Source organism: Myotis nattereri (assembly GCF_964212035.1).
Source record: "Myotis nattereri genome assembly, chromosome: 2".
In the NCBI taxonomy this organism is placed as follows: domain Eukaryota; kingdom Metazoa; phylum Chordata; class Mammalia; order Chiroptera; family Vespertilionidae; genus Myotis; species Myotis nattereri.
The window spans coordinates 193,815,145-193,959,323 of NC_138076.1; the positions used below are offsets into that span (position 1 = coordinate 193,815,145).

Sequence of the window (144,179 nt, forward strand, 5' to 3'; positions counted from 1 at the left end):
CTCATGCTCTCCTCCCCTCCACCGAGTGTCTGTCCATTGGTTATGCTTATATGCCTGCATATAAGTCCTTTGGTTGATCTCTTACCTGCCTTCCCACCCTCCCCTGCCTTCCCTCTGAGGTTTGATGGTCTGTTCAATGCTTCTCTATCAATGCTTCTCTATCTCTGGATATATTTTTGTATATTAGTTTATGTTGTTCATTATATTCCACAAATGAGTGAGATCATGTGATATTTAACTTTCTCCAATTGGCTTATTTCACTTAGCATAATGCTTTCCATGTCCAGCCATGCTGTTGTGAATAGTAAGAGTTCTTTCTTTTCTTTTCCTTTTTTAAAAATATATTTTATTGATTTTTTACAGAGAGGAAGGGAGAGAGATAGTTAGAAACATCAATGAGAGAGAAACATCGATCAGCTGCCTCCTGCACATCTCCCACTGGGGATGTGCCCACAACCCAGGAACATGCCCTTGACCGGGATCGAACCTGGGACCTTTCAGTCCGCAAGCCGACGCTCTATCCACTGAGCCAAACCGGTTTTGGTGAGTTCTTTTTTACAGCAGCTTAGTATTCCATTGTGTAGATGTACCACTGTTTTTTAATCCACTCATCTGCTGATGGGCACTTAGGCTGTTTCCAAATCTTATTGTAAATTGTGCTGCTATGAATATAGGGGTGCATATGTCCTTTCTGATTGGTGTTTCTGAGTCCTTGGGATATATTCCTAAAAGTGGGATTACTGGGTCAAATGGGAGTTCCATTTTTAATTTTTTGAGGCAACTCCATACTGTTTTCCACAGTGGCTGCACCAGTCTGCATTCCCACCAGCAGTGCACGAGGGTTCCTTTTTCGCCACATCCTTGCCAGCACTTGTTGTTTGTTGATTTGTTGATGATAGCCATTCTGATAGGTGTGAGATGGTATCTTATTGTCATTTTGACTTTCATCTCTGAGATGATTATCTATGTCTTCTTGAAGTATTTTAGGTAAATTGTGTACATCAATGATCATTTAAGTTACTGATTAGTTGGCATTAAGTTACTAATAATATAGAGACATGGACTTTCAGTTTTCATTTGATACCCTTCTGTACTCTTTTTTGTAAAGTGTATATGGGATCCTGAAATTGGGGAATTCAGGAAAATTCCCAATATGCCATTAACCATGTGGAAACATGTATGACTTAGGGCCAAATTAATGTTAAATGATTAGATTTAAATTAACATTTTGTATGATTCAACAATTATTGCCTACTATGTGAAGGCCATTGTGCTGGGTGCTGCAAAAGCAAAGTTCTTGCTCTTATGCAGCAGGAGATATTTGAGGTATGAGGTACAACAAAAAGGTATAACAGAAGCAAGTGGAAGCATTAGAGAAAATTCATCTAAAAGTCCCAATAAAGTCATAGAAGAGTTACTATTTGAGATGATATGTGAACGTACCAGTTTGCCAAATTGACAGGCTAGGGTAGAGTGTTTAAGGTAGAAGCCTTAATGCATGGAAAGGTATGAAGAACATGGATGACTTAGGGACCAGAAGTAGTTGAGGATTACTGAAACTTTAAGTAAAATTTTGCTGAGTTTTGTTTGTTTTGTTTTAAATCTTGGATTTCTTCCTATGGCTTTAATATTGAGGTTTTATATATATGTATATTTAGTGCAAAGCAATACAATGGTAATGGATATACCATTAACCATGTCCAATCGATAGACATTCATTTTGTTTCTATTTTTTCACTATTCCAATGTTGTAATAAATACTGTATATACATTTTTGTGCACATAAGAATTTCTCTAAAATACCTCTTAGTGGATTTGCTAAATTCAAGGTTACATGCAATATTTTGATCAATTCTGCTAAATTTTTCCTAAAAAATGTTGTACTAATTAATATTCCTGACAACAGTATCTTGAGAGTAGCCAATTCTCCACAGCCTTGCTTGGGATATATAATTCTTTTTTAATTTTAAGATATCACTTGTCTACCTAGTTGAATGAAAAGGGGCTACATGCTAACCTGACTAACTCAGGGAAGGCCTGCATGGCAGCCTTGTAAACTCAAGATACTTAAAGTTAACCAAGGAAGGGGGGGGGGAGGGGAGGGGGGAGTCAATAGGGGAGAAAGGAGACATATGTAAAACTTTAGACAATAAAAAAATAAAGTTAACCACAAAGAATGGTCTGAAATTAAAACTTTTTATTTTTTTAAAATATCTTTATTGATTTTAGAGAGGAAGGGAGAGGGAAAGAGAGAAACATCAATGATGAGAGAATCATTGACTGGCTGCCTCCTGCATGCTCCCCCACTTGGGATCAAGCCCGCAACCCAGGCATGTGCCCTTGACTGGAATGGAACCTGGGACCCTTCAGTCCGAAGGCTGATGCTCTATCCACTGAGCCAAACCAGGTAGGGCTGAAATTAAAACTTTTTAAACTAAAAATCAGTTTATGGTGGGTAGTCATGTCCTAGGCCAGTAACTTCCCTGATAAAGGTCAATCTTTACCTTCACTGAGCCTATTATCTTGTGTCTACAATAACATATCACTGGAATATCAAAGTAATTTTCCTTTTTCCGGACCCCCTCAAAGCACAGGCACTGCTCTGGGGAGACCACACATCCCTTCATTGTTATTAATTGTTGAGTGTTAATTATCCTGCACCCATCTAAATAGAAGAAGTATATGTTTATCATTTTACTCTTTATCCACTCCCAGAGGTCCCCCCCCCCTTGTTCTCCTGCCTCCCTAATTTATCACCAATCGATTTTTCATAACTCACATCTCCTCTTTTGATTATAATGTATAAAACAAGGTGCAAAACTGCCATTCACTGAGATCCTGCTCCATGGCATTGTGGACAGTTTGGCTCAAATAAACTCACAAAAACTCTTCATAGGTTTGAATGTTCCTTACGTTGACACTAGATAAGTTAGAGACAGATTAAGTGGTGAAGTTCACTGCTTTTATGGTCAGACGGACTTGACTTCTATCTTGGTTTCGCCATTTGCTGTGTGCTAATTCAATCACTTTAAGTGATACTGTTGTGGCAAGTTTTCACTTGGAGTCTATAGGAACATATTCACAGAGAGCTTCAGTAGGCTTTTTATCATTATAAGAGAACTGGGGACCAATAGCAGCCACTAAATAGTTCATTATGCTTCCTGAATGTGTCAGGGGTTGGGTTGATCCCACGTTAAAAGTTTAACAGGGTCATTTCCCAAGAAGATAACGAGAACACACAGCTGAAAGTATGGCATCCTATTTCAACAGATTCTGTTGTGGAGAATAAGACAGGAAAAAAAAGGCGGGGGGTGCTATTTGTACTTAATCAGGCTGGGCATTTTTAACGTTTAGATTCCGACGGGTTAAAATTCACCACGTCCAGGCCTGGATCATGCAATATTCTGTCGGTTGGGGATTATCGACGGGCGGATTTCTGCCAGGAAACTACGGTCAAGAAGTGACTCTTGGAAGAAAAACACAAGCCGGTTCCTTGTCCTTCCCAAGCATCGCGGGTACCGGCCGGAAGCAAGATGGCGCCTTCCCTCACCGACTGAGCCCCTAAACGTGAGTCACGCACGTAGGGGAGGCAGCAGGAGGGCATCTTTGCTGTTACCTAAGACGGTGAGCCGCGCAGCTTCACCGTTTCCAAGTCTCCATAGGGCCTCCCAACCCGCGCCACCAGAGGTTAACCTCCGGAAGCAAGGTACACTGGACGGAAGTGGCGTAAGCGGAAGTGGTCGCGTAGCGCCAGTCCCCGCCCCCACCCCGCCCCCGTCTCTACGCCCCGCCCCCAGCGGCGGCGGAGAGCAGAGCCAAGATGGCGGCGGAGGTGGAGTACGAGTCCGTGCTGTGTGTGAAGCCCGACGTCAGCGTCTACCGGATTCCGCCGCGGGCCTCCAATCGCGGTTACAGGTAGGAATGCGGGCACGACGGCCCGCGCGCACCCGGTCGGGAGCCACAGCGTCCTCCTCCGGGAGCTCGCCGCTCGCCAAGGCCACTGCCCACCTCTGGGCTGTCTGTCACCTTGCTCGCCCCCGCATCGGGGCCGTTATCAGCCTGTGCTCCCTCCCTCCCCCCGCTCTAGACCGCCATCGTCTTTGTTTACGCCGCTTAGAAACGTCTTCCCATCCCGCACGCGCCCATCCCTCCTCCCCCGGGCCCGTCAGGGTTCCCCGTCTGCTCCCCATCATCCCCCCCCAGTGCCGCCTGCTCCTTCGCCAGCCACCCTCCGTTCGCTCTTCCCTGCGCCCTTCAGTTTGTCCCCCTCCGCCCCCCCGCCCCCCTGTTTGCAGTACCCCGTGCACACGTGTGGATAACCATTGCGTTCTTGATCACTCCCTGTAAGATCCAGTTCATCTTTTGGGCAGTTGTCCCTCTTGCCACCAAATATCATCATCCACCGATCGGTTTTCCTTCCAGATCTCTTGCCGGTGGGCACAGGTGATGACATAGGTTTTCCAGCGGTTGTCCATGTTGTTGCTTCTCAGTATCTTCTGTTGATGTGTATACAGTATTTTCTGTCATCATCCCCTCTCTTCCCCCCCCTTTTCCACTTAACCTCCCCTCCGGCTTTTCCCTTCAGGGTTAACGCAGCCTTTTCTCCGCAGGGCTCACCAGCTGCCTTGCTATTGCGTGACCGTGGGTCTCAGGAAGCTGTGGGAAGTTAGGAAGTCGGCGGTGGAAAGAGGAAGGTGTAACTCCATGGGCTACGCGAGCCCTGGCTCTTTAACAGCTGTATCATTTCTGGACCCAGCGCTTAACCTCTCCAAGCCTCAATTTTCTCATCTGTAAAATAGAAAGGAAAAAAAGTTAGTGATGATAAAACCTGCTGTGGTTCTGTACCCCACAGAAGCTTTTGGAGGGTTGCCTGAAATTGTATAATGTGAAAGAATTTAGGCAACAGTAAAGCAGTATATAAATATGCGACACTGTTTTTGTTCCTCCCTCTGTCATCATCATGGTTTTCCTTTTGGCATTGATAGTTATCTTGGCTGAAAAGCTCTCTCTCCCTGTGCCCGTTATTTTGCCTTTGCAGCAGAGGTTCATTCCTCTTGAATCAATATCTGAGCTTGCTGACCTGTGCACTAAATAAACACGGAGAGTTGTGCCCTTTTGGCAAAGAGACAGTGGTAATTTCAGGCTCTCTATCAGACCCCAACTGAGCATGACTGGCAGCCTGCACACTGTATGTGCCACTCGCCTGAGACGCCGCCCTCCTTGGGAAGCCCTCCTGGACCCTTCCATCCTGGCTCAGGCTGTGTCAGCGCCTCCATGGCACCTGTGCGTGTCTCTGCCGCCGCGCTCCCGCTCCTGTATTGTAATGGCTGGCTTGGCCTCCTGTATCTCCAGACTAGACGATGAGCACTTGGCCTTTTTTCACTTTACATTCCCAGGGCCTAGCACAGTGTTTGGCACATAGTGGGAGCTCTGTAAATGTCGACTGTAAGAAGAGAGTAGTAGATTACACTGAATCACACACATTAGCATTGATTTTAAGGGTTAAATAAGGAAAATAGCTTAAGCCTTCCAACTTTAGGTGTTACGATTTCCTAAAGGACGCGCTACACGTTGAAGTGGGGTTCCATTCCTTTTCTTCAAGCCTTTTAAAAGACCTACCTTCTCTCACTCCTCTGCATTCTCTGTCTTCATTTCCTAGTTTATCCACAGCCTTTATCCTTATGTCAGTTAACTGCACTGAGCCATCAAAGCAAATTTTTTTTAAAGCAATTTCTTAATTTTCCTCTGTTAGTATAGTGAGTGAGTGGAGCAGAACTAAGTTTGAATTGTGATTCTTATTTACTTGCTGGGTTACCTTTGGCAAGTCACTTAACTCTTTTGAGCTTTAGTTTCCATCTCAATAAAAAAAAATGTAATAAGAATGACCCTGCGAGATCTTCTCACTTAATTTTCACAAGAGTGGGCATATGACTGACACATAATAAATGCTTGATAAGTATTATTTTTCTGTCTTGTTGCATAATCTTTTTCAGTTGTGTACCAGAATCCACTTTACACAATGACCATGATTTATTTGCTAGGCTACCATTAAAGGAAAAACTGTTTTTGTTTGTTTGTTTGTTTCATTTTTAGGAAGCAGGAGAAATCCTTTCTTTTAGTGATTAATAATATCAGAGGGAAGAAATGACTTTGATTTACCTAGTGTAAGCTGTTTCTTTCCTCACTCTCACTGACCAGACTAATGGAAGGAAAATTTAGGTTGATGAGAAACTTTATAAATAATTAGAAAATGGTTTCTCAAGCTATATAAATTCATTACTACCCTTCTCCCCAGCTAAATTAATATTAAATACTATAGTCTGTTTTAGTGTAATGGAAAGAATGCTGGACTTTGAACTTAGACATTATTAGTTACTGCGTTATTGTCCTTCCCTTCACTTAGGGAGCAAGAGACACACAGAGAGAGAGATGGTAAGGTTTTCATGCCTATTTCATATGACTACTGTAAGGATTTATTAAAAGTTAAATGAAAATTTGTGAGGTCAGTTTAAAATATTGTCAGAAAACCAGCAAAACCAAGAACTCTTCAGGCTAGGTCTTGGAAGTGGGAGAGGAACTAAGGCAGAAGGCTGAAGGCTGAGGGAAACTGCTGCCATGAATATCCATTCACTTATTCAGAATTTGTTACGTGTTGCTCACTAGACAGACACGATAAATAAGACAAGGAAACTGTCCAAAGAAACACATCTAATAGGCTGGTTCCTAATATTTTCAATAGTCATTTCACTATATCTAGCTCTTTGTAGCCTGGTAGGGTAAGTAACAACTAAATTAAAAGTTAATAGCTGGGGCTGCTTTAATCTGGATCAGATTCAGGTACTGAGGGTCTTTGAGAGCAGGGCAGCAAGAGAGAAGAGTATGATAAGGATTTATCTTAAAAATTCTGTAAAATCTGCAAATTTTAATTTTCACATTCCTCCTTTCCACCTTTTGCTTATTCTATTGTTAAACTCATTCTTGTTCAGATATACCCTTTTGTTACCTTTCTAACCTGGAAGTGTTAGTCCTGAGGTCCCAAAGGGAGGAGTTATTAATAACTTTTGCTTTGCCCTCCCTTTTCCACACTCCTGGCAAAACAGAATCACAAATGCAGTGTTTTTCAAAATTGGTCATGTTTAAATGTCTTAGATTGCATTCAAATTCATTTATAATACAGATGATAAATATTCAGTGTTTTCTATTGTTTCATGAACATTTGTAATTCTAGCCCCCATGTCTTTTCTGAACTCTAGACTCATATATTCAGCTTTCTACTCTATATTGTCTCTTGAAAATCTAGACATCTCCAATTCAGCATATCCAAAACTCCTGACCATCTTCCCAGACATGCTCTACCTATATATAGTCTTCCTTGTCTCAGTTTTTTGGCAACTTCTTTGCTAAGGCTAAAAGCCTTGGAGTCATCCTTAACTTCTCTCTTTCTCTTCAATCTGTTTGAAAATCATGCTGCCATGATTTAAATACTAGTATATCCAGAATCTAGCTACTTCTGCTACTATTTCTTTTTGGTCATCATGACTGTTCTAGATTGCTACAATAGTCTGCTAACTGATTCCTCCTGCTTCAGCACTCATAGCCTTACACCCTTTCTACACCCAGCAGAAAAGGAATTCTTTTAAAATAAAAGGGAGATCATGTCAGACCTCTGCTTAAAACCTGTAAAGGCTCCTCTTTCACTCAGAGTAAAAGCTAAAGTTCTACAATGGCCTATAAGGCCCTGCATGACTAAGCCTTCCCTTAGCTCGCCTACCTCTCTCTTACTTTATTCTCACTACAGTGGCTGCCTTGGTTGAGGGCAAACATTCCAGTCAGGCTCCTACCTTAGCATCTTTGCTTTAACTGTTCCCTGTGCCTAGAATGCTTTGCCACCAGTTACCTGCATGGGTAGTTCTCATTTCCTTCACATTTTTGCTCACATTACCCTTTGTTAATAAGGCCTACTCTGGCCTTAGCTGGTTTGGCTTAGTGGATAGAGCGTCAGCCTTCGGACTGAAGGGTCCCGGGTTTGATTCTGGTCAGAGTACATGTCTGGGTTGTGGGCCCTATCCCCAGTGGGGAGTGTGTAGGAGGCCTCTGATCAGTGATTCTCTCTCATCATTGATGTTTCTCTCCCTCCCTCCCTCTCTCTCTCTCTCTCTCCTTCTCTCTTCCTCTCTGAAATAATAAAAATATATTTTTTAAAAAAGGCCTACTCTGACCACCCCCTTGATTGTTGCAGCCTGTTTACTCTCCCACTACCCTCCCAATCCCCCTTTTCTTTCCTCTGTATTTTCTTTTTACCTTTGTACTTATCTGAGATACTAGTTATTTTACTTATTATGTTAACTTTTTATTGTCTACTAGAGGCCCGATGCATGAAATTCGTGCTAGAGTAGAGCTTCGCAGCCCCGGCTGCCTCGTGGCCTTGCGGCCCTGCCTCCCACCCATTGGTTCCGGAAGGTCATTTTGCCCTCTGGTCTAATTAACATATTAGCTCTTTATTACATAGGATTTTCTATTAGAATGTAAGCTTCACAAGGGCAGGAGTCTGTTTGCTGTAGTGTCTCAAACACCTCGAATAGTGCCTGTAAATATTGGTTGGATTCAATGAAAGGTAATATTATTGGACTCCAGAGTCCTCTAATAGTCACATTGTCTCCTGTTTGTTTTGGACTGTGTGCAACAGGAGACACCTTATAGAGGGGATCATGAGCTATTGTTGATTATTTAATAAGTAGAATAAATAATCCAGGATAGGAAAATAGAAACATGGCAAATGATTCTGTGTAGGTTGTTACTATATTAAAAACATGGACCTGAGGCCTGAGGCTTCCCACTTTCCTATCATAGGGCATCTGACTGGAAATTAGACCAGCCTGATTGGACTGGTCGCCTCCGAATCACTTCAAAAGGGAAGATTGCTTATATCAAACTCGAGGACAAAGTTTCAGGTAATCTATGCTGGTAACCCTCTAACACTGGTTCTCAACCTTCCTAATGCCGCGGCCCTTAAATACAGTTCCTCATGTTTGTGGTGACCCCCAACCATAAAATTATTTTCGTTGCTACTTCATAACTGTAATTTTGCTACTGTTATGAATTGTAATGTAAATATCTGATATGCAGGATGTATTTTCATTGTTACAAATTGAACATAATTAAAGCATAGTGATTAATCACAAAAACAATATGTAATTATATATGTGTTTTCCGATGGTCTTAGGCAACCCCTGTGAAAGGGTCATTCGACCCCCAAAGGGGTCGCGACCCACAGGTTGAGAACTGCTGCTCTAACATATTAAGGCTATTGCTTTGATGTGCTTTTGTAAGTACCTTCAAGTTGGGGACTGAAATGGAAATACTTGTTAAATGGAGTTTTAGGTTTTTGCTTCTTTTGCTCAAAGAAGTCTTTTCTTACCCGCCAGGGGAACTTTTTGCTCAGGCACCAATAGAACAGCATCCTGGTATTGCTGTGGAGACAGTGACAGATTCCAGCCGCTACTTTGTAATCCGGATCCAGGATGGTACTGGTAAGGGATCTGAGATTTGGAATGGGATGATTAGGAAAATAGTTCATGCACTTCAGTGAAAATGTTTCCTGATTGCATTTATCTCACTTCAGTGTACTAATTTTTTCTCTCCCTTTTCTCTAAAGTTAACTATAATTGCTAAAGGAGAAGGATTTACATATATTTGTAACAGATATGAACACAAGTTCAAGATGTGGTAATTAATAGGTAGATGTAAATAAAGTGTATATCTAACAAAAGAATTTACACATATTGCCCATTTGTTCTTTGTGATGGGTTTTGGTGGTACTATCTTAAATCACTTATATCTGGGGCAACCATTACCTTTTCTCCATAGTCAATATCAGAGGTTGGCAAACTTTTTCTGTAAAGAGACAGATAGTAAATATTTTAGGTTTTGTGGCCCAGCTAGTCACCATTGCAGCTACTCAATTCTACTGTTATAGTGTAAAAGCAGCCATAGATTTTATGTAAACAAATTGGTGTAGCTGTGTTCCATTAAAAATTTATTTACAAAAACAAGCTATTGCAGTGTTTGGGCTAGGCGCAGTGGTTCTCAATCTTCCTAATGCCACGACCCTTTAATACAGTTCCTCATGTTGTGGTGACCCCCAACCATAAAATTATTTTCGTTGCTACTTCATAACTGTAATTTTGCTACTGTTATGAATCATAATGTAAATATCTGATATGTGGGATGTATTTTCAGGGGTCGTGACCCACAGGTTGAGAACGGCTGGTAGGGCCTTTATGTAGTTTATAGACAATGGTCAGGGAAAATGATTCATATTCCCAGACTTCAGGTAGGGTAACTGTTACATTTTCTTTGGGTAGAATTTGCCATAGGGACACTCCTATTCTGAGTATTCCTATCTTTTTCCCAGGACGTAGTGCTTTCATTGGCATTGGCTTCACAGATCGGGGTGATGCCTTCGACTTTAATGTCTCTTTGCAAGATCACTTCAAGTGAGTGAAGCTCGTCCTTACTTACCAGGTTAAATGGTTTGGGGAAAGCTGCTTTTCAGTTGAATGGGTACTATCTCCTTTACCTCCTGGTTTCTTTATTTGGTAAACTAGTTTATTGTGAATAGAAATTTTCTCATTCACTCTGTTTCTTTACATTATCTTCGTATCTGTTGTATCCTTTCCTTATAGCCAGGAATGTGTTTTTGATTCCTTGTACAATGGTTTGAGATGATGCTTTTGTTTATGCCTCTGGGGAATTAGCCGTTATTTTTGGTGACTGAGAGAGGCATGCAGTGACAACAGGGCTGCATGAAAGATAGGTGGAGAGTTAAGTGCCAATTTTGCTGCTTCATGTAACTGACTTGATTTGTGCTTATTGCGCCCTTCTTCGGCTCACCTGACTTTGGCGTAGCTGTAGTAGAGAGCACCGTGCACACTGCCAGCTTTCCTGCTTCAAGGGCTGGCATTCCTCTGCTTTTCTGCCTCCGGGCTCTGACATTGTGGAAGGTCACTCAGTTAACAGGGGTGCAGCCTGGCAGACCTGAAGAGTTAACACCCACTCAGGGGCAGCTCTCAAGCATGGGGCATGGGAATTGGTGGCCAACTGCTCTCCTTTGGAGGGACAAGTTTAATACATATTCTGTTTGGTTCCTCAGTGGTTTTGAGCCCCAGTTATTCTCTTTCTTCACTTTTCTTCTTTTTTTCTTTTTCAACTCTTCATGTTCCTCCCTTTGCTTTCTGGAATCCTGTTTTACATAAATTAGCTTCACTCATATCTGTGTGTCAAACTCTGCTGTCAGGGAATCCAAATTAAGATGACTTACTCTTTTGCTGAAGGTGGGTAAAGCAGGAATCTGAGATTTCCAAAGAATCTCAGGAAATGGACACACGCCCCAAGCTGGATCTGGGCTTCAAGGAAGGACAGACCATCAAGTTGAGTATTGGGGTGAGTATGGCTTTTTTCTTTCCTTTCTGTATTTTCGTAAGCCTATGACTTCTCCTTTTTTCTCTCGCTTTCCCTCTTTTTTCTTTCATAGAATATTACAACCAAGAAAGGAGCCACTTCTAAGCCCAAGACTGCAGGCACTGGAGGCCTAAGCTTACTCCCACCCCCACCTGGAGGCAAAGTCACTATTCCCCCACCATCCTCCTCAGTTGCCATCAGCAATCATGTCACTCCACCACCCATTCCAAAATCTAACCATGGAGGTAGTGATGCAGGTAAATCTCTCTAATACTTTAAACACACACACGCACACACACACACACACATTTATATATATATTTTATTGATTTTAGAGAGGGAGAGAGAGATAGAAACATCAATGATGAGAGAGAATCATTGATCGGCTGCCTCCTGCACTTCCTTTATTGGGGATCCAACCCATAACCCATGTGTGTGCCCTGACCGGGAATTGAACCGTAACCTCCTGGTTCATAGGTCAAGGCTCAACTGCTGAGCCACACTGGCTGCGCTCTCTAATACCTTTCACTTTCAGAAATCATACATTAGGTTGTAACTGGATAACACCTGTTTGCCAAGGAGAGTGCTGATGTTTTTTCTATTAAATGGCACTTGGTACAGAAAAGGTAATTCAGGCAGCCTTTAGCAAGGTATCAAAGCTTTTCCAGTGAACTGAGATAATGGTATCTGGTTGGTTCTTTACAGAAAATGGGTGTATAGCCCAGCTGGTGTGGCTCAGTGGTTGAGCAGATCAATGAACCAGGAGGTCATGGTTCGATTCCAGGTCAGGTCACATGTCCGGGTTGTCGTCTCGAACCCCAGTAGCCGGGAGTGCAGGAGGCAGCCGATCAATGATTCTCTCTCATCATTGATGTTTCTATTTCTCCCTTCCTCTCTGAAATCAATAAAAATATATTAAAAAAGAAAAAGGGTGGGTATTAAAAAGACTATTTCCTTCATTGTGCCTCAGTTAGATGCGAGTAGGCCTGAGAGTCAGATGGACCCAGTTTTCAGTCATTGCTCTGCTACTTTATTTCTGAACGTGCTTGGCAACATTACTTAAGTTCTTTGAGTTTCAGCCTCCTTCTCTACAAAATGGAGAAGTAAACTGCCCCAGGACTGTGAACATTAAATGATGGACTGCACCTAGCACAGTATTTGGAACATAGTAGCCATTCAGTAAATGTTATTTCTTAATCCTTTCCATTTCTTCAGGAGGGCAGTTGGGAGGAGATGAGACATCTAGGTTTGTGAATGCATTTTTGTTCTTCTTTACTATCTGGTGGGAAAAAGAATAGATATAGTTATTTACTTTTGAAGAATGAGAACATTAGAGCTCAGAAAGTAATTTTCCTAAGACTAGCGAACCAGATATTACAATCTGTGAGTTACAAAAGTGTCACCAGAAGGTTAGGGATAATATCTAAGATTAAACATTTTTTTTTTTAAATATATTTTATTGATTTTTTACAGAGAGGAAGGGAGAGGGATAGAGAGTCAGAAACATCAATGAGAGAGAAACATCAATCAGGTGCCTCCTGCACGCCCCCCACTGGGGACGTGCCCGCAACCAAGGTACATGCCCTTGACTGGAATTGAACCTGGGACCCTTGAATCTGCAGGCTGACGCTCTATCCACTGAGCCAAACCAGTCCTGGCTAAACATTTTTTTTTAAGTTAATCTTAAAAATTATTTTTTCCCTTTATTGATTTTTAGAACGAGAAGAAGGGAGAGGGAGAGAGAAAGGGAGAAACATTGACGAGAGAGAGAGAGAGAGAGAGAGAGAGAGAGAGAGAGAGAGAGAGAGATATCAGTTGTCTCCTGTATGTACCCTGACCGGGAATCAAACCCATGACCTTCCTGTGTACAGGATGACACTCCAACCCACTGAACCACACCAGGGCCAGGGCTTAAATGAAACTTTATTTTGAGATTGTAGAGTCACATACAATTGTAAAAAGAATGCAAAGAAATCCCTTATACCTGTTACTCAGTTTCCTTTAATGGTAACATTTTGCAAAACTATAATATCACAACTAGGAAATTGACATTGATACCACCTACCAATCTTACTTCTGATTTCACCAGTTTTATGTGTTCTCTCTTGTGTGTATTTATTCTGTGCACTTTTATTGTGTGTAGGTTTCTGGATTCACCACCATGGTCAATTCTATCGCTCCAAGGATCCCTTGTGTCATTCTTTTATAAGCACAACTTCCTCTTAGCCTCTTCTCTCCCTCATCCTCACACTCTCCCCAGTCTCTAACCCGTGGCCATTACTAGTCTGTTCTCCATCTCTGTAATTTTGTCACTTCAGGGATGTTTTATAAATGGAATCATATATAACATTTTGGGTTGGCTTTCTTCACTCAGCATAAATTCCCTTGGGATTCATCCAAATTGTTGTGAATATCAATAGTTTCTTCCTATTTATTGCTGAGTAGTACTCCACGGTGTGGATGTACCACAGTGTGTTTAGCCATCACCCATGTAAAGAAATCTGGGTTGTTTTCAGTTTTTGGCTATTATAAAGCTGCTGTGTATAGATTGTGTGAACATACGCTTTCATTTCTAAGATTTATGTTATGTTTCTCCTTTTCTTTTTCTTTTCTTACCTTGTATTCAGATATCCTTTTAGATTTGGACTCTCCTGCTCCTGTCCCCACACCAGCACCAGCTCCAGTTTCTGCAAGCAGTGACTTGTGGGGAGACTTTAGCACTGCATCCAGGTATGAGCATAGTGAAACCAACATACTCTCAGTCAGGTATGGATGGTATGTACAGTCAGATGAAATCTTTGATCTGGGAAAATGGCATTTGTAGGTCATAGAGAGTCTTTGGCAGGAATTCTAGGAAAGGAAGTATTGGAATGCTGGAGTGGTGGAATAAAACTGTGGAATGAAGTTTGAGTGGGATATTTTAGGCCTTGGTAAGTAGGATTGCCTTGAAATATACTTTCAAAAATTCTGGGCAGCGATTTCTTTGAAACTGTTAAGTAAACAATGGAACAGCTATCCTAATATTATGCCTTTGGCTTTCTCTCTGTTTTGTCTTGCAGCTCTGTTTCAAACCAGGCACCACAGCCATCCAACTGGGTCCAGTTCTGAATAGCATTGGCAGGATATTAAGGACAGACTTGAAGAATAAAATGACCTTGAGGGCACCAATCTATGAGGGAAGTTAGGAATCTCTTCTTTCCCCAGAACCAAAATTACTGGACAATCTTTTTCATAGCTTCTCCATTGCGTTCAGGCTGGTTTATGTCACTCCCCTATGTTGTTATTTGTACAGCCAAGAAAGTATCTCTTATCTCCTCTTCACTATCAAGGCAGGGGAATAGTAGGTCTTATCATACTGTGGCTGACTATGAAGGGCTCCAAGGCCAGGGTTTCTGAGGGGGAAATGACCTTTAACGTCTGCAACATTTTTCTCCATCTTTTAAACGCTTAAACATATTTCAGAATCATCTCATGACCCTTGTGCGCCTCTTTGTGAAGCCCTATTTAGCAATTTCAGGGGAGACTTCCTTTTCCACTCATCCAAGACTCTGAAAATAGAATGTCCTCAGTGTTTACAAATACAGAATGTTGATAGAGATAGAAATGAAGAAAAACCTGTGTCCTGAGTCTCTGCTATCTATCCTCCAGGTTTATCCTATTCAGTGAACATCCAGTGCTGGATGAAGTGTCATCACCCTCTCATGTGTTTACATGTCTCTTCCTATGATAAGAGGGTTGTGTTGGTGGCATCTCCACTATTCTTTTTTAAAAAATATATATTTTATGATTTTTTTTTTCTTTAAAGAGGGAGAAGGATAGAGAAATAGAAACATTGATGGGAGAGAAACATCATTGATCGGCTGCCTTTTGTGGGCAGGGTATTGAGCTCACAATCCGGGCATGTGCCCTGACCGGGAATTGAACTGGTGGCCTCTTGGTTCCTGGCTTAATGCTCAACCGCTGAGCTGCACCATCCGGGCTCCACTGTTCTTTTGCTTGTTGAATAGCACAACATCTTTGATCAGTGGGTGTCTCTTGGATAAAAGAGGTTCATTTGTGTTCCAAGTTATATTCTAGAGAAGTGTTTACAGTAAGTTCTCGGTTAACGATGTTGATAGGTTCTGCGACTTTAAGCCAAACCACTTATAACAAAACCAGTTTGTGCATAGGCTAATTGATATAAACAAGAACTAAGTTCCTACAGCGTCTCATCAACAGCATAAAAAAAATGTTATTAAAGGACCTGCTGTACATCCTTGCAGCCCCATCTAATTGCTGCATTATGACCTAAACTTGAGGGGTTGGAGTTTTTAATCTGATTTGTAGAGCAGAGAAGTTGAAAACATAACTCTTGTTCAGTACCCACATTGCCTTGCTGCCTGGGTATCTGGCCTGTTTCCATAAACTTTGTTTCAACCCATCTAGCTCTTCAATAGAAGAGCAGCTATTACATGTATCACTACTTAAGAAGGAAGCTGGAGAGTCACCACTTAAGTTATGATAGGTTTTGCCCAAATGATGGCTGTGATGCCCATTACTCTGGGTATCTCAAAGGCAAGTTGCTCTCTCACCACTTTCCTTTCCCTCAGCCCCACAGTTCCTTTTACAATGCTGTGAAAAGCGTTCCCTTTCCTAGATGATTGGGCGCTGTCTATTTTGTTTGTTCATAGACAGTTTTGAGGATGAAATGAAAAGATATTTCTTCCCTTAGTCCCTATTTGGATGTGTATACTCTGACTGAAGGGAGGGAGTCCTTATGTTTATTTTCAAAATACATTTTCTCTCTTGGATTTCCTTCTTGACTCCTTTTAACTTTGGGTCCATTTCTTTTCATTGCCTCCCCTTCCAGGTAGCTCTATTCTTACAGAGCTGTGGCAGGGCATTTTTTAAATTCCATAGAAAACACTAAAAGGAAAGTCTATAGAATCACTAGTGATTATTGGGAACCTATTTTCTCAATCTTCCTCCATGTTGTGTTCTTTGTATTCTTAAGATGATAATATATTATGTATTTGAATTGCTGAAAAGTTGATAATGAAGTTTTAAGATATATGTATATAAAGCATATGCTGTATTGGTGCAATAATGGTAATTAAAAATATGGAAAAAGGTGGTGTCTCTTTTATCTTTTAACTAGTGGCCTGGTGCACGAAATTTGTGCACATTAAAAGGGATTAATTAAAGGAAATATTTTAATATTGCTGTTTACCCTTTCTCTATAATAGAAGTGTCAGAGATGAAAGAAAATTAGTAAAATGTATATGAAAATCTTCCTCCTGTCAGAGTCTGGGGCACACCATGGGACCCAGAGTCAAGTCCCCGCCCACTCACGTGTGCCTCAAAATCACGCGAGACCCAGACCTGGCCGTTCCCACCCTTGTCAAGCCCCCTGGGTAGGGGGTGCAGCCTCAGGTCCCCTGGCCTGGCGCCAGGGTGGAGGGCATGGCCTCTCCCCCCACCCAGGCCGGGGCAGGGGGTGTGCCTTAAGGTCCTGCGTCAAGCCCTGCCAGGCAGGGGGCAAAGCCTCAGGTCCCCTGGCCTGGCGCTGAGAGGGGGGTAGCCTCAGGTCCCCCGTCAAGCTCCACCAGGAGGGGGGCGCAGCCTCAGGTGCCCTGTCAAGCCCCGCCAGGTGGGGGGTGTGGCCTGAGGTCCCCCAGCCTGGCACCAGGGCAGGAGGTGCAGCCTGAGGCCCCCCATCAAGCACTGCCGGGCGGGGGACATGGCCTCAGGTCCCCTAGCCTGGTGCCAGGGACGGGGGCACGGCCTGAGGTCCTCCGTCAAGCCCCATGGGGGTGGGAGGGGGCGTAGTTTCAGATCCCTGCTGATTGCTCATTAAGGCTCGTTACAGGAATTTGGCCTTCGCTGTGGGCGCCGCCATCTTGTGTTACAGAACCCCACCTCTGCTGTGGGCACCACCATCTTTGTGGTGAAGTGATGGTCAGTTTGCATATTCCTTCTTTATTATATAGGATTTGCCTATTTCATTGCCCTTTTTGTTTAATGCAATATGAATGGGGTAGTAGGTAATAAAAGGACATTTTATAGCTATTATTCTTTTTTAAGAAATAGGGACTCTTAAGGAATTGAGGCTATACCTCTGCTCATGGTTCTAAACCAGCCGTGGGCAAACTACGGCCCGCAGGCCGGATCCGGCCCGTTTGAAATGAATAAAACTAAAAAAAAAAAAGACCGTACCCTTTTATGTAATGATGTTTACTTTGAATTTATGTTAGTTCACACAAACACTCCATCCATGCTTTTGTTCTGGCCCTCCGGTCCAGTTTAAGAACCCATTGTGGCCCTCGAGTCAGAAAGTTTGCCCACCCCTGTTCTAAACCCACAGAACACTCCTGATAGAGATTCATTATTTGCTAGTACTGTTCACGTCATTTGCTTCTAGGCCACCTCAGAACTATAATCAACACAAATGAAAGGAATCAGTGTAAAAGATAGAACTAAAGTGAGTCATAGACTTTGGCAGCTAGAGAATCTTGAAGTTCTCATTCAGTGATTATTACAAGAGATGAATCACAATGATTTGGGTGCTTGCCTCTTTTTTTTTTTTTTTTTCTAAAGTAACAGAGATTCTGTAAAGACTTGATCTCTAAGGGGTAGGGGTTTGATGGCTTCCCTACCATGGCCTTTCTTACTGAGGTTGTGAGGCCATTGATAGAACTGTATCCTAATCTTCAGATTCTGTTTGGGAAAAAATGTAGACAGTTTTTTAGCCCCACCCCCTCAGTTACATATTGACATCTGCCTTCAGGGTTGAAATGTGAACCTTGATTGCTCCTCACTTCCTCCATCCTGATAACCTTCTAGGTAGTCACTTGCCTGTAGCTTTCTTAGCTCCGGTTCAGTATACATATTGTCACCAGAATAATCTTCCTAAAACCAAGCCCTGCTCATGTCCTTTCCTCCAGGCTCATTGCCTTTAATGATTTTCCTTTGCTCACAGAATAAAGTTCAAATACCATTTCATCCTCCACTCTCAGTTTTCCCTTTCACGCACAATACACTCCAATGAACCAGGGTACTAGTCATTCTTCAAATGCCATCAGCATCGTGAGCTTGCTAAACATTCCCTCTGCCTAAAATACCTTTCCCTCTGCACCTGCCTGTTGAAATACTTCCTATCCTCCCGCTCTGAAAGATGATCTCCCTTTTCTTTGAGTTGCTGTTGAAGTTCATTTCCTTATTAGTTTGTAAGGTCTGTGAGTATAAGGACTATGTATTCACTTTTACTGTACTTCCCATAGGCCTTTCTAGATAGTAACTGCTCATTAACTACTTATTGGATTAACAGTGATTTCAGTGAAGAGGGACTAGAAATCAGTAAGTTGGGTATTTTCCTTTTGCTCATTCTCATGTGGGTTGTTCCTAGCTACATGACAAGCATTCCTCATATGCTTTGTCAAAAGTTGCAGAAAATCTCATTTATTTGCCCCACAGTCCATTAATATTTGAGATCAAGGAAGCCGTGGAGAAGACAGATTTTACTTTGGCGCATAGACCCTATGGCCTGGGAAAAGGAAAATTGGATACCATGTAGCATGGCTGCTGCTAAATTTGGTAGCTTACTGTCTCCTTTTAATGATCACAACTGGCTAAAGATTGCATTGCACTTTATGTTCTGGTTATTTTCTAATTTCTAAAAAAGTAATTTTTGTCATTGCCTCTTAAGTGTACTGGTACATGAAAATAACATGGCTTGTGACTATAGAACTCAAACTCAAGTATTCTCCATCAATCACATATTTTGTAATGAGAAAGAAAGGAAAAAGGGTTACCTTTATTTGCACAGGGTTACCTTAACCCTGGGGGATGTATGGCTTGTTATGATTTTCACAGACATTTTTAAAATGAATTTAGCCTTAAATAGTAGGAAGTGTTTTTTACCAAATGTTTTTTTTCTTTTCTTTTCTTCCTTCCTTCCTTCCTTCCTTCCTTCCTTCCTTCCTTCCTTCCTTCCTTCCTTCCTTCCTTCCTTTCCTTCCTTCCTTCCTTCCTTCCTTCCTTCCTTCCTTCCTTCCTTCCTTCCTTCCTTCCTTCCTCCCTTCTCTCTCTCTCTCTTTCTCTCTCTCTCTCTCTCTCTCTCTCTCTCTCTCTCTCTCTCTCTCTCCCTCCCTCCCTCCCTCCCTCCCTCCCTCCCTCCCTCCCTCCCTCCCTTCCTTCCTTCCTTCCTTCCTTCCTTCCTTCCTTCCTTCATGGAAGGGAAAGAAATAGAAAGATAAAAACATGAATGAGAGATGCCCTTGCCAAGTTGGCTCAGTGGATAGAGTGTTGGTCTGCGGACTCAAGGGTCCCAGGTTCAATTCCAGTCAATGACACATGCCCAGGTTGTGGGTTCAATCCCCAGTAGGGGGTATGCAGGAGACAACTGATCAATTATTCTCTCTCATCGTTGATGTAGTTTTATCTCTCCCTCTCCTTTCATCTCTGAAATAAATTAAAAAATAAATAAGACTGCTTAAAAAACAAAACATCGATGAGAGGGGAACATCAAGCCCACAACCCGGGTATGTGACCTGACTGGGAATTGAACCAGTGACCTCTTGGTTCCTGGGTAAGCGTTCAACCGCTGAGCCACACTAGCTGGGCAGGAAGTGGTTTTTAAAAATATACATATTTTTATTGATTTCAGAGAGGAAGCGAGAGGGAGAGAGAGATAGAAACATCAATGAGGAGAGAGAATCATTGAATGGCTGCCTCTTGCATGCCCCACACTGCGGATTGAGCCCGCAACCCAGGCATGTGCCCTGACTGGGAATCGAACAATGATCTCCTGGTTCATAGGTTGTTATTCAACCCCTGAGCCATGCCAGCTGGGCAGGAAGTGTTGTTTTTATTAAATTTTAAATTGCAGTTGACATACAATATTACTTTCAGGTGTACAACACTGTGATTAGTCATTTATGTAACTTACAGAGATTACCCTGATAAATCTTGCACCCATCTGACACCATATGTAGTTATTACAACATTATTGAATATATTCCCTATGCTGTACTTCACATTCCCATGACTATTCTGTAACTACCAATTTGTACTTAATCCCTTCACCGTTTTCACCCATTTCCCCAACCTGCTGAACCCCCCGTATAACAATTGTCAAAATGTTCTCTGTATCTATGATCTGTTTTGCTTGTCTGTTTATTTTGTTTTTTAGATTCCATATATAAGGTTTTCAATGGTCTGGAATTATTTAAAAAGTTTGCAAGAATTGCTATTTTAAGCCCTTTTGAGAGCTATCAAGATATAGGGATGGTATCTTTTTAAAAAAGCTTTGGCATACTTGAATTGCCTACATCTGAATCAGGAGTAAAATAATTGTCCGTGTGACCTCGTGTTTTGTTCTGTCAATCTAAGGATAGTGTTACCCCCTAAATTAAACACCATAATGCATTAAGATCTATTATAGATTTTTAAAAACTTGCTTTTTAATATGATGGGTGCTCTGCCCCTAAACCTATAATAGAAATGTCATTGAAGCTCTTTCTGTGAATGTTTTATCTGACTGCATGTCACCAGGAGGCCACTAGAGGGCGTGCTCCTTGTAGCAACTAGCACAACTAGAAGCTACTGCTCATTCTTCCTGCAGACGGGAAGCATTTAAAAAAAAGACATAAAGGAAGACTGCCAAGGAACGTTTTGTCTATGGAATCTAAATATGCATCTGAGCCAAAGGTTGTTGGGAATGTGAAAAAAGTTGTTTGGGTGGGTAGAAAATAAAGCACAGAATACTTTCTTTAGATTTAATACTTTCTTTAGATTTAATATTTAATACAAATAAATACTTGGGGATTATACTTATTAATGACCACCAAGCCCCACCAAACTAGATGATAAATGGTCTGTAAAGAATAATGGTTATGAGCATGGATTTTGGAGGAGGCAGATTGCCTTGGTACAAAATTTTGCTCTGCTACTTATTGTCTTTTTAAAAAAATTGATTTTAGAGGAAGAGAGAGAGAGAAACAGCAATTGGTTGCCTCCCTGATTGCCTCCTTCGGGAACTGAACTGCAACCTGGGTATGTGCCCTGACTAGGAATAGAACCTGTGACCCTTCATTGCACATGACAACACTCCAACCAATTAAGCCACACCAGCCAGGGCACTTATTGTCTTTTTTGACCTTGGATACGTTATTTAAAAGTTGTTTGCCTCAGTTTCCTCACATGCAAAATGAGGATAATAGTTTCTACTTTAAAAGGTTATTGTGACAAATAAGTTAAAATTTTAAAGTGCATAGACCAGGATTTAACATATGGTAACCTCTATGTCAGTGCTATCACTACTGCTACTTGGCTCAGTATCCTAATTCTGGCCATCAGGATATGTAATAAGATGGCAAATATAAGGGCAAAATGATGAGAGTTTCATTTCCTTTTAAAAAAATATTTAATTTTTACTGAGATATACCTGACATATAACAATATATACATTTTGGTGTACAACATGCTGATTTGATACAGTTATATATTGCAATCATTACCACCATATTGTTAGCTAATATGGCATCACATAATTCTTTCTTTTCTGTGGTGGGAACAGCTAATAAAGATCTAGTCTGTTAACAACTTTGAAGTTTATAATACAGTATTGTTGTCTATAAAGTCTATGGTGTTCATTCATCAGATCTCCAAGACTTATGTATCTACTGGTTACAGTTCACATCTCCCAAATTCTGTCACTGTTCCTATGAATTTGGCTTTTTTAGATTTCACATATAAGTGAGATTATATAGTATTTGTCTTTCTTATCTCGACATAATCCCAAGAAGTCCATCCATATTGCAAATGGCAGTATTTCCATTTTTCTCATGGCTGAATGATACTCTTGTATACATATTCCATATCTTTCTTCATTCATTGTACAGGGACACTGGTTGTTTCCCTATCTTGACTACTGTGAATAATACTGAAGTAAACAAGGGAGTGCACATACCTCTTTCATATCCTGTTTTCATTTCCTTTGGATATATATCCAGAAGTGGAATTTCAGATTATGTTATAGTTTTATTTTTAAATTTTTGAGAAACCTCTATATTGTTTTTCATAGTTGCTGTACCAGCCTGTATTCTCACCAACAGTGCACAAGTGTTTCCTTTTTCCACATCCTTGCCAACACTTATTATCTCTTGTCTTCTTCATGATAGCCATTCTAACAGGTGTGAGGTGATGTCTTGTGGCTTTGATTTGAATTTTTGACTACTGATTTTGATCATCTTTTCATGTGGATGGGCCGGAAACACCACTCCTTCCTGCCATTTTGTGCCCCAACTCAGTTCTCAGAATGGAGTTCCTTTCTTCCTCTCTTCTTCTGGGACTCTAATGATGTGTAGATGATTTATTTTAGTGGTTTTCCATAAATCCTGTAGACTTTCCCCCTCTCTTTTCATTCTTTTTTCTTTTTGCTCCCCTGATTGGATAATCTCAATTGATCTGTATTATAGATCATTGATTCTGTTTTCTGCTTGGCTAAATCTGTTATTGAAGCTCTCTACTGAATTATTCAGTCATTGTATTATTCAGCTCCGAAATTTCTGTATGGTTCTCTTTTTATGTTCTATCTTTTTGTTGAACTTAATTTTTTTTTCTTGTATTGTTTTTCTGATATCATTAAATTGTTTACCTGTGTTTTCTTGTATATCTCTGAGCATATTTAGAACAATTATTTTGAAGTCTTTGTCAGGTAATTCCTGGTCTCCATTTCTTTGGGGCCAGTTATTGGAGGTGTGCTGCATTCCTTTATTACATTATTTATTTTTGTTAGAACAACTCAACAAAATAAAATTTTCATTTATTGTTGGGCAACATTATTTCACACATACATCAAACAGGCCCAAAGTGAACAGCAACTTCATAAACAAAAAAAAAAAAGGGAAAAAAAGAAACCTTTTTCTCTTTGGCCTTTTTAACCATTTCATACAAACCAACTACTTATAGTACAGCTAAGTACATACACAAAAAGTTACTGGAATGCTCGGAATGACATTGTTTGTTGTTGTTTTGCTTTATTTACAAGGTTTTTTTCTCCTTTGAGATTATTATGAACATAGGCACACCACAAGTAATGTCAGAAGTAGGACAGAGAACACTCCAAAGGCTGGTTTGGTCATCCTAAGATCATAGAAAATGGCTGACCCCATTTTTTATATGTACAAAAATATAAAATGTAAATAAAAAATACAAACAAATTTTCCTTTTAAAAATACTTTTAAGAAAAAGAGCAGAGCCCAGCTGGTGTGGCTCAGTGGTTGAGTGTAGACCTATGAACCTAAAGGTCACGGTTCAATTGCCGGTGAGGGCACATGCCTGGGTTGCAGGCTCAATCCCCAGTGTGGGGCATGTAGGAGGCAGCCGATCAATAATTCTCTCTCATCATTTATGTTTCTATCTCTCTATCCCTCTCCCATCCTCTCTGAAATCAATTAAAAAGTGTATTGCCAGCACCAGTTTGGCTCAGTGGATAGAGCGTCGGCCTGCGGACTGAGGTCCCAGGTTCGATTCCGGTCAAGGGCATGTACCTTGGTTGCGGGCACATCCCCAGTAGGACATGTGCAGGAGGCAGCTGATCGATGTTTCTCTCTCATCGATGTTTCTAGCTCTCTATCCCTCTCCCTTCCTCACTTTAAAAAATCAATAAAATGTATTTTTTTAAAAAAAGATTGTTAAAAAAATGCATTAGAGAAAAGGAAAGGAAAGAAAAGAGAAGGAAAGGAAAGGAAAGGAAAGGAAAGGAAAGAAGAAAAGAAAAAAGAAAAGAAAAGAAAAGAAAAGAAAAGAAAAGAAAAGAAAAGAAAAGAAAAAAGAAAAGGGAAGAAAAGAAAAAAGAAAAGACAAGAAAAAAGAAGAGAAAAGAAAAAAGGAAAGAAAAAGAGCAGGGCCTTGGAAGTTTTGGTTCTTTTTTCCTCCCTGCTGCAAATTCACGTGGTTTTGGTTGGGTGCTGGAGAGTAGGTGTCATCTGCGAGTGGTGTTGCCCAAGGTGGGTGGGCAGGCACGTGCAAGTCTCTACTCGAAGGTGACCACATTTACATTCTGAAATGGAAAGTGGAAGGTGAGTAGGTCATGGAGACCTTTTATTTAAAAAAAAGAAAGTTTAACTTTTCCTTTTTTGCTGTCTGGTCATCCTCTTTGGTCTTCTGCTTCTTGGTGTTAACATCCTCCTTTTCCTCATCTTCAGCTGCCTCAGCCTCCTCATCTTCAGCTCCATCCTCTTCCTCACCATCACCTTCCTTCTCCACCTCCTCCTCCCCTCCTTCTTCCTCCTCTTCATCTACCTTATTGTCAGTCTCCTGCTCCCCATTTTCCTCATTAGCATTCCCATTCGCAGGTGTATCTTCCATTTTCAGCCTCCTCCAACTTCCTTCTTCTTTAAGACCTTGGGGTGACCTCGGAGCTGGTGTCCTCAGCCATGTCTGACATGTGGGGCACATCAGTGATTGATGCAGCAGATTTTCTTTAAAAAAGCGAGAGTTGGAGGACTCTGGTGAAGAAGCTCCCGGAGTGGCTACAGCGAGCAGAGAGGCAGCCACAGGAACAATGCAAAGATGGCTTTTCTGAGCAGCCAGTGGTGTATTCTTTTAAATGTTCCCCTGGTTCTGTACTATTCCTGTAGTTAGAGCATAGCTGTCTGAGTATTTGAGGAAGCAGTCACCTCTTTCAGATTGATGACTGCCTGACAAAGGAACCCTTTCTAGCTGGATAGTTCCCTCTTGGTGCTGAGCAATGCTGGCTTGGGGGTGGCATGATGCGGGCTAATGAAGCTGTCTTCCTTCTTTTCTTGTATGGTTGTTCTTGGCGTTTTGTTTTATTGTGTTGCTGTAGTTTTTTAAATGGGCCCCAGAGCTGTTCTAGAGCTGTTTTTTATTCATGGATAGCTGTCTAATTGTTGATCTTTCTGTGGGGACAGAGACCGAGGTCTCCTAGGTCACTATTTTGGTGACACTGAGAGATAATTTATTCAATTCTGTTATATTTGATGGAACATATATCCCTTGTACTTTCCTACTGGCTTTTCTTTTCTAATCTCAAACCCAGGGAGAGGTAATATGGATGGGTGGTCTCTTTCTAGTTTCACTCTCACTTAATTTACAGTTTTACAAGAATTCTGAATTAGGCAGAGGTCTGTTTCAACTCCTTGCTTAGTGCTTGTCCGAGGCCTTGTTTTATCCCCCTTATGTGCATTTGAATCCAATTCGTTAGCCATGATTGAATCTCCCACTCAGATGAGATGACTCAGTTCATGATTGCTAACTCAGGTTGCATTTTCACCTCTTGTCCCATGTTCATGTTTTCTGAATCTGTGAGGATCCAATAGCAAGCTAAGAGCATTTCTCAAGAACAGAATGGTTACTTGCTGAAAGGGCATGGCTTGCTCTGAAAAACTGTGGAGGCCTCCTTTAGATTGTACTACGAGGCTTTGCCTTTGACTCCAAGCAGCATAGACTTGCCAAAGAGGGTTCAAGCTCCGCAGGTTTATTCAGGATCACCTGGGCAGCCCTTTCTTTATGTCACTAAGTCCTGCAATGTTTTCAGTTTTCCAGTAACTAATGTGTTTGAACACCCAAATGTGTAGGTTGCCTTTAAAACCCAAAGAGACATATGATAACTTGCTATTTTGGAGGGGATATTTTTTTATTATTAAAAAAACAACAACACTTCTCTAAAGGTGTGAACAAACACTCCACTCAATGTATCCTGCAAGTATCACTTTTATGGACATAACATAACACTGCTCTAAGTGTAGTAGTACAGAGGAGCCTATCCATCAACTCCCAGAAAGAACCCTCTTTTCAAGGTATCTTGAAAGTATGTATCACTTTAATAAACATCTTTAGTTTTTGTTCAGGCAAAAACTTAGAAAAGCGCTTTAAGGCAATTTTCTAAATGTGTTGCACAAGTACTATCACTTTCCTTCTGGAGGGGATATTTAAATGCCCTAGCTATCCATCAGAATCACCTGGAGGGCTTGTTGAAGCACAGATTTCTGAGCTCCCCCCTCCCCCCAATTTCTGATTCTGTTGGTCTAGGGTGGGGCCAAGAATTTGCATTTCTAACAACTTCCCAGGTGATGCTCATGCTGCTAGTTTGGGGACCACTTAAAGAACCAGCACCTTGACCACTCTTAGTAAAGCATCTCAGGAACCAGATTGTCCTGCTCTCCTCATGGTGTCTGTATGACATCATCTATGGGAAGAACCAGCATGATATCCTGTGAAATGGTGAGGTGTTTCAGTTCTCTGGAGCACAAATGGTAGAGTTATGTAGGTCTAAAACAAAATGGTAAAGGTATGCTATTTTCTGATAGGAGAAAAAGCAAATTGATTCTGGTTTTTCTTGATTATTTGTGAAATGGAAGAAAAGATATCCACCATGTTAATACTATATACTAAGGATCAAGGATTACTTTCATTTGCTCTAGACCTCACATTTGGAATATCAGCTAAAATTGGAGTCACCACCTGACTAAATTAATGATAATTTCCTGCCATTCTTTTTTTTAAATTGTTTTATTGCTTAAAGTATTACAAAGAGTATTATATATGTCTCCTTTTGTTTTTTCCCCTTGAACCTTCCCTGGCCTCCCCTACCCCCCAGTGTCTTGTGTCCATTGGTTATGCTCGTATGCATGCATACAAGTCCTTTGGTTGATCTCTTGCCCCCCTGCCTCCAACCCTCCCAGCCTTCCCGCTCCGCTGTAGTTTGTCAGTCTGTTCGGTGTTGCTCTGCCTCTGTATCTATTTTTGCTTATCAGTTTATAATGGTCTTAATTATCCATAAATGAGTGAGATCATGTGGTATTTTTCTTTCATTGACTGGCTTATTTCACTTAGCATAATGCTCTCCAGTTCCATCCATGCTGTTGCAAATGGTAAGAGTTCCTTCTTTTTTACAGCAGCATAGTATTCCATCGTGTAGATGTACCACAGTTTTCTAATCCACTCATCTGCTGATGGGCACTTAGGCTGTTTCCAGATCTTAGCTATGGTGAATTGTGCTGCTATGAACATAGGGGTGCATATATCCTTTCTGATTGGTGTTTCTGATTTCTTGGGATATATTCCTAGAAGTGGGATCACTGGGTCAAATGGGAGTTCCATTTTTAAATTTTTGAGGAAACTCCATACTGTCTTCCATAGTGGCTGCACCAGTCTGCATTCCCACCAGCAGTGCATGAGTGTTCCTTTTTCTTCACATACTCTCCAGCACTTGTCATTTGTTGATTTGTTGATGGTAGCCATTCTGACAGGTGTGAGATGGTACCTCATTGTTGTTTTGATTTGCATTTCTCAGATGATTAGTGACTTTGAGCATGTTTTCACACGTCTCTTGGCTTTCTGAATGTCCTCTTTTGAAAAGTGACTATTTAGGTCCTTTGCCCATTTTTTGATTGGATTGTTTATCTTCCTTTTGTTAAGTTGTATGAGTTCCCTATAAATGTTGGAGATTAAACCCTTATCGGTGATAACATTGGCAAATATGTTCTCCCATGCAGTGGGCTTTCTTGTTGTTTTGTTGATGGTTTCTTTTGCTGTTCAGAAGCTTTTTATTTTGATGTAGTCCCATTTGTTTAGTTTCTCTTTAGTTTCCAATGCCCTAGGAGCTGTATCAGTGAAGAAATTGCTTTGGCATATGTCTAAGATTTTGTTGCCTTTGGATTCCTCTAGTATTTTTATGGTTTCCTGTCTTACATTTAAGTCCTTTATCCATTTTGAGTTTATTTTTGTGTATGGTGTAAGTGGGTGGTCTAGTTTCAGTTTCATTTTTTTTTGCATGTATCTGTTCCTGCCATTCTTTATGATCCATCTACATTGGCAAGATGGGTGAGTTAAATTAAGAATATAATAGGAATGAGTTGGAGGATGGGTGAAAAAGGTGAAAGGATGTTGAGCATCTTTTCATGTGTTTGTTGACCATCTGTATATACCCCTTGGGGTCATGTCCTCTGCCCATTTTAAAATCAGATTGTTGTTGTTGTTTTTAATGTTGAGCTGCATGTGTTCTTTATATATTTCTGATAGTAACCCCCTGTCATATATAACATTTGCAAATATTTTCTCCCATTCAGTTGTATGTCCATTCAGTATATTGCCTTTTTGTTTTGTTAATGCTTTCCTTTGTTGTACAAAAGCTTTTTAGTTTGCTATAGGCTTACTCACTTATTTTTGTTTTAGTTGTCTTTATCCCAGGAGATATATCTGAAAGAATATTGCTAAGACCAATGTCAAAGAGTTTATTGCATATATTTCTTCTAGGAGTTTTATTGTTTCAAGTCTTACATTTAAGTCTTTAACCCATTTTGAATTTATTTTTGTTTATATTGCAAGAAAGTGGTCTAGTATCATTTTTTTTTTATGTGTCTAGTTTTCCCAATACCATTTATTGAAGAGACTTTACCCCATTGTATATTCTTGCCTCCTTTGTCATAGATTCATTGACCACATAGGCATGGGTTTATTTCTACCCTGACTTTTTGTTGTTGTTGTTGTTAATGCTCATCTGAGGATATTTTCCCGTTGATTGTTAGAGAAAGTGGAAGGCCAAGGGAGAGACAGAGAGAAACATCAATGTGAGAGAGACACATTGATTGTTTGCCTCCTGCATGCACCCAGGCCATGGCTGGGGAACCTGAAATCAAGGTACTTGTCCTTGACTGGAATCAAACCCGGGACCTTTCAGTCTGCAGGCCAGTGATCTACCAACTGAGCAAAACTGGCTAGGGCTATGCTGCCCATTTTTAAATTGGATTTTTTTCCCTGTCAAGTTGTATGAGTTCTGTATATATTTTTATTCTAATCCCTTATCAGATCTATGCTTTGCAGATGTTTTCTCCCAATCTGTATGTTGCCTTTTCACATTGTTGATGATTTCCTTATAGAAGCTTTTTAGTTTGATGTAGTCCTATTCATTTATTTTTGCTTTTGTTGCCTTTGCTTTTGGTGACAAACAACAACACTGTATTATATACTTGAAACTTATTAAAAGAGTAGATTTTAAATCTTATACAATGATTATGTGAGGGCTTGTATTAACCCTATTGTAGTAATCATTTTGCAATATATATATGTATATCAAATCATCATTATGTACACATTCAACTTACATGCTATATGTCAGTAATATCTCAGCAAAGCTGGAAAAAATGACAAATATTGTATAATCTCACTTATATGTGAAGTCCAAAGAAGCAGAACTCATAGAAACAAAGTAGAATGGTGATTGCCAAGGACCTGATGGTTGGGGAAACAGAAAGATGTTGGTTCAGCTCTCAGATGAATAAGTTCTGGGAATCTCATGTACAGCATGGTGACTATAGTTAACAATACTGTATAATAAAATTGAAATTTGCTAAGAAAAAAGGTTATAAATGTTCTCACCACAAAAATGGCAATTATATGAAGTCATGGAGGTGTTTACTACACATATTCTAATAATTTCACAATATATATATATGTATCAAATCATCTCCTTCTATACCCTTAACTTACACAATGTTTTATGCTAATTTTGTCTCAAAAAAGCTGGAAAAGTAGAATATAAATAAAGGGTGACTAATTTTATGCTAATTTATACTCAAGAGCTTAGGCAAATTTTTTTAATATGATTTTCCCCCAGTTTTATTGAGAAATAATTAACATACATTACTTCATAAATTTAAGGGATACAGCATGATGGTTTGATTTACATATATTGTGAAACGATTACCACAATAGGTTCAGCTAACATGCATCTTCTCACACAGATACAATAAAAATAAAAGAAAGAATAAAATAAAAAAGGAAAAAATTCTCCTGTGATGGGAACTCTTAGGATTTACTCACTTACCAACTTTTTTACATATCATACAAGAGGTCCACTGATGCTATTACTGATTTAATTTATTTTTTTAAAGGATTTATTTCATACTTGGTGGTTGAAAGTCAGTCTGAAATTATTCAGTAGGGGAAACTCTAAGGGACTGCTTCTTGGCAGTAGGAGTGTCTTTCAACCATTGGCACGTTGCCACAACATATGTAAGTGCATGGGATTTGTGTACAAATAATATTCAGTAGTAGGGGGACTAGAGATCCACATCTCTTTCCATTTCTCACCAGCAACTCTATAAACTCTAATTTAAAAAAATAAAGATTCATAATAGATTTCTTGAATTCTTCTAGATTTCAAGGAATAATGAAATCTTTGAAAGAAATTTAGTGACAATTTTGCAGAAAACATCCTTTTCTGTAATATCTTTGAAAGACTATTTCCCAATATCTGATTGGATGGCTCACTCTTTAAAAGTTAATCTTTTGGGAATACAAACAAATTTGGGTTTTGGAATTAGGCAAGCCTGGGTTAAAATTAAAAGTCTATTTTTATTAGAAACTAGAGGCCCGATGCATGAAATTCGTGCAAGGGGCTTGGCCCTCGCAGCCCCAGCTTCATCTGGAAGGTCATCCAGAAGGATGTCAGGAAGGTCGTTTGGCTGTCCGGTCTAATTAGCATATTACACTTTTATTATTATAGCTGTGTGGGACATTGGCCAATTAGTTAATTTCTCAGACTGAATTTTCTCATTGGTCAAATGGGGAATAACAATGCATATTTTTAAGGATTATTTTGAATATTAAGTATGATAATGAAAGCAATATGTTTTTCACAGTGTAAAGAACATAGTAAGTTCAAATGTGGTAACTATTATTGCAATTCTCTTCATTGTTGATAACTCTACTAAAAAGGAGTATTCACTTGTAAGTGGAAGAAACCCAGGTTGATTCATAACAATTAAAGAGAATTATTGACTCACATTGCCAGGAAGGCAAGTGTAAAGATGGCCTTTAGAGTGAAATCTTTCCTGAAAGAGGTCAAGAACCCATACACTACTGGCTGGTCTGAGGCAGACCTGCTCGAGGCCCGGTTCCTGTCTGGAAACATAAGGACAACAGCAAGCATACCAACATTCGTATCACAGGTACTAGAAGGAGAAGAGAGAGGAGAGAGAGCAAGGAATTGAAACCTATGTGAAAAATAATTCCCTGGATAGTGTGGCTCTGGTTAGAAAGTCAGCCCCCACACTGAAGGGTTGCTGTTTTGATTCCTGATCAAGGGCACATACCTGGGTTGCAGGCTTGATCCCTGGCACCTGTTGGGGCATGTGCAGGTGGCAACCAATCTCTCTCTCTCTCTCTCTCTCTCTCTCTCTCTCTCTCTCTCCCCCCTCTACCTCCCTCACTTCCACTCTCTCTAAAAATCAATGGAAAAAATATTCTCAGGTGAAGATTAACAACAACAACAAAAATAATGATAATGATAGAAAACTTCCCTTACCTGATGAAGGCAATAGACATATAAGTCCAAAAAACACAAAGAGTCCCAAACAAGATGAACCTAAAAAGGCCCACACCAAGATACATCATAATTAAAATACAAAAGGTTAAAGAGAGAATCTTAAAAGTAGCAAGAGAAAAGCAGTTAGTTAACTACAAGGGAGCTCCCACAATATTGTCAGCTGATATCTCAACAGAAACTTTGCAGGCCAGAAGGGATTGGCAAGAAATATTCAAAGTGATAAAAAAATCAAAGACTACAACAAAGATTACTCAGCAAAGCTATCATTTAGAACTGAAGGACATATAAAGAGCTTTCCAGATAAGAAAAAGCTAAAGGAGTTCATCACCAGCAAACCAGTATTACATGAAAAATTAAGGATCTTGAACATAGAGACCAAAAAAATAATACAGAAAATCAATGAAACCAAGAGCTGGTTCTTCGAAAGGATAAACAAGATTGACAAACCTCTAGCCAGACTCACCAAGAAGCAAAGAGAGAGGACCCAAATAAACAAAATCAGAAATGAAAGAGGTGAAATAACAACAGACCCCACAGAAATACAAATGATTGTTAAAAAATACTATGGACAGCTCTACTCCAGCAAACTAGACAACCTGGAGGAAATGGACAAATTCCTAGAAAAATACAACATTCCAAAACTCAATCAGGAAGAATCTAAAAATCTCAATAGGCCAATAACTATGGAAGAAATTGAAGCAGTCATCAAAAAGCTCCCAGCAAACAAAAGCCCAGGACCAGACGGCTTCACAGGGGAGTTTTACCAAACATTCAAGGAAGAACTAAAACCTATCCTCCTCAGACTACTACAAAAAATTCAAGAGGAAGGAACACTTCCAAGCTCATTCTATGAAGCCAGCATCACCCTAATACCAAAACCAGGTAAAGACAACACAATGAAAGAGAATTACAGGCCAATATCCCTCATGAACATAGATGCCAAAATCCTCAACAAAATCTTAGCAAATCGGATCCAGCAGTACATCAGAAAGATCATACACCATGACCAAGTAGGATTTATCCCAGGGATGCAAGGATGGTGCAATATCTGCAAATCAATAAACGTGATACATCACATAAACAAATTGAAAGAAAAAAACCACATGGTCATATCAATTGATGCAGAAAAAGCATTTGACAAAATTCAACACCCATTTTTGATAAAAACTCTCAGCAAGGTGGGAGTAGGAGGATCATACCTCAACATAATAAAAGCCATATATGACAGGCCCACAGCCAACATCATTCTCAATGGACAAAAACTTACACCATTTCCCCTAAGAACAGGAACAAGACAGGGATGCCCCCTCTCACCACTCCTGTTCAACATAGTACTGGAAGTGTTAGCCATTGCAATTCGGCAAGAAGAAGAAATAAAAGGCATCCAAATTGGAAAAGAGGAAGTAAAACTGTCCTTATTTGCAGACGACATGATATTATACATACAAAACCCTAGAGACTCCATCAAAAAGCTACTAGACTTAATACATGAATTTGGCAATGTAGCAGGATACAAAATTAACCCCAAGAAATCTGAGGCATTTCTATACACCAATAGTGAACTTTCAGAAAGAGAGATTATAAAAACAATCCCGTTTACCATCGCACCAAAAAAACTAAGATACCTAGGAATAAACTTAACTAAAGAGGTAAAAGACCTCTACTCAGAAAACTACAGGACGTTGAAAAAAGATATAGAGGAAGACATAAACAGATGGAAGAACATACCGTGTTCATGGATTGGTAGAATCAACATCATTAAAATGTCCATACTACCCAAAGCAATCTATAAATTCAATGCACTTCCCATTAAAATACCAACGGCATACTTCAGAGATCTAGAACGAACTCTCCAAAAATTCATCTGGAATAAAAAAAGACCCCGAATAGCTGCAGCAATCCTGAAAAAGAACAAAGTAGGTGGGATCTCAATACCAGATATCAAGCTGTATTACAAAGCCACTGTTCTCAAAACTGCCTGGTACTGGCACAAGAATAGGCATATAGATCAATGGAATAGAATAGAGAGCCCAGAAATCGGCCCGAACCAATATGCTCAATTAATATTTGACAAAGGAGGCAAGAACATACAATGGAGCCAAGATAGTCTCTTCAATAAATGGTGTTGGGAAAATTGGACAGATATATGCAAGAAAATGAAACCAGACCACCAACTTACACCATACACAAAAATAAACTCAAAATGGATAAAGGACTTAAATGTATGACAGGAAACCATAAAAATTCTAGAAGAATCCAAAGGCAACAAAATCTCAGACATATGCCGAAGCAATTTCTTCACTGATACAGCTCCTAGGGCACTTGAAACTAAAGGGAAAATGAACAAATGGGACTACATCAAAATAAAAAGCTTCTGCACAGCAAAAGAAACCATCAACAAAACAACGAGAAAGCCCACTGTGTGGGAAAACATATTTGCCAATGTCATATCTGATAAGGGCCTAATCTCCAAAATCTATAGGGAACTCATACAACTTAACAAAAGGAAGATAAACAATCCAATCAAAAAATGGGCAAAGGACCTAAATAGACACCTTTCAAAAGAGGACATTCAGAAAGCCAAGAGACATATGAAAACATGCTCAAAGTCACTAATCATCCGAGAGATGCAAATCAAAACAACAATGAGGTACCATCTCACACCTGTCAGACTGGCTATCATCAACAAATCAACAAACGACAAGTGCTGGAGAGGATGTGGAGAAAAAGGAACACTTGTGCACTGCTGGTGGGAATGCAGACTGGTGCAGCCACTATGGAAGACAGTATGGAGTTTCCTTAAAAAACTGAAAATGGAACTCCCATTTGACCCTGTGATCCCACTTCTAGGAATATATCCCAAGAAACCAGAAACACCAACCAGAAAAGATATATGCACCCCTATGTTCATAGCAGCACAATTCACCATAGCTAAGATCTGGAAACAGCCTAAGTGCCCATCAGTAGATGAATGGATTAGAAAACTGTGGTACATCTACACGATGGAATACTATGCTGCTCTAAAAAGGAAGGAACTCTTACCATTTGCAACGTCATGGATGGAACTGGAGAGCATTATGCTAAGTGAAATAAGCCAGTCAATGAAGGAAAAATACCACATGATCTCACTCATTCATGGATAATAGAGACCATTATAAACTTTTGAACAATAATAGATTCAGAGGCAGAGCTGCCTCAAACAGATTGTCAAACTGCAGTGGGAAGGCCGGGGAGGGTTGGGGGGCAGGAGGTAGGGGGGTAAGAGATCAACTAAAGGACTTGTATGCATGCGTATAAGCATAACCAATGGACATAAGACACTGGGGGATAGGGGAGGCTGGGGGACTGTCTAGGGCGGGGGGATAAAATGGACACATATGTAATACCCTTTGTAATACTTTAAGCAATAAAAAAATTAAAAAAAAGAAAAAAAAAAAAAAGAAAAATTAAGGATCTTGAAGAAAAAGAAGAAGGGAAGAAGAAATTTTCTCTACCCTTCCATGGTCTTCTGGCCGGTCTAATAATTAAATCTACATGAACTAGTTGAACAAGAGAAAATAACTAAATTTAATTACATATGTATGAGAACCCCACATACATCAGAGGCTCAGGGACAGAAAGTTAAAATGGGGTATGTGGAATTTTGCGCTAAGGATGAGGTAAGGTATTTGGGGGCTTCATAGGGGAAGAAGGTCATTCACAGAACAAGAAGGGAAGATGTTCAATAATTAGATAAATCATAAAAAGTTATGTCTTATTATGGGCAAGGGCCCTTATTGAAATTTTTAAAGAGAGAGGTAAAAGTTTTTCATAAGTCCTTCAACTCAAAGCACATAATTTACATGCCAAAATGTCACATCTTGGGGAGACCTGTTTTGAACCCCTTCAATAGGCATGCTTGACTAAATAATTTTATGCAAAGTTGAACTCTATCTCCAGCTTCCCTCTCCTGTCTGGACTGATATCTTACAGCTCAAAACCCCAACCCTCTGATCCTCTAATAGTTGGTCTTTATGGCTTGGCCAGTCCCCATCTTTAAACATCTGGTTAGCATAAACTATCTGGGGTCCACTATGAGTGACTTTATTAATATAACATATTAAGGCTCACCACAAATAACAAAGACATTCCTATTACTCAGGAAATATAAGGATTTAGTGGCTATCCTCCAGGAACTGGGTAAAAAGGCCAGCCAAACTCGTGATTGCACGGATTTGAGGCCACATGCAGAAAGTGAATGAACAAATAAAGGTACAACATCAACTTAGAGTTGTGGAACCTCCACTCTTTTTCCTTATGATAGTTCCACTACTACACATGCCTTGCAACCTACACTCAATCCATATGATATTAGTAAAGTTTATTTTTCTTAACATTTTAAATACATATAAATAGAAGTTCTAGTATTTTATTTCTGTGCCCTAGAGGATCCTTTTTTATACCACCTGGGGCACTTGGATGCTCCATTTTGGAGATTACTACTCTAGAGATCCCTTGGCTAAATAATTTAAAGAATGCTATGGACTGGCTGTTTGTGTCCCCTAAATTCATATGTTGACATTTTAACCCCAATGTGATAGTATTAGTAGGGGGAGGGGCTTTGGGAGATGATTAAGTCATGAGGATGGAACTTTCATGAATGCGAGCTTTCATGAATGTCCTTACAAAAGACTCCATGTGAGGAAGCAGCGAGAAGATGGCAATCTCTGATTTAGGAAGGGGTATGAGTGTCACCAGATATTGCATCTTTTGGCACCTTGATCTTGGACTTCCCAATCAATAGAAATGTGTAAAATAAATGTTTGTTGTTTAAGCCAACCTGTTATGGCAAACCAAATGACAAAGGGATTGGGGTAGATTGTATTATTGTTCTCAAGTGTTTCTTTCTTTCTGTGAGAAATTTTGCTGCCCTTGACATGACTTTCTGCAGGTAGAGTGTATTTCCCTGCCCCATTCATAGGTTTGTTCATGTGACTTGCACAGGCCAATGGAGTCAGGGTGGAAATAATGTACACATTATCTGAATAGAGGATTTGAATGTTACTATATGTTTTAGTTTACAAGAAGCTACTCTGTGATCCTAGGTTCCAGAATCAGAAAATACTTGGTGAAGTGCCAAGCAGAGTTACAGTAAACCTGAAGCGGACTCTAAGCCCACATATCATGTGAAGGCAAAAAGGAATGTTTGTTGTGAGACACTCAGATTTTGGGGTTGCTTGCGATATAATGTAATCCAGTTAGAATGTGACTTACTCCATGGAAAGAGAGATGCCTTTAGGAACATGTATTGCTTTCTCCTTATAATCTTAGATAACTAAGCCTCTGACAATCAATGATTACTATTGGGAGGAGGGTGTGTGCATGCACACCTGTTCACATGCAAGTGCTTGTTAGGTCCAGTAGAATTCGCCAGAAAAATTTTTAAGAATTAGCTCTTCCTTTCCCTTACTGCTGTGGGTTTCAGAGGCTGGCAGGATAAGGAGGCTGTCCACATGGTGGGGCAGCCCAATGTGAAGAGGCAGAACCCAGGCAGGGAGAGGAGGACTTATACACATGAGGATGTTAGAGCCTAAGTGGGGTAAGGATGCACTCCAAGTGGAGGTTAGGGGCTATCGTCAGAATCAGAGTCCAGAGACAGCAAGGAGTGCTTTCTTACTAGCGTAGGGTGTCAGAGCTGAGCAAGGTGAGAACGATGTGTCTGGGGGTTGACTGGACTTGTGCAAGAATGCCCAAGAAAAATGAAGCGGCCATCGATAACAGTGGGGGCCTGTATTGGGGGGTCAGAGTCTATTCAAGGAGAGAAGACTTCTTAGGGAGGAAGTGGCAACAAGAATAGAAGATTGGTTATATCTAGAGGATTGATCAAATAAGGAAGAAGTTCAAGATAATGAAAGCAGATTTCTTACTGTCACAGAAGGGAGTTGTAGAAAGGGAGAAAACTGGAATGAACTCTTTGGTGTTGGATTAAAATTAGAGATATTAGTGTGAACTCATATATTAAATATATTTAGATATAGAAATAAATATACAGGTGTGTGTGTGTGTGTGTGTGTGTTTTATAGGGGTGGGATGAGTTAGTAAGTGGGAGGGATTCAAAGGAGGATTATTTGGGGGCAGCTGAATTAGGTGTGAGCCGGGAGCCGGTCTGTGGAAAGATTTCACACAGAGGATTTAATTTTTGGAGAGTTTTTATCTTGGCCTTTGGAAAAAATCATATTTAACACTAAGTTGATCTCCTTCTAAATTGTGATTTCATTAAGTTATCCTAACTGTTAAAAATTAGTTGTATATACCTGTATAGTCTTTTGTTGTGCTGTTGTGGGTATTAAAGTGATAGAGAAGGATGGACTAGGGAAGGGTGGCCTACTCCTTTAACATCCAAAAAAGAGAGCTGCTTTTAGAAGTTGCTGGATGTGACTGTGGCAAAATAAATGGAGACTCATGATGGAGTTAGTTAGGCACAGGAAAAGCAGACAGCACTGAGGAGAAGATTCAGAAGCCACGCAGTCTGCAGTTTCACTTCCCCAGTACATTAGAAGATGCTGACTGTCGAAAGCGGGAAGTTGATGTAAATTTTTGTCAATGATCCTCTTAGAATGTGGCCCCTAAAAGTTGCCTAATAAGCCACAAAAGGTGAGGAAAATGCAGGCTAAGTGAGTATATGCCAAGATTCGTTGGTCTACAAATAATTATGTTTGCATGTGGATGCGCACAAATACTTGAATTTTATTCTTGCTGGTGAGTTCAGAGTACACAGTTCTCAGGAAAAATTTCTCTAATTGTTTAGTTCCTCTTTTCTTGTCCCTCCTATTTCTTTCTTCTACTTTTTGAGATCCTACTTTTATTACTTTTGCTAGTGTGTGTTTAAAGACTATAATTTCCACTGTGCTGGTCCTGGAGAATGAGCCTCTGCCTTGAGGTTTTAAGTTTTCGTGAGATTCCTCTCAGGGAAATTTGCATATCTGTAGCCGCTGTTCTCATCTACTGGTAGTTGCATGATAGGAAGTACGACAAGTTACCATCATGTTTAATTTTCATTTTAAGATGTTTTAAGGAAGAGATACTAAGGATTTTTTGAAGAGAGCAGACAACCTCAATATGACTTCAGAGATCACTTATGCTGAAGTGAGCTTCAAAAATGAATCTACGTCTTTAGGCACCAAATCAGAGCCTCCTGCAGGTAAGAAACATTTTCTGGTGGTCAGAATTAATGATGAGATGAAGAATGAAGAGAGAATACTATAAACAAAGCATAGGTGATAATAGATGCTGGTTTTCTGATTGACCACAGTTTGGAAATATAGAATTCTCAGAAGATTATGTTGCCTGAAGATAAGTATTAAGGACTGCACATTTGTACTGTAACAAAACTGAGATGTGAGAAGTCCACTATAGTCCTGAGCTCAGGAGAATGGTAATTATGGGAGAAAGCTGGCCTCCTGTAAGGCTCAGTAAGACTGCAGTCAGAAATGACAAAGCCCACTAAATTATCCATAGCCCTTGTAGAGTGATGAACGTTGTTTCTTGACCAGTTAGAGGAGAGGAGTGTGGGGGAAGAGTGCTGTAGGTGCATTAACAAAACCTGGTTAATACTGGACTAAAGGGAACAAAAGATCATTGCAGATAAAAGACTAGAAAGTTGTATAAAGAAAGTCCCTTATATCTCAAGGGAAATTGTTCTGTAATGAGAAAATCCATTGCATTCTGAATCTCTGAGATGGACTCAACTTAGTTTTGGAGTAGATAAAATGTAACTTGAGTAGCACCTGTGATATCTCAGATATAGAGCAAAAGAGAAGAAAAACGTGTGTAGAGTCTAAGTAGCTGTGAGAGGGCAGTCATGATTGCTTAGGTATTCTAAAACTCTTCTGTGGAGAGATGGAGAAAACTCAGAAAACTGTTTTAACTCTTAACATGTATGAAACTTCTTTATTATATGTTAAAATGTTCATTGTAGAAAAAAATTAGAGGTACATAAAAATTTAAATTTTGTTCTTACCACCTAGTAATAACTATAACTTACATTTTTAGTGTATATCCTCCCAGACATATATGTATATATGTATATATATATACACACATAAATGTATATATGCATTTTTTTCTAAAAATGAGATCACAGTATACTTGGCAATATATAATTACTTGGGAAAAATAATTTTTAACCATGAAATATTGACTAAAATGGACTGACCTTATCCTATGAATGTGATAAGGGATGATTATAAAGATATATCTGCTATGGCATTATTTAAAGTAGTTAAAATTGGAAACAAAATGAAACAGACTCATAGATACAGAGAACAGACTGAAACTTGTCAGAGGGGAGGGGGCTTAAGAGCCTGGGTGAAATAAGTGATGAGATTAAGCAAAAACAAAACAAAACAAAACAAAACAAAACAAATAAACCTCATAGATATAAAAACAGTATGGTGGGGTAGAGGCAGGTATAAGAGGGTAAAGAGGTGATAAATGGTGATGAAAAGAGACTAGACTTTGGGTGATGAACACACAATACAATACAAAGATGATATATTATAGAATTGTATGCTTGAAACCTATATAATTTTATTAACCACTATAACTTCAAAAAATTCAATAAAAATGGAAATGGTCTGGAAGATTACTTAAATATATAATGAAATACTATGCAACCACAATAGAGAGTGGAGTAGAAGAAAATATGGAATAAAAATGTTTATTAAATAGCATATAAGAAAATAATAGATCAGAAACTAGTATGTATGGTGTGTCAATCATCTGGGAAAATGTGCATGTATATATAAACACTCTAAAAATTGCTGGAAGAATATATACCAAAACATTAACATTAGTTGTCCTCAATAGTAGGGATTTGTGCTTTTAATGTATTTTCCAAAGTTTATGCAATGAACACATTTCCTTTCCATTTTTATATTATTTCCAATGTCATATTGTTAGTAATAGTATGCCACCCAAGAAAAGGGAGAAGAAGAAGAGAAGGAGAAAGAGTAACTAATGATCAAAATTTACTATTTTTTATATATGTATATATTTTTATTGATGTCACAGAGGAAGGGAGAGGGAAAGAGAGATAGAAACATCAGTGATGAGAGAGAATCATTGATTGGCTGCCTCCTGCATGCCCCCCACTGGGGATCGAGCCCACAACCTGGGCATATGCTCTGACCAGGAATCGAACCGGCGACCTCCTGGTTCCTGGGTCAACGCTCAACCACTGAGCCACACCTGGCCGGGCAAAATTTACTATTGATAAAACTAATTTAATTTCTTCTTTAGCTCCCAAAGAGAAGACCAGCCTTCACAAAAGTAACCCTGGTTTTCCCAAGGCACTCTTACCCTCATTGCTGATACTTCTGCTATTATTGGCAATCTCATTTTTTATCGCTTTTATCAGTAAGTATCCCAATGAAACTATAATGAATGTCTGCCTTACACAAACAGAGGGTATCCATTAGATTTTTATATTTAACAAGGGGCTTATTCAGAAATCTGGTAAAATGTGTTCTCTGAGGGATGGTATAATTAGTGGGAATCCATTACAAATGCTGCTTTTAAATTTGAATTGAGTCACTTTTCTATAAAAATAATGGAATTCACTCTATAGACTCTATAGAAATTTAAGAGTATATGTGTGTCTGTGTGTTTGTGTTATAGAGTGAAATAGGGTACCATCTTCACACTAGACAGTTGTATGAGGACAGATTTAGATTTCCTTTGTGTTTCTAAGGCCAGGACTTTTTGAGTGCACACATACATATTTTGAGACGAGCAGGTGAACAAGGATATGGGAAGAAGTATTCAGGAAGAGTTTCCCATTGAATTTTTACCTTAATTATTTCTGTCCTATCCAAGACATGAGATCTAAAAGGCAACTTGGCAAACAGATAGATTTCTGCATATCTTAGGCTTTAAGAATTTATCAAATTGATAAGAGGAATAAAAACCAATATATATCTGGGTAGATATTTTATTTATTCATCTGGTCATTCAATAAGCAATGATGGTCATCTGCTTTATGTCAGACAGTGTGCCAAAGTCCAAGCCATAGTCATTGAAGTTCAGAAAGTGATAGTAACCGGTCACATGAGCCAGTGGTTACAACATTGTATGATAGTGTTGTACAGATAAAAGCAATGGAGGCTGAGATAGACTTCCTGAAGGAGGTGGCATAGAGATGTGAGAGAACATGGGAAAGGTGAGGAAACCTAAGAATAAATGATTGGAACATATGGTGCTAAGTGAACTGTGAGAAATGAAGTTGTAGGTTGAAGAAAGAAGTGGGGCTCAGATCATGAAGAGTGTTGTGTACAATCCTAAAGAGGGCGAATTTTCCCCCTGAAGATGATTGTATCAATTATCTTTGGCTGCTTAATAAACCAATCTAAAACGTAGTGGATGAAAACAACAGCTACTTATTTAGCTCATGATTTTGTGATTTGGCAGTCTGGACTGGGCTCATTGGTCCTGGCTGAAGGTGGGGAGAGAACTAGGGTCAAGTATTGCAGGAGGTCAAAGAGAAAGAAAACTAAGAAGGAACCCTGGGATATTACTGATAACCATTGCAAGGGTGGCAGCCATCTTGTAGCAGCCATCTTGTGATGACGTGAGGGTGTTGCACAAGGGCATGAGGACCACCTAAGCTTTTATTAGTATAGATTGAATATGGGTGATAGGAAATCTTTCCCATAGTCAGGATCTTTCTACTCAAGTAACTGGGCATTGGTAGATGTTGTTTCTATAAAGCATTTAAGAAAGTAATAATAATAAGCAAATTCATAACACTATCAGGAAAATGAATGATTTTATTGTCTGTTTCAGTTTTTTTTCAAAAGTATTCTCAGCTTCTTAAAGAAAAAAAGGCTATAAAAGAAGTTAATCACACAGCATTGGAATGTATGAAAGAAAATTTGACCATGGAAGGTAAAAATTAATGTGTCTATAATTTAGTTGTTGACTATACTGTGTAAATATCCCCAATCAATATTTCTGAAAAGATTCACAAGTATATCGCACCAACAGGCTGAGTCTCATGATCATTTCAAGCTTTAGGTATATAAATATATAGGATATGAAATTCATATATGAATATCTTTAATATAGTTGTATAAGAAAATACTCTTTTAAAAAATGTTTTTATTGATTTCAGAGAGGAAGGGAGAGGGAGATAAAAACATCAATGATGATAGAGAATTATACATTGGCTGCCTCCTGCATGCCCCCTACTGGGGATCAAGCCTGCAACACCAGGCTGGTGTTGTGCCCTGACTGGGAATTGAACCATGAGTCTACACTCAACCACTGAGCTACACTGGCCAGACAAGAAAATAGTCTTAAATGTGTTTTGTTTTTTTTTAAATTTTCAAGTACAGTTTACATTCAATATTATTCTCTATTAGTTTCAGGTGTACAACATAGTGGTGAGACAATCATGTACTTTACAGAGTGTCCCCCCCACCTCCCGATATTTCAAGTACCTACCTGGCTCCATATTTCTACCAACAACCCCTTCAAGGCAATGTACACTTTTTCTAGCATGCACCTCAAAACTCTTCTAGCCTCTACCCACCACCTAGTTTTAAAGCAAGATGTATGCTAAGGTATTAGAAGAACCTACGAGAGGTTATTTTGTGGGGGACGGGGCGGTCTGGAAATACTGGAAAATTTTTCTACATAAATTAATAAATTAATAATAATTGCTTCTTCAGTTTATACCATTTCAGTTTACAAAAGATTTCATAAGAACACTTTACTTTTGGATAGTGGGAAAAACCTGTATTACAAACTGGTTGGTTTAAACAACAGTCATTTATTTTTTTTGCAGTTCTAGAGCCTGGGAGTCTAAGGTCACTAGCAGTGTTAGTTTCTGTTGAGGCCTCTCTCTCTGGTTTACAGGTGGCCACCTTCTCTGTGCATATAGAGATAGAACTTCAGAAAGAGAGAGAGAGAGAGAGAGAGAGAGAGAGAGAGAGAGAGAGAGAGAAAGAGAGAGAAACTGATTATATATATATCTATATATCTATATATATATATCTATATCTATATCTATCTATCTATCTATCTATCTATCTATCTATCTATATCTATCTATCTATCTATCTATCTATATATATATATATATATATATATATATATATATATATATATAGATATATATCTCTGGTGTCTCCTTATAAAAACACTAGTTCTATTGGATTAGGATTTCACCATTTGACCTTATTTAATATTAATTATCTTCTTAAAGTCCCGACTACATTGGAGATTAGGGCTTCAACATATGAATTTTTGGGGAACACAATTTAGTCCATAACATTCTACCCCAAATTCATATCCTTCTTGCATAAGAAATATATTCACTCTGTCCCAACAGGCCCCAACGTTTTAACGCATCCAGTATCAACTCAAAGTCCAAAGTCTCATTTGAGTGTTATCTAAATCAGGTATAGGTAAGACTCAAAGTATGATTCATCCCGAGACAAGATTCCTCTCCAATTGTGAACCTATAAAACCAGATGAGTTATGTGCTTCCAGAATTCAGTGGGACAGCCATAGCATAGACATTCCCCTTCCAAAATGGAGAAATCAGAAAGAAGAGAGGATAAATGTGTTTCAAGCAAGTTCAAAACAGAGCAAGAAAAAGGGCCATTGTATCTTTTTAAAATTTTATTTTTCATTACAGTTTACATTAAACATTATTTTGTATTAGCTTTATGTGTATAGACAATCATATACTTTACAAAGCGTTCCCCCTGGTATTTCAAGTACCCACCTGGCACCATACATAGTTATTACAAAATTGTTGACTATATTTCCTTTGCTGTACTTTACATCCACGGGACTATGTTATAACTTCCCACTTGTATTTCTGTTTTTTTTCCATTTGTATTTCTTCATCCCTTTACCTATTTCACTGTCCCGCTCCCCAGTGTTTGTTTGGAGTCCACACATATAAGTGATATCATATATGCACCACTATGTTCATTACAGCATTGTTTACAATAGCCAAGGTGTAAAAGCAATCCATATGCCCATCAATAGAAAAGTGGATAAAAAAGTTGGGGTTCATGTATAGAATAGAATTGTATACTTGGCCCTAAAAAATAATGAAATCTTACCATTTTTGACAGCACGATGGACGTAGAGATTGTTATGCTAAGTGAAATAAGCCAGACAGGGAAAGACAAATATCATTGTATCTTAAGGTTGGAGAATAATCTTTGGCTTGTTGCTTGGGCCAACTTGAATGACAGTGTCACCCGCGTGGTCCTACATGGTGGCTCTGTCCTGTGGATTGTGGGGATGCCTTGCCCCTGAGGCACTGGGCAGTTGTATTCTGGCCCACTGAAACCAAGAAGATTGGGCCACTGAAGCCGAGAAGATTGCCCCACTTTCCGAAACCAAGGAGGAAATTGCCTTGCTCCCTTGGCCTGTGGGTTGGAGTGGCAATCCTGATGATCTCTGAATCATCCTTGGGTCATTCTTCCCTTTTCTTGAAATATAACACATGTTAATTAAAGTCAGTAGCTCTATTGTCTCATGCTGCAGAACAGCAGAAGTCCAATAGCTTTATTCATTCTGTCCCATTTTCTCAGTTCCCATCAGTCCCAGCTGGCAATATATATTTTTTTCTGGTTTCAGTGAATTCTTTTTTTAAAAAAAATCTTTATTGTTTAAAGTATTACATTTGTCTTCTTTTTCCTCCATTGACCTTTCCTCCACCATTCCCACCTCCCAGCACATGCCCTCACCCTGCTACTGTCTGTGTCTATGGGTTATGCTTATATGCATGCATATAAGTCCTTTGGTCAATCTCTTAACCTCCCCCCTCCCACCTTCCCTCTGAGGTTGGTCAGTCTGTTTGATTCTTCTATGTCTCTGGATCTATTTTTGTTCATCAGTTTATGTAGTTTATTATATTCCACAAATGAGTGAGATCATATGATATTTATCTATCTCCAACTGGCTTATTTCACTTAGCATAATGCTCTCCAGGCCCATCCATGCTGTTGCAGGTGGTAAGAGTTCTTTCTTTTTTACAGCAGCATAGAATTCCATTGTGTAGATGTACCACAGGTTTATAATCCACTCATCTGCTGATGGGCACTTAGGCTGTTTCCAAATCTTAGCTATTGTAAATTGTGCTGCTATGAACATAGGGGTGCATATATCCTTTCTGGTTGGTGTTTCTGATTTCTTGGGATATATTCCTAGAAGTGGGATTACTGGGTCAAATGGGAGTTCCATTTTTAATTTTTTGAGGAAACTTCATACTGGTTTCCACAGTGGCTGCACCAGTCTGTATTCCCAACAGTAGCGCATGAGGGTTTCTTTTTCTCCACATCCTCACCAACTGGCAATATTTTTGCTGGTATAATCTTATATCAATTCCTTACTTCAGCTGAAATGGTTGATTAAATCCATTGGGATTTTTTATTTTACATTTTTTTCTTTCTTTATTAAGGTATTACATATGTGTCCTTATCCCCCCATTACCCCCTTCCTCCCGCTCATGCCCTCAACCCCTGGTGTCTGTGTCCATTGATTATGCTTATATGCATGCATACAAGTCCTTTGGTTGATCTATCAAGGAATTTATTTATGAAGTAAATGTCTAGCTACATCCCTGATGTTCTCTCCAGAACATGCTTTCTCATCTTTTACGATATAGACAGGGTAAGAATTTTCCAGATCTTCAAGTTCTGGTTCTTTTTTGTATAACACTTTTTTCAATTTATCTCTTTCATCTTGCATTTTACTATAAGCAGCAAGGATAAACCAGGTTGTATCTTTAACGCTTTGTTTAGAAATCTGCTCTGCTAAATATCCAAGCTTTTCACTCACAAATTTTACTTCCCCCAAATATTAGAATACAATTCAGCAAATTCTTTGCTGTTCTTTTTAAAAAATATATTTTTATTGATTTTAGAGAGGAAGGGAGAGGGAGAGAGATATAGAAACATCAATGATGAGAGAGAATCATTGATCTGCTGCCTCCTGCATGCCCCACACTAGGGATTGAGCTCACAACGTGGGCAGGTGCCCTGATCAAGAATCTGTGACCTCCTGATTCATAGGTCGACGCTCAACCACTGAGCCACACGGCTGGGTTCTTTCCCATTCTTGAACAAGAATAGCCTTTCTACCCTGGACAGGTGGCTTAGCGTCCTCCCATACACCAAAAGATTGTGGGTTCGATTCTCAGTCAGGGCACATACCTAGTTCGTGGCTTGATCGTCTGTATAGGAGGCAACTGGTCGATGTTTCTCTCTCTCCTCCTCCTCCTCCTCCTCCTCCTCCTCCTCCTCCTCCTCCTCCTCCTCCTCCTCTCTTTCTAAATCAATAAAAATATATCCTCAGGTGAGGATTTAAAAAATAAATAAGAATAGCCTTTCCTCCAGTTTGCAATAACATTTTTTAATTTCATCTGAGACTTCACCAGAAGCATCTTTAATGTCCATATTTCTACCAACATTCCATTTAATTGTAATATATGTGCTCTCCAAGATGACAGAAGCTTTCTCTACAGCTCTCTTCTTTCTAAGGCCTCACCAGAATAATCTTTTACATCCATATTTCTACCAACAGCCCTTTCAAGGCAACCTAGGCTTTTTCTAGCATGCACCTCAAAACTCTTCTAGCCTCTACCCATCATCCAGTATTAAAGCCACTTTCATATTATTATAGTAGCCACCACGTTTGTAGCTAAGTTTGTAGTAGTCTACTTAGCCTTCCATAATAAAATATTACAGACTGGTGGCTTAAACAACAGAAAATTTCTTTCTCACAGTTATGGAAGCTAGAGGTCCAAGGTACTAGAAGAGTTGGTTTGTGGTGAGACTTCTCTTCCTCATTTGTACACAGGCACCTTCTTGCTGTGTCTTCAAATAGCCTCTTTTCTGTGGGCATGTTGTGAGAGAGAGAAAGAGAGAGAGAGAGAGAGAGGGAGAGAGAGAAAGAGAGAGAGAGAGAGAGGTGGGGGAGGGAGAGAATGATTTCTGCTGATTTCTTTCTCTTCTTATAAGACTTATAAGACCCAGGTCCTATTGGATTAATGTCCCTATGACCTCATTTAACCTTAGTTTCCTCTTAAAGACTCTAGCTCCATAATCATATTGAGAGTTATAGCTTTAACATATGAATTTTGAAGGAACACCATTAAGTCCATAACAAGCATCTATATAATTTATTTGAAATATTTGTGCATGTGAGATTTGTCTCTTCTGCCCTTGGGTTTGGTTCCAGGGCACTGAAATATAGTGAATATTGCAATAAAGTGAATCACACAGTTTTTTGGTTTCTCCATGCCCATTGAAGTTATGTTTACACTATACTTTAGTCTATTAAGTGTGCAATAGAATCCTATCTAATAAAAGACAAAAAGAGTAATTAACCATACCTCCACTATGCTTCCCATTGGCTAATCAGGGAGATATGCAAATTAACTGCCAACAAAGATGGTGGCCGGCATCCACGCAGCTGAAGTGAGTAGGAGGTTTGCTTGCTCCAGTGATGGAGGAAGCCAAGGTTCCCCGCCTGCCATAGCCCGGCTCTGAGCCCCAAAATAACAGAGTTTCAATTATAGAAGCTAAACAAATCCCAGATACCTGCTTTCAGCTGGCCGGGGCCTCAGAGCTGGGAGGGCCAGTGATGGCAACAATGTTTCAATTAAAGAAGGTAAATAAATCCCAGAATAAAAAAAAAAAGAAAAAAAGGAGAGGCTGGAAGCTTCAGTTGCCTGCCAGCCTGAAAATGGCCCTCAGCCCCTCACCCAGATTGTCCAGGCACCCCAGTGGGGACCCCCACCCTAAAAGGGGTGTGACCAGTCTGAAAACAGCCATCAGCCCCTCACCCAGGCTGGCCAGGCACCCAAGCGGGACCCCCACCCTGATCCAAGACACCCTTCAGGGCAAACCAGCTGGCCCCCACCCGTGCACCAGGCCTCTATCCTATATAGTAAAAGGGTAATATGCAAACTGACCCTAACAGCAGAAAGACTGGGAATGACTGGTCACTATGATACATACTGACCAACAGGGGGTAGACGCTCAATGCAGGAGCTGCCCTCTGGTGGTCAGTGTGCTCCCACACGGGGAAGCTCTGCTCAGCCACAAGCCAGGCTGATGGCTCCCAGTACAGCGGTGGTGGTGGGAGCCTCTCCTGCCTCCGCAGCAGTGCTAAGGATGACCGACTGCAGCTTAGGTCTGCTCCCTGCTGTCAAGTGGACATCTCCTGAGGGCTGCCGGGCTGCCAGAGGGATGTCTGATTGCCATCTTAGGCCCAATCCGCCAGGGAGCAGGCCTAAGCAAGCAGGTGGTCATCCCCCGAGGGGTCCCAGACTGCGAGAGGGCACAGGCCGGGCTGAGGGACCCCTCCCCACGAGTGCACAAATTTTTGTGCACCGGGCCTCTAGTTATATATATATAAAAAGGTATAGCCGAAACCGGTTTGGCTCAGTGGATAGAGCATCAGCCTGTGGACTGAAAGGTCCCAGGTTCGATTCCGGTCAAGGGCATGTACCTGGGTTGCTAGCACATCCCCAGTAGGAGATGTGCAGGAGGCAGCTCATCGATGTTTCTAGCTCTCTATCTCTCTCCCTTCCTCTCTGTAAAATATCAATAAAATATATTTAAAAAAAAAATAAAAAATAAAAAAGGTACATACCTTCATTAAAAAGAGTTTATTGCTGAAACATTTTTGCTGTTATCTGAGTCTTTAGTGAGTCATACTCTTTTTTTTAAAAAAAAAATATTTTATTGATTTTTTACAGGGTGGAAGGGAGAGGGATAGAGAGTTAGAAACATCGATGAAAGAGAAACATCAATCAGCTGCCTCCTGCACACTCCCTACTGGGGATGTGCCCACAACCAAGGTACATGCCCTTGACCGGAATCGAACCCGGGACCCTTTAGTCCTCAGGCCAACTCTCTATCCACTGAGCCACACCAGATACGGTGAGTCATAATCTTTTTGCTGGTCTTATAGCTGCTGATTGTTCAAGGTCATGGTGACTGAAGGTTGGGGTGGCTGTGGCAATTTCTTAAAATAGGACAAGAATGGCCCTAGCCAGTTTGGCTCAGTGCATAGAGCATTGGCCTGAAGACCAAAGGGTCCCAGGTTTGATTCCCTTCAAGGGCAGGTATCTCAGCTGCAGGCTCCTGCCCAGCCCGGGCACTACTCAAGGTGCAGGAGGCAACGAATCGATGTGTTTTTTTGACATCGATATTTCTCTCTGTCTTTCCCTCTCTCTTCCACTCTCTCTAAAAATCAATGAAAGAATATCATCAGGTGAGGATTAAAAAAAAAAAAAGACAAAAATGAAGTTTACCACATCTATCAACTCTTTCTTTCACAAATAATTTCTTTTTAAAAAAAATATATTTTATTGATTTATTACAGAGAGAAAGGGAGATAGAGAGTTAGAAACATCGATGAGAGAGAAACATTGATCAGCTGCCTCCTGCACATCTCCTACTGGGGATGTGCTAGCAACCCAGGTACATGCCCTTGACCGGAATCGAACCTGGGACCTTTCAGTCCGCAGGCCGACGCTCTATCCACTGAGCCAAACCGGTTTTGGCCACAAATAATTTCTATATAGCATGTGTTTGATAACATTTTACTCACAATAGAACTTCTTTCTATATTGGAGTCAATTCTCTCAAACCCTGCCATAGCTTTTTTAACTAAATTCAATAATATTCTAAATCCTTTGTTTTCATTTCAACAATCTTCACAACATCTTTATAGGAGTAGATTCCATCTTAAGAAACCACTTTTTCTGCTCATCTATGAGAAGCAACTCCTCATCCATTAAAGGTTTGCCACAAGATTGCAATAATTGAGTCACATCATCAAAATTGAGTTCCACTTCTAATTTTGGTTCTCTTGCTATTTTCACCACATCCACAGCTACTTCCTTCACTGAAGTCTTGAACCCCTCAAAGTCATCAATGTGGGTTGGAATCAACTTTTTCAAAACTCCTGGCAGTGTTGATAATTTGATCTCTTCTCATGAATCATGAATGTTCTTATAGCATATGACATATAGAATGGTGAATCCTTTCCAGAAGGTTTTCAATTACTTTGCTCAAATCCATTGCTTATTATTATTATTACTAGAGTCCCGTTGCATGAAGAGATTCGTGCAATAGGCCTTTCTTCCCCTGGCTGCCGGCACCGGTTTTCCTCTGGCATCTGGGACCCAGGCCTTTGCTCTGGCCACAGCGGAGAAGGCAAGCCTCTTCACTCTTCAGTCGTCTTCAGTCTTCAGTCATCTTCAGCCTTCAGTCGTTTTCAGTCTTCAGTCTTTGCTCAGGCTGGAGCCTTCAGTCTTCGCTCCGCGCCTGCATATGCAAATTAACTGCCATCTTTGTTGGGTTAATTTGCATACTCATCCTGATTGGCTGGTAGGCATAGCGGAGTGACACCAATTTGCATGCTTCTCTTTTATTAGAGTAGACTAGAGTCCTGGTGCACAAAATTTGTGCACTGGGGGGAGGGTTGTCCCTCAGCCCAGCCTGCACCCTCTTCAATCTGGGACCCCTTGGGGGATGTCCGACTGATGGTTTATGCCCAATCCTTCTTGGGCTTAAACCGGCAGTCAGATATCCCTCTCATAATCCTGGACTGCTGGCTCCCAACCGCTTGCCTGCCTGCCTGATTGCCCCTAACTGCTTCTGCCTGTCAGCCTGATCACCCCCTAACCACTCCCCTGCCAGTCTGATTGACACCTAACTGCTCCCCTGCTGACCCGATTGCCCCCAATTGCCCTTCCCTGCCAGCCCAGTCGCCCCCAACTGCCCTCCCCTGCCAGCCTGGATGCCCCCAACTGCCCTCCTCTGCAGTCCTCGTGCCCTAAACTGTCCTCCCCTGCTGGCCTGGTCTCCCCTAACTGCCCTCTCCTGCTGGTCTGATTGCCCACAACTGCCCTCCCCTGCTGGCCATCTTGTGGTGGCCATTTTGTGACAACATGGGGGTGGCCATCTTGTGCAAGGGCATGATGGTCAATTTGCATATTATCTCTTTATTATATAGGATTATTATATTTTTAATCTTTATTGTTGAAAGTATTACACATATTCCTTTTCCCCCCCATTGACCTCTTCTAGCCCACCCCTGCTGCCCGCCCCAGGCCTTTACCACATTATTGTCTGGGTCCATGGGTTATGCATATTTGCATATAAATATATATATGCAAAACTTTTGGGTTAATCTCTTCCCACCCACCCCTGCCTTCCCTCTGATAATCTGTTCCATGCTTCTACATCTCTTGATCTACTTTGTTCATCAGTTTATTTTGTTCCTTAGATGCCACATATGAGTGAGATTATGTGATATTTATCTTTCTCTGACTGGCTTATCTCACTTAGCATAATGCTCTCCAGGTCCCTCCATGCTGTCTCAAAGCGTAAGAGATTCTTCTTTTTGAACAGTAATGTTTTCAAAGGAATCTTTTTTTCTGAGCAGTAGGTCCCAACAGTGGGCTTAGAATAATCAGTAAACCACATCATAAGCAAATGTACTGTGTTATCCAGGCTTTGTTGTTTCATTTATAGGGCACAGGCAGAGTATATGCAGCATAATTCTTAAGGGCTCTAGAATTTTCAGAATGGTGAATGAGCATTGGCTTAACTTAAAGTCACCAACTACATTAGCCCCTAACAAGAGAGTCAGTCTGTTCTTTGATGCTTTGAACCCGGACATTGACTTCTCTGTAGCTATACAAGTCCTAGGTGGCATCTTCTTCTGCTACAAGGCTGTTTCATCTACATTGAAAAATCTGTTGTTTAGTGTAGCCACTTTTATTAACTATCTTAGTTATATCTCCTGGATCATTTGCTGAAGCATCTATATCAGCACTTGATGCTTCACCTTGCACTTTTATGTTATGGAGATGGCTTCTTTTCTTGAATTTTATATACCAAACTCTGCTAGCTTTAACTTTTAAAATATGTTTTTTTAAGTTGATATTTTAAGAGAGAGGAAGAGAGGGGGAGGGAGGGAGCAAGGGAGAGAGAAAGAGAGAGAGAGAGAGAAAGAGAGAGAGAGAGAAATATTGATGAGAGAGAAACATTGATCACCTGTCTCCTGCACACAACCCACTGGGGATCAGGCCTGCAACCTAGGCATCTGCCCTAACCAAGGATCAAACCAGTGACCTCCCATGCATGAAACAATGCTCAATCCACTGAGCCACACTGGCTGGGCTTACACTATTTTTCTAAAGCTTCCTCATTTCTCATAGTCTTCATAGTTTTTAAGAGAGTTAGAACCTTGCTCTGGATTAGGCTTTGGCCTACGGCAGCAATTTTCAACCAGTGTGTGGCATGAATTTTTAAAACATGCAATACCTGACCTCTTTTCCTTAGATTGTAAAAAAAATGGCAATACCCAACACAACAATAGCCACCTGCTGTGAAGGAATCAAAGTCATACTATTTTTTTGTCATATTGGAAAAAAAATTTTTTGTGTGTGCCACAGAATTTTAGTAATTAGTTTATGTGTGCCATGAGATGAAAAAGGTTGAAAATCCTTGGCTTAAGGGCATGTTGTGGTTTTTTTGATTTTCTATCTAGACCACTAAATCTTTCTCCACATCAGCAATAGGCTGTTTAATTTCTTATCACTTATGTATTCACTGAAATAGCACTTTTAATTTTCAACAAGAACTTTTCCTTTGCATCACAACTTGACTAACTGTTTGGGGTAAGAGGCCTCACTTTCGGCCTGTCTTGGTTTTGTTTTTTTTTTAATTAAATCTTTATTGTTCAGATTATTACATTTGTTCCTCTTTTTTCCCCCCGCATAACTCCCCTCCTCCCAGTTCCCGCCCCACCCTCCTCCCTCACTCCCATCTACTGTCCTCATCCATAGGTGCACGATTTTTGTCCAGTCTCTTCCCGCATCTCCCACACCCCTTTCCCCCCCAAGAATAGTCAGTCCATTCCCTTTCTATGTCCCTGATTCTATTATAATCACCAGTTCATTCTGTTCATCAGATTATTTATTCACTTGATTCTTAGATTCACTTGTTGATAGATGCATATTTGTTGTTCATAATTTGTATCTTTACCTTTTTCTTCCTCTTCCTCTTCTTAAAGGATACCTTTCAGCATTTCATATAATCCTGGTTTGGTGGTGATGAACTCCTTTAGCTTTTCCTTATCTGTGAAGCTCTTTATCTGACCTTCAATTCTGAATGATAGCTTTGCTGGATAAAGTAATCTTGGTTGTAGGTTCTTGGTATTCATCACTTTGAATATTTCTTGCCACTCCCTTCTGGCCTGCAAAATTTCTGTTGAGAAATCAGCTGACAGTCGTATGGGTATTCCCTTGTAGGTAACTGAGTTTCTTTCTCTTGCTGTTTTTAAGATTCTCTTTTTATCTTTTGCTCTTGGCATTTTAATTATGATGTGTCTTGGTGTGGTCCTCTTTGGATTCCTTTTGTTTGGGGTTCTCCGTGCTTCTTGGACCTGTAAGTCCATTTCTTTCACCAGGTGGGGGAAGTTTTCTGTGATTATTTCTTCAAATACGTTTTCAATATCTTGCTCTCTCTCATCTTCTGGCACCCCTATAATTCTGATGTTGGTACGCTTGAAGCTGTCCCAGAGGCTCCTTACACTATCCTTGCATTTTTGGATTCTTTTTTCTTTTTTTTTTTTTTTTTTTTTTTTTTTTCCTTTTTTTTTTTTTTTTTTTTTTATTGCTTAAAGTATTACAAAGGGTATTACATATGTGTCCATTTTATCCCCCCGCCCTAGACAGTCCCCCAGCCTCCCCTATCCCCCAGTGTCTTATGTCCATTGGTTATGCTTATACGCATGCATACAAGTCCTTTAGTTGATCTCTTACCCCCCTACCTCCTGCCCCCCAACCCTCCCCGGCCTTCCCACTGCAGTTTGACAATCTGTTTGAGGCAGCTCTGCCTCTGAATCTATTATTGTTCAAAAGTTTATAATGGTCTCTATTATCCATGAATGAGTGAGATCATGTGGTATTTTTCCTTCATTGACTGGCTTATTTCACTTAGCATAATGCTCTCCAGTTCCATCCATGACGTTGCAAATGGTAAGAGTTCCTTCCTTTTTAGAGCAGCATAGTATTCCATCGTGTAGATGTACCACAGTTTTCTAATCCATTCATCTACTGATGGGCACTTAGGCTGTTTCCAGATCTTAGCTATGGTGAATTGTGCTGCTATGAACATAGGGGTGCATATATCTTTTCTGGTTGGTGTTTCTGGTTTCTTGGGATATATTCCTAGAAGTGGGATCACAGGGTCAAATGGGAGTTCCATTTTCAGTTTTTTAAGGAAACTCCATACTGTCTTCCATAGTGGCTGCACCAGTCTGCATTCCCACCAGCAGTGCACAAGTGTTCCTTTTTCTCCACATCCTCTCCAGCACTTGTCGTTTGTTGATTTGTTGATAATAGCCAGTCTGACAGGTGTGAGATGGTACCTCATAGTTGTTTTGATTTGCATCTCTCGGATGATTAGTGACTTTGAGCATGTTTTCATATGTCTCTTGGCTTTCTGAATGTCCTCTTTTGAAAGGTGTCTAATTAGGTCCTTTGCCCATTTTTTGATTGGATTGTTTATCTTCCTTTTGTTAAGTTGTATGAGTTCCCTATAGATTTTGGAGATTAGTCCCTTATCAGATATGACATTGGCAAATATGTTTTCCCACACAGTGGGTTTTCTCGTTGTTTTGTTGATGGTTTCTTTTGCTGTGCAGAAGCTTTTTATTTTGATGTAGTCCCATTTGTTCATTTTCTCTTTAGTTTCAAGTGCCCTAGGAGCTGTATCAGTGAAGAAATTGCTTCGGCATATGTCTGAGATTTTGTTGCCTTTGGATTCTTCTAGAATTTTTATGGTTTCCTGTCGTACATTTAAGTCCTTTATCCATTTTGAGTTTATTTTTGTGTATGGTGTAAGTTGGTGGTCTAGTTTCATTTTCTTGCATATATCTGTCCAATTTTCCCAACACCATTTATTGAAGAGACTATCTTGGCTCCATTGTATGTTCTTGCCTCCTTTGTCAAATATTAATTGAGCATATTGGTTCGGGCCGATTTCTGGGCTCTCTATTCTATTCCATTGATCTATATGCCTATTCTTGTGCCAGTACCAGGCAGTTTTGAGAACAGTGGCTTTGTAATACAACTTGATATCTGGTATTGAGATCCCACCTACTTTGTTCTTTTTCAGGATTGCTGCAGCTATTCGGGGTCTTTTTTTATTCCAGATGAATTTTTGGAGAGTTCGTTCTAGATCTCTGAAGTATGCCGTTGGTATTTTAATGGGAAGTGCATTGAATTTATAGATTGCTTTGGGTAGTATGGACATTTTAATGATGTTGATTCTACCAATCCATGAACACGGTATGTTCTTCCATCTGTTTATGTCTTCCTCTATATCTTTTTTCAACGTCCTGTAGTTTTCTGAGTAGAGGTCTTTTACCTCTTTAGTTAAGTTTATTCCTAAGTAGCTTAGTTTTTTTGGTGCGATGGTAAACGGGATTGTTTTTATAATCTCTCTTTCTGAAAGTTCACTATTGGTGTATAGAAATGCCTCAGATTTCTTGGGGTTAATTTTGTATCCTGCTACATTGCCAAATTCATGTATTAAGTCTAGTAGCTTTTTGATGGAGTCTCTAGGGTTTTGTATGTATAATATCATGTCGTCTGCAAATAAGGACAGTTTTACTTCCTCTTTTCCAATTTGGATGCCTTTTATTTCTTCTTCTTGCCGAATTGCAATGGCTAACACTTCCAGTACTATGTTGAACAGGAGTGGTGAGAGGGGGCATCCCTGTCTTGTTCCTGTTCTTAGGGGAAATGGTGTAAGTTTTTGTCCATTGAGAATGATGTTGGCTGTGGGCCTGTCATATATGGCTTTTATTATGTTGAGGTATGATCCTCCTACTCCCACCTTGCTGAGAGTTTTTATCAAAAATGGGTGTTGAATTTTGTCAAATGCTTTTTCTGCATCAATTGATATGACCATGTGGTTTTTTTCTTTCAATTTGTTTATGTGATGTATCACGTTTATTGATTTGCGGATATTGTACCATCCTTGCATCCCTGGGATAAATCCTACTTGGTCATGGTGTATGATCTTTCTGATGTACTGCTGGATCCGATTTGCTAAGATTTTGTTGAGGATTTTGGCATCTATGTTCATGAGGGATATTGGCCTGTAATTCTCTTTCATTGTGTTGTCTTTACCTGGTTTTGGTATTAGGGTGATGCTGGCTTCATAGAATGAGCTTGGAAGTGTTCCTTCCTCTTGAATTTTTTGTAGTAGTCTGAGGAGGATAGGTTTTAGTTCTTCCTTGAATGTTTGGTAAAACTCCCCTGTGAAGCCGTCTGGTCCTGGGCTTTTGTTTGCTGGAAGCTTTTTGATGACTGCTTCAATTTCTTCCATAGTTATTGGCCTGTTGAGATTTTTAGATTCTTCCTGATTGAGTTTTGGAATGTTGTATTTTTCTAGGAATTTGTCCATTTCCTCCAGGTTGTCTAGTTTGCTGGAGTAGAGCTGTCCATAGTATTTTTTAACAATCATTTGTATTTCTGTGGGGTCTGTTGTTATTTCACCTCTTTCATTTCTGATTTTGTTTATTTGGGTCCTCTCTCTTTGCTTCTTGGTGAGTCTGGCTAGAGGTTTGTCAATCTTGTTTATCCTTTCGAAGAACCAGCTCTTGGTTTCATTGATTTTCTGTATTATTTTTTTGGTCTCTATGTTATTTATTTCTGCTCTAATCTTTATTATCTCCTTCCTTCTGCTCACTCTGGGGTTTTCTTGTTGCTCTCTTTCTAATTCTTTTAGTTGTAGAGTTAGCTGATTTACTACCATTTTTTCTTGTTTTTTGAGATAGGCCTGTAGAGCTATAAACTTCCCTCTCAGGACTGCTTTCATTGTGTCCCATAGGTTTTGGATTGTTGTGTTTTCATTGTCATTAGTTTCCAGGATGTTTTGAATTTCTTCTTTGATTTCATTGGTAACCCAATCAATATTTAATAGCATGCTATTCAGCTTCCAGGTGTTTGAGTATTTTGGGTTGTTTTTATTGCAGTTTATTTCTAATATTATGCCATCGTGGTCTGCGAAGACGCTTTTTATGATTTCAATCTTCTTGAATTTGGGGATACTTTGCTTGTGACCCAATATATGGTCTATTTTTGAATATGTGTCATGAGCACTTGAGTAGAATGTATATTCCGTGGCACTGGGGTGAAGTGTTCTGAAGATGTCTATTAAGTCCATCTGATCTAGTGAGTCATTTAGTATTGCTGTATCTTTGCTGATTGTTTGTCTAGAGGACTTATCCAGTGATGACAGTGGTGTATTAAAGTCCCCTACTATGATTGTATTGTTGTCGATCTCTCCTTTGATATCTTCCAGAAGATTTTTTATGTATTTGGGTGCTCCTGCATTGGGTGCATATATGTTTATCAGGGTTATATCTTCTTGTTGTATTGATCCTTTTAGTATTATGAAGTGGCCTTCCGTATCTCTTGTTATGGCCTTCACTTTGAGGTCTATTTTGTCCGATATAAGTATTGCTACCCCAGCTTTCTTTTCTTTTCCATTAGCCTGAAAGATATTTTTCCATCCCTTCACTTTCAGTCTGTGTGAGTCCTTTCTAATGAGGTGGGTCTCTTGTAGACAGCAAATGTATGGGTCATGATTTTTTATCCATTCAGCCACTCGATATCTTTTGGTTGGAGCATTTAGCCCGTTTACATTTAAAGTTATTATTGAAAGGTACTTGTTTGTAGCCATTTCTTTTTTTGTGTGTGTGGCTGTTTTCTTTCTGGGATTTTTATTTCTTCTTTTTACACCAGTCCCTTTAGCATTTCTTGCATTGCTGGCTTGGTGGTGATAAACTCCCTTAGCCTTTTTTTGTCTGTGAAGCTTCTTATTTCCCCTTCAATTTTGAATGATAGCCTTGCTGGATAGAGTATTCTTGGATTCAGTCCTTTGCTTTGCATCACTTTGTAAATTTCCGTCCATTCTTTTCTGGCCTGATGTGTTTCTGTTGAGAAATCATTTGATAATCTAATGGGAGATCCCTTGTATGTAACTTTCCGTCTCTCTCTTGAAGCCTGTAAGATTCTCTCTTTGTCCTGAACATTTGCCATGGTAATTATGATGTGTCTTGGTGTGGGTCTTTTCGGGTTCACCTTGCTTGGGACTCTCTGGGCTTGTGTGACTTTTTTCTTCCCCACCTCAGGGAAGTTTTCTGATATTATTTCTTCCAATAGGTTTTCTAATCCTTGTTCCTCTTTCTGTTGTTCTGGCACCCCTATTACTCGTATGTTGTTTCGTTTCATGTTGTCCCAAAGCTCCCTTAGGCTCTCCTCCTGTCTTTTAATTTTTTTCTCCAACTGAAGTACAGTTTGGGTGTGTTTTGCTTCCCTGTCTTCTAATTCACTAATTCGGTCTTCCGCTTCTCCTAGTCTACTGTTGATACTTTCAATGGTGTTCTTTATTGCAGCTATATCGCACTTCATTTCTTCTTGGGTCTTAGTTAAGTTGTCGATTTTTTCATCTGTTTCTTCTTGCTTCTTGGATAAGTTGTCGATTTTTTCCTCCATCCGGTGTATGCACTCTAGGACCCTTATTCTGAATTCTTTTTCTGTCATGTTGTATGCCTCTGTATCACTTAGCTGCTTTTCTGGTGAGTCCTCCTTTTCTTTCCTTTGGGGATTTCTTTGTCTACCCATGTTTGATCTCACTGACGTATATAGATATTGAGTCGTTCAGTGGCTGCTCCCTAGGTGGCAGTGGCTCCTCGGGCTGTGGTTGCTCCTTGGGCGGTTGTGGTAGCAGCTGCTCCTCTGTTGTTAGCGGGTCTTCTGATGGGTGCTGTTCACAGCTGTTGTGGCTCTTCTGGCTGGTGGAGGGAGGCTTCACCCACAGCAGCTGTTCCTCAGACAGAGCGTGTGGAGATCAGGAGGCCGCTGTTGCTTGGATCTGCTTTCTGTGGGGAGAAGCCGAGTTCCTCTGAGTTCACGTAGTCGCGCTGCTTGAGAGCCGTTGTTGCCGGGTTAGTAGCTGGTCTCTGGATCTGGATTCTTTTTTCATTCCGCCCCTCCAGTTGGGTGTTTTTTTGCTTCCTCGCATTTCAAATCATTGACTTGATTCTTTTTTTTTTTTTTTTTTTAATTTTTTTATTGCTTAAAGTATTACAAAGGGTATTACATATGTGTCCATTTTATCCCCCCCGCCCTAGACAGTCCCCCAGCCTCCCCTATCCCCCAGTGTCTTATGTCCATTGGTTATGCTTATACGCATGCATACAAGTCCTTTAGTTGATCTCTTACCCCCCTACCTCCTGCCCCCCAACCCTCCCCGGCCTTCCCACTGCAGTTTGACAATCTGTTTGAGGCAGCTCTGCCTCTGAATCTATTATTGTTCAAAAGTTTATAATGGTCTCTATTATCCATGAATGAGTGAGATCATGTGGTATTTTTCCTTCATTGACTGGCTTATTTCACTTAGCATAATGCTCTCCAGTTCCATCCATGACGTTGCAAATGGTAAGAGTTCCTTCCTTTTTAGAGCAGCATAGTATTCCATCGTGTAGATGTACCACAGTTTTCTAATCCATTCATCTACTGATGGGCACTTAGGCTGTTTCCAGATCTTAGCTATGGTGAATTGTGCTGCTATGAACATAGGGGTGCATATATCTTTTCTGGTTGGTGTTTCTGTTTTCTTGGGATATATTCCTAGAAGTGGGATCACAGGGTCAAATGGGAGTTCCATTTTCAGTTTTTTAAGGAAACTCCATACTGTCTTCCATAGTGGCTGCACCAGTCTGCATTCCCACCAGCAGTGCACAAGTGTTCCTTTTTCTCCACATCCTCTCCAGCACTTGTCGTTTGTTGATTTGTTGATGATAGCCAGTCTGACAGGTGTGAGATGGTACCTCATTGTTGTTTTGATTTGCATCTCTCGGATGATTAGTGACTTTGAGCATGTTTTCATATGTCTCTTGGCTTTCTGAATGTCCTCTTTTGAAAGGTGTCTATTTAGGTCCTTTGCCCATTTTTTGATTGGATTGTTTATCTTCCTTTTGTTAAGTTGTATGAGTTCCCTATAGATTTTGGAGATTAGTCCCTTATCAGATATGACATTGGCAAATATGTTTTCCCACACAGTGGGTTTTCTCGTTGTTTTGTTGATGGTTTCTTTTGCTGTGCAGAAGCTTTTTATTTTGATGTAGTCCCATTTGTTCATTTTCTCTTTAGTTTCAAGTGCCCTAGGAGCTGTATCAGTGAAGAAATTGCTTCGGCATATGTCTGAGATTTTGTTGCCTTTGGATTCTTCTAGAATTTTTATGGTTTCCTGTCGTACATTTAAGTCCTTTATCCATTTTGAGTTTATTTTTGTGTATGGTGTAAGTTGGTGGTCTAGTTTCATTTTCTTGCATATATCTGTCCAATTTTCCCAACACCATTTATTGAAGAGACTATCTTGGCTCCATTGTATGTTCTTGCCTCCTTTGTCAAATATTAATTGAGCATATTGGTTCGGGCCGATTTCTGGGCTCTCTATTCTATTCCATTGATCTATATGCCTATTCTTGTGCCAGTACCAGGCAGTTTTGAGAACAGTGGCTTTGTAATACAACTTGATATCTGGTATTGAGATCCCACCTACTTTGTTCTTTTTCAGGATTGCTGCAGCTATTCGGGGTCTTTTTTTATTCCAGATGAATTTTTGGAGAGTTCGTTCTAGATCTCTGAAGTATGCCGTTGGTATTTTAATGGGAAGTGCATTGAATTTATAGATTGCTTTGGGTAGTATGGACATTTTAATGATGTTGATTCTACCAATCCATGAACACGGTATGTTCTTCCATCTGTTTATGTCTTCCTCTATATCTTTTTTCAACGTCCTGTAGTTTTCTGAGTAGAGGTCTTTTACCTCTTTAGTTAAGTTTATTCCTAAGTAGCTTAGTTTTTTTGGTGCGATGGTAAACGGGATTGTTTTTATAATCTCTCTTTCTGAAAGTTCACTATTGGTGTATAGAAATGCCTCAGATTTCTTGGGGTTAATTTTGTATCCTGCTACATTGCCAAATTCATGTATTAAGTCTAGTAGCTTTTTGATGGAGTCTCTAGGGTTTTGTATGTATAATATCATGTCGTCTGCAAATAAGGACAGTTTTACTTCCTCTTTTCCAATTTGGATGCCTTTTATTTCTTCTTCTTGCCGAATTGCAATGGCTAACACTTCCAGTACTATGTTGAACAGGAGTGGTGAGAGGGGGCATCCCTGTCTTGTTCCTGTTCTTAGGGGAAATGGTGTAAGTTTTTGTCCATTGAGAATGATGTTGGCTGTGGGCCTGTCATATATGGCTTTTATTATGTTGAGGTATGATCCTCCTACTCCCACCTTGCTGAGAGTTTTTATCAAAAATGGGTGTTGAATTTTGTCAAATGCTTTTTCTGCATCAATTGATATGACCATGTGGTTTTTTTCTTTCAATTTGTTTATGTGATGTATCACGTTTATTGATTTGCGGATATTGTACCATCCTTGCATCCCTGGGATAAATCCTACTTGGTCATGGTGTATGATCTTTCTGATGTACTGCTGGATCCGATTTGCTAAGATTTTGTTGAGGATTTTGGCATCTATGTTCATGAGGGATATTGGCCTGTAATTCTCTTTCATTGTGTTGTCTTTACCTGGTTTTGGTATTAGGGTGATGCTGGCTTCATAGAATGAGCTTGGAAGTGTTCCTTCCTCTTGAATTTTTTGTAGTAGTCTGAGGAGGATAGGTTTTAGTTCTTCCTTGAATGTTTGGTAAAACTCCCCTGTGAAGCCGTCTGGTCCTGGGCTTTTGTTTGCTGGAAGCTTTTTGATGACTGCTTCAATTTCTTCCATAGTTATTGGCCTGTTGAGATTTTTAGATTCTTCCTGATTGAGTTTTGGAATGTTGTATTTTTCTAGGAATTTGTCCATTTCCTCCAGGTTGTCTAGTTTGCTGGAGTAGAGCTGTCCATAGTATTTTTTAACAATCATTTGTATTTCTGTGGGGTCTGTTGTTATTTCACCTCTTTCATTTCTGATTTTGTTTATTTGGGTCCTCTCTCTTTGCTTCTTGGTGAGTCTGGCTAGAGGTTTGTCAATCTTGTTTATCCTTTCGAAGAACCAGCTCTTGGTTTCATTGATTTTCTGTATTATTTTTTTGGTCTCTATGTTATTTATTTCTGCTCTAATCTTTATTATCTCCTTCCTTCTGCTCACTCTGGGGTTTTCTTGTTGCTCTCTTTCTAATTCTTTTAGTTGTAGAGTTAGCTGATTTACTACCATTTTTTCTTGTTTTTTGAGATAGGCCTGTAGAGCTATAAACTTCCCTCTCAGGACTGCTTTCATTGTGTCCCATAGGTTTTGGATTGTTGTGTTTTCATTGTCATTAGTTTCCAGGATGTTTTGAATTTCTTCTTTGATTTCATTGGTAACCCAATCAATATTTAATAGCATGCTATTCAGCTTCCAGGTGTTTGAGTATTTTGGGTTGTTTTTATTGCAGTTTATTTCTAATATTATGCCATCGTGGTCTGCGAAGACGCTTTTTATGATTTCAATCTTCTTGAATTTGGGGATACTTTGCTTGTGACCCAATATATGGTCTATTTTTGAATATGTGTCATGAGCACTTGAGTAGAATGTATATTCCGTGGCACTGGGGTGAAGTGTTCTGAAGATGTCTATTAAGTCCATCTGATCTAGTGAGTCATTTAGTATTGCTGTATCTTTGCTGATTGTTTGTCTAGAGGACTTATCCAGTGATGACAGTGGTGTATTAAAGTCCCCTACTATGATTGTATTGTTGTCGATCTCTCCTTTGATATCTTCCAGAAGATTTTTTATGTATTTGGGTGCTCCTGCATTGGGTGCATATATGTTTATCAGGGTTATATCTTCTTGTTGTATTGATCCTTTTAGTATTATGAAGTGGCCTTCCGTATCTCTTGTTATGGCCTTCACTTTGAGGTCTATTTTGTCCGATATAAGTATTGCTACCCCAGCTTTCTTTTCTTTTCCATTAGCCTGAAAGATATTTTTCCATCCCTTCACTTTCAGTCTGTGTGAGTCCTTTCTAATGAGGTGGGTCTCTTGTAGACAGCAAATGTATGGGTCATGATTTTTTATCCATTCAGCCACTCGATATCTTTTGGTTGGAGCATTTAGCCCGTTTACATTTAAAGTTATTATTGAAAGGTACTTGTTTGTAGCCATTTCTTTTTTTGTGTGTGTGGCTGTTTTCTTTCTGGGATTTTTATTTCTTCTTTTTACACCAGTCCCTTTAGCATTTCTTGCATTGCTGGCTTGGTGGTGATAAACTCCCTTAGCCTTTTTTTGTCTGTGAAGCTTCTTATTTCCCCTTCAATTTTGAATGATAGCCTTGCTGGATAGAGTATTCTTGGATTCAGTCCTTTGCTTTGCATCACTTTGTAAATTTCCGTCCATTCTTTTCTGGCCTGATGTGTTTCTGTTGAGAAATCATTTGATAATCTAATGGGAGATCCCTTGTATGTAACTTTCCGTCTCTCTCTTGAAGCCTGTAAGATTCTCTCTTTGTCCTGAACATTTGCCATGGTAATTATGATGTGTCTTGGTGTGGGTCTTTTCGGGTTCACCTTGCTTGGGACTCTCTGGGCTTGTGTGACTTTTTTCTTCCCCACCTCAGGGAAGTTTTCTGATATTATTTCTTCCAATAGGTTTTCTAATCCTTGTTCCTCTTTCTGTTGTTCTGGCACCCCTATTACTCGTATGTTGTTTCGTTTCATGTTGTCCCAAAGCTCCCTTAGGCTCTCCTCCTGTCTTTTAATTTTTTTCTCCAACTGAAGTACAGTTTGGGTGTGTTTTGCTTCCCTGTCTTCTAATTCACTAATTCGGTCTTCCGCTTCTCCTAGTCTACTGTTGATACTTTCAATGGTGTTCTTTATTGCAGCTATATCGCACTTCATTTCTTCTTGGGTCTTAGTTAAGTTGTCGATTTTTTCATCTGTTTCTTCTTGCTTCTTGGATAAGTTGTCGATTTTTTCCTCCATCCGGTGTATGCACTCTAGGACCCTTATTCTGAATTCTTTTTCTGTCATGTTGTATGCCTCTGTATCACTTAGCTGCTTTTCTGGTGAGTCCTCCTTTTCTTTCCTTTGGGGATTTCTTTGTCTACCCATGTTTGATCTCACTGACGTATATAGATATTGAGTCGTTCAGTGGCTGCTCCCTAGGTGGCAGTGGCTCCTCGGGCTGTGGTTGCTCCTTGGGCGGTTGTGGTAGCAGCTGCTCCTCTGTTGTTAGCGGGTCTTCTGATGGGTGCTGTTCACAGCTGTTGTGGCTCTTCTGGCTGGTGGAGGGAGGCTTCACCCACAGCAGCTGTTCCTCAGACAGAGCGTGTGGAGATCAGGAGGCCGCTGTTGCTTGGATCTGCTTTCTGTGGGGAGAAGCCGAGTTCCTCTGAGTTCACGTAGTCGCGCTGCTTGAGAGCCGTTGTTGCCGGGTTAGTAGCTGGTCTCTGGATCTGGATTCTTTTTTCATTCCGCCCCTCCAGTTGGGTGTTTTTTTGCTTCCTCGCATTTCAAATCATTGACTTGATTCTTTTTTTTTTTTTTTTTTTAATTTTTTTATTGCTTAAAGTATTACAAAGGGTATTACATATGTGTCCATTTTATCCCCCCCGCCCTAGACAGTCCCCCAGCCTCCCCTATCCCCCAGTGTCTTATGTCCATTGGTTATGCTTATACGCATGCATACAAGTCCTTTAGTTGATCTCTTACCCCCCTACCTCCTGCCCCCCAACCCTCCCCGGCCTTCCCACTGCAGTTTGACAATCTGTTTGAGGCAGCTCTGCCTCTGAATCTATTATTGTTCAAAAGTTTATAATGGTCTCTATTATCCATGAATGAGTGAGATCATGTGGTATTTTTCCTTCATTGACTGGCTTATTTCACTTAGCATAATGCTCTCCAGTTCCATCCATGACGTTGCAAATGGTAAGAGTTCCTTCCTTTTTAGAGCAGCATAGTATTCCATCGTGTAGATGTACCACAGTTTTCTAATCCATTCATCTACTGATGGGCACTTAGGCTGTTTCCAGATCTTAGCTATGGTGAATTGTGCTGCTATGAACATAGGGGTGCATATATCTTTTCTGGTTGGTGTTTCTGTTTTCTTGGGATATATTCCTAGAAGTGGGATCACAGGGTCAAATGGGAGTTCCATTTTCAGTTTTTTAAGGAAACTCCATACTGTCTTCCATAGTGGCTGCACCAGTCTGCATTCCCACCAGCAGTGCACAAGTGTTCCTTTTTCTCCACATCCTCTCCAGCACTTGTCGTTTGTTGATTTGTTGATGATAGCCAGTCTGACAGGTGTGAGATGGTACCTCATTGTTGTTTTGATTTGCATCTCTCGGATGATTAGTGACTTTGAGCATGTTTTCATATGTCTCTTGGCTTTCTGAATGTCCTCTTTTGAAAGGTGTCTATTTAGGTCCTTTGCCCATTTTTTGATTGGATTGTTTATCTTCCTTTTGTTAAGTTGTATGAGTTCCCTATAGATTTTGGAGATTAGTCCCTTATCAGATATGACATTGGCAAATATGTTTTCCCACACAGTGGGTTTTCTCGTTGTTTTGTTGATGGTTTCTTTTGCTGTGCAGAAGCTTTTTATTTTGATGTAGTCCCATTTGTTCATTTTCTCTTTAGTTTCAAGTGCCCTAGGAGCTGTATCAGTGAAGAAATTGCTTCGGCATATGTCTGAGATTTTGTTGCCTTTGGATTCTTCTAGAATTTTTATGGTTTCCTGTCGTACATTTAAGTCCTTTATCCATTTTGAGTTTATTTTTGTGTATGGTGTAAGTTGGTGGTCTAGTTTCATTTTCTTGCATATATCTGTCCAATTTTCCCAACACCATTTATTGAAGAGACTATCTTGGCTCCATTGTATGTTCTTGCCTCCTTTGTCAAATATTAATTGAGCATATTGGTTCGGGCCGATTTCTGGGCTCTCTATTCTATTCCATTGATCTATATGCCTATTCTTGTGCCAGTACCAGGCAGTTTTGAGAACAGTGGCTTTGTAATACAACTTGATATCTGGTATCGAGATCCCACCTACTTTGTTCTTTTTCAGGATTGCTGCAGCTATTCGGGGTCTTTTTTTATTCCAGATGAATTTTTGGAGAGTTCGTTCTAGATCTCTGAAGTATGCCGTTGGTATTTTAATGGGAAGTGCATTGAATTTATAGATTGCTTTGGGTAGTATGGACATTTTAATGATGTTGATTCTACCAATCCATGAACACGGTATGTTCTTCCATCTGTTTATGTCTTCCTCTATATCTTTTTTCAACGTCCTGTAGTTTTCTGAGTAGAGGTCTTTTACCTCTTTAGTTAAGTTTATTCCTAGGTAGCTTAGTTTTTTTGGTGCGATGGTAAACGGGATTGTTTTTATAATCTCTCTTTCTGAAAGTTCACTATTGGTGTATAGAAATGCCTCAGATTTCTTGGGGTTAATTTTGTATCCTGCTACATTGCCAAATTCATGTATTAAGTCTAGTAGCTTTTTGATGGAGTCTCTAGGGTTTTGTATGTATAATATCATGTCGTCTGCAAATAAGGACAGTTTTACTTCCTCTTTTCCAATTTGGATGCCTTTTATTTCTTCTTCTTGCCGAATTGCTATGGCTAACACTTCCAGTACTATGTTGAACAGGAGTGGTGAGAGGGGGCATCCCTGTCTTGTTCCTGTTCTTAGGGGATTGACTTGATTCTTGCGCTCCTCTGGTCTGCTGTCGGGAGTCTGTATAATATTCGTTATTTCAGTCCGTGTATGCTTAATTTCTAGTTGGTTCCCCAATATAAGATCGAGGGTCTCATTAGTTTTCTTGTAGATCTCATTAAGTTTATCGGCGGCTTCTAAACAGTTCTTGAGAGACCTTAAAAGTGTGGTTCTGAACTCTATATCTTCCATTGACAATTTTGTCCTGTTTCTTTGTCTCCGCATTTTGTTATGCTTCCTTGGTGCACCCCCTAGTGGTCTTTGTGCGCAGTCTTATAGTTAAACCTTGATTGTTGTAGCTAATACCAGGGAGGGTTTGACCTCCAGGCCAAGTGGCTATGAGAATCAGCTGTGTCTGCAGTGAGAGAACTTCTGTCCTCTAGGGAGGTGCTAATCTAGCCTTTGCCTGAGGCTATCCGGCAAATGCCTCTGTGCAGGGCTTGGGCGGGGCAGGTCGCACAGGATCAATAGGGTGGGCCGGAGAGAGCAGTTATGGTGGCTCTCAGTCCTGTCCCCAGGGGCTCTGCCTCTCTGAGTCCCAGCACCCACTGCAAAGCTCGGAGAGAAAACTGCACTCGCTCTGACCGAAGCCAGACAGTCCCGCTTCTCCCGTTTGAGTCTGGGTCCCTAAAGACTCGCCTGTATCTGGAGCTCAGAGTCTGCGACTCCCTCCCGATTGAAAACGCCAACCGCGCCCTCCGCCACCAGCCCTCTCCACGCACTCGGCACCTCAGAATTTGACTTCAGCACTGCGCCTCCTCTGAGTGTCCGTATGCGTTTCTCTTTCCTCCTAGTTGTAGGACTTCCACTCAGCCAGCGTTCCTGTGGTTCTGGGTGATGTCCGTTCCGTTTTTTAGTTTCACTTTTGAAGTAGTTGTTCAAAGCAGCAAACTCCGGCGTTAACCTATGCCGCCTTCTTGGTTCTCCTGTCTTGGTTTTTGACATGCTTTCCTTACCAAGCCTAATTGTTTCTAGCTTTTGATTTAAAGTGAGAGACGTGTGACTCTTTCCCTTACTTAGAGGCCAAGGTAAGATTATTAATTAGCCTCATTACTATATTGTATTGTATCTCAGGGTGTTGGGAGGCCTGAGAAGAGGAAAGGAAATGGGGAAATGTGGAGCAGTCAGAACACACACACATCATTTATCAATTGTTCGCCCTCTTCTATGGGCACAGTTCTCGGTGCCCCCAAACAATGACAGGGGTAACATCAAAGGTTACTGATCACACATCACCATAACAAATGTAATAATAATGAAAACTTTTGAAATATTGTGAGAATTATCAAAAGGTGGCACAGAGATACAAAGTGACAAAAGTTGTTGGAAAAATGGTTCTGATAGATTTCCTGAATGCAGGGTTGCCATAGACCTTAAATTGATAAGAAATGCGACATCTGCAAAGCTCTTGATGAATAATCTATTTTTTTTTTCTTTCTAACGTGAGGAAATGTGAGGGAGCATGAGGGAGCATCAATGAATACTCTTTTGAAAGTTGTTGACTATATTTTGGGCAAGGGAACTCCTCTATAGCAGTCTGTGTTTTAAAATGCTTCCCACCCCTTTTTTCCTTTAGTCTCTGTGGGTAGTATTTTAGTTATCTCCTGGGGTGTTTACATTTAAAAGATGTGATAAGATTTACAACTTCCAGGGACAATTGGACACAGACACTAGGGGATGAGGGCATGTGTTGGGGAGAAGGGGTGACTGGGGAGAGGTTAATGGGGGAAAAAGAGACATATGTAATACTATATGTAATATTTTAAACCAGTGGTTCTCAACCTTCTGGCCCTTTAAGTACAGTTCCTCATGTTGTGACCCAACCATAAAATTATTTTCGTTGCTACTCCATAACTGTAATGTTGCTACTGTTATGAATCATAATGTAAATATCTGATATGCAGGATGGTCTTAGGAAACCCTTGTGAAAGGGTCGTTCGACCTCCAAAGGGGTCACGACCCACTGGTTGAGAATCACTGCAGTTTAAACAATAAAGAATTAAAAAAAAAAAAAAGGATGGCCCTAACCAGTTTTGCTCAGTGGATAGAGCATCAGACTGTAGGTCCCAGGTTCATTTCAGGTCAAGGGCATGTACCTTGGTTGAGGGCACATCCCCAATAGGGGGTGTGCAGGAGACAGCTGATCGATGTTTCTTTCTACCCCTCTCCCTTTCTCTCTGTAAAAAAATCAGTAGAATATATTTTAAAAAAAGAATGCAAGATTTCTCCTAGGAATTTTGGGGTGTATTTCTCTATTACCAGAAATCTAATTGCTACTTAAAATTTTACGGTTCGGACAGCATGTCACTCTGTTTCACTGTCAATCACCCTGACATTCTCCTTTTTAGTCTCCTCAGTTTCCCAGGGATTCTACTTCTCAGCATCCTAATCAGTGTTCAGACCCTAATCTGTGACAGTTTGCACACTCCTGGCTTTGCAAATAGCATGCTAAGTCCTCCAATTTACTATTCTGCTCCCCCACCTTGTCTGTTAGCCCCGAATATAACAGAGTAGTGGACACCTGTATGACTTTCTCTAACTTTAGCTTTTCTTTAAAACACACACACACACACACACACACACACACACACATTATTGCTTTTCAGAGAGGAAGGGAGAGGGAGTGAGAGATAGAAACAAAAATGATCAGAGAGAAGCATTGTTTGATTGCCTCCTGCACACCCCACACTGGGGATTGAGCCCGAAACCTTGGCATGCGCCCTGACTGGGAATCAAACCGTGACCTCCTGGTTCATAGGTGGATGCTCAACCACCGAGCCACGCTGGCCGGGCTAAATTTGGCTTTTCTTCTAACTTTCTAGCTCCAGCTTCAGACTCTAGCTGGACATTGGTTGCCAGCCTAACTGCCCACAGTAGAGGCCAGCCCACGGCAGCAGCCATTTGTTTCCCTTCTTTGCCATCAAACCACCTGGTATTTGTTTCCCCTCGTTCCCTTCAAACAAGCACATCAAACCAGCTGGTATTTTCAGAGTGTCCTCGTACTCATGTGGCTGTCCATTAGCATCTGATATGGGGGCTACCTCTCCCCACATAGAGGTCAATGTCAGACTTGGAATTCCCCCCATGGAAGTCTCTTTCCTAAGGCCCATTTCTTCAGTCTTCTGCCTGGCTTGCCAATTGTTAGTTGTGAACTGACCCCCCTACATGGAGGGCAAGGAAAGTTCTAAGAAAAAGGCAGAGCACTCCAAATGATAGGTGGTACTTTTTTTTCCCCCCTTTTTTTTTTTTTTTGAGAGAGAGAGAGAGTGGAAGGAACGGGGAAAGACAGAAAGAGAGAAACATCAATGTGAGAGAGACATATGAATTGCCCTCTGGCACAACCCTGGAATCAAACCCAGGATCCTTCAGTCTGCAGGCCAACGCTCTAGCCACTGAGGAAAACCAGCTAGGGCGATAGATGGTACTTTTAATGAGCAAGGGAACTTACCGATGGGGCTTATCTTGAGTGGCACCAATACAAGTGAATCACCCCCTTCCCCCCCCAAAAAATGTTAAGTTTATATAGAGCCTTTAACTGGGCCCAGTATACCATCCAGAAAGGTCTCAATACCACATTATTACCTCAAGGCTATGTCCTTGGGGCAGCTTCTAGCAAGTAAGGGGCAAGTGGAATGTACATTCCAAAGACAGGGGAGGGGCAAGGAGCCTCTGATTGACTGGGTCCAGCTCACAGGTCAACTGGCAGTCATATACTTCCATTGACCTCCTCCAACAGAGCCTCGTACATGCTCCACTGAAAACTGGAAATCTATTTATTTATGTTGTTTTTCCCCCAGTTTATTTTGTCTCTGTATTCAATTGGGTAATTTCTACTATTCTGTATTTCAAATTACTGATTTCTCTGGGCTCTCGACATTCTGCTGTTTAGCCCATCCACTGAGCTTTTCATTTTGCTTATTATATTTTTCAATTATAAATGTCCATTTGTTTCTGTTTTATATCTTTAAGTTCTTTGCTGAGATTTTCTATTTCTTTGCTGAGGCCTTCTATTTTATCACTTGGTTCAAACATGTTTGTACTTTCTTGTTATAGCATCTTTGTCATTGTTTCTTTAAAATCTTGGTCAGATAATTCTAGTATTTCTGTTTTCTTGGTATTGGCATGCATTTATTATTTTTTGAAATTAATTATGAGAACTTTGCAGTTCTTAGATTTTTCCATTGAAATCTGCCCTTGGAATCTGGACATTTTTGTATTATGTTCTGAGCATCTAGATTTTAACTCAACCTTCTGTTTTAGTTGGCTTTTCCTGACATCACTCTGGAAGGAATAAGGTGGCCGTGCTTTGTACTGCCTGATGTAGATAGACTTGACCTTGATATCTAATGGGTGGGGCTCCTTGTTACCTCTGGACAAAGATGGGAGTTCCAGTTTCCAAGTGTTCCCCCTAGTTCCTTAATTTTTTTCCAGAGTTATTGAGATATTGACATGTAAGTTTAAGGACTACAGTGTGATGAGTTGATACAGGTACATTTCAAAGTGATCACCACAATAAGGTTAATTACTTCCATCCCCTCACATAGTTATCTTTTATGTGTGATAGTAAAATTTAAAATATACTCTATTAACAACTTTAAATTATGTAATACAGTCTTATTAATTATAGTGACTAAACTGTACATTAGATTCCCAGAGCTTATTCATCTTAGAGCAGAAAGTTTGTACCCTTTGACCAACATCTCCCCATCTCCCACCCCCAGCCTCTGGCAACAACTATTGTATTCACTGTTTCTATGAGTCTAGATTTATTTATTTTTATTTATTTAATTTTAAAAGAATTTTATTTTCAATTACAGTTTACATTCAATATCACTTTGTATTAGTTTCAGGTGTACAGCGTAGTGGTTAGTCAATCATATACTTTATAAAGTGATCCCCCCAATATTTCAAGTACCCACTAGGCACCATACACAGTTATTACAATATAATTGATCATATTCCCTATCCTTACTTTACATCCACAGGATAATTTTATAACTTCGCATTTATAATACTTAATCCCTTCATCCTTTACACTATGCCCTCCAAGCCCCTTCCCTTCTGGTAACTACCAGTCTGTTCTTTGTATCTCTGAGTAGGTTTCTATTTTTTATTGTATGTTTCTATTTATTTTTTTGTTTTTTAGATTCCACATGTAAGTGAAATCATATGGTGTTTGTCTTTCCAAGTCTGACTTGGTTTTCATGTAGTTCCCTTGACCCTCAATTGTAACATACATTTTGTAAATTGCTTTTCTTATATTGCACCTACATGGTCTTCGGTCAATACAGAGAGAGATTGGAGCTGCTGCCCAAAGAATTGGAAGTCATTCAGTTTGAACTGCTACTTTATTTCTACTGACACCAAAACTTGGACGGAGAGTAAAAACAGCTGCTCAGCAATGAATTCTCACCTGCTGGTGATCAACACCAAGGAAGAGCAGGTATGTTCTAATAGATAATGAGGCAAGCAATCCTGCCTGGGTTTTGTACACCTCTCTTGCCTAAGGAGGATGCTTTCATTGTTTCAGCATATTGGTGCTGTGGCAAAAGGACTTCAATGAAATAGGAAAGGCTACTTAAGCCTTTACATTTCACACCTTCTTCCTGCTTCCATAAAACTAAACTCCCCCAAGATAAATGAAGACATTTAAAATATAATATGTGGGAGTTGAGTGGAGAGATGAAAGTATTTCAGCCTGAAATATCAGTTTATTATTTTAACATGAAAATGTTTTATAAATTACTTATTTATTTTTAATATATATATTTTTTATTGATTTCAGAGAAAAGAAGTGGGAGGGAAAGAGAGATAGAAATACCAATGAAGAGAGAATCACTGATCGGCTGCCTCCTGTATGTCCCACCCTGGGGATTGAGCCCGAAAATTGGGCATGTGCCCCAACTGGGAATCAAACCTTGACCTCCTAGTTCATAGGTCGATGCTCAACCACTAAGCCACGTCAGCGGGGCTATAAATGATTAACTAACAGAGAAGTGGTATTACGTAAAATAGTGGAATAAAATATATAAAAGAATCTCTGAGGTTGTGAAAAGAAAAGGATTTAATATGCAAAAAGTTTATTCATACATAAGTTCGAAGAATAGCCTCTCTTAGTGAATAAAAGATTGGGAGTGAGTCTAAGATGAGAATTCATTATGATTATGGCTAGAAATCACTTCCATATGTATTGAACATTGCTATGTTCTGACTGTGTGTGTCCTCTCCAAATTTACATGTTGAAACTCTAACTCCCAAAGGCGATGGTATTAGGAATTGGGGGTTTGGGGAGGTGCTTAGGTCATTAGGGGGGAGCCCTCATAAATCAGGTTAGTGTTCTTATTAAAAGACCCCAAACAGCTACTCCACCTTCCATCAAGTGAGGACACAGCCAGAAGGAGTCAGCTATGACCCAGAAAAAGGGATTTGCCCAAACACGCTCCTACCTAATCTAGGATTCCAGCCTCCAGATCTGTGAGAAGTATGTGTGTTGTTTATAAGCTACCCAGTCTGTGGTATTTCATTGTAGCAGCCTGAATAGATGCAGACAAACAGCAGGCTCACAGGATGTCCATGACCCTGTACTGCAGAGCCAGAGAAGGCCTGGCCTCCTGGGCAGGGCCTCCTGGCTCTTCCTGGCTCCTCTTCTTCTCTTCTCTCTCCCTAAGGCCATAAAGAACTCAGTTCAACCTGAGTAATCCAAAGGCCATAAATCCTTTTTTTCTTTCCTCAGGATTTTATCATTCAGAACCTGGATAAAAGAGGTGCTTATTATGTGGGGCTGTCAGACCCAGAGGGTAACAGAGACTGGCAATGGGTTGATCAGACACCGTACAATGCAAATGCCACGTGAGTATAGAATTTGATAAAGGAATCCTGAGTCCTGGATCATCAGGCATTTTAGAGTGTCCAAAGTATCGGGTTTGAAAATAAAATAGCTCAGGCTTCTTGTAACTCTTGGCACTAAGTTAAATAATTTTATTTATTATCTCATTGAATCATCACAAGAACCCTATGGAGCACAGATTATTATTTTTTCATTGTAGAGCTGGGGAAACTGAGTTTAGATAACTCAGCATGTGTTATCTGGCACTCGTGACAATGGTCGTTAAACCCAGGTCTATTTGATGCCAACGTTTATATGTTTTATTTTTAAATCCCTCCTCCTCCTTAAGTATGTTTTCATTGTTTTCTGAGAGAGGAAGGGAGAGGGAGAGAGGAACAGAAACATCAATGATGAGAGAGAATCAACAATTGGCTGCCTCCTGCACATCCCCAATGGCAACCGAACCCACAACCCAGGCATGTGCCCTGACTGGGAATCAAACTGTGACTCTGGTTCATGGGTCGATGCTCAACCACTGAGTCACACGAGTTGCTCCAAAATCTGTGTTTTTGACCACACATTTTTATCTCTAAATAAACACATAGTCATGTTAATTACAATCATAACCAATTGTTAATACAGTAGCTCCTTGGATTATGTGGGAGATCGGTTCCTATGGCGCGACTTAACGTGATTTTCACTGTAAGTGGGAACCCACCTACATAAGCACCTACGTCACCCACATGGAGCACATACACAGCAGTAATGAAGTGAAACAGTAAAAAACATTTAAAAGAAAGATAAAAATTCCTGACCTTTACTTGTGGTAAATAAATAATAAAAAACATAAAGCACATATGTATAAACATCGAAATGATGAAACTTTTTTTTTTTTAATAAATAAATGGGAGATGGTGACATAACCCCGAAACGACTACATTGAGTCCGCTGTAACCCGAGGACTGTCTGCATTTATTATCTCTCATAAAGCAAATGAACTAAATTCTGATAGTTTTACAATATCCCATATTTGTGTAGGTCTTTTAAAATTCTTAAGTACTTTAGTACATTACTATTTTTTAAAATTTATTTTTATATTTTTGTTAATACTCACCCAAGGATATTTTTTCATTATTTCTAGAGAGAGTGAAAAGATGGGGGAGAGACAGTGAAAGAGAAACATCGATGTGAGAGCTATGTATTGGTTGCCTCACGCACACGCCTGGCCCTGCACTGAGCCAAACCGGCCAGGGCAGTACATTACTATTTTTGATCCTTATATCAACTGCATGAAATATATAAGGATCTTACTCTATTCTTTATTTTTTAGATATGTAAATAAAGGAAATTAAATAACATGTCCAAGATAACAGGAATCAGAGCAGATTCATAGATTTTAACTATTTCTTTAGACTCCAAAGCAGTTAGTTAAAAAACAAAACAAAAAAAAAAACAAAAAAAGGAACAAACTACATTAAGATTTGGGACCAGAGTAAACTGTCATCATTTAAGGAAGCCTGTGGCTGACAGTCCCCTAGAACAGGGCATGGACAAATAGAAGGGCCTCTAGGATATCTGCTGGGAAGGTGTTTAATGCAATAAGATGACACCATACTGGGGGCAGGGGGGATAGGCACAGTTTTCAAGGGAAATACCAAAAACACAGATGGAGAAAAACACTGCCTAATAAGTAGAAAAAAAAATGATTGGGGACTTCTGCTTTGACTTCTGCACAGTTTAACCCCAGCCTCCTACCTCACTGTCTCTAACCCTTCTCACTATTTGAAATCACATCCACATTTTTCCCCTTTCAGATTCTGGCTTCCAGGCGAACCCAATAATCAGTGGGAAGGCTGTGTTGTTATGATGCATAAACATCTACAAAGCTTGTGGGGCTGGAATGATGTTCCTTGTGAGGAACCTCAAAGATCAATTTGCAAGATGATGAAGATCCACTTATGAGTGCGAAATTCTCCATGAACATGCGGTTGAATTAGAAGCCACCAATAAAGAGTTAAATAATTTTCTTTTTAGAATTCATGTGTAAGCTTGTGTAAGTGATCTCCAGAGAATTTTCCAATAGGCTGTTACCTATTCAACTTATATAAAATAAGCGTACATATTAATTCATGTATTCATTCAGACAATGAACACCTATAGAGCATTTTATAGTATACTGTATACTGGAGAGCCTATCTGCGGACAAATGGAGGGAGCATGAGCCTCCCCCCCCAATTTTTGTCTAATTGTTAAGGATTTATCAGGCCCTAACCAGTTTGGCTCAGTGGATAGTGCATCGGCCTGCAGACTGAAAGGTCCTAGGTTCGATTCTGGCTAAGGGCACGTACCTTGGTTGTGGGCACATCCCCAGAAGGAGGTGTGCAGGAGGCAGCTGATTGATGTTTCTCTCTCATCGATGTTTCTAACTCTCTATCCCTCTCCCATCTTCTCTGTGAAAAATCAATGAAATATATATTTTTTTAACAAAAGGATTTATCAGGCGTGGGAAAAGTCTGGCCCACAGGCCATATAAGGCCCCCTAAATCATTTGGTCTGGCCCTGCCAAGGCAATAAGGGGTGAGTTAATTAAATGTTTGATACATTTAATTACATTTAAATACAGCAAGCTTATTTTTTAAAAAAATATATATTTTATTGATTTTTTACAGAGACAAAGGGAGAGAGATAGAGAGTTAGAAACATTGATGAGAGAGAAACATCGATCAGCTGCCTCCTGCACATCTCCTCCTGGGGATGTGCCCGCAACACAGGCACATGCCCTTGACCGGAATAGAACCTGGGACCTTTCAGTCTGCAAGCCGACGCTCTATCCACTGAGCCAAACCGGTTTCGGCCAGCAAGCTTATTTTTAAGTTGATAATTTTATATGGCCTAAGAATGGTATTATAAATATCCAAATGGCCATTAGCAAAATAAAGTCCCCCACCCCTGAGTTAGATACTGATGAAGTATGATGTGGCTCCTCCATTTATCTGGATTTATCTTTTTACTAGAGGCCCGATGTATGAAATTCATGCAAGAGGCTCGGCCCTCACAGCCCCGGCTGCCTTGGCCCTTGCAGCCTCAGCTACCTCGGCCCTTGCAGCTCTGGCTTCATCCGGAAGGTTGTCCGGAAGGTCGTCTGGACTGTCGTTCTGCTGTCTGGTTTAATTAGTATATTAGCTCTTTATCATATAGGATGGACTGCTCAAAAGCAAAAAGTACCAACCATTACATTCCATTTCTCTCAGACAGATTCATTATTTTCACTAAAAGCATATTACATAACATTTGGAATATAATGCACATCAATGGAAGATAAGTTTCAGCTTTGGCCCAGTAGGCTCTTGTACTTCTTAACATTCTCTGTTTGGACTTGAACTATCATTTAATATCAGAGTTCAGGCATAGGATAATCAGAGATTGAGCATTGGGTATTCAGAATTAGAAGTCATTACTGGTGTAAAAATGGAGCCACTTTGAAATGGAGTCAGAACTGCCACACCATAGAATCTGCCTTGCAGATCTTACTTCTCAAACCTTTGAAATATTAAAACTTGCAAAATAACCTTTGGACCGGGCCTAAAGCAGCACTGTATCTCAAACAACTCTTTACAAAAACAACAACAAAGCTGATATAATGACTCTTGACTGAAAATTAAAGGAATTCTTTAGAATTAGCATCACTGTGTTAGTCTGTCTGCACCTATAGCAATCCCTTGCTTCTACCCAGACATTTGTTCCTATTACTTTCTCAAATACCCCTTGCCATCAACTCCTACTAAGAATATGAAGTTCCTTCCTGAATTCATCAGTGCTTCCAGAATACCCTTTGGATCCCAAATAAATGCTTTTTTCTTCTCACTTTGACCTTATATTTTTAGGTTAACACTGGTGAGTTGATATGGGTTTGTATTCATTAGGTTTTCTGATACTTTTTTTTCTTTAAGTTTTATAATTTCCATGTGTGGATTGCCACTCAAAATGACTCCTGGCATATTTGTGTCCCCCCTTTTACTAAAGTTCTTACACATTATTTTCTTTCTAAAACAATATGTAATATTTACAATAAGGCCTGAAATTCATGCTTTATTATAGCAGTTATAATTAATCATGATAAAGCTAATTTTCTCTATGACTATCCCTATGTGGCCTATAATTATACCCTGATTTTCTTGATTTAACAGTGTAGTTAATTATATTTACCACTCATTGCTTGCCTATATCTCAATTGAGTTATTTTTTATAAATTCTTTTTTGCTTAAATATTATGTATGTCTCCTTTTCCCCCATTGACATCTCCCCAGCCATTCCCACCCACCCTCACCCCCCTACTGTCTGTGGCCATGGGTTCTGCTTATATGCATGCATACAAGTCCTTTGGTTGGTCTCTTACCCTCCCCCCCAGCCCCCCATCTCCCACTTTCCATCTGAGATTGGACAGTCTGTTTGATGCTTCTGTGTCTCTGGACCTATTTTTGTTCATCAGATTATGTTGTTCATTATATTCCACAAATGAGTGAGATTATGTAATATTTACCTTTCTCCAACTGGCTTATTTCACTTAGCATAATGTTCTCCAGGTACATCCATGCTGTTGCAAATGGTAAGAATTCCTTCTTTTTTTACAGCAGCATAGTATTCCATTATGTACATATACCAATCCTATCTAACAAAGACAAAAAGGGTAATTAACTGTACCTCTGCTACACTTCCCATTGGCTAATGAGCGAGATATGCAAATTAACTGCCAACAAAGATGGCGGCCGGAAGCCATGCAGCTGAAGTGAGCAAGAGGTTTGCTTGCTCCAGTGATGGAGGAAGCCAAGGTTCCCCGCCTGCCGTGGCCCGGCTCTGAGCCCGAAAGCAACAGCTCCAAAAGCAACACAGTTTCAATTATAGAAGCTAAACAAACCGCAGATACCTGCTTTCAGCCAGTCACGGCCTCAGAGCTGGGAGCTCCAGTGAAGGCAACAGAGTTTCAATTATAGAAGGTAAATAAATCCCAGAATAAAAAAAGAAAAGAATAAAGGAGAGGCTGGGAGCTTCAGTCGCCCACCAGCCTGAAAACGGCCCTCAGCCCCTCACCCAGACTGGCCAGGCACCCCAGTGGGAACCCCAACCTTGAAGGGGGTGTGGCCAGCCTGAAAACAGCCATCAGCCCCTCACCAAGGCTGGCCAGGCACCCCAGTGGAGACCCCCACCCTGAAGAGGGTGTGACCAGCTGCAAACAGCCATCAGCCCCTCACCCAAGATGGCCAGGCACCCAAGCGGGACCCCCACCCTGATCCGGGACACACTTCAGGGCAAACCAGCCGGGCCCCACCCATGCACCAGGCCTCTATCCTATATAGTAAAAGGGTAATACGCAAACTGACCCTAACATCAGAAAGGCTGGGAATGACTGGTCACTATGACACACACTGACCACCAGCGAGCAGATGCTCAATGCAGGAGCTGCCCTCTGGTGGTCAGTGCACTCCCACATGGGGGAGCTCTGCTCAGCCACAAGCCAGGCTGATGGCTGCCAGTACAGTGGTGGTGGTGGGAGCCTCTCCTTCCTCCTCAGTAGCACTAAGATAGTCAGACTGCAGCTTAGGCCTGCTCCCAGCTGGCAAGTAGACATTGCTGAGGGCTGCCAGGCTGCCAAAGGGATGTCTGATTGCCAGCTTAGGCCCAATCCCCTGGGGAGCAGGCCTAAGCAAGCAGGTGGTCATCCCCTGAGGGGACCCAGACTGCAAGAGGGCACAGGCCGGGCTGAGAGACCCTCCCCCCTGAGTGCACAAATTTTTGTGCACCAGGCCTCTAGGCTAATCTAATAAAACAGAAACATGCAAATTGACCGCACCCCCGCTACACTCAAGCCACGCCCACCAGCCAATCAGAGAGACTGTATGCAAATTAACCCAGCTGAGATGGCGGCTGGAAGCAAGCAGGATGCTTGGTTGCCCTGGCAATGGAGGAAGCCAAGCTTCCTGCCTGCCCTGGCCGGCTGTGGCCTCCACTCAAGGCAACAAAGTTTCAATTATAGAAGATAAATAAATCCCGGATACCTGCTTCTAGCTAGCCTCCACTGGGAGCTTGGGTGGCTGGAGGTCGTGGCCAGCCTGCAAACAGCCATCCGCCCCTCACCCAGGCTGGCCAGGCACCCCAGCAGGACCCTCCTCCCTGAAGGAGGTGTGGCCATACTACAAATGGCCCTCAGACCCTCACCTAGGCTGGCCAGGCACCCTAGTGGGGACCCCCACACTGAAGAGGCTGTGGCCAGCCTGTGAACAGCCATCAGCCCCTCACCCAGGCTGGCCAGGCACCCCAGCGGTGACCCCAACCCTGACGGGGCTGTGACCAGCCTGCAAACAGCCATCAGCCCCTCACCCAGGCTGGCCAGGAACCCCAGCAGGGACCCCCAACCTGAAGTGGCTGTGGCCAGCCTGCGAACAGCCATCAGCCCCTCACCCAGGCTGGCCAGGCACCCCAGCGGTGACCCCAACCCTGACGGGGCTGTGACCAGCCTGCAAACAGCCATCAGCCCCTCACCCAGGCTGGCCAGGAACCCCAGCAGGGACCCCCAACCTGAAGTGGCTGTGGCCAGCCTACAAACTGCCATAAGCCCCTCACCCAGGCTGGCCAGGCACCCCAGCAGGACCCCCTTCCCTGAAGGAGGTGTGGCCAGACTGAAAACGGCCCTCAGACCCTCACCTAGGCTGGCCAGGCACCTTGAGAAGTATGGACATTTTAATGATGTTGATTCTACCAATCCATGAACATGGTATATTCTTCTATTTGTTTATGTCTTTCTCTATCTCTATTTTCACAGTCCTATAATTTTCTGAATACAGGGCCTTTACCTCCTTGGTTAAATTTATTCTTAGGTATCTTAATTTTTTTGTTGCAATGGTAGATGGGATTGTTTTTTTCAGTTTATCTTCCTGTGAGTTCATTATCCTATATAATAAAACCCTAATATGCAAATTGACCTAATGGCAGAATGACTGGAGAAATGACTAGTTGCTATGATGCACACTGGCCACCAAGGGGCAGATGCTTAATGCAGGAGCTCCCCCCAGCCCATGGTCCCTGACTGGTGGCAGTGGCTGGGGGTGGGGCTGATGCATGGACAGCACCAGGCTTGCCAAAGTGGGTGGGAGCAGGGGCCTCCAGATAGCCTGACCAGTCACCCTGCATAGGGAGACAACTGGTGCTGCTGGTGGTGGGCAGGTCTGGTGAGTGGGAGGCGCCAGGCCAATGTGGGTGCAAACGGGGGCCCTGATCACACCACTGGTTGCTCCACAGATTGGCCCTGATCGCCAGACAGGGACCCTACCCAAGCATGAATTTCATGCACCGGGCCTCTAGTTGGTATATAAAAAAAGCCATAGATTTCTGGGTGTTATTTGTGTATCCTACTACATTGCCGAATTCATTTTTTTTTTTAATTCTTTATTAGTTAAGGTATTACAAATGTGTCCTCATCCCCCCTATTAAATCCCCATCTTTCCCCCCCGCCCCCACACACTCATGTTCTCATTCCCCTGTTTTCCATATCCATTGGTTTGGTTTATATGCATGCATACAAGTCCTTTGGTTGATCTCTTCCCCTTGCCCCCTCCCTTCCCTACTTTCCCTCTGGGAATTAATAGTCTGATTGCTGTTTCTCTGTCTTTGGATCTGTCCCTGTTCATCAGTCTATGTTGTTCTCTATATTCCACAAATGTGTGAAATCATGAGGTATTTATCTTTCTCTGACTGGCTTATTTCACTTAGCATAATGCTCTCCAGTTCCATCCATGCTGTTGCAAAGGGCAAGAGTTCCTTCTTTTTTACTGCAGCGTAGAATTCCATTGTGTAGATGTATCACAGTTTTTTAATCCACTCATCTGTTGATGGGCACTTAGGCTGTTTCCAAATCTTAGCTATGGTAAATTGTGCTGCTATGAACATAGGAGTGCATATATCCTTTCTGATTGGTGTTTCTGATTTCTTGGGATATATTCCTAGAAGTGGGATCACTGGGTCAAATGGGAGTTCCATGTTTAGTTTTTTGAGGAAACTCCATACTGTTCTCCACAGTAGCTGCACCAGTCTGCATTCCCACCAGCAGTGCAGAAGGGATCCTTTTTCTCCACATCCTCTCCAGCACTTGTTGTTTGTTGATTTGTTGATGATAGCCATTCTGACAGGTGTGAGATGATACGCATTGTCGTTTTGATTTGCATCTCTCGTATAATTAGTGACTTTGAGCATGTTTTCATATGTCTTTCGGCCTTCTGTATGTCCTCTTTCGTAAAGTGTCTAGGTCCATTGCCCATTTTTTGATTGGATTGTTTATCTTTCTATTGCTAAGTTGCATGAGTTCCCTGTAAATGTTGGAGATTAAACCCTTATTGGTGATATCATTGGCAAATACGTTCTCCCATGCAGTGGATCTTCTTGTTGTTTTGTTGATGGTCTCCTTTGCTGTGCAAAAGCTTTCTATTTTGATGTAGTCCTATTTGTTTATTTTCTCTTTAGTTTCCATTGCCCTAGAAGCAGTATCAGAGAAGAAATTCCTTCAGCATATGTTTGCGATTTCGCTGCCTGTGGATTCCTCTAGTATTTTTATGGTTTCCCATCTTACTTTAAGTCTTTTATCTATTTTGAGTTTATTTTTATGTATGGTGTGAGTTTGTGATTTAGTTTCATCCTTTTGCATATATCTGTCCAATTCTCCCAACACCATTTATTGAAGAGACTGTCTTGACTCCATTGTATGCTCTTGCCTCCTTTGTCGAATATTAATTGGGCATAGTGGTTTGGGTCGATTTCTGGGTTCTCTATTCTATTCCATTGATCTTATATGTCTGTTCTTGTGCCAGTACCAAGCTGTTTTAAGTACAGTGGCTTTGTAATACAGTTTGATTTTGGTATTGAGATCCCACCTACTTTGTTCTTCTTTCTCAGGATTGCTGCAGCTATTCGAGGTCTTTTTTTATTCCAGATGAATTTTTGGAACGTTCATTCTAGATCTGTGAAATATGCCGTTGGTGATTTAATGGGGATTGCATTGAATCTATAGATTGCTTTGGGTAGTATGGACATTTTGATGATGTTGATTCTACCAATTCATGAACATGGTATGTTCTTCCATCTGTTTGTTTTCCTCTATCTCTTTTCAACGTCCTGTAGTTTTTCGCATATAAGTCTTTTACCTCCTTAGTTAAGTTTATTCCTAGGTATCTTAATTTTTTTGATGTGATTGTAAATGGGATTGCTTTTTTCGTCTCACTTTCTGTAAGTTCACTATTGGTGTACAGAAATGCCATAGATTTATTGGTATTAATTTTGTATCCTGCTACATTGCCAAATTCATTTATTAAGTCTAATAATTTTTTGATGGAGTCTTTAGGGTTCTGTATGTACAGTATCATGTCATCTGTGAATAAGGACAGTTTTACTTCTTCTTTTCCAATTTGGATGCTTTTTATTTCTTCTTCCTGTTTGATCGCAATGGCTAGTACTTCAAGTGCTATGTTGAACAGGAGTGGTAGGAGGGGGCATCCCTGTCTTGTTCCTGTTCTTAGGGGGAATGGTTTTAGTTTTTGCCCATTGATTATGATGTTGGCTGTGGGTTTGTCATATATGGCTTTTATTATGTTGAGGTATGATCCTTCTATTCCTATCTTGCTGAGAGTTTTTATCAAGAAAGGGTGTTGGATTTTGTCAAATGTTTTTCTGCATCAATTGATATGACTATGTGGTTTTTATCTCTCAATTTGTTTATATGATGTATTACGTTTATTGATTTGTGGATATTGTACGATCTTTGCATCCCTGGGATAAATCCAACTTGGTCATGGTATATGATCTTTCTGATGTACTGCTGGATCCAATTTCCTAGGATTTTGTTGAGGATTTTGGCATCTATGTTCATGAGGGACATTGGCCTGTAATTCTCTTTCATTGTGTTGTCTTTGTCTGGTTTTGGTATTAGGGTGATGCTGGCTTCATAGAACGAGCTTGGAAGTTTTCCTTCCTCTTGAATATTTTGGAATAGTCTGAGGAGGATAAGTTTTAGTTCTTCTTTGAATGTTTGGTAAAACTCCCCTGTGAAGCCGTCTGGCCCTGGGCTTTTGTTTGCTGGGAGCTTTTTGATGACTGCTTCAATTTCTTCCATAGTTATTGGCCTATTGAGATTTTGAGATTCTTCCTGATTGAGTTTTGGAAGGTTGTATTTTTCTAGGAATATGTCCATTTCCTCCAGGTTGTCGAGTTTGTTGGAGTAGAGTTGTTCCTAGTATTTTCTAACAATCCTTTGTATTTTTGTGGGGTCTGTTGTTATTTCGCCTCTATCATTTCTGATTTTGTTTATTTGGGTCCTCTCTCTTTGTTTCTTGGTGAGCCTGGCTAGAGGTTCATCAATCTTGTTTATCCTTTCAAAGAACCAGCTCTTGGTTTTGCTGATCTTTTGTATTTTTTTTTTTTTGGTCTCTATGTCATTTATCTCTGCTCTGATCTTTATTATTTCCTTCCGTCTGCTTACACTGGGCTTTTCTTGTTGCTCTCTTTCTAATTCTTTGAGTTGTAGAATTAGGTGATTTATTCTCATTGTTTCTTGTTTCTTTCAGTAGGCTTGTAGAGCTATGAACTTTCCTCTCAAGACTGCTTTCGCTGTGTTCCATAAATTTTGGATTGTTGTGTTTTCATTGTTGTTTGTTGCCATGATGTTTTTTTATTTCTTCTTTGATCTCTTTGGTAACCCAGTCATTGTATAATAGCATGCTATTTAGTCTCCATTTGTTTGATTTTTTTGGATTGTTTTTATTTTAGTTGATTTCCAGTTTTATGCCATTGTGATCTGAGAAGATGCTTGATATGATTTCAATTTTCTTGAATTTGAAGAGACTTTGTCTGTGACCCAATATATGGTCTATCTTTGAAAATGACCATGTGCACTTGAGAAGAATGTATATTTTGTGGCCTTGGGATGAAATGTTCTGAAGAGATCAATTAATTCCATCTGATCTAGTGAGTCATTTAGGATTGATGTTTCTTTGCTGATTTTTTGTTTAGAGGATTTGTCCAATGGTGATAATGGGTGTTAAAGTCCCCTACTATGATTGTATTGCTGTCAATATCTCCCTTGATCTGCTCCAGAAGATTTCTTATGTATTTGAGTGCTCCTATATTGGGTGTTATGAAATGGCCTTCTTTATCTCTTTTTATGTCCTTCAATTTTAGATCTAATTTGTCAGATATAAGTATTGCTACACCAGCTTTTTTTTCATTTCCATTCACCTGAAAAACCTTTTCCCATCCCTTCACCATCAGTCTGTGTGCGTCTTTTTTTCTGAGGTGGGTTTCCTATAGACAGCAGATATATGGGTTATGTTTTCTTATCCACTCAATTAATCTATGTCTTTTGATTGGGGCATTTAGTCCATTTACATATAAAGTTATTATTGATAGATACTTGTTCGTTGCCATTTTTATTCTTTTCCCCTGTGTTCCTTCTTTGTTTCCTATTTTTTCTTTTTACAGCAGACCCTTTATCTTTTCTTGCATTGATGGTTTGGTGGTAATAAACTCCCAAAGTCCTTTTTTGTCTGTGAAGCACCTGATTTCACCCTCAATTTTGATTGATAGCCTTGCTGGGTACAGTATTCTTGGATTCAGACCCTTACTTTGCATGACTTTATATATTTCATTCCATTCCCTTCTTGCCTGATGTGTTTCTGTTGAGAAATCAGTTGCTAGTCTGATGGGGGCTCCTTTGTAGGTGACTTTCTGTCTCTCTCTAGCTGCTTTTAAGATTCTTGCTTTGTCATTGGTGTTTGCCAATTTAATTATAATGTGCCTTGGCGTCGGTCTTTTGGAGTTCATTTTGTTTGGGACTCTGTGAGGTTCTGGGATTTGTGTGAGTTTTTTCTTCCCTATATCAGGGAAGTTTTCTGTTATTATTTTTTCAAATAGGTTGATGTCAGTGGGTATTTAAGTCTCCTTTTATGATTGTACTGCTATCGATCTTTCCCTTGATATCTTTCAGAAGTTTGTTTTATGTATTTTGGTGCTCCTGTATTGGGTGCATATAAGTTTACCAGAGTTATATCCTCTTGTTGTATTGATCCCTTTAGTATTATGAGTGGCCTTCCTTATCTCTTGTTCTGGCCTTCACTTTGAGGTCTATTTTGCCAGATATAAGTATTTCTACCCCAGCTTTTTTTTCATCTTCATTTGCCTGAAATATATTTTTCCATCCCTTCACTTTCAATCTGTGTGAGTCTCTTGTTCTCAGTTGGCTCTCTTGTGGACAGCATGGGTCATGTTTTCTTATCCATTCAGCCACTAGATCTCTTTTGGTTGGAGCATTTAGGCCATTGATGTTTAATGTTATTATGCTAGGTATTTGTTTGTAGCCATTTTTATTTTTTTTGCGCCTGTGCTCCTCCTTCCTCCTCCCGTCCCCCCCCCCTCCCCCCCCCCCCCGCTTCTTTTTACAACAATTCCTTTAGCATTTCTTGCATTGCTGGTTTGGTACTGATAAATTCCTTTAGCCTTTTTTGTCTGTGAAGCTCCTGATTTCCCCTTTAATTTTGAATGATAGCCTTGCTGGATAGAGTATTCTCGGATTCAGTCCCTTGCTTTGCATTACTTTGTATACTTTATTGTGTTCCCTTCTGGTCTTATGTGTTTCTGTTGAGAAATCATTTGATAATCTAATGGGAGCTCCTTTGCAGGCAACTCTTTGTCTCTCTCTTGTAGCCTTTAAGATTTTTCTCTTTGTCATTAATGTTTGCCTTTGTCATTACAACGTGTCTTGGTGTGGGTCTTTTGGGGTTCAACTTGTTTGGGATTCTCTGTGCTTGTGTGACTTTTTTCTCCCCCATATCAGGGAAGTTTTTTGTCATTATTTCTTCATATAGGGTCTCTAATTCTTTTTTTTTTTTTACTTATTTTTTGTTTACTTGCCATCAATGAGGGTTTTTCAAGAAGTAACTAGTAATTATATACAAGCCTTTTATGTCCATGATATAACATAAGAGATTCGAATCCATTTCTCTTGACTCCCCAGCATTAGGGTCAGGGCAAAGGCCTGGTGACTGCATGATGGATATGGGTGAGTCACCCATACATGTCAGGAGGAGGTGCCGGGGTCCAACCCCAGCGGGTCCAGGGGTTCCCAAAGGCGTAGACGGAGTCGGTGAAGAAGGAAGGACACGGAGACAGTGTTCAGTTGATCAGCAGCCTAGCCAGGATCTCCAGCCAGGATCTCCAGCCAAGTTCTGGTCTGGATCTCCAGAGAGGTTCTGCTTAGGATCTCCAGCCAGGTTCTGTGTCCATGTTCTCTTGCTAGGTTCTCCAGCCAGGTTCTGTGTCCATGTTCTCCAGGTTCTCCAGCCAGGTTCTGTAGCCATGTTCCCTCGCTAGGTTCTCCAGCCAGGTTCTGTCCAGGTACTCCAGCCAGGTTCTGTTGCCATGTTCCCTCGCTAGGTTCTCCAGCCAGGTTCTGTCCAGGTTCTCCAGCCAGGTTCAGTCACCAGGTTCTAGTCAGGTTCTCTTGCCAACTTCTGTAGTCAGGTTCAGTCCAGGATCTTTTGCTATGTTCTCTCGCTAGGTTCTGTCTCTAGGCTCTGAGGCCAGTTTCTGTCCAGGGTCTTTTGCCATGTTCTCTCCAGCGAAGTTCTTCTGTCTCTAGAGAACGTTCTGTGTAGGTTCTGTGCCAATTTCTGTCTCTCCTAGGGTCTCTAATTCTTGCTGCTATTCTTGTCCTTCTGGAACCCCTATTATATGTATGTTACTTCATTTCATGTTATCCCAAAACTCCCTTAGGCTCTCCTCTTGCTTTCTAATTTTTTTTTTCTCCAGTTGCTATTCAGATTGGGCTTGTTTCTCTACCCTATCTTCTAGTTCACTAATTCGGTGCTCTGCTTCTCTTAGTCTACCGTTGAAACCTTCCATTGTGTGTTTTATTGTAGCTATATCACTTTTGAGTTCTTATTGATTCTTACATTGGTAGTTGATTTTCTTGTCCATCTGGCTTATGAACTGTATGACCATTACTCTGAATTATTTTTCTGACATATTGCATGCCTTCTTTTCATTTAGTTCCCTTTTTTGGATTATTTTCCCCTTTTCTTTCCTTTGGGGGCTGCTTTTTGGTCTCCTCATTTTTGCTGTCACTGAAGGGTCCATGTGCCAAGTTTCACAGGGCCTGAGCTGTGGCTGTGGGCTTGGCAGGAGTGTAGTGCACCCTGATCTTCAGGGGCTGGTTCGGGGGACTGGGAGATGTGTGGCCACTGCAGTGTGGTGGGAACCATGTGCACCAACAGTCAGGGGCCGGCTTGAGTCCTGGGACATGAGGCCAGCAGGAGCTGCATGTGCAGATGGTCACAACCAGTGTGGGTACCCATGAGATGCACAGCTTTCACATTCCGGCGGGAGCTGCATGCCAACAGTCAGGGGCCAGCTCGGGTGCCCAAGAGGCATGGCCGGTGGGAGCCCCACACGCTGACAGTCAGGGCTGGCTCTGGTGCCTGGGAGATGCAACTGGTGGGAGCCGTGCATGCAGATAATCAGGGGCCGGCTGGGTGCTCAGGAGGCATGGCCTCTGGGAGCCCTGCACACTAACAGTCAGGGGTTTGCTTGGAATGCATTTAGGCCACCACAGGGAGTAGGTGGGAAGGAAATGCCCTTTGGGACTCACAGGACCCTGCGGCCTGGGTGGCTTAAGTCTCAGTGTCCGTTGGTTTGTAGCTGTGGTAGCAGGTCTTTGTCCAGAGTGTCTGTAGAGTCTCGGTTTTCCTCTCAGGCCAGTCTAGGAGGTGGTGAGGCTGGGCTCCTAGTCGCAGTGACTCTGCCCTTCAAGATGGTGTGGTTTCTGTGCCAACACTGCCAATGGGGAGTGCTTGCAGCAGTAGCAGGGGCTCCCCATTTATGAGAGCCTGGTCTCCCAGCCCTGAAAAGTCTTGCAGTATCTAACTGACCCTCTCTCTCTCTCTCTCTCTCTCTCTCTCTCTCTCTCTCTCTCTCACACACACACACACACACACACACACCACATGTCAACACACTCCCCTTTCACTCCCTCACTCTCTCACACTGTCTTCCTTACTGCTGCCCTGCTGGCCGCCATCTTCCTACCTCCTGACTGGTGTTTCTTATTTCTTGGGATATCTTTTTAGAAGTGGGATTACTGGGTCAAATGGAAGTTTCATGTTTAATTTTTTGAGGAAACTCCATATCATTTCTACAGTGGCTACACTAGTCTGCATTCCCACCAGCAGTGCATGAGGGTTCCTTTTTCTCCACATTCTTGCCAGCACTTGTCATTTGTTGATGATAGCCAATCTGACAGGTGTGAGATGGTACCTCATTGTCATTTTGATTTGAATCTCTCAGATGATTAGGGACTTTGAGCATGTTTTCATATGTCTCTTGGCCTTCTACATGTCCTCTTTTGAAAAGTGTCTATTTAGGTCCTTTGCCCATTTTTTGATTGGATTGTTTATCTTCCTTTTGTTAAGTTGTATAAGTTCCCTATAAATTTTGGAGATTAAACACTTATTGAATATAACATTGGCAAATATGTCCTCCCATGCAGTGGGCTCTTTTATTGTTTGTTGATGGTTTCTTTTGCTGTGAAGAAGCTTTTTATTTTGATGTAGTCACATTTGTTTATTTTCTTCTTAGTTTCCATTATCCTAGGAGCTGTATTGGTAAAGACATTGCTACAACATATGTCTGCTATTTTGCTGTCTATGGATCCTTCTAAGATTTTTATGGTTTCCCATCGTACATTTAAATTCTTTATCCATTTTGAGTTTATTTTTGTGTCTGGTGTAAGTTGGTGGTCTAGTTTCATTTTTTTTTTGTATGTGTCTGTACAATATTCCCAACACCACTATTGAAGAGACTGTCTTGCATCCATTGTATGCTCTTGATTCCTTTGTCAAATAAGCTGAGTTATTTTTATACTGGCTTGATTTTATACATTATGTGTAGAATTTACCAGTTTACTTTCCAGAAAGCAACTTATATTCCCAATTCTGGGAAAATTCTGGGGAAACTTTATTTACAATGAGCTTTTCCCCATTATTATTCCAATAATATGGGGATAGAATGTAGGGAGGGCAAATAAAAAACAATTGTTTTACTAAATGCTTTTCATTTTCAGAGTAGAAGGTATGCTTAACCTGGAATGAAATGGAGAATGATAATATAATTCAGTGCTGGAACTTTTCTCCTTCCTCCACGTTACATTGTATGAGCATGGTTAAGAGTGTATTTTCTTTAATTTTCCCTAGAACATTATTAAATCATGATTGTGTGTAATCCTTTCTGTAAGATTTGTATTAAAGCATGACATTTAAGTGAAGAAGCATCTAGCTGAGTCCCAATCAATGTACAGAATTGTGAAAGATAACAAAATAGTTTATAGACAATAAGTTTTGGGGTGGCTTGTTATTTAGCAATAAATAACTGAGACACCTTGAAATATATTGCAGTTTTGAACTAATATTCTGTGAAATAATGAAACACATTTACACATTTGCACTGCTGCCTCTAAAAAGATTAGTAACATTTTAATACTGAGAGTAGATTAATTGTATTATCAATAAATAAAATGCAATATTAAAGTGTTCAGTTTTTATATAATTTAATTCGTATCATTGTATAGTAGGTTTCTTATATTACATCATAGGTGTGGTTCTTTTGTTTTAAATATTTTTATTTATTTATTTCAGAGAGGAAGTAGAGGGAGAGAGAGATTGACGCATCAATGATGAGAGGGAATCATTGATCAGCTGCCTCATGCATGCCCCCTACTGGGGATCAAGCCCACAATCCGGGCATGTGCCCTTGGCTGGAATGAAACCCTGACCTCCTGGTTCATAGGTTGACATGCAAACACTGAGCCACGCCAGCTGGGCATAAATGTGGTTGTTAAATACACATCCAATATCAAGTGTTCATATAGTATTTTTTTCTGCTATTAAGGATGTACAATGAAAAGTATTTTGAGATAACTATTGTAGAAAAATGCACATATAAATAAGTGTCCCAATGCTCCAAGCTCTTTTGGTCAAACTGCCACTTAGTAAATGGAAGAGGAGGCAGAAACTCTGGAATGTCCAGTACTGGGAAGATTCTGTTCTCACTGGGATTAAAATGATCAACCTGAATGGTTCCTCTAAGGGTGGGAATCTTCTGACACCTGACAACTCTTCAAGGCTGGTATAATATTAATTTTTGTACATGATCTCAATACCAAAACATTAACAGTTCTGTTTTTACCAATACGGAAATCATCAAATCTGCACACTTAGTCGAAGATAAATTTAATGACTCCAGGATGGAAGAAACAATGTGACAATTCAACTGTTAAATCAAATGTTCATTATAAGGATTCGATTAATCATATTCTGTCCACAAAATGAAATGCTCTATAAGTTAAAATAGTTGCAAATGGTATTTTATAATTATGACTTTGGTGCATATTGTTCTTTATTTATCCCTTCTTCCTTGCAAGCAAAACTTCAGTGTTGTTTATTTTATTTATTTACTTTCTCAGAGATGCTCAAATTTTAATAATATACGCTTACACACATTTGATACTAAATATTGAAATAGTACATCAAAAAATTTGTTACAACTCAAATAAGTACAAGAATAAGGTTTTTATCTAAGTCTACTCCATGTTGATATTCTCAATGATAATATCATCAGAAGAATCTCCATGTAATAGGCAATAACTACAGCTACATCTAAACTTTGGGCCTTCTGATTGAATCAGAAACTTGGTGTGATATGTCATAACTTCAGTCATTGTTCACATCCTTTCTCACATACTTTCTTTCCTAACACTTGCCACTGTCCTCGCTCCATGCCTCCTCATGGAGAGCAGGTCTTGAGTCAGCCCTATTCCAGATCCCGTTAAGTTTCTGGGTCTGTTTTGTTGTTGGGGTGAACGTTTTGGTGGAAGGGAAGGGAATTTGGTACTAGGGTTGAGTCAAGTTACTAAGGTTCTTTGCTAGTACTTCTGAGACAGCTTGAGTGCTAGCTGAATCTTCTTCCCTGGGCATCTGAGAAAACGCCCGGTTGAGGATGGGTTAAACTTCTCTGGTGAGTCTATTGGAAGTCTAGTCACAGCTGAAGTTCCTCCTGGATTCCATCCCCAAAGAGTTCAAGCAGAAGGTGATGCTCAAAACTCTCAACTTGCTACAAAGTAGCTCAGAGAAAACCATATAGCCCAGAAACAGAGAGAAAAATCCCAAATTCCCACTTCAGTGTTGTTATAGAGTCACTTTCCTCGTGCCTCCGAGGGGCCTTGGGATGCTAACCTTGCTTTCAGCTCCCTGGGTGAATACTGATTAATCAATCCAAGGTGGTCAAAATAACCACCTAGTGGTTTGTTTAATCATAGGCACAAATTGCTAAATCTCCCCTTTCTCAGAGAAATTATGGAACCTGTCTCCCTTCTCCCAAGAGTATGAACAGAGAAGTATGTAGTTCTCCTTGCTACTGATAGTCATGCTGTGATCATGATGGGAACTTGCCTTAGGATGATAGGAACACCTTGAATACCAGAGTAGACCAATGGAAAGAATCTGGTTCCTTAAGGGTGTTGTTGAGCTATTCCTGAAACACATTCTACTCTGCATTTTTAATGATGAAAGCTAATAAAATTGCCAATTATTTAAGCCCGATTGCATCTTGACTGATGTAAGAAACGATATTATTTTTAGTGACCAAACTTCATTGATGTTTAATTTACACAGAGTAAAATGCTAACATTTTCAGAGTACAACTTAATGATTTAGAGAAATGTATACAAACCTTTACCACCATGTCAATTAATATAAGGAAAATTTACATTATTGCCATCCTCTCGTGCCCCTACCCTAGAAAAACAGTGATCTGATTTCCATCAACACATTTGTTTGACAGCTAAAAAAATTCATAAAAATGAAATAATAAAGTATGCACTTTTGTTTCTTTATTCCTTTGCTCAATGTGTTTGTGACATTCATACAAGTTTTTTGTATTTTTCCAGCAATACATTCAGTTTTATTATTAACTTGTATTCTATTGTACAAATAGATCATAATATGCTATTAATTCTCCCGTGGTAACCTTTAAGTTCTTCCTAGGCTTTAGTTATTATGAATAAATCTGCTATAAACATTATTTCATATGTATTTTGTGGACATGTATTTTTATTGCTTTGGATATATACCTAGGATGAAATGTATCCACCATTACAGTATCATAAAGAATAGTTTGACTGCCCTAAATATCCCTTCTGCCCTACCTTCATACCTTTCCTCCTTCCCAACAACCCCTGACAACCACTAATCTTTTACAGTTTCTAAATTATTGCCTTTTTCCAGATTGTAATGTATGTAGAATCATACAGTTAGTAGCCTTTCAGACTGGCTTTTTTCACTTAGCAATATGCATGTAGGGCCCTTCTATGTCTATTAGTGACTTGACATCTCATTTAAAAATATATTTTTATTGATTTCAGAGAGGGAGAGTGAGAAAGAGATAGAAACATCAAAAACGAGAGAGAATCACTGATCAGCTGTCTCCTGCACACACACCCCCGCCCCCCCACTGGAGATTGAGCCCCAGTGATCTTCTGGTTCATCATTCAACCACTGAGACACACCAGGTGGATGAGAGCTCATTTCTTTTGCTTGTAGAAAAGATCTCTGTGTATGAATGTATTATAGTTTATCAATTCACCTATTATATAGGACATCCTGGTTGTTTCCAGTTTTTGGAAATTATGAATAAAGCTGCTATAAGAATTTACATGCAAATTTTTGTGTACATATTTTTTGCTCATTTGTGTAAATACCTTATAGCACTATTGCTGGATTATATAATAAGTCTGTGTATAGCTTTGTAAGAAACTGTCAAACTGTCTTTCAAGTGGCTATATTGGTTTTCATTCCCACCAGCAATGAATAAGACTTACTATTTGTCCTCTTCTTTACCAGCACTTGACATTGCCAGTGTTTTTGGATTTTAGCCATTCTAACAAGGATTTAGGGTGGTATCTTTTTGTTTTAATTTTTAATTTCTTAATGATATAAGTAGTCTGTTTAGGTCTTTTGCTCATTTTTTAATTGGGTTGTTAGTTTTCTTATTGTTGAGTTTTAAGTTTTTTTTTAAGACATTTTGGATACAACTTCTGTATCAGATATTTTAAATTTCTGCTTAAGATTTCTTCTTTGACTCATGTGTTATTCAGAAGTGTGTTTTTTAATCTCAAAGTTTATTTTTGGATTTTCAAGATCCCTTTCTAGATTTCTAGCTTAATCCCACGGTGAGTTGAACACAGACACTGCATGATTTCTACTTTTTTTTTTTTTAAAGATTAGATATTCTTTTAACAGATTTCTATTCTCTCAAAACTGCAATAGGGGTGCTGATAGAGCCAACCATAACAATGGATTTGTCTATTTCTCCTTGCATTTTTACTAGTTCTTTCTTCATGTATTTTTATACGCTGTTGTCAGGTGCATTCACATTAAAGATTGTTATAGCTTCTTGGAACACTCACTCCTTTATCATTATGGAATGCCCATCTTTATACCTGATAGGTTTCTTGCTCTGAAGTCTGCTTTGTGTGAAATTACTATAGCTACAAAGCTTTATATACAAATATAATAGATATAGCTAATTATTATAGCTTATTGGTTTTTTTAAAAAGACAATTTTTAGAGCATTTTGTGTTTACAAGAAAATTGAGAGATACAGAGCGTTCCCACATGTCCCTTGCCCCACACATGCATAGCCTCTCCCTTTATCAACATCACTCACCAGAATGGTATATTTTTGCACCAAGGTTGAATCTACATGGACATATCATAATGACCCAAAGTCCATAGTTTACATTAGGCTTCACTCTTGATGTTGTACAGTCAGTGAGTTTGGACACATGTTTAATGACATGTATCCAAATTTATAATATCATACAGAGTATTCTCACTGCACTAAATATCATCTGTGCTCTGCCAACTCATCTCCCCCCACCTCACCCTGCAACCATTGATCTCTTTTCTTGCCTTTTCCAGAATGTTATATAATTGGAATGATACAGTATGAAGGTTAATGCTTCAGTTTTATTGGTTGTAATGGTCTGCTCAAAGTTTTTGTGTTTTCTTGATTCAGTTTTGAAAGATTGTATGTTTCTAGGAATTTATTAATTTCTTTCAGTTTGTTGCACAAACACTAATTTTTAATAGAGCAACTCAATGCTGCTTCCTTAGAAAGGGATTTAATTCCAATTGCTGATTCACCAATATTAGCCCCTTTAAAGAGTTCAAGGCAAAACAGAAGATCATTTACTTTGACTCTGTCTAATAGTATATAATTTTATATTCAATCAATACTAGTTACTGTCTTCTTTATTGCTACTTTTTGACCAGACTCAAATATCCTAAATGTATTTGTACATCTAACCTGAACCTATTCAGAGTTTTACTTTGTTTTAATTTACCATTCTCCCTATGAATATTTGTCTTATTTTATATTTTGATGTATTGCTCTTTTCTGATTTTGCTACTAGCATTCAAAAGTTTGCCAGTAGCTATCTAGAAATATGTATGGAACAGAGGAATGGAAAGAAGCAAAGAAAATGTAGCACAGGGTTGCAAATGGTCAAGATCATTACATGATTAGAAGAGCCTGTATTAGAGATGAGCAAGGAATCAGAGGTCTTTAACTTCCTTTTTCTATATATAGCTAAGGAGAATGTTTTCTTTTCCTGGACCACCAAGTGACTCAACCCGTGGGTTGTTTTTCTTCATTTTTGAAGGAAACTAAAAATGGATGATGATGTTAACAATCACTCTTCTACTCCTCTTATGACTTGTTGCCTCTCAAATCCATTTTCCGGGTTTTCATTCCTGTTCTCAATGTCATTTTATCATTAGCTATAGAACTATTCTATCACTTAGATTGAGTTGAGTGGAAACCAGGTTGGGTTCAATATTCCTCTATTCATAACAGGTATTTTGTGTTCAAGACTGCTCATGCGGATCAACCGAAGGACTTGTATGCATGCATATAAGCATAACCAATGGACATAAGACACTGGGGGCTAGGAGAGGCCAGGGGATTGTCAAGGGCTGGGGGGGAAAAAAGGACACATATGTAATACCCTTTGTAATACTGTAAGCAATAAAACAATAAAAAAAAAAGACTGCTCGTGTGAGAATGTTTGTGATATTAGTAGAAAGGTCTACATTCCAGATTAACAACAAGGAATTCATGAAGCCTGTCTCTGATGTTATACAACTTCTAATTGCATCTAATCCAGCAGATTATAAATATCACTAACTTCTGCCTAATATTGGTCTTGATGCAATAAAAATATTTACTTTTGCAGCTAGATTCCAGAATCTTTCATTTTGCCATAATGTTCCTATAAAGTGTCCATAGGCCTCTTTGTAATTTACTATGTTTAATTATTATCAAACTATATCCATTTAATTAGACTTTTGCTCACTTCCTAAGATACTGTTCAAAATGTAAAGTTTGGTTAGGAAGCACTTAATTTAATTAAGACCTGTAAGTAATTGCCTTTAGGGCATATGAAATTTTCTATTTCCCATGCCAGAATGCATAAGAATTAGAGAAAGACATTTCATACCAGGAACAGAAAAAATGATTTCAATATTCTTGTCTAAATTTTCATAAATAATTTTGGGTATGTTTCTTAATTTCCTCTTTTATTTTACCCAATATTTAAAAAATACCAGAATCTTTCATCCAAACCGCAACTTCTTCTTTTGAGAGACCCTTTATATTGAAAGTCTCTTAGCTTCATCTGAGTGTTTAGCTGTTGTTTCTGTGCCCTGACCTATTTGAATGAAGGCAGGTCTTTGGATAACACCTTCAGTAAGAGAGATCCAAGAGGCTCCTGGAGCTTTTGAACACAGGGAGCCCTCTGACTCACACAATGGGGCAAGAAGGGCAACCTCAAGGTAGAGGTGAGCATTCCTTTACCAATTCCAAGGAGGAAAGAAGTGTATGATGAGATTATATGAGTCATCTGGAGGGAAGAGGTAGATAACAGATTGAAGACATAAAGTTTGGACTAACATAGTAGATTTTTGAGAAGTTGAAAGAAAGAAAAATTTCACAGAGCTAGAAGTACTTGAAAGAATAAGAAATCAAATATTAACACAGTGGTATGAGAAGTAAAAGACAAAAAAAGATGATGTTTTAAGTAATATGGGAATCAATGGATAAATGTAGTATTTAATAAGGAAGAATAATAAAATGAAAATTACAATTGTTTGAGGATGAGTTTTGCCTAGCTTGCTTAGGACTTCTGAGCTTCTACCTGGTTATATATCATGAGGGAGTTTTTGCACTCTCTTCTTGCTTTAAGTTACTCTGAGATCCTTTGGTTTCTTTATGCTCTAACTTTTAGGAACTCTGGCTTCTTGGCCCCGTGGTAATTGCATTTGTCTTGCTCTTTGGCAGAAAACGAAGTACGGTGGTTTGAAGTGAGGGTCTGGTCTGTTGCTGTGATTTCCATAGCCTTCCTCAGTGCTTGCTTTATTTGGAGCTGTGTGGGTAAGTGCTTCACTGAGGTGCCACTTCTCTTGATTCCTTTCCCTACCATGTTTTATAGAGATTTCTTAGGATGTGCTCGCCTTTCCTCCATTGATATGTCAGCTCTTACTTAGAATGCCATGCTTTGCTTTTCTTAAAAACAACTTTTAATTTATTTTTATTGAATTTCTTGGGGTGACATTAGTTAATAAAATCATATAGGTTTCAAGTATACAATGTAATAAAATATCATCTGCATACTGCATCATGGGCTCATGGGCCAAAGTAAAGTCTCTTTCCATCTCCTTTTATCCCCGATTGGCCCACCTGCACCTCTCTTACCCCACTTTCCCTATGGTTATCACCATACTGTTGTCTGTGTCTTTGTGTTATATATATATTTTTTTCAATTTTTTGAAAAATTTTTCACCTAGGCCCTCATCACCTTCCCCCTGACAGCTGTTCTATATATCTATGCTTTTGTTTCTATTTTGTTTATTAACTTACTTTGTTCACCAGATTGCACATATAAGTGAGATCATACAGTATTTGTTTTTCTCTGACTTGCTTATTTCACTTAGCATAATAATCTTCAGGTCCACCATGCTGTCACAAATGGTAAATTTTCTTCCTTTTTACAGCTGAGTAGTATTCCACTGTGTAAATGTACCCCAGCTTTTTTTGTTCACTCATATACTTATGGGCACTTGGGGTGTTTCCAGATCTTGGATAGTGTAAATAACACTGCAATAAACATAGGGATGCATATATTCTTTCAAATTAGTGTTTCAGACTTCTTAGGTTGTATTCCAAGAAGTAAAATCACTGGGTAAAGATACAGTTCCTTTTTTAATTTTTAAAAGTAACTCCATACTGTTTCCCACCATGACTATACCAGTCTGCATTCCCACTAACAGTGTACTTGGGTTCCCTTTTCTCCACATTACTGCCAGCAATTGTTGTTTGTTGATTTATAGACGAAAGCCATTCTGACAGACATGAGGTGATATCTCATTGTCATTTTAATCTTCCTCTCTCTGATGATTAGTGACATTAAGCATCTTTTTTTTTTAAATATATTTTATTGATTTTTTACAGAGAGGAAGGGAGAGATATAGAGAGTTAGAAACATCGATGAGAGAGAAACATCGATCAGTCACCTCCTGCACACTCCCCACTGGGGATATGCCCGCAACCCAGGTACATGCCCTTGACCGGAATCGAACCTGGGACCCTTCAGTCCGCAGGCCGACGCTCTATCCACTGAGCCAAACCACTTTTGGCAAGCATCTTTTCATGTTTATTGATTATTGTATATCCTCTTACAAGAAGGGTCTATTCAGGTCCTTTGCCCATTCTTAAGTTGGGTTTTTGGTCTTTTTGGTGTTGAGTTGTATACATTCTTTATATATTTTGGAAGTTAACTCCTTTCAGATGTATCGTTGGAGGATGTATTTTCCCTTTTTGTGTTATTGATGGTTTCTTTTACTATGCAAAAGCTTTTTCGTTTGATGTAGTCCCATTTCTTTATTTTTTCCTTTGTTTCCCTTGTCCCAGGAGATATATCAGAAAAAATATTGCTATGTGAGATGTCCAAGATTTTACTACTTATGTTTTCTTCTAGGATTTTTATGGTTTCATGACCTTCATTTAAATCTTTAATCTATTTTGAGTTTATTCTTTTGTGCAGTATAAGCTGGTGGTCTAGTTTCTTTTATTTTTCTTTCTTTAATTCCTTTTTTTTTTTTTGCATGTATTTGTCCAATTTTCCCAGCACCATTTATTGAAGAGACTGTCTTTACCCCATTGTATGATCTTGTCTCCTTTGTCAAATATTAATTAGGCATGCATGGTTTATATCTGGGCTTTCTCTCTCTCTCTCTCCCTGTCACTCCCTCTCTCTTTCTTGATCCTCACCCAAGAATATATTTTCCATTGATTTTTAGACAGAGTGGAAGAGAGAGTAAAAGACAGAGAAATATCAATGTGAGAGAAACACATCAATTGGTTGCCTTCTGCAGTCGGGGCCCGGGACAGGAGGAGCCTGCAACCAAGGTACATGCCCTTGACCGAAATCAAACCTGGGACATTCAGACCGCAGGCTGTGATGCTCTACCCACTGAGCAAAACTGGCTAGGGCTGAGCTCCTGTTTTGTTCCATTAATTTATATTTCTGTTCCCGTGCCAATACCATGCTATTTTGATTGCTTATGGCCTTATAGTATAGTTTCATATTAGATATTGTGATACCTCCAAATTGGTTTTTCTTAAGATTGCTGAGGCTATGCAAGGTCTTTTGTGGTCCCATATAAATTTTTGGAATATTTGTTTTAGATTTGTGAGATATCCCATTGGTATTTTAATAAGAATTACATTGAATCTATTGATAGCTTTAAGTAGTATGGACACTTTAATGATGTTGATTCTTTCTATCCATCAATAGTGTATATTCTTCCAGTTATTTGTATTTTCTTCAATTTCTTTCTTCAGTATCTTATAATTTCTCTAGTATAGATCTTTTACCTCCTTGGTTAAATTTATTCCTAGGTACCTTTTTTTGAGGTGGGGGGGTTGTTGCAATAGCAAATGGAATTGTTTTCTTAATTCCTCTTTCTGATAGTTCATTACTGGTGTATAAAATGCCACCAATTTCTGAATATTAATTTTGCATCTTGCTACTTTGCTGAATTCATTTATTAGATCTAGTGTTCTTTCGTTTGTTGGTTTTTGGTTTTGGTGGAGGCTTAGGGTTTTCTATATAAAATATTATGTCATCTGTGAATAATGACAGTTTTTCTTTCTCTTTTCCAATTTGCATGCCTTTTATTACTTCTTGTCTGGTTGCTGTGGTTAGGACTTCTAGTGCTATGTTGAATAAGGGTGGTGAAAGCTGACATTCCCGTCTTGTTACTGATTTTAAAGAAAACACTTTTAGTTTTTGCCCATTGTGTATGATGCTGCCTATAGGTTTGTCATATTTTGCCTTTATTATGTTAAGGTATGATCCCTCTATTCCCACTTTGCTGTGAATTTTTATCATAAATGAATTATGGATTTTATCATATGCTTTTACTGCCTGTATTGATATGATCATGTGAATTCTATCCTTCATTTTGTTTATGTTATATATCATGATTTGATTTGTGAATATTATACCAACCTTGTATACTGGAATTAATCCCACTTGATCACAATGCATGATCTTTTCAATGTAGTGCTGGATTCAGCTTGTTAATATTTTGTTGAAGATTTTAGCATCTGTGTTCATCAGGGACATTTGCCTTCTTTTTAATTATTTTGTTTAAGTATTGGAAAGGAAGAGATAAAACTTCCCTTTATTTTACATGATCTGATTGTCAATATAAAAAAATCCAAGAAAATCTGTGAATAAATATCTGGAACTGATAAAAAGAATACAATATCCGTATTCTAAAATCAATAACAGCCGAAACCGGTTTGGCTCAGTGGATAGAGCGTTGGCCGGAGGACTGAAAGGTCCCAGGTTCGATTCCGGTCAAGGGCATGTACCTTGGTTGCAGGCACATTCCCAGTAAGAGATGTGCAGGAGGCAGCTGATCGATGTTTCTCTCTCATCGATGTTTCTAACTCTCCATCTCTTCTCCCTTCCTCTCTGTAAAAAATCAATAAAACATATTTAAAATAAAATAAAGTCAATAACATTTTTATACCATTCATGCCTTTCTTGATTATTAACTTTTCTTCCAGATTTACTTCATTTGGTTTTATTAGCATTTCCGCAATGATAACCTTATATATGAATGTGTGTTAGTAGTAGCCATACTTTAAGACACCATCTGCCACTACTGGGTTCAATAGTGGTCAAGTGTTCTCTAGTGACAAAGTCCTCTATTGAGAATGCTTTGACAATCACAATTCTTTAGAGTATGGTTTTTGATTTTCATGTGGGAGTCTTTTCCAACATGAGAAAAAGTATTCAAATGAAATAATAGAGATGGAGAGGAACAAAATATTTCTTTACTATTTCATTAGTTTCCAAACAAATATGTCAAGTATATTTTGTGAGAAATCTCAAAGACTTTTTTCTTCCTAATGCACAGTTTGCTTCTCCATTCACTGATAAGGTGATTAAAAACAGTTCTTGAATAACCTGGGAGGAAGTGAAACAGATTTTATATGTCAAATGGGCCCATTTCAAGTTTCTTTGAGATAAATAAATCTCACAGTGTTTACTACACCACAAATAATTATCACCAAAGTTAGAACCTGCTTTATTTTTTATGGTCAAGAGCAAGAGAGGAGGAGGCTCAAGAAAAGTTATTTTATTTATCAAGAGAATGCAGATATTCAGGTCTCCTGGATATAGGCTAAGAGAAAGGTAGAAAGGTTTCACAGTAGTGAGATTCAGAAGTCAAAGGTCAAGGCAGAAATGAGTCAAGAATAAATTCAGGACCCAAGAGAGAACAGGTCTTTTTAAAATTATTAATTATATATTTTTATTGATTTCAGAGAGGAAGGAAGAGGGAGAAAGATAGAAACATCAATGATGAGAGAGAATCATTGGTCGACTGCCTCCTGCATGCCCCACACTGAGGATGAGCCTGCAACCCAAGCATATGCCCTGCCCTGGAATAGAACCATGACCTCCTGGTTCATAGGTTGACGCTCAACCACTGAGCCACGCTGGCCAGGTGGGAGAACAGGTTTTGCTCAATATGCACACCCTTCACCATAAAAGTTAATGTTCATTTAAGATATTTAAAATGTTGCTAAACGTTTAAAGGTCCACCTAGGTTTCTATTTACCGCATATATTTATCTTTAACTACCAGCAGTCAGAAATTTTAGAAAATATCAAAATAACCTCCAAACTTCCTCAGGATTATTAAAATTAAGGCGAAGTAGACAGCCAATTGGTCAACAAATATCTATAGGTCATTATGATGGTCACTGTCCTAGGTGCTTGTGATTCACTGATATAGAAAAGAAGTAGAATATCTGTCCTAGAATACAGAGGTTAAATTTCAATGAGGGAAGAGCAAATATAAATGTGTAGGCCTATGTAACAAATGAATATAAGCAACCAGTAATTCAGCACTGCCTTTACTGGGCTTGCATACAGAGAAGACAGTGGTGGTAGTTGGAAATAAGCCCACTTGGCCCAAATTGATGGAGTTTAAGCTCTATAGTAAAAGAACAGGTGGATACTAATCCTTCTTTCTTCACAGTGAATTTTCATTTTATACATGGCAAAACTGACAAAAGGCTGTCTGAACTACGCACATATAATTCAGGTTTAACCTGCTTCAGTGAAGGGACAAGCATGACAGGTAAGGTGTTGCAATTATTTAAAAAAAAAAAAAGATTTTAGGCAGAGGGAGGGAGGGAGGGTGAGAGAGAGAGGGAGAAAGAGGGAGAGAGGAAGAAAGAGAGAGAGACATCAATGTGAGAGAGAAACATTGACTGATTGACTCCTGCACACTCTCCAACCAGAGATCAAACCCACAACCTGAGTATATGCCCTGACTGGGAATAGAACCTTTTTGTGCACAAGATAACATTCCAACCAACTGAGCCATACTAGCCAGGGCATGTACTGTAATTCTGAACCAGACTGTCTCTTTTCTCAGAGGTCTGAGGGGAGCTCAAGATTGATTTATTCTAGTTTTTAAAAGTAGTCTCTGCTTGGATATATATCAACTTACATGCTCATATCAGGCTCTAGATTTTCCCTTAAAACAATTCATTTTCCAGACTTCCAGACAAATGCTACCGACATCCACATAATTTGCTCAAGCCAACTGTGGAAATATTTCATAAAAATTCTGCTTTCAAATTATTCTTACTTTTATCAAATGGAAAAAAATATCTTTTGGTATTTAAGGTTTCTAATTAAAAATACTTATCTCCATTCCAAGTAACAGCGTTATCACTGGCTAATTTTGAGGTTGGACCATGAGTCAGGATGAGACTGTCCTCACTTTAAAACTGTGTAGATGTACCATAGCTGTTTTACCCACTTTACTGATAGACACTTGGGCTGCTTCCAAATCTTGGCTAATGCTGCAATGCACATAGAGATGCATATATCCTTTTGAATTAGTGTTTTGGGTTTCTTTGTATAAATTCCCAGAAGTGGAGTTCCTGGGTCATGAGGTCGTTACATTTCTTTCTTATTTTTTTGTTTGTTTGTTTGAATAGTATTTATTGATTGCTATTTTTTTACTTTGTATTTTTTTTTAAATCTTTATTGTTCAGATTATTACATTTGTTCCTCTTTTTTCCCCCCCATAACTCCCCTCCTCCCAGTTCCCGCCCCACCATCCGCCCTCACTCCCCACCCACTGTCCTCATCCATAGGTGCACGATTTTTGTCCAGTCTCTTCCCGCATCTCCCACACCCCTTTCCCCCCCAAGAATAGTCAGTCCATTCCCTTTCTATGTCCCTGATTCTATTATAATCACCAGTTCATTCTGTTCATCGGATTATTTATTCACTTGATTCTTAGATTCACTTGTTGAATGATGCATATTTGTTGTTCATAATTTGTATCTTTACCTTTTTCTTCCTCTTCCTCTTCTTAAAGGATACCTTTCAGCATTTCATATAATCCTGGTTTGGTGGTGATGAACTCCTTTAGCTTTTCCTTATCTGTGAAGCTCTTTATCTGACCTTCAATTCTGATTGATAGCTTTGCTGGATAAAGTAATCTTGGTTGTAGGTTCTTGGTATTCATCACTTTGAATATTTCTTGCCACTCCCTTCTGGCCTGCAAAGTTTCTGTTGAGAAATCAGCTGACAGTCGTATGGGTATTCCCTTGTAGGTAACTGAGTTTCTTTCTCTTGCTGTTTTTAAGATTCTCTCTTTATCTTTTGCTCTTGGCATTTTAATTATGATGTGTCTTGATGTGGTCCTCTTTGGATTCCTTTTGTTTGGGGTTCTCCGCGCTTCTTGGACCTGTAAGTCCATTTCTTTCACCAGGTGAGGGAAGTTTTCTGTCATTATTTCTTCAAATAGGTTTTCAATATCTTGCTCTCTCTCATCTTCTGGCACCCCTATAATTCTGATGTTGGTACGCCTGAAGCTGTCCCAGAGGCTCCTTACACTATCCTCGCATTTTTGGATTCTTTTTTCATTTTGCTTTTCCGGTTGGGTGTTTTTTGCTTCTTTGCATTTCAAATCATTGACTTGATTCTTGCGCTCCTCTGGTCTGCTGTCGGGAGTCTGTATAATATTCTTTATTTCAGTTAGTGTATGCTTAATTTCTAGTTGGTTCCCCAATATAACATCGAGGGTCTCATTAGTTTTCTTGGAGATCTCATTAAGTTTATCGGCGGCTTCTAAACAGTTCTTGAGAGACCTTAAAAGTGTGGTTCTGAACTCTAGATCTTCCATTGACAATTTTGTCCTGTTTCTTTGTCTCCGCATTTTGTTATGCTTCCTTGGTGCACCCCCTAGTGGTCTTTGTTCGCAGTCTTATAAACCTTGATTGTTGTAGCTAATACTAGGGAGGGTTTGACCTCCAGGCCAAGTGGCTATGAGAATCAGCTGAGTCTGCAGTGAGAGAACTTCTGTCCTCTGGGGAGGTGCTAATCTAGCCTTTGCCTGAGGCTATCCGGCAAATGCCTGTGTGCAGGGCTTGGGCGGGGTGGGTCGCACAGGATCAACAGGGTGGGCCGGAGAGAGCAGTTATGGCGGCTCTCAGTCCTGTCCCCAGGGGCTCTGCCTCTCTGAGTCCCAGCACCCGCTGCAAAGCTCGGAGAGAAAGCTGCACTCGCTCTGACCGAAGCTAGGCAGTCCCGCTTCTCCCGTTTGAGTCTGGGTCCCTAAAGACTCGCCCGGATCTGGAGCTCAGAGTCTGCAACTCCCTCCCGATTGAAAACGCCAACCGCGCCCTCCGCTGCCAGCCCGCTCCGCGCACTCGGCACCTCAGAATTTGACTTCAGCACTGCGCCTCCTCTGAGTGTCCGTATGCGTTTCTCTTTCCTCCTAGTTGTAGGACTTCCACTCAGCCAGCGTTCCAGTGGTTTTGGGTGATGTCCGTTCCGTCTTTTAGTTTCACTTTTGAAGTAGTTGTTCAAAGCAGCAAACTCCGGCGTTAACCTATGCCGCCATCTTGGTTCTCTCCACTTTGTATTTTTTTTAAATTAAATTTATCAACCTGATACTGGTCAATAGTGTTATATGGGGTTCAAGTGTACATTTCTATGATACATGATTTGTATATTGCATTGTAAACACAATATTTCCACTTTGATTAAAGTTAAAAATGAATTGAAATCCACATGGTATCTTCTCCAATTTATTTCCTACGCGGTTTGACTCAGAGTTTAAAAACAAAACTCATGTTATTTTTATTTTTAAAAAAATATTTTTATTGATTTCAAAGAAGAAGTGAAAGGGAGAGAGAGATATAAACATCAATGTGTAGGCTTATGTAACAAATGAATACAAGCAACCACTGATCAGAGAACCACTGATCAGTTGACTCCTGCACGCCCTGCTCTGGAGGATTGAGACCGCAACTCAGGCATGTGTGGGGGGCTGTTTCTCTCTTTTCCATGTCCCGCATGGAAAAGGAAACAGTCCATTTGCTGAGTGGAGGAGCTGGGGATTAAGAAATTAAAGAAAGACCAAGACGCAGAAATAGATTTTAAGCTGGGGCCAGGTGGGTGCCATCCTCTCTGATGGAGAGGTGGCAAAAAGTGGGCTGAGCCACACAGCAGGTTTATTTTAAAGGCCTAGATTTACATATCTAGTTCCGCCCCTGCCTGATTAACATGTCCAGCCTTATTGGGGAAGCATGTTCCCAGGGCGTGGCTCTGCCTATGCTCTGAGTTCAGCTGACAATAATGATAAGAAAATGCCTCGGTGCCTCCCAGGCGGCCCACTACAGGCATGTGCATGTGCCCTGACGGAGAATCAAACAGTGACTTCTTGGTTTATAGGTTGATGCTCAATCACTTAGCCAGACCCGCCAGACTCTTATAAGTTTTGTTTTGTTTTAAACTTATCTATTAGCACCTAAATACCATTCAAAAGTTTATCCCACCCTGATCATTTATTTTAAAAACTGCCTGCTTGGGTTTGTTTCTGTGTATTAGGTAGATCTGCTATGACCCTTTCTGGAGGGTCTCTAGTGCAGGCCCATGTCAGATTCTGTTTGTGACTGACCTTGAGTAGGTGGTTTGGAGCCAGCAGTGATCTGCAGTTTGTGGCTCCCTCTGCTGGGGCTGAGTGCATTTGGAAAGGACCAAAATGTGCACCAAGTTCTGCTTTTCCTAGCCCCAGGCCCAGAAGCAGATCAGGCAAAGACTTGAAGCATCCAGAGGTCTGCCTCTAGAGGCCTGAAGGTTGATTGTTATTCACAGTCACTTAATGAGCCTTAGGCTGTAGACCAAGCCAGCCATAAACTCCACAGAATGGGGTGAGAGGTTTTCCAATGGGTGGGAGCCATTGTCCCCCTCCACCCCCTCCCCCAGGCAAAAGTAATAAAGAACAAAATAATGAACGATAAAGGTCTGCCTGAGAAAGATGTCTTTTGCAGTAGCGGGGAATGACTCAACAGAGCCCCCAACCCTGGATTCTCCTCACATAGCTCTAGTCCACTGTGCCTTCCCTCTGTCTGAGCCCAAGGTGAGTGGCTGCACATGAACTTTTGTGTGTGGCCCTTTAAGAGGGTGCCTGTGTTTCCAGTAGTCTCTCCCTGTCCAACAGAAACCCTGCTGCTTTTCACAGCCAGATGTTATGTGGGCACCTTTCTCAGTTCTGTGTTCTGGGCTGGGGAGCCCAGCCTGGGGTTTAGAACCTCGACTTCTCAGGGGGAATCCCGGCAGCTGAGATATCCCTCTGGAACTTCATCTGCTGCCTGTGAGAGCTCGGCCAGCCTTCTAGGGCCTTCATATTTCCTACCAGTCTTGATGGGGGCTCTGCTTTACATCCTTGGTTATAGGGGTTGTCTCCAGCTAATCTTCAGTTGGTTATTCAGGATGATTTTTCTGTATTTTGGTTGTAATTCCAGTTTGGTCCTAGAAGAGTGTCAGTGTAACTTCCACATAACCCGACACCATCTTGGAGTCCCCTTAATTAAACTTGTTTTATCTATTCCTTTTCTAACACCAATCTGGAAAGGAAACGAAAGTCTTGATTTTTTGCTGCCTAATGCAGGTAGACTTTATATCCTTGATAGCTGATAGGTGATGACCCCTTGTTACCCCTGGGTGAAGATGGGAATTTTGGTTTTCATGCAGCCTCCCTTGGTCTTTAATTTTAAGAAAACACACTCTAAAAGTTACTTTTAAAAATATTGAACCTATGTGATCTTCTTCTCAACACAGAGAAATACTGGAGCTGCTGCCCACGGAGTTGGAAGTCATTTAGTTTGAACTGCTACTTTATTTCTACTGACACCAACAATTGGACAGAAAGTAGAAAGAACTGCTTAAGAATGAAGGCTCACCTGCTGGTGATCAACTCCAAGGAAGAGCAGGTACATTTGATAGATATTGGAGCCAAAAATTCTGCCTGGGTTTTGTACACCTCTCTTGGAGAAGGAGGAGGTTTTCATTGTCGTGAGATATTGGTTATGGCAAAGGCTTTCAATGACATAGGCTACGTAAGCCTTTACATTTCATACCTTTTTTCTATTTCCACAAAACTAAACTCCCCCAACATACATAAGGACATTTAAATTGTAATATGTGGAGGTTGATGGGACGATGAAAATATTTCAGCCTGATATATCAGTTTGTTATTTCAACATGTAAATGTTTTATGAATTGTTAAGTAACCGATGTAGTATTAAGTCAAATGGGGAAATGAAGTAAAAGAATCTTTGATGTTGTGAAAGGAAAAAGATTTAATGTGAAGAAGTTTACTCATGTATAACTTCAAAGAATACCCTCTCTTAGTGAAGAAAAGAGGGAGAGAGTCTAAGATGAGAATTTACTGCAATTATGGATAGAAATCACTTCCATATGTATTGAACATTGCTATGTTCTGACTGTGTGTGTGTCCTCTCCAAATTTACATGTTGAAATTCTAACTCCCAAAGGCGATGGTATTAGGAATTGGGGGGTTAGGGAGGTGCATAGGCCATTAGGGTGAAGCCATCATAAATCAGGTTAGTGTTCTTATAAAAGAGACTCCAAACAGCTGCCCCGCCTTCCATCATGTGAGGACACAGCCAGAAGGAGCCAGCTATGACTCTGGAAGAGGGATTTTCCCAATCATGCTCCAACCCTGATTGGGGATTCCAGCCTCCAGATCTGTGAGAAGTATGTGTATTGTTTATAAGCTACCCAGTCTGTGGTCTTTCGTTGTAGCAGCCTGAATAGATGCAGACAAACAGCAGGCTCACAGGATGTCCATGACCCTGTACTGCAGAGCCAGAGGAGGCCTGGCCTCCTGGCTCTTCCTGGCTCCTCTTCTTCTCTTCTCTCTCCCTAAGGCCATAAAGAACTCAGTTCAACCTGAGTAATCCAAAGGCCATAACTCCTTCTTTTTTATTTCCTCAGGATTTTATCATTCAGAACCTGGATAAAAGCAAAAAGTACTATTTGGGGCTGTCAGACCCAGAGGGTAACAGAGACTGGCAGTGGGTTGATCAGACACCGTACAATGCAAGTGCCACGTGAGTATAGAATTTGATAAAGGAATCCTGAGTCCTGGATTTTAGAGTGTCCAAAGTATCGGGTTTGAAAATAAAATAGCTCAGGCTTCTTGTAACGCTTGGCACTAAGTTAAATAATTTTATTTATTATCTCATTGAATCATCACAAGAACCCTATGGAGCACAGATTATTATTTTTTCATTGTAGAGCTGAGGAAACTGAGTTAGAGAGTTTAGATAACTCAGCATATGTTATCTGGCACTGGTGACAATGGCCTTAAACCCAGGTCTATTTGATACCAAAGTGTGTATGTTTTATTTTTAAATCCCTCCTCCTCCTTAAGTATGTTTGCATTGATTTCTGAGAGAGGAAGGGAGAGGGAGAGAGGGACAGAAACATCAATGATGAGAATCATTGATTGGCTGCCTCCCGCATATCCGCAATGGCAACCAAGCCCACAACCCAGGCATGTGCCCTGACTGGGAATTGAACTGTGACCCTGGTTCATGGGTCGATGCTCAACCGCTGAGCCACACCAGTTGGGCCATAATCTGTGTTTTGACCACACATCTTTATCTCTAAATAAACACATAGTCATGTTAATTAAAATCATAACCAATTGTTAATAGAGTAGGTCCTCGGGTTACGTGGGAGATCGGTTCCTACGGCGTGACTTAACGTGATTTTCACTGTAAGTGGGAACCCACCTCCATAAGCACCTACGTCACTCACATGGAGCACATACACAGCAGTAATGAAGTGAAACAGTAAAAAACATTTAAAATAAAGATAACAATTCCTGACCTTTACTTGTGGGAAATAAATAATAAAAAACATAAAGCACATATGTATAAACATCGAAATGATGAAACTTTTTTCTTTTTACAAATAAATGGGAGATGGTGACATAACCCCGAAACGACTACATCGAGTCCGCTGTAACCCAAGGACTCTCTGTATTTATTATCTCTCATAAAGCAAATGAACTAAATTCTGATAGTTTTACAATATCCCATATTTGTGTAGGTCTTTTAAAATTCTTAAGTACTTTAGTACATTACTATTTTTTAAAAATTTATTTTTATATTTTTGTTAATACTCACATGAGGATATTTTTCCATTATTTCTAGAGAGAGTGGAAAGGAGGGGGAGAGACAGTGAGAGAGAAACATCGATGTGAGAGATATGTATTGGTTGCCTCACGCACACGCCTGGCCCTACACTGAGCCAAACCGGCCAGGGCAGTACATTACTATTTTTGATCCTTATATCAACTGCATGAAATATATAAGGATCTTACTCTATTCTTTATTTTTTAGATATGTAAATAAAGGAAATTAAATAACATGTTCAAGATAACAGGAATCAGAGCATATTCATTGATTTTAACTATTTCTTTAGACTCCAAAGCCGTTAGTTAAAAAAAAAAAAGAACGAACTACATTAAGACTTGGGACCAGAGTAAACTGTCATCATTTAAGGAAGCCTGTGTCTGACAGCCCCTAGAACAGGGCATGGACAAATAGAAGGGCCTCTGGGATATCTGCTGGGAAGGTGTTTAATGCAATAAGATGACACCATACTGGGGGGTGTGTAGGCACAATTTTCACGGGAAATGCAAAAGACACAGATGGAGAAAAAAACCTGCCTAATAAGTAGAAGAGAAATGATTGGGCACATCTGCTTTGACTTCTGTACAGTTTAACCCCAGCCTCCCACCTCACTGTCTCTAACCCTTTTCACTATTTGAAGTCACATCCACATTTTTCCCCTTTCAGATTCTGGCATCAAGGCGAACCCAATAATCAGTGGGAGCGCTGTGTTATACTGAATCATCGTTCACAGAGATCGTGGGGCTGGAATGATGTTTATTGTGAGAAATCTCACTGGTCAATTTGCAAGATGATGAAGATCCACTTATGAGTGGGAAATTCTCTATGAATATGCGGTTGAATTAGAAGCCACCAATAAAGAGTTAAATAATTTTCTTTTTAGAATTCATGTGTAAGCTTGTGTAAGTGATCTCCAGAGAATTTTCCAATAGGCTGTTACCTATTCAACATATATAAAATAAGTGTACATATCAATTCATGTATTCATTCACACAATGAACACCTATGGAGCATTTTATAGTATTCTGTATACTGGAGAGCCTATTCGCAGACAAATGGAGGGAGCATGAGCCTCCTCCCCCAATTTTTGTCTAATTGTTAAGATTTATCAAGTGTGGGAAAAGCCCAGCCCACAGGCCATATAAGGCACCTTAAATCATTTGGTCTGGCTCTGCCAAGGCATTAAGGGGTGAGTTAATTAAATGTTTGACACATTTAATTATGTTTAAATACAGCAAGCTTATTTTTAAGTTGATAATTTTATATGGCCCAAGAATGATGTTATAAATATCCAAATGGCTATTGACAAAAAAAGGTCCCCCGCCCCTGAGTTAGATACTGATATAATATGATGTGGCTTCTCCATTTATCTGGATTTATCTCTTTACTAGAGGCCCGATGCATGAAATTCATGCAAGGGGCTCGGCCCTCACAGCCCTGGCTGCCTTGGGCTTTGCAGCCTCAGCTACCTTTGCCCTTGCAGCCGTGGCTTCATCCCGAAGGTTGTCTGGACTGTCTTTCCACCGTCTGGTTTAATTAGTATATTAGCTCTTTATTATATAGGATGGGCTGCTCAAAAGCAAAACAGTACCAACCATTACATTCCATTTCTCTCAGACAGATTCATTATTTTCACTAAAAACGTATTACATAACATTTGGAATATGATGCACATCAATGGAGGATAAGTTTCAGCTTTGGCCCAGTAGGCTCTTGTGCTTCTTAACATTCTCTGTTTGGACTTGAAGTGTCATTTAATATCAGAGTTCAGGCATAGGATAATCAGAGATTGAGCATTGGGTATTCAGAATTAGAGAATTAGAAGTCATTACTGGTGTAAAAACGGAGCCACTTTAAAATGGAGTCAGAGCTGCCACCCCATTGAAACTTCCTTGCAGGTCTTACTTCTCAAACCTTTGGAATATTAAAACTTGAAAAATAACCTTTGGCCTGGGCCTAAAGCAGCACTGTATCTCAAACAACTCTTTACAAAAACAACAACAAAGCTGATATAATGACTCCTGACTGAAAATTAAAGGAATTCTTTAGAATTAACATCACTATGTTAGTCTGTCTGCACCTATAGCAATCCCTTGCTTCTATCCAGACATTTGTTCCTATTACTTTCTCAAATACCCCTTGCCATCAACTCCTGCTAAAAATATGAAGTTTCTTCCTGAATTCATCAGTGCTTCCAGAATAGCCTTTGGATCCCAAATAAATGCTTTTGCTTCTCACTTTGACCTTATATTTTTAGGTTAACACTGGTGAGTTGATATGGGTTTGTATTCATTAGGTTTTCTGATACGTTTTTTTTTTAAGTTTTATAATTTCCATGTGTGGATTGCCACTCAAAGTGAATCCTGGCATATTTGTGTCCCCCCTTTTACTAAAGTTCTTACAGGTTGGGGTCCAACCCCAGCAGGTCCAGTGGTTCCCAAAGGTGTTGATGGAGTCAGCGAAGAAGGAGTGACCCGGAGACAGCGTTCAGTTGATCAGCAGCCGAGCCAGGTTCTCTAGCCAGGATCTCCAGCCAAGTTCTGTCTTTTGTTGTCTTGTTACATCTGTATTTATACCAGTTAATTTTAATCCTGTCAATTTCTATTCCAAAGGTTAGGGCGTTTCTTATCTCCATTCCAGGGAGTAAAGATTATGTAGCTTAAGGGTGACTGTTCGTAGTTAAAGTGATTAACTACCCACCTGGCATTTAGTTAAGGGGTTTTATTCCCTCCCTAACTTCAGGGAAAAATCCCTACCTGGGGAAACAACCTTTCTCGGAGAGGTGACCTTGGTTAAAACACATAGCGCCAAGAAGGTGAGCAAACATATTAAGAACAGTATGCCATATACACCAGGTCCCTTGAAACATATGCTGTGCAGATGTTTCTTCCCTGCAGCAACTGTGTCAAGCAGCAAGGATGGACCGGCTTCCGGCACTTACACATTATTTTCTTTCTAAAGCAATATATAATATTTACAATAAGGCCTGCAATTCATGCTTTATTAAAGCAGTTATGATTAATCATGATAAAGCTGATTTTCTCTATGACTATCCTTATGTGGCCTAGAATTGTACCCTGATTTTCTTTTTTAAAAAAATATATTTTATTGATTTTTTTCAGAGAGGAAGGGATTAGGATAGAGAGTTAGAAACATGGATGAGAGAGAAACATTGATCAGCTGCCTCCTGCACACCTCCCACTGGGGATGTGCCCACAACCAAGGTACATGCCCTTGACCAGAATCGAACCTGGGACCTTTCAGTCTGCAGGTCGACACTCTATCCACTGAGCCAAACCAGTTAGGGCTACCCTGATTTTCTTGATTTAACAGTGTAGTTAATTATATTTACCCCTCATTGCTTGCCTATATCTCAATTGAGTTATTTTTTTTAATTCTTTTTTGTTTAAATATTATGTATGTCTCCTTTTCCCCCATTGACATCTCCCCAACCATTCCCACCCACCCTCACCTCCCTACTGTCTGTGACCCCCCTGTGGCCATGGGTTCTGCTTATATGCATGCATATAAGTCCTTTGGCTGAACTCTTACCCCACCCCCCCACCCCCATCTCCTACTTTCCATCTGAGGTTGGACAGTCTGTTTGATGCTTCTGTGTCTCTGGATCTATTTTTGTTCATCAGATTATGTTGTTCATTATATTCCACAAATGAGTGAGATTATGTAATATTTATCTTTCTCCAACTGGCTTATTTCATTTAGCATAATGTTCTCCAGGTACATCCATGCTGTTGCAAATAGTAAGAATTCCTTCTTTTTTACCACACTGTAGTATTCCATGTGTAGATGTATCAATCTAATCTAATAAAACAGAAACATGCAAATTGACCACACCTCCTCTATGCCCCAAGCCATGCCACCAGCCAATCAGAGCGACTATATGCAAATTAACCCAACCAAGATGGCAGCTGGCAGCCACAAGGCTGGAGCAAGAAGGATGCTTGGTTGCCCAGCGATAGAGGAAGCCAAGCTTCCTGCCTGCCCTGGCCGGCTGTGGCCTCTGCTCAAGGCAACAAATTTTCAATTATAGAAGATAAATAAATCCCAGATACCTGTTTCCAGCCAGCCTCCACTGGGAGCTTGGGTGGCTGGGGGCCGAGGCCAGCCTGCAAAAAGCCATCAGCCCCTCACCCAGACTGGCCAGGCACCCCAGCAGGACCCCCCACCCTGAAGGGGCTGTGGTCAGCCTGAAAACGGCCCTCAGTCCCTTCACCCAGGTTGGCCAGGCACTCCAGCAGGACCCCCACCCTTATCTGGGACACCCTTCAGGGCAAACCAGCCAGCCCCAACCCATGCACCTGGCCTCAATCCTATATAATAAAAGGATAATATGCAAATTGATCCTAACAGAAGAAGGACTGGGAATGACTGGCCACTATAATGCACACTGACCACTTGGGGGCAGATGCTCAATGCAGGAGCTTCCCCCGGTGGTCAGTGAGCTCCCACAAGAGGAGCTCTGCTCAGCCACAAGCCAGGCTGAATGGCTGCCAGTACAGTGGTGGTGGTGGGAGCCTCTCCCACCTCCTCAGCAGTGCTAAGGATGTCCAACTGCAGCTTAGGCCTGGTCCCCGTGTACTGGGCTGCATATTGGGGCGTGCTGTACTATCTGTTCCTGGTACAGACAGATAGGAAGGTACTGACATCAGGTCAGGCCTTGAGATATGGTCTCATGGTCCCTCCTCAATATACTGTGCTCTCTGTTCCCGGAAAACATAGATAGGAAGGTGATAATGCTATACTGTGTCGGGAACAAATTGCGTAAACAAGGCTTTGTAACTTTGTAGTTTTTGCAAATAAATAGGCTGCAACACTTGCAGTCATTGCTGCAGTTCAGCCTTTGCTTTGGCAGAGTGCTGGGACTGCAGACAGCTGGCCAGCTTAATAAAGGTTCCTAAATTTAAATTCTGAGTCAGTGGTCTATCTTGCTGAGCCAACCCATAACACCAGCTGGCAAGTGAACATCCCCTGAGGGCTCCTGGGTTGCTAGAGGTATGTCTGACTGCCAGCTTAGGCCCAATCCCCTGGGAAGCAGGCCTAAGCCAGCAGGTGGTCATCCCCTGAGGGGTCCCAGACTGCAAGAGGGCACAGGCCGGGCTGAAGGACCCACCTGAGTGCACAAATTTTTGTGCACTGGGCCTCTAGTGTTTTATAATCCACTCATCTGCTGCTGGGCACTTAGGTTGTTTTCAAATCTTAGCTATTGTAAATTGTGTTGCTATGAACATAGGGGTGCATATATCCTTTCTGATTGGTGTTTCTGGCTTCTTGGGATATATTCCTAGAAGTGGGATTACTGGGTCAAATGCAAGTTCCATTTTTAACTTTCTGAGGAAACACCATACTATCCTCCACAGTGGCTGCACCAGTATGCATTCCCACCAGCAATGCAAGAGGGTTCCTTTTTCTCTGCATCCTCTCCAGCACTTTTAATTAGTTGATTTGTTGATGATAGCCATTCTGACAGGTGTGAGATGGTACCTCATTGTCGTTTTGATTTGCATCTCTCCTATAATTAGTGACTTTGAGCATGTTTTCATATGTCTTTTGGCCTTCTGTATGTCCTCTTTCGAAAAGTTTCTATCTAAGTCCATTGCCCATTTTTTGATTGGATTGTTTATCTTTCTATTGTTAAGTTTCATGAGTTCCCTGTAAATGTTGGAGATTAAACCCTTATCGGTGATATCATTGGCAAATATGTTCTCCCATGCTGTGAGTCTTCTTGTTGTTTTGTTGATGCAAAAGCTTTTTATTTTGATGTAGTCCCATTTGTTTATTTTCTCTTTAGTTTCCATTGCCCTAGGAGCATTATCAGAGAAGAAATTCCTTCAGCATATGTTTGTGATTTCGCTGCCTGTGATTCCTCTAGTATTTTTATGGTTTCCCGTTTTACGTTTAAGTCTTTTATCCATTTTGCGTTTATTTTTGTGTATGGTGTGAGTTGGTGGTCTAGTTTCATCCTTTTGCATGTATCTGTCCAATTCTCTCAACACCATTTATTGAAGAGACTGTCTTGACTCCATTGTATGCTCTTGCCTCCTTTGTTGAATACTAATTGAGCATAGTGGTTTGGGTTGATTTCTGGGTTCTCTATTCTATTCCGTTGATCTATATGTCTGCTCTTGTGCCAGTACCAAGCTGTTTTAAGTACAGTGGCTTTGTAATCCAGTTTGATATCTGGTATTGAGATCCCACCTACTTTGTTCTTCTTTCTCAGGATTGCTGCAGCTATTCGAGATCTTTTTTTATTCCAGATGAATTTTTGGAACGTTCGTTCTAGATCTGTGAAATATGCTGTTGGTAATTTAATGGGGATTGCATTGAATCTATAGATTGCTTTGGGTAGTATGGACATTTTGATGATGTTGATTCTACCAATCCATAAACACGGTATGTTCTTCCATCTGTTTATGTCTTCCTCTATCTCTTTTTTCAGTGTCCTGTAGTTTTTCGTGTATAAGTCTTTTACCTCCTTAGTTAAGTTTATTCCTAGGTATCTTAATTTTTTTGATGCGATGGTAAATGGGATTGCTTTTTTCGTCTCACTTTCTGTAAGTTCACTATTGGTGTAAAGAATTGCCATAGATTTCTTGGTATTAATTTTGTATCCTGCTACATTGCCAAATTCATTTTTTAAGTCTAATAATTTTTTGATGGAGTCTTTAGGGTTCTGTATGTACAATATCATGTCATCTGTGAATAAGGACAGTTTTACTTCTTCTTTTCCAATTTGGATGCCTTTTATTTCTTCTTCTTGTCTGATTGCAATGGCTAGTACTTCTAGTACTATGTCAAACAGCAGTGGTGAGAGGGGGAATCCCTGTCTTGTTCCTGTTCTTAGGGGGAATGGTTTTAGTTTTTGCCCATTGAGTATGATGTTGGCTGTGGGTTTGTCATATATGACTTTTATTATGTTGAGGAATGATCCTTCTATTCCTATCTTGCTTAGAGTTTTTATCAAGAAAGGGTGTTGGATTTTGTCAAATGCTTTTTCTGCATTAATTGATATGACTATGTGGTTTTTATCTCTCAATCTGTTTATGTGATGTATTACGTTTATTGATTTGCGGGTATTGTACCATCCTTGCATCCCCAGGATAAATCTAACTTGGTCATGGTGTATGATCTTTCTGATGTAATGCTGGATCTTATTTGCTAGGATTTTGTTGAGGATTTTGGCATCTATGTTCATAAGGGATATTGGCCTGTAATTCTCTTTCATTGTGTTGTCTTTATCTGGTTTTGGTATTAGGGTGATGCTGGCTTCATAGAATGAGCTTGGAAGTGTTCCTTCCTCTTGAATTTTTTTGAATAGTCTGAGGAAGATAAGTTTTAGTTCTTCCTTGAATGTTTGGTAAAACTCCCCTGTGAAGCCGTCTGGTCCTGGGCTTTTGTTTGCTGGAAGCTTTTTGATGACTGCTTCAATTTCTTCCATAGTTATTGGCCTATTGAGATTTTGAGATTCTTCCTGATTGAGTTTTGGAAGGTTGTATTTTTCTAGGAATATGTCCATTTCCTCCAGGTTGTCGAGTTTGTTGGAGTAGAGTTGTTCATAGTATTTTCTAACAATCCTTTGTATTTCTGTGGGGTCTGTTGTTATTTCTCCTCTTTCATTTCTGATTTTGTTTATTTGGGTCCTCTCTCTTTGTTTCTTGGTGAGCCTGGCTAGAGGTTCATCAATCTTGTTTATCCTTTCAAAGAACCAGCTCTTGGTTTTGCTGATCTTTTGTATTGTTTTTTTTTTTTTTTTTTTTTTTTTTTTTTTGGTCTCTATGTCATTTATTTCTGCTCTGATCTTTATTATTTCCTTCCTTCTCCTTACACTGGGCTTTTCTTGTTGCTTTCTTTCTAACTCTTTGATTTGTAGAGTTAGGTAATTTATTCTCATTGTTTCTTGTTTATTGCAGTAGGCTTGTAGAGCTATGAACTTCCTCCTCAAGACAGCTTTCGCTGTGTCCCATAGGTTTTGGATTGTTGTGTTTTCATTGTCGTTTTTTGCCATGTTGTTTTTTATTTCTTCTTTGATCTCTTTGGTAACCCAGTCATTGTTTAATAGCATGCTATTTAGTCTCCATTTGTTTGATTTTTTTGGATTGTTTTTTATTGTAGTTGATTTCCAGTTTTATGCCATTGTGATCTGAGAAGATGCTTGATATGATTTCAGTTTTCTTGAATTTGAAGAGACTTTGTCTGTGACCCAATATATGGTCTATCTTTGAAAATGACCCATGTTCACTTGAGAAGAATGTATATTCTGTGGCTTTGGGGTAAAATGTTCTGAAGAGGTCAATTAATTCCATCTGATCTAGTGAGTCATTTAGGATTGATGTTTCTTTGCTGATTTTTTGTTTAGAGGATTTGTCCAATGGTGATAATGGGGTGTTAAAGTCCCCTACTATGGTTGTATTGCTGTCAACCTCTCCCTTGATCTCCTCCAGAAGATTTCTTATGTATTTTGGTGCTCCTGTATTGGGTACGTATATGTTTGCCAGAGTTATTTCTTCTTGTTGGATTGCTCCCGTTAGTATTATGAAATGGCTTTCTTTATCTCTTTTTATTTCCTTCACTTTGAGATCTAATTTGTCAGATATAAGTATTGCTACCCCGGCTCTTTTTTCATTTCCATTCGCCTGAAAAACCTTTTTCCATCCCTTCACCATCAGTCTGTGTGCGTCTTTTTTTCTGAGGTGGGTTTCCTGTATACAGCAGATATATGGGTCATGTTTTCTTATCCTCTCAATTACCCTATGTCTTTTGATTGGGGCATTTAATTCATTTACATTTAAAGTTATTATTGATAGATACTTGTTAGTCGCCATTTTTTATCTTTACTGCTGTGTTCCTTCTTTGTTTCTTATTTTTTCTTTTTACAGCCGACCCTTTAGCCTTTCTTGCATTGCTGGTTTGGTGGTAATAAACTCCCGAAGTCCCTTTTTGACTGTGAAGCACCTGATTTCTCCCTCAATTTTGATTGATAGCCTTGCTGGGTACAGTATTCTTGGATTCAGACCCTTACTTTGCATGACTTTATATATTTCATTCCATTCCCTTTTTTGCCTGATGTGTTTCTGTTGAGAAATCAGTCGCTAGTCTGATGGGGGCTCCTTTGTAGGTGACTTTCTGTCTCTCTCTAGCTGCTTTTAAGATTCTTGCTTTGTCGTTGGTGTTTGCCAATTTAATTATAATGTGCCTTGGAGTCGGTCTTTTGGAGTTCATTTTGTTTGGGACTCTGTGAGCTTCTTGGATTTGTGTGAGTTTTTTCCCCTCTATATCACGAAAGTTTTCTGTCATTATTTTTTCAAATAGGTTTTCTATTCCTTGCTCAGTTTCCTCTCCTTCTGGCACCCCTATTATGCGGATGTTGTTTCATTTTGTGTTGTCCCAGAGTTCTCTTAGGCTCTCCTGCTTTTTAATTTTTTTTTCCTAGAAGCTGCTCTGCTTGGGTATTTTTTCCTACCTTGTCTTCTAGCTCACTGATGCGGTTCTCTGCTTCTTCTAGTCTACTGTTGATGCTTTCTATTGTGTTCTTTATAGTAGTGATGTCATTTTTCATTTCTTCTTGGTTTTTCTTCATTTTCTCTTGGTTCTTACACATATTGTTGAATTTGTCTTCCATTCTTTTCATCCAACTTATGACCATTTCTCTGAATTCTTTCTCTGACAGGTTGCTTGCCTCCATTGCCTCCATTTTGTTTACTTCCTTTTCTGGTGATGCCTGTTTTTCTTTCATATGCAGGCTGGTTCTTGGTCTCCCCATGATCTCTCTTCTCCAGGTGTTTGGTTATGTAGTTCTCTCTCTGCTGCATTGATTTAAAGGCACAAAATACAACACAACAAGGCACAACGTAAAAGGCACTGAACACAAATGTATTCATATTAATAGCCCCAATAAAGGTGACCACCCGAGCAAAGAGAATTAGGGGATAAGGAAGAAAGAAGAGTAAAAGAGAAAAGAGAAAAAGAAAAAAAGGAGTGCAAAAATGAAATTGAGAAAAGGGAGAAAAATAAGTACGAGAGAAAAGAGAGAGAATGAAATAGAAGAGGGGAAGAGACTTTTATATGGGGAGAAAACTCTGATAGAACCGCCACTAATCCCAACAAATTCCAGCAACAGATACCTGGAGATGAATGCAAACTACAAACAACCACTAATATCAAGCAAGGCAAGGGAAAACAGAAGCACAAAAATAACCGGAAAAGAGAAAAAAAAACCCAACATTAAAATGAAAAGAAAAAGCAATACAACCTCACAAATAAGCATAAAAAACCCCAATATACTCAACATTCAAGCAAACAACAACAAAACAACAGAGAGAGAGAGAAAAAATTTGGATAGTGAAGAAAGATAAGGGAGAGTTGTATATAGATTTAGAGCAGGGTATTGGTAATTGGATATGTAAGTAGGGTGAAATTTTGACAGGGAGTAAAAAGAAGGAGTAGGGAAAATCTAAAGCAGGAATAAGGTAAGAGAAACAGGACAACAAAAGGGGAAAAGTGAGGAAGACAGTTTTGGCATAAAGGTAAAGTTGAGGTAGAGAAAAATGATGCTAAAGGAACAATGCAAATAATGTAGAACACTAATCCCAAAATAAAAAAAAAATGACACTTTAAAAAACGGTAAAATGGTAGTAGTAATAATACTGGTTAAAAATAAAAATGTAGTAATTAAAAGGGTAAAATCAGGTGATGAAAAAAGAAAAAAATTGGTTTTTTAATTAAAAGGTGAAAAAAGAATAAAAAAATAAAAATAAAAATGTGCAGTAGTGAAGGTCCTTCAGTTCTTCTACTCTTCTGCCTGGCATGCCTTAGTCCTGCCAGGTATTCAGGAGAGTGTTGAATTTCCCTGCGATACACTGTTCCTTGTGTTGTAAACCACAGTCCTGATTTTAAGGCAGGTTGTATTTGTTTACCAGGCTGCCTTTATTTGTATTTACAGAAGAGTCAGTTCGTGGCTCTGCCTCTGGGTGGCAGTGCGTCTGGATTGACCTCCGAGGCTATAAGTCCTCTCTATCCAGTAGTTAGGGTTTATTTTCTCTATTGTACTTAAAACTAGTTTGGGAAAGTCCACTGCCCAGAGCTGGTTCTTTAATCATTACTCCCCGCTCTGTTTCCCAGGTTCCACAAAAACAATTTTCCCCTGCAGTCTCTGCGAGTGTCCCCAACTGGGCAATCCCATGCACTGGGTTTAATAATCAAATGCAAAGATTTAAGGGGAAGAGAACAAAACAAGAGCCTGAGAAGTTGCGTGAATTCACAACCCTCTACTTCAAGCTCTGTGCGCAGTCTCCTCCATGCGCCCTCTCTCCCCTGGCAGCAGCTGGCACACTGGCAAAATCCACGGTTGACTTTTTGCATCCAGTCCAGCTATGGGCTTATTTTTAGCATTTCCTTCTGTCAGCAGCCCTGTGGGAGCCCTTCCACACTCGCAAACCATGCTGGCACCAAAGGCTGCGGACTGTGTGGGGTGCAGACCTCCCCGCGCACATTCCTCTCCCCAACCTGAATTGCAAACTGCACCTTCAGGTGCAATCTGACCTTTTCGTGAGGAGAAACAGGGCTCCACGTAGTCGTGCTGTCCAAGATCCGGTGTTTCCAGGTTAGCTGCTGATCTCTGGATGCCGGGTCTTTGGATGTATATGCTACCAATAACAGCCACTCAAGATGGCGTGGTCTCCACGGCTGAGCCGGGGCTCTGGGAGAGTTTCCAGCCGGAGTCTTCAACCGTCCCCTTTCTCCAGGAGTCTTCTGCCTTTCCCGGCTGCAAGCTGTCTCTCAGCTGAATATCCTCTGCTTATTTGGGCTGTATGTTACCCGCTTCTGCTGCTCACCCTATCTGCTCCGGGACAAGGCACGGGACACATCTGTCTATATCTCTGCCGTTCCCCCACCAGCCCTCGAGATGAGTTATTTTTATACTGGCCTGATTTTATACATTATATGTAGAATTTATCAGTTTACTTCCCAGAAAATCAACTTCTATCACAATTCTGGGAAAATTCTGGGGAAACTTTATTTACAACAAGCTTTTCCCCATTATTATTCCAATAATATGGGGATGTAATGTAGGTAGGGTAAATAAAAAGCAATTATTTTACTAAATGCCTTTCATTGTCAGAGTAGAAAGTATGCTTGACCTGGAATGAAGTGGAGAATGATAATATAATTCAGTGCTGGAACTTTTCTCCTTCCTCCGTGTTACATTGTATGAATGTGGTTAAGTGTATTTTCTTTAATTTTCCCTAGAACACTATTAAATAAAGATTGTGTGCAATAGCTTTTATATAAGATTTGTGTTAAAGCGTGACATTTAAGTGAAGAAGCATCTAGCTGAGTCCCAATCAATGTACAGAATTGTGAAAGATAACAAAATAGTTTATAGACAATAAATTTTGGGGTGGTTTGTTATTCAACAATATATAACTGAGACACCTTGAACTATATTGCAGGTTTGAACTAAGATTCTGTGAAATAATGAAACACATTTACACATTTATACTGCTTCCTCTGAAAAGATTAGTAACATTTTAATACCGAGAGTAGATTAATTGTATTATCAATAAATAAAGTGCAATATTAAAGTGTTTAGTTTTTATATAATTTAATTCATATCTTTGTATAGTAGGTTTGTTATATTACATGATAAGTGTGGTTCTTTAGTTTCAAATATTTTTTTCCATTTTTAACTCTTATTAATAAATTCATTAGTTTTGACGGCATCCGTTTGTCATAGATCGATCGAAAGGACAAACAGATATGTATAACAGGCAACGAGAAGCACTGGGATCTACTGTTGGGAAGACTTGCAAGGGTCTGTGCAGAGGGAGCCTGCGGAAACCTGGGCCCCCGTGGTGCCGTGTGGCGGCAGGGAGCACAGGGCCATCGAGGAGCACAGGGCCATCGAGGAGCACAGGGCCATCGAGGAGCACAGGACCGGCTGGGAACACAGGGCGGGCGGGGAGCACAGGGTCCTTCTGGGACGCAGGGCCCGCAGGCGCAGGCCGGGGCTGAGGGGCGCTCACTGCCGGTTCCTGGGGCACAGCGGGGGCTCCCTGGCCTTCCTCCCCACCCAGTCGCTGCAGCCTGCAGTCTTTGGCCCTGCGGTTCTTGAGCCACACCTGTACTTGGTGCTCCTGCAGGTTCAGCCTGGCCGCCAGGGCCTCCCGTTCCTCACAGGTCCCGTGGGGTTTCCCCTCAAAGAATTCCTCCAGGACCCGCAGCTGCTGTGCGCTGAACACCGTGCGCTGCCGCCGTGTCTTCTTCCTCGGGGCGCTTGGGGACAGCGAGGAGCCGGTGGGAAATCCGGGTTCTTGCATCCTGAATGCTGTGGCTGGCAGCACAGGGCTGGCAGGGAGCACGGAGCTGGCCGGCAGCACAGGGCTGGCAGGGAGCACAGGGCTGGCAGGGAGCACGGAGCTGGCAGGGAGCACAGGGCTGGCAGGGAGCACAGGGCTGGCAGGCAGCACAGGGCTGGCAGGGAGCACAGGGCTGGCAGGCAGCACAGGGCTGGCAGGGAGCACAGGGCTGGCAGGCAGCACAGGGCTGGCAGGGAGCACAGGGCTGGCAGGCAGCACAGGGTCCTCCTGATACGCAGGGCCCGCAGGCTCAGGAGCAGCCTGAGGGGCGCAGACTCCCGGTTTCTGGGGCCCAGCGGGGGCTCTCTCACCTGGACGCCCTCGCAGTCGCTGCAGCCTGCCGTCTTTGGCCCTGCGGTTCTTGAGCCACACCTGCACTCGGCACTCCTGCAGGTTCAGCCTGGCCGCCAGGGCCTCGCGTTCCTCATAGGTCCCGTAGCGTTTCCCCTCAAAGAATTCCTCCAGGACCCGCAGCTGCTGTGCGCTGTACACCGTGCGCTGCCGCCGTGTCCTCCTCGGGGCGCTTGGGGACAGCGAGGACCCGGTGGGAAACCCGGGTTCTTGCATCCTGGCTGCTGCTGGGTCCTCTTCGCTTGAAGCTCTGGCAAGCCGCCCTGCGAGTGCCGCTTTAAATACCAGGTAGGCACTCGCCACCCGCCGCCCCACCCCAAGGGGCTCTAGGCCGCCCTGCCCTTAATTGGATCTTGTAATCTATTTATACTTAAAGAGATGATCTCCACTTCCGGGTGCTTGCGTTTTTATGTTTTCCTGAGTGTTTTAGTGTTGGGGTTAACCCCAGCAGGTCCAGGGGTTCCCAAATGGGTGGACGGAGTTGGCGAAGAAGGAAGGAATGACCCGGAGACAGCGTTCAGTTGATCAGCAGCCTCGCTAGGTTCTCCAGCCAGGTTCTCCAGCCTAGTTCTCTAAATATTTTTTTATGGATTTCAGAGAGGAAGGGGGAGAGAGAGAGAAGCATCAGTGATGAGAGGGAATCATTGATCAGCTGCCTCATGCATGCCCCCTACCGGGGATCGAGCCCACAACCCTGGCATGTGCCCTTGACTGGAATCAAGACCTGACCTCCTGATTCATAGGTCGACGCTCAACCACTGAGCCACGCCAACTAGACATAAGTGTGGTTCTTAAATACACATCCAATATTAAGTGTTCATATAGTGATTTTTCTACTATTAAGGATGTACAAGAAAAAATTATTTTGAGATCACTATTGTAGAAAAATGCACATATAAATAAATAAGTCTCCCAATGCTCCAAGCTCTTTTGGCCAAACTGCCACTTACTAAATGGAAGAGGAGGCGGAAACTCTGGAATGTCCAGTACTGGGAAGATTTTGTTCTCACTGGGATTAAAATGATCAACCTGAATGGTTTCTCTAAGGGTGGGAATCTTCTGACACCTGACAACTCTTTAAGGCTGGCATAATATTAATTTTTGTACATGATCTCAATACCAAAACATTAACAGTTCTGTTTTTGCCAATATGGAAATCATAAAATCTGCACACTTAGTCGAAGATAAATTTAATGACTCCAGGATGGAAGAAACAATGTGACAATTGAACTGTTAAATCAAATGTTCATTATAAGGATTCGATTAATCATATTCTGTCCACAAAATGAAATGCTCTATAAGTTAAAATAGTTGCAAATGGTATTTTATAATTATGACTTTGGTGCATATTGTTCTTTATTTATCCCTTCTTACTTGCAAGCAAAACTTCAGTGTTGTTTATTTTATTTATTTACTTTCTCAGAGATGCTCAAATCTTAATAATATATGCTATACACACATTGGCTACTAAAAATTGAAATAGCACATCAAAAATTTGTTACAACTCAAATAAGTACAAGAATAAGGTTTTTAAGTCTACTCCATGTTGATATTCCCAATGATAATATCATCAGAAGAATCTCCATGTAATAGGCAATAACTACAGCTACATCTAAACTTTGGGCCTTCTGATTGAATCAGAAACTTGGTGTGATATGTCATAACTTCAGTCCTTGTTCACATCCTTTCTCACATACTTTCTTTCCTAACACTTGCCACTGTCCTCGTTCCATGCCTCCTCATGGAGAGCAGGTCTTGAGTCAGCCCCAGTCCAGATCCCTTTAAGTTTCTGCGTCTGTTTTGTTGTTGGGGTGAATGTTTTGGTAGAAGGGAAGGAAGGGAATTTGGTACTAGGGTTGAGAGTCAAGTTACTAGGGTTCTTTGCTAGTACTTCTGAGACAGCTTGAGTGCTAGCTGAATCTTCTTCCCTGGGCATCTGAGAAAACTCCCGGTTGAGGATGGGTTAAACTTCTCTGGTGAGTCCATTGGAAGTCTAGTCATAGCTGAAGTTCCTCCTGGATTCCATCCCCAAAGAGTTCAAGCAGAAGGTGATGCTCAAAACTCTCAACTTGCTACAAAGTAGCTCAGAGAAAACCGTATAGCCCAGAAACAGAGAGAAAACCCCAAATTCCCACTTCAGTGTTGTTATAGAGTCACTTTCCTCATGCATCCCAGGTGCCTTGGGATGCTAACCTCATTTTCAGCTCCCTGGGTGAATACTGATTAATCAATCCAAGGTGGTCAAAATAACAACCTAGTGGTTTGTTTAATCATAGGCACAAATTGCAATTATACCTCTCCTTTTTCTCAGAGAAATTATGGAACCTATCTCCCTTCTCCCAAGAGTATGAACAGAGAAGTATGTAGTTCTCCTTGCTACTGATAGTCATGCTGTGATCATGATGGGAACTTGCCTTAGGATGACAGGAACACCGTGAATACCAAAGTAGACCAAGGGAAAGAACCTGGTTCCTTAAGGGTGTTGTTGAGCAACTGAGTCAACTATTCTTGAAATACATTCTACTCTGCATTTTTAATGATGAAAGCTAATAGAATTTCTAATTATTTAAGCCCGATTGAATCTTGACTGATGTAAGAAACGATATTATTTTTAGTGACCAAGTTTCATTGATGTTTAATTTACACAGAGTAAAATGCTAACATTTTCAGAGTACAACTTAACGATTTAGAGAAATGTATACAAACCTGTAACCACCATGTCAATCGATATAAAGAACATTTACATTATTACCATCCTCTTGTGCCCCTACCATAAGAAAACAGTGATCTGATTTTTATCAACATATTTGTTTGACAGCTATAAAAATTCATAAAAATGAAATAATAAAGTTTGCACTTTTGTTTCTACCTTCCTTTGCTCAATGTGTTTGTGACATTCATACAAGTTTTTGTATTTTTCCAGCAATACATTCAGTTTTATTATTAACTTGTATTCTATTGTACAAATAGATCATAATATGCTATTAATTCTCCTGTGGTAACCTTTAAGTTCTTCCTAGGCTTTAGTTATTATGTATAAACTAGAAGCCTGTTGCATGAAGGTTCGCGCAATCGTGCAATAGGCCTTCCTTCCCCTGGCTGCCATTACCGGTTTTCCTCCGGCACCCAGGACCCAGGCCTTTGGTCCGGCTGCAGCAGAGAAGCCAAGCCTCTTCATGCTGGAAGCCGGTCCATCCTTGCTGCTTGACACAGTCGCTACAGGGAAGAAACATCTGCACAGCATATGTTTCAAGGGACCTGGTGTATATGGCATACTGTTCTTAATATGTTTGCTTACCTTCTCGGCGCTATGTGTTTTAACCAAGGTCACCTCTCCGAGAAAGGTTGTTTCCCCAGGTAGGGATTTTTCCCTGAAGTTAGGGAGGGAATAAAACCCCTTAACTAAATGCCAGGCGGGTAGTTAATCACTGTTAACTACGAACAATCACCCTTAAGCTACATAATCTTTACTCCCTAGAATGGAGATAAGAAATGCCCTAACCTTTGGAATAGAAATTGACAGGATTAAAATTAACTGGTATAAATACAGATGTAACAAGACAATAAAAGACATAACTTGGCTGGAGATCCTACCTCACCATCTCTAAGCCAGCGGTTCTCAACCTGTGAGTCGCGACCCCTTTGGCGATCGAATGACCCTTTCACAGGGGTCGCCGAAGACCATCCTGCATATCAGATATTTACATTATGATTCATAACAGTAGCAACAGTACAGTTATGAAGTAGCAACGAAATAATTTTATGTTTGGGTCACAACATGAGGAACTGTATTTAAAGGGCCAGAAGGTTGAGAACCACTGTGAGTCCTTCTCACTATTTGAAGACATATCCACATTGTTCCCCTTTCAGATTCTGGCATCCAGGTGAACCCAATGATCCTGTTGCTCGCTGTGTTATACTGAATAAACCTTCACAAAGCTCGTGGGGTTGGAATGGATGTTCCTTGTAAGAACCATCACAGGTCAGTTTGCAAGATGATGAAGATCTACTTATGAATGGGAAATTCTCCATAAACATGCGGTTGCATTGGTATCCACCATTAAAGAGATACACAATTTGCTTTTTAGAATTTATGTGTACGCTTGTATAAGTGATCGCAGAGAATTTTCAAGTAGTCTGTTACTCATTCAATTTATACAAAATAAGTGTACACATTAATTCCTGTATTTATTCACACAATGAACATCTATGGAGCATTTTATAGTATACTAATTGATGGAGAGCCTGTCTGCAGACAAATGGAGGAGCATGAGCCTCCTCTCCCAATGTTTGTCTAGTTGCTAAGGAGTTAGATACTGATATCATATGATATGGCTCCTCCATTTATCTGGATTTATCTCTTTATGGGCTGCTCAACCATTACATTCCATCTCTCTCAGGCAGATTCATGATTTTAACTAAAAGCATATTACATATCATTTGGAATACAATGCACATCAATGGAAGATAAGTTTCAGCTTTGGCCCAGTAGGCTCTTGTACTTATTAACATTCTCTGTTTGGACTTGAACTGTCATTTAATATCAGAGTGTAGGCATAGGATAATCAGAGATTGAGCATTGGGTATTCAGAATTAGAGAATTAGAAGTCATTACTGGTGTAAAAACGAAGCCACTTTAAAATGGAGTCAGAACTGCCACCCCATTGAAACTGCCTTGCAGGTCTTACTTCTCAAACCTTTGGAATATTAAAACTTGCAAAATAACCTTTGGACCAGGCCTAAAGCAGCACTGTATCTCAAACAACTCTTTACAAAAACAACAACAAAGCTGATATAATGACTCTTGACTGAAAATTAAAGGAATTCAAAAAAAAGAAAAAGAAAATTAAAGGAATTCTTTAGAATTAGCATCACTATGTTAGTCTACTGGTACATTCTACTGGTACTCTGAATTTTTAAAAATGAAAGCTAAAATTGCTAATTATTTAAGTCTGATTGAATCTTGGTTGATATAAGAAACAATATTATTATTATTACTAGAGGCCCGGTTCACAAAAATTTGTGAACTGGCGGGGGGGGGGGGGGGGGGGGTGACGGGGGGGGGTCCCTCAGCCCGGCCTGTGCCCTCTTGCAGTCTGGGACTCCTTGGGAGATAACGACCTGCTGGCTTAAGCCTGCTCCCGGGTGGCAGAGGGCAGGCCCAATCCCTAGGTGCAGCCCCTGGTCAGGCTCAGAGCAGGGCTGATTGGGGAGTTGGGACACCGCCCCCTGTCATGCACAGAGCAGGGCGGATTGGGAGGTTGCAATGCCACCCTCGGTCACACTCAGGGTAGGGCTGATTTGGGGGTTGGGGCACCACCCCCTGTCACACTCAAGGCAGGGTCGATGGGGAGGTTGTAGCGCCACCCCCTGTCACGCACAGAGCAGGGCCAATCAGGGGGTTGGGGTGCTGCCCCCTGTCACTCACAGAGCAGGGCCCATCAGGGGGATTGGGGCTGTGTACCCTGTCACTCACAGAGCAGTGTTGATCAGAGGGTTGGGGAGCTCCCCCCATCACGCACAGAGCAGGGCCGATAGGGGAGTTGGGGCACCACCCCCTGTCACACACAGAGCAGGGCCGATCAGGGGGTTGGGGGGCCACCACTCTCACACTCAGGGCAGGGCCGATGGGGAGGTTATGGCTCTACCCCGTCACACACAGAGCAGGGCCCATTGGGGTGGGGGGTTGGGGCACTGCACCCTGTCACACACAGAGCCACAGGGCGATCAGGGGGTTGGGGAGATCCCCCCTATCAGGCACAGAGCAGGGCTGATCAGGGGGTTGGGGTGCCTTCCCCTGTCACGAACAGAGCAGGGTGGATAGGGAGGTTGTGGCCCCGCCCCCTGTCACACACAGAGCCGCAGGGCTATCAAGCGGTTTGGAGGCTGCCCCCTGTCACGCTGATCCCGGTGCTGGGAGGCATATTACCCTTTTACTATATAGGATAGAGGCCTGGTACATGGGTGGGGTCTGGCTGGTTTGCCCTGAAGGGTGTCCTGGATCAGGGTGGGGGTCCCGCTTGGGTGCCTGGCCAGCCTGGGTGAGCAGCTGATGGCTGTTTGCAGCTGGTCACACCCCCTTCAGGGTGGGGGTCCTCACTGGGGTGCCTGGCTAGTCTGGGTGAGAGGCTGAGTGCTGTTTTCAGGCTGGCGGGTGACTGAAGCTCCCAACCACTCCTTTTTTTCTTTTCTTTTCTTTTTTTTTTTTTTATTCTGAGCCAGCTTTAGCTCTGAGGCTTGGCTCCAGCTCTCAGGCCTCGCCTGCTGAAAGCAGGTATCTGGTTTGTTTGGGTTCTATAATCAAAACACTGTTTCAACTCCAGCTCTGAGATCCCGGCTGGCTGAAAGCAGGTTTCTGGGGTTTTGTTTAGCTTCTATATTTGTAACAGTGTTTCAGACTGCAAGCTCAGAGGCCTGCAGTGGCAGGCGGGGAACGTTAGCTTCCTCAGTCACTGAAGCAAGCAAGCCTCATGTTCGCTTCAAGCTGCCTGGCTGCCGGCTGCCATCTTGGCTGGCAGTTAATTTGCATATCGCCCTGATTAGCCAATGGGAAGGGTAGAGGAACGGCTAATTACCATGTTTCTATTTTATTAGATAGGATTACTAGAGGCCCGGTGCATGAAATTCATGCACGGGGTGTGGGGGTGGCCTCAGCCCAGCCTGCACCCTCTCCAATCCGGGACCTAAACTGGCAGTCAGACATCCTTCTCACAATCTGGGACCACTGGCTCCTAACTGCTCACCTGTCTGCCTACCTGATCACCCCTAACTGCCCCCTCTGATGGCCTGGTCACCCCCAACTGCCCCCCTGCCTTCCTGGTTGCCCCCAACTGACCCCTCCCCCGCGCCAGCCTGGTCTCCCCTAACTCCCCCCACCCAGCCAGCCTGGTTGCCCCTTACTGCCCCCCGCTCCCCCCCCTCGGGGGGCCTGGTTGCCCCACACAGCCTATTGCTCAGTCGTTTGGTTGGCCCTCACTAAGCCCCCTGCTGGCCTGGTCACCCCATGCAGCCTGCTGCTCAGTCAGTTGGTCATCCCTCACTAACCCCCCTGCCAGCCTGGTCACCCCACGCAGCCTGTTTTGTCATCCATTCTATTGAGATGGTCACTTAGGTTTTTAAATAGATAGATTTTAAATTGATTTCAGAGAGGAAGAGAGAGAGAGAGAGAGAGAGAGAGAGAGAGAGAGAGAGAGAGAGAGAGAAACATCAATGATGAGAGAGAATTATTGATTGGCTGCCTTCTGCATGCCCCATGCTGGGGATCGAGCGAGCACCCAAGGCATGTGCCCTGACCTAGAATCAAACTGTGAACTCCTGGTTCATAGGTTGATGCTCAGCCACTGAGCCATGCCAGCCAGGCAAGAAACTATATAACATTTAGTGACCAAACTTCATTGATGCTTAATTTACAAACAGTAAAAAGCTAACATTTTCAGAGTACAATTTAATGATTTAGACAAATGTATACAAACCTGTAACCACCATGTCAATCAATATAAGAACAATTTACATTATTGTCATTCCTTTGTGCCCTTACCCTAGAAAAGTAGTGATTTGATTTCATCAATATATATGTTTTCCAGCTCTAAAATTTCATATAAATGAAATAATAAAGTATGCACTTTTGTTTCTACCTTCTTTTGCTAAATGTGTTTGTGACATGCATACAAGTTTTGGTATTTTTTCAGCAATACAATAAATTTTATTGTTGACTGGTATTCTATTGTTTAAATAGATCAAAATATACTAGTCATTTTCCTTTGGCAACCTTTAAGTTCTTCCTAGGCTTTAGTTGTTATGAATAAATATGCTGTAAACATTCTTTCATATGTATTTTGTGGATGTGTTTTTAAAAAATATGTTTTTATTGATTTCAGAGAGAGGAAGGGAGAGGGAAAGAGGGATAGAAATATCAATGATGAGATAGAACCATTGAGTGGTTGCTTCCTGCACACCCCCTATTGGGGATCAAGCCCACACCCCGACATGTGCACCTACCAGGAATCAGACTGTGACCTCCTGGTTCATAGGGCAATGCTCAACCATTGAGCAAAACTGGCTGGACTGGACAAATTTTTAGTGACATGTATCCAAAATTATAATATCATACAGAGTATTTGCACTGCACAAAAAATTCTCTGTGTTCTGCCAATTTATCTCTCCCCATCTCACCCTGCAACCATTGACCTTTTTCTTGCCTTTTCCAGAATCTATAATAATAAAAGCATAATATGCAAATCAACTGAACAGCTGAACAGCAGAATGACAGTCCAGATGACCATGCTATGACACACATTGACACCAGGCCAACCAAGGTGGGTGCGATGAGATTGGTCGGGGGGCCCTGTCATTGCCCCATGATCACCCATAGAGGAAGACCCAAGCCACTGGCCTGTAGGTCGATCAATCGGGGGGCTCCGTGATCCCCCAAAGATGGAGGCCCAGGCCACCAACTGGTGGGCCTCCCTCTGCGGAGCGATCAATCACAGAGACCCAGCTAAGTGAGTGGGGCCTACCTCTTTGGGGTGATTGATCGCCCCACAGAGGGAGGCCCAGGCTACCTGACTGGCAGTGCTGCAGTGGGTGGGCAGGACCTCCCTCTGTGGGGCAATCGATCGGTGGGGTTTCCATGATCAATTGCCCCACACCGGGAGGCCCAGGCCCATGGCTGGTGTTGCTGCAACGGGTGGGTGGGGACTCCCTCTGCCAGGAGATTGATTGTGGAGCCCCAGCTGGGTGGCCAGGGCCTCCCTCTGTGGGGTGGTTGATCACAGAGCCCCACAATTGGTAGCCCCAAAGAGGGAGGCCCAGGCTACCTGGCCAGAAGCACTGCAGCACTGGGTGGGGCCTCCCTCTGCAGGGCAATGTATCATGGAGCCCCAGCCAGGTGGGCGGGGCCTTCCTCTGTGGGGTGATCAATCACGGAGCCCTGTGATCAATTGCACCACAGAGGGAAGCCCAGGCTCCCTGGACGGCGGTGCTGCAGCGGGTGGGTCAGGCCTCCCTGTACAGGGTGATTGATTGTGCGGCTCCTGGACTGCAAGAGGGTGCAGGCCAGGCTGAGGGACCTCCCTCGAGTGCACATATTTCATGCACCGAGCCTCTAGTCTATCTAATCTAATAAAAGAGAAATATGGTAATTGGCGTACGACCGCTATCCTTCCCATTGGCTAATCAGGGAGATATGCAAATTAACTGTCAGCCAAGATGGCGGCCGGCAGCCAGGCAGCTTGAAACTAACATGAGGCTTGCTTGCTTCAGTGACGGAGCAAACCAACGTTCCCCGCCTGCCTTGCAGGCCTCTGAGCCTGCAGTTTGAAACATTTTAACAAATATAGAAGCTAAAAAAAAAAAAAAAAAACCCCAGAAACCAGCTTTCAGCGAGCTGGGATCTCAGAGCTGGAGTCAGAGCTGGAGTTATACATTGTTTCCATTACCTACTTTCAGCAGGGGAGGCCTAAGAGCTGGAGCCTCAGAGCTAAAGCTGGCCCAGAATTAAAAAAGAAAAAGAAAAAAAGGAGCGGTTGGAGCTTCCGTCACCCGCCAGCCTGAAAACAGCCCTCAGCCCCTCACCCAGACTGGCCAGGCACCCCAGTGGGGACCCCCACCCTGAAGGGTGTGTGACCAGCTACAAACAGCCATCAGCCCCTCACCCAGGCTGGCCAGGCACCCCAGTGGGGACCCCAACCCTGAAGGGTGTGTGACCAGCTGCAAATAGCCATCATCCCCTCACCCAGGCTGGCCAGGCACCCCAGTGGGGACCCCCACCCTGATCCAGGACCCCCTTCAGGGCAAACCAGCCAGCCCCACCCATGCACCAGGCCTCTATCCTATATAGTAAAAGGGTAATATGCCTCCCAGCACTGGGATCAGCAGAGCTGAGAGGCCTCCCGGCACCGGAATCAGCATGACAGGGGGCAGCGCCCAAACCCCCTGATCGCCCTGCGGCTCTGTGTGTGACAGGGGGTGGGGCCACAACCTCCCTATCTGCCCTGCTCTGTGTGTGACAGGGTGCTGCGCCCCAACCCCCTGATCGGCCCTGCATTGTGTGTGACAGGGTGCGGCGCCCCAACCCCCTGATCGGCCCTGCTCTGTGTGTGACAGGGTGCGGCGCCCCAAACCCCACCCCTCCCACGGGCCCTGCTCTGTGTGTGATGGGGTAGAGCCATAACCTCCCCATCAGCCCTGCCCTGAGTGTGAGAGTGGTGGCGCCCCAACCCCCTGATCGGCCCTGCTCTGTGGGTGATAAGAGGGTAGCTCCCCAACCCCCTGATCCGCCCTGCTCTGTGTGTGACAGGGGGCAGCGCCCCAACCCCCGGATTGGCCCTGCCTTGAGTGTGACAGGAGGCGGTGCCCCAACCCCCCAATCGGCCCTACCCTGAGTGTGACTGGGGGTGGCTTCGCAACCTCCCGATCCACCCTGCTCTGTGCATGACAGGGGGCGGTGCCCCAACTCCCCAATAGGCCCTGCTCTGAGCCCGACCAGGGGCTGCACCTAGGGATTGGGCCTGCCCTCTGCCACCCGGGAGCAGGCCTAAGCCAGCAGGGCGTTATCTCCTGAGGGGTCCCAGACTGCTAGAGGGCACAGGCTGAGGGACCCCCCCTTCCCCCCCGAGTGCACAAATTTTTGTGCACAGGGGCCTCTAGTATATATATAAAAGCCTAAGCGACCATTTCAACCAGTTGACCGAACGACTGGTTGACTAGTAGCTATGACATGCACTGACCACTAGGGGGCAGATGCTCAACTCAGGAGCTGCCCCCTGGTGGTCAGTGTGCTCCCACAGCCAACCTCCCATGGTCAGCCAACCTCCAGTGATCCCTCCCCTGGCCAGTGGGCCCTGATTAGCCCTGATCACCAGCCAGGCCAAGGGACCCCACCTGTGCACAAATTCGTGCACTGGGCCTCTAGTGTTATATAATGGGAATGATACAGTATGCAACCTTTTCAGATTGGCTTCTTTCACTTTGTAAAATGCATTTGAAGTTCCTCCTTGTCTCTTTGTGGCTTGATAGCTCAGTTCTTTTTAGCATTGAATAATAGTCCATTGTCTGGATGTGGCACTGTATATTATTCATTCACCCACAGAAAGACATTTTTGCAATTATGAAGAAAGCTGCTATAAATACATATGTGCAGGGTTTTGTGTGGCCCAAAATTCTCAACTTATTTGGGTAAATACCAAACTGTGTGATTATTGGATTTCATGGTATAAGTATTTTAGTTTTGTAAGAAACCATCAAATTGTATTCTGAAGTGCCAATTCTGTTCCATGTTTGTGTGTGTGTCTGTTTTTCGGCCAGTACTATATTGTTTAATTATTGTAGCTTTGTAGTATAATTTGAAGTCAGGGGATGTGGTAGCTCCAGCTTTGTTCTTTTTTTTTTTTTAGGATTGTTTTGACTATTTAGGGTTCTTTGTGACTCCATAGAAATTTGATAATTTTTCTGTCCTATTTCTTTGAGAAGTACCATTTGGATTTTGATAGGGATTGCATTAAATCTGCATATTGTGTTGGATATTATGGACATTTTAACTATTTTAATTCTTACAATCCATGAACATGCAATATTTTTTCATTTCTTCGTGTTTTCTTCAATTTCTTTCAATAATGTGTTGTAGTTTTCAGTGAATGGTGCTTCACATCTTTTGTTAAGTTTATTTGTAGGTATTTTATTCTTTTTGTTGCAATTGCAAATTGAATTTAGTTTTTCTTTTTTTTCTGAAATTTCATTGTTAGTATGTAGGAACACTATGCATTTTTATACGTTGGTTTTATATCTTGCAATGCTATGACATTTGTTTATTGTTCCTAATAGCTATTTGGTGGAGTCTTTTTTAAAAATTATATTTATTGTTGAAAGTACTACAGAAGTCTCCTTTTTTCCTCTATTGACCTCTTCTAGTCTCCCCTCATCTCCCGCCCTAGGCCTTCATAACTCCATTGTCTGTATCCATGGGCATACAAGTTCTCTGTTGCAATAACAACAAAAAGAATAAAACACAGTGCATATAGGCATAATATGCTGGAAGCCAATTCCAGCATGTCATAATTTCAAGAGTTTCATGGAAAGGTTGATGGAACTTGGCGACTCAACAAGGACTGAGTCACATATGTTGTCACCTGTTGGGAATGGCTGAGGGCATTTCCCCAAACCTGAAAAGGATGACTGCTTGCTGCCAGACAGCTCAGGGCATTTCAATCTACATGTTATTGCCTCCTACTGGCTAAACACCTGAACAGCTGTAGGCAAATTCCCCCATTCTGACAATGCTTATATATATGGAAACCTTACCCTTTGATATGTATATCTCTACCTCGCCTTAGGACAATTTGTGTTAATAAAAAGCAAGGGGTCCTGAGATGAGGAGAACTTAGTTTCTTTTTTTTATTTTTTTATTTTATTATTATTAGTTAAGGTATTACAAATGTGTCCTCATCCCCCCCCATTAACCCCCAACGAGAACTTAGTTTCTTTAGCTAGGCTCCTCTGACACCCTATAATGCCTTTCAAAATTATGTTTCATCTCTGAACTCTTTATTAAGTTACACACAGCCCTTCTCCAGATTGCTGAACCTTTCTTAATGCCGGAACAAGAACCCCAGCAGGCATACAAGTTCTTTGCTTGATTTCTTCCCACCCACCCACCATCCCCTGCCTTCCTTCTGAGGTTCAACAATCTGCTCCATGCTTCTATGTCTCTGGATCTATTTTGTTCATCAGTTTATTTTGTTCATTAGATTCTACATATGAATGAGATCCTGTGATACTTATCTTTCTCCAACTGGCTTATTTCACTTAGCATAATACTCTCCAGGTCCACTCATGCTGTTGCAAATGGTAAGAGTTTCTTCTTTTTTATAGTGGCATAGTATTCCAGTGTGTAAATGTACCACAGTTTTTTAATCCACTCATCTGCTGATGGGCACTTGCTCTGTTTCCAAATCTTAGCTGTTGTAAATTATGCTGCTATGAACATAGGGGTGCCTATATCCTTTCTGATTGGTGTTTCAGGTTTCTTAAAATATATTCCTAGAAGTGGGGTCACCGGATCAAATGGGAGTTTCATTTTTAATTTTTTGAGGAAACTCCAAACTGGTGGCTGGAACCAGTCTGCATTCCCACCACCAGTGTACTGTGGGGAAGCATGGGACTTGGTTGGAAAGTCTGTAAGGAGGATTTTTTGAAGTGTTAGGGACCTCTGGGGGGACCTTGCCGAAGGTGGCAGCCCCTAACTTGACTTTTCCAAACAAGTCCGATCCCCAAGGTATTTTGATGGCATCTCTATGTTTACCAGTAGTCTTTAAGACCCAACCTTGTAGAAGCATGAGCTTTCTGAGGATACCTAACCTGCTGATTGTATCTGGAGGTTAATTTTAGTTCAAGCTGTTGTTTCAATAAAAGGCTAACAAGGCAAGCAATCGGGGATGTGTTGATTCCTAAAGCCAAACAAGCCCCTTCGCCTTCTCTTTCACAGACACAAGTGTCAGAGTAATCTATTCATCTGTCGCTCAGGGTCTGCTGGTCAGCCACAGCAGTGTACTAAGGGTCCCTTTTCTCCACATCCTCGCTAACACGTGTGGTTTATTAATTTGATGATAGCCTTTGACAGGTGTGAAGTGATATCTCATTGTCCTTGTAATTTGCATCTCTCGGATAATTAGTGACTTTGAGCATTTTTTCCATATGTCTCTGACCTTCTGTATGCCTAATTTGGAGAAGTGTCTATTTAGGTCCTTTGCCCATTTTTTAATTGGATTGTCTTCCTTTTGTTAAGTTGTATGAGTTCCTTATATATTTTAAAAATTAATCCCTTATCAGATGTATCATTGCCAAATATGTTCTGTCATGCAGTGGGCTCTTTTTTCACTTTGTTGATGGTTTCTTTTGTTGTGCAGAAATTTTTATTTATTTTTTACAATCTTTAATTTTTTATTTTTTTAAATTAATCTTTACTGTTGAGATTATTACAGAGGTCTCTCTTTTTTCCCCCATAGCTCCCCTCCACCCAGTTCCCATCCCACCCCAGGCCTTCGCCACCTCATTGTCTGTGTCCATAGGTAATGCATACTTGCATATAAGATCTTTGTCTAATCTCCTCCTGCACTCCCCCACACCTCCTTCCCTCTGAGAATTGTCTGTCTGTTCTATTTCTATGCCCCTGATTCTATTCCATTCACCAGTTTATTCTGTTCATCCGATTTTTTATTTGTTTGATTTTTAGATTCAGTTGTTGGTAGATATGTATTTGTTGTCACTTTGTTGTTCATATTTTTTACCTTTACCTTTTTCTTCTTCTTTCTCTTCTTAAAGGATACCCTTCAGCATTTCATATAATACTGGTTTGGTGGTGATGAACTCTTTTAGCTTTTTCTTGTCTGTAAAGTTCTTTATCTGACCTTCAATTCTAAATGATAGCTTTGCTGTGTAGATTAATCTTGGTTGTAGGTTCTTGCTATTCATCACTTTGAATATTTCTTGCCACTCCCTTCTGGTCTACATAATTTCTGTTGAGAAATCAGCTGATAGTTGCATGGGCACTCCCTTGTAGGTAACTAACTGCTTTTCTCTTGTTGCTTTTAAGAGTCTCTCTTTGTCTTTTGCCCTTGCCATTTTAATTATGATGTGTCTTGGTGTGGTCCTCTTTGGGTTTCTCTTCTTTGGGGTTCTCTGTGCTTCCTGGACTTGTAAGTCTATTTCTTTCACTAGGTAGGGGAAGTTTTCTGTCATTATTTCTTCAAATAAGTTTTCAGTATCTTGCTCTCTCTCTCCTTCTGGCACCCCCATAATTCGGATGTTGGTACGCTTGAAGTTGTCCCAGAGGCTCTTTACACTGTCTTCATATTTTTTTTAATTCTTATATCTTTTTGCTCTTCTGGTTGGGTGTTTTTTGCTTCCTCATATTTCAAATCATTGATTTGATTCTCAGGATCCTCTAGTCTACTGTTGAATCCCTGTATATTATTCTTTATTTCAGTCAGTGTATGCTTAATTTCTGACTGCTCCTTTTTCATTTTTTTGGCATTCTCACTAAGATCCTTAAAAGTCTCACTAAGTACCTTAGAAGTTTCTAGATGATTCTTGAGTAACCTTATAACTGTGGTTTTGAACTCTATATCCAATAGTTTGCTTTCTTCCATTTCTTTCATTTATGAAATGTTTCTTTGTCTCTGCATTTTGGCTGCTTCCCTGTGTTTGTTTTTATGTATTGGGTAGAGCTGCTAAATATCCTTGAGTTGATAGAGTGGCCTTGTGTACTAGGTGTTCTATAGGGCCCAGTGGCTTAGCCTCCCCAATCAGCTGTGGTGGACACTCTAGGGGCACCCCTTTGTGGGCTGTGTGTACAGTCTTGTAGTTGAGCCTTGATCGCTGTTGGTGTCACTGGGAGGAATTGACCTCTTGGCCAATTGGCTGTGGGGACCAGCTGTGACTACAGTGGGAGAGCTTCTCTGCAGGAGACATGCTTAAGGAATAGAACTTGCTTCAGTGGGGCCTTGGTGCTCACTGTGTCTGCCCCTTGATTGTGTCACCTATGGATGTGAAGAGTTGTAATCTGGTATGGTCTGACATTAACCACTTGGTACACTGGCTCTTGGATCTCCAGGGAGGTGCAAAGTCAGCCACTGCCTGGGGTCATCCAGCAGGAACTGCAGAGTGATCTGCAGATTCCTCCTCTTTGTATTGGGTTTGGAAGTGCCCAGATGAGGCCCAGCTGTGAAGCAAGGCAGGCTGAGGCTGGTGCTGGTGCCTGGTCTTGGGCCTTTTATTGATAGGGTTGGGGCTTCCTGACCCATCTTCAGCTTATTTGACAGGTTTTTAGCCTAAGAAAGGACAGGCCATTCATATGCAAAAGCCATTGCCCACAGCTTGGGTTTGGGTTGTAAATTGGGTGGGGTAGGTTGGGGTGGGGTCTCAAAAATCACCAGAGTGGAGCAAACAGAAATGGCTGCCAGTCAGCCCTGTAGCCGGGGAGGTCCCAGCATGGGAACAATGACTGCTGCGAGCACCTCTGTCTGGAAGAAAGCCGCCCCAGAGTTCCTGCCTCAATGCCAGACATTCCAGTTCCTCCTCGTATGTGTCTGGGTCCCCCAGAGCCGTGATTGGCAAACTGAGGCTCGCAAGCCACATGCGGCTCTTTGGCCCCTTGAGTGTGGCTCTTTCTAAGCCTTAGGAGTACCCTAATTAATTTAATAATAGTGTACCTACCTATATAGTTTAAGTTTAAAAAATTTGGCTCTCAAAAGAAATTTCAATCGTTGTACTGTTGATATTTGGCTCTGTTGACTAATGAGTTTGCTGGTCACTGCCCCAGAGCCTCACCCGGCACTGGAACTCAGAGGAAGTGGGTGCTTGTAAATTCAATTCATGGTGCCAGCCTTTTAAGAGGAGCATCTGGGTCTCCAGCAACCTGTATGTTACTCAGCCCCAACTTGCACTGGTTTTTACAGCCTGTAGTTCTTACTGCCCATAGGGACTTCTTTTCCCAGCTCTAGGACCCTGGGCTGGGCATGTCGTGTGGGGCTGGGAGCCCTTGCTCCTCTGGATGACTTCCACAGAGGTGATCTCCCTCCTGATTAAAAAAGTGGCCGATGTGGGTGCCGGACCAGCCTGTTCCACACCTCTGCACCTCCTACCAATCTCAGTGTGCTGTCTTCTTTACTTTTCTAGTTGTAGGACTTCCATTCAACCAGTTTCCAGTGATTCTGGATGATGGTTGTTCTGTATTTTAGTTGTAATTTTGATGTGGTTGTGGGAACCAGCAAGTACAAGCATTTGCCTACGCCATCATCTTGGTTCTCTGAAACTTTTTATTTTGATGTAGTCCCATTTGTTTATTTTCTCCTTAGTTTCTTTTGCCCTAGGAGATGTATCATTAAAAATATTGCTGCGGAGATGTTTGAGATTTTGTTGACTCTGGTTTCTTCTAAGATTTTTTATGGTTTTACAACTTACATTTAGGTCTTTTATCCATTTTGAGTTTTTTCTTGTGTATGCTGTAAGTTGGTGGATTAGTTTCATTTTTTTTTTTTGCATGTACCTGTCCAGTATTCCCAAAACCATCTATTGAAGAGACTGTCTTTATTTCATTGTATGATCTTGCCTCTTTTGTCAAATATTAATTGAGCATAATAGCTTGGGTCAATTTCTGGGGTCTCTGTTCTGTTCCATTGATCTATATGCCTATTTTTATGCCAGTACCAGACTGTTTTTAGTATAGTGGCTTTGTAGTATAACTTGATATCTGGTATTATAATTCCTCAAACTTTACTCTTCATTCTCAAGATTACTGTGGCCATTCGGAGTCTCTTTTGGTTCCATAAAATTTTTGGAGTGTGTTTTTTCTAGATCTGTGAAATATGCCATTGGCATTATAATTGGGATTTCATTGAATCTATAGATTGCTTTGGGTAGTACGGGTATTGTAATGATGTTGATTCTTATTTGGTGGAGCATTTAGAGTTTTCTATATAAAGACTCATTATCTACAAAAAGTGACAATTTTACTTCTCCATTGCCAATTTGGATGCTTTTAATTGTTTTTTCTCTTGTCTGATTGCTCTGACTAGGACTTCCAGTACTATGTGGAATAGCAGTGGTAAGAGTAGGCATCCTATCTTGCTCCTGTTCTTAAAAAAAGCTTTCAGCTTACCACCATTCACTATGACATTAGCTGAAGGTTTGTAATATATGCCCTCCATTCTGTTGAGGTATTTTCCTTCTATGCCCATTCTACTGAGCATTTTAATGATAAAAGATGCTGTATCTTGTCAAATGTTTATTCTGCAACTACTGATATGATCATATGACTTTAATCCTTTATTTTTAAGGCGGTATACCACATTGATCGATTTGTATATGTTGAACCATTCTTGTGCCCCTGGAATGAACCTCACTGATGTGTTATCTTTTCAATTTAGTGTTTTATTTTATTTTTTAGTATTGTGTTTAGGATTTTTGCATCTATATTTATCAAACATTGGTATAAATTTGTCTTTTTTGTGTATTTTCCCTGCCAGGTTTTGGTATCAGGGTAATGTTGGCCTTATAAAATGAATTGGGATGTATTGACTCTTTTTACATTTTTTGGAAGAGTTTGAGCAGTATAGATATTAAATCTTCTTTGACTGTTTGGTAGAACTCATTAGTTAAACCATCTGGTTCTAGGCTTTTACTTTTTGGAAGGTGTTTAGTGACTGTTTCAATTTTCTTACTGTTGGTCAGTTTATTTAGGTTTTCCAGTTCTTCATGATTCAGTCTAGGAAAGTTATATTTCTAGTAACTTGTTCATTTCTTCTAGGTTATTGAGTTTGGTGGTGTATTTCCTTTCATACTATTCTTCAATAGTCTTCTGTATTTCTGTGGCATCCAGTGTAACTTCTCTTTCATTTCTGATTTTGGTGTGTGTGTTCTTTTTTTGGTTTGTTTGTTTTTTTTAGTCTTTTCTCTCTCTCTCTCTCTTTTTTTTAGTCTTTTCTCTTTCTTTTTCTTAGTGAGTCCAGCCAGAGCTTTGTAAATTTTATCAACCTTTTCAAAGAACCAATGTTTTGTTGCATTACATTTTTCTATTGTCTTTTTAAAAAAATTAATTCTGCTCTAATTTTTCTTATTCCCTTCCTTTGCTAACTTTGGCCTTTGCTTGTTTTTTTTTTTTTTTTTTTTTTTTTTTTCTTGTCTGACTGCTGTAACTAGAGCTTTCAGCACTAAGTTGAAAAAGAATGGTGAAAGTGGATATTCTGTCTTGTCCCTGATCCTAAGGGAAATGCTTTTTGTTTTTCTCCACTGAGTATGATATTATCTGTGGGTTTGTCATATATGGTCTTCATTATGTTGAAGTCTGTTCCCTCTATTCCCACTGTACTGAGAGGTGTTTAGGGTTTCTTAAAAATCATAAGTGGGTGCTGAAATTTGTTAGTTTTTTTCTGCAACAGGATTCTTTTTTTTTTTTTTACTGCTTAAAGTATTACAAAGGGTATTACATAGGTGTCTTCCCCCCCCCCCCACCCTTGACAGTCCCCTAGCCTCCCCTACCCCCCAGTGTCTTATGTCCATTGGTTATGCTTATATGCATGCATACAAGTCCTTTGGTTGATCTCTTACCCCCCTCCCTCCTGCCCCCCCACCCTCCCCGGCCTTCCCGCTGCAGTTTGACAATCTGTTTGAGGCAGCTCTGCCTCTGTATCTATTATTGTTCAAAAGTTTATAATGGTCTCTATTATCCATGAATGAGTGAGATCATGTGGTATTTTTCCTTCATTGACTGGCTTATTTCACTTAGCATAATGCTCTCCAGTTCCATCTGCAACAGAATTCTTATCCTTTACTTGTTTATGTGGTGTATCACATTCATTGATTTACAGATATTGTATCAACTTTGCAACCCAGTAATAAATCCCACTTGTTCATGTTGTATAATCTTTCTGAATTCAGTTTGCAAATATTTTTGAGGACTTTTGCATCTATGTTCGTTAGGGATGTTGAACTATAATTTTCTATCCTTGTAATGTCTCTATCTGGTTTTAGAATTAGGATAATACTGGTTTTGTAAAATGAACTTGAAAGTCATCTCTCCTCTTGAAATTTTTGTAATAGTTTAAGAAGGATATGTGTTAGTTCTTCTTTGAATGTTTGGTACAATTCACCTGTGAATCAATCCAGTGCAGGACTTTTTGCTGGGAGTATTTTGATTTCTGCTTCAATTTTTTGTTGTTGTTTTAAATCCTCACCTGAGAATATTTTTCCATTGATTTTTAGAGAGAGTAG

The 144,179-nt window shown here is 40.7% G+C and overlaps 3 protein-coding genes and 1 pseudogene across 4 annotated transcripts; 3 read left to right on the plus strand and 1 right to left on the minus strand.

Moving 5' to 3' along the window:
• The first annotated feature begins 3,801 nt into the window (after nucleotides 1–3,801).
• Nucleotides 3,802–16,570, plus strand: NECAP1 (NECAP endocytosis associated 1). Its single transcript, XM_081083167.1, has 8 exons — nucleotides 3,802–3,915; nucleotides 8,851–8,951; nucleotides 9,426–9,530; nucleotides 10,415–10,496; nucleotides 11,334–11,442; nucleotides 11,534–11,717; nucleotides 14,088–14,190; nucleotides 14,520–16,570. The coding sequence occupies exons 1-8, from the start codon at nucleotides 3,821–3,823 to the stop codon at nucleotides 14,566–14,568; spliced, it is 828 nt and encodes a 275-aa protein (XP_080939293.1). The 5' UTR covers nucleotides 3,802–3,820; the 3' UTR covers nucleotides 14,569–16,570.
• A 7,521-nt stretch (nucleotides 16,571–24,091) lies between these two features.
• LOC308513997 lies at nucleotides 24,092–24,889 on the minus strand (annotated as a pseudogene). Its single transcript has one exon. The product of its transcript is annotated as an uncharacterized misc_RNA (transcript).
• On the plus strand, nucleotides 24,419–76,558 carry LOC308513277 (C-type lectin domain family 4 member A-like). Its single transcript, XM_081083178.1, has 7 exons — nucleotides 24,419–24,521; nucleotides 38,840–38,975; nucleotides 41,075–41,191; nucleotides 42,617–42,718; nucleotides 72,900–73,051; nucleotides 74,342–74,457; nucleotides 76,249–76,558. Exons 2-7 carry the CDS (start codon nucleotides 38,894–38,896, stop codon nucleotides 76,394–76,396), a joined length of 717 nt encoding a protein of 238 aa, XP_080939304.1. The 5' UTR covers nucleotides 24,419–24,521; nucleotides 38,840–38,893; the 3' UTR covers nucleotides 76,397–76,558.
• Nucleotides 76,559–97,257: 20,699 nt separating this feature from the next.
• LOC308513282 (C-type lectin domain family 4 member A-like) lies at nucleotides 97,258–111,574 on the plus strand. Its single transcript, XM_081083186.1, has 5 exons — nucleotides 97,258–97,416; nucleotides 97,916–98,008; nucleotides 108,305–108,456; nucleotides 109,484–109,599; nucleotides 111,358–111,574. The coding sequence occupies exons 1-5, from the start codon at nucleotides 97,386–97,388 to the stop codon at nucleotides 111,500–111,502; spliced, it is 537 nt and encodes a 178-aa protein (XP_080939312.1). The 5' UTR covers nucleotides 97,258–97,385; the 3' UTR covers nucleotides 111,503–111,574.
• The last annotated feature ends 32,605 nt before the right edge of the window (nucleotides 111,575–144,179 follow it).

Bases quoted from the DNA above. Each gene is read 5' to 3' on its own strand.
- NECAP1 (XM_081083167.1), top strand. From the start codon at position 3,821: ATGGCGGCGGAGGTGGAGTACGAGTCCGTGCTGTGTGTGAAGCCCGAC. The intron at 11,443-11,533 runs GTGAGTATGGCT...TTTCTTTCATAG, and splicing joins CCATCAAGTTGAGTATTGGG to AATATTACAACCAAGAAAGG. The intron at 11,718-14,087 runs GTAAATCTCTCT...CCTTGTATTCAG, and splicing joins CCATGGAGGTAGTGATGCAG to ATATCCTTTTAGATTTGGAC.
- LOC308513277 (XM_081083178.1), top strand. From the start codon at position 38,894: ATGACTTCAGAGATCACTTATGCTGAAGTGAGCTTCAAAAATGAATCT. The intron at 38,976-41,074 runs GTAAGAAACATT...TTTCTTCTTTAG, and splicing joins CAAATCAGAGCCTCCTGCAG to CTCCCAAAGAGAAGACCAGC. The intron at 74,458-76,248 runs GTGAGTATAGAA...TTCCCCTTTCAG, and splicing joins CCGTACAATGCAAATGCCAC to ATTCTGGCTTCCAGGCGAAC.
- LOC308513282 (XM_081083186.1), top strand. From the start codon at position 97,386: ATGGGGCAAGAAGGGCAACCTCAAGGTAGAG. The intron at 97,417-97,915 runs GTGAGCATTCCT...GCTCTTTGGCAG, and splicing joins AGGGCAACCTCAAGGTAGAG to AAAACGAAGTACGGTGGTTT. The intron at 109,600-111,357 runs GTGAGTATAGAA...TTCCCCTTTCAG, and splicing joins CCGTACAATGCAAGTGCCAC to ATTCTGGCATCAAGGCGAAC.